Source organism: Pongo abelii, chromosome 15, assembly GCF_028885655.2.
Source record: "Pongo abelii isolate AG06213 chromosome 15, NHGRI_mPonAbe1-v2.0_pri, whole genome shotgun sequence".
NCBI classification, from domain to species: domain Eukaryota; kingdom Metazoa; phylum Chordata; class Mammalia; order Primates; family Hominidae; genus Pongo; species Pongo abelii.
In genome coordinates, this window is record NC_072000.2 from 93,178,668 (window position 1) to 93,322,846 (window position 144,179).

Below are 144,179 nucleotides of genomic sequence, written 5' to 3' on the forward strand. Positions count from 1 at the left end.
AACCACGGGCTGCTTCATTAGGACCTTTAGGGAGATTACATTTCTACCGGCAGTTCCAGGGGAACACAAATAGACGAATGACAATACACTTAACTGTAACAATGACAATCCTGATAATTACTGGCTTCCAAAATACAACAATTTGAGAAAGACTGCTTAGTAGAGAATAAAAGGTAACAATAAATTTCTTAGTTTAGAAGCATAAGTTTCATTTTAATATCTATGAAAAATATAAATATGTGGATTAAATAGAATGTCTAATGTTTTCTCAGACCCCAGTGGTTTGAGAAAAGCCTACCTGGATTTACCCGGTCACACCTCTCTTTTCATAACCATTGCCATTTTAAGCATATTTGTCATCTGTGCAAATTTCTAGAGAAAAGTCAGAATTGTGTTTGAAGAAATCACTCTGCACAAGTAAACACTTGCCAAACAGCAAGTGCCAGGAGACGATGTTTCACAAAGCTCTTTTTAAAAATTATTATTATTATTATTTTTTTTTGCACACATTAGTTTGGTAAAAAACACATTATCTAATTTTTTTTGGCACACATCAATTTACAATCCGGAATCACCATGTGAGTCGAATTAACAAATGTATTAGCAACTTGTAGTCAACCAGAGTGCAGTTCCAGCTCCCTAACTCAATGGAATTTTAATAATTTCTCTTCTCTGAGTCTATCTCAGTTTCTCATCTGTAAAATGAGTAAAAGCAAGCCCCTTGCGGTTCAGATGTTGAGATTCGGTGGGAAGGACCTCGAGAAACAGAGCGGACGATTTCAGAATTTAGGGCTTTAGGTCTTGATGGGTGGATGGTACTGTGGAAGCTGTTTACTTGTTTGTGTTTCTAGAATCGGAAAGTAAAGCGAAAGGGATAGAAACGAGCGAATGGAAGAAGCAGAACAGACACCAGACAGAGACCAACTCCAGGGACTCTTCGGGACTTGCGGGGCAGGCAGAGCATTCGGTTGCTAGGCAGCCGCGCCTCCTGGGAGGGTGGGGGACCCCAGGGGCAGGTGTCTAACTCACTACCTTTTTGTTTAGCCGCGGTGCCGTCTTTTCAAAACCAATGAAACCTGTGGCCTTTAAAAGTAGACATCTTTTTGCAAGGCAAGCCTTGTAGCCGAGTTCTGCTTGAGGTTGTTTTTCTTTTTCCTGTTCTCAGGCGCGCTGCGGGCACCTCTCGGACAAGGCCCCAGCCGTCGCGGGTTGCCGGGCAGAGTCGGACGCAGTCAGCTCCTCGCTCCACGCCCACCGCTCTCCTGGAGCGCTGGGCCTTCGCTGGACGCACCGGCAGCCATGAGCTCGGAGATGGAGCCGCTGCTTCTGGCCTGGAGCTATTTTAGGCGCAGGAAGTTCCAGCTCTGCGCAGATCTATGCACGCAGATGCTAGAGAAGTCCCCTTATGACCAGGTACCGGCCAGCTCCCGTCAGCCTGTGCATCCTGACGCTGAGACTGCGGGGTCTGGGGCATATCCCAGCCCCGGGTGGGGAGGCCGGGGAGGAAGGCCCGAGGCGGGGCTGACCGTTCGGCCCTCGGAGGCACCCGGAGCGAGACCTTGTGGAGCTGTGGCTAGCGGGTCCGCTGTCCGCCACGTCCACGCGGATAGCAAGTTCTGTGCCATGACCGCCCCCTCCTCACAATCTTCAGCCTCTCCTCCCCTACACGTGTCCCAGAGTGAGAGCCCTGAATTTTACTTTGACGAGGAACTTTGATAATTCGTTTATACTTGCATATTGATGGGCTTTAAGCTCTCAGAGTGTGCGTTGTTAATTTCTAAAAAAAATGCATAAACAAAGATCTGTGACTCTCCACCTCCTGTTAACATAGCTGCCTTCTTCCTTTTGGATCGAACATGTGATCCTCCCACCTCATCTTTAGACTGTTGTCCAAGAGTGAAGGAGGCCATGAGTTTAGCCTGAGGCAAATATGCAAGTTAGAAGAATGAGAATCCAGGAGGGAGAAAGATACATTCATTATTTAAAAAATTACCTAGGCAAGGGAAGCTATAATTGTAGGAGGGAGAAATGGGAAAGAAAGGCTCCTTACATGAAGGAATGATGGCATTGATGAAAAGAGAACTTAAATAAACTAGAGTAATGTGTATAGCAAGTGGAAAAGGTGGTATACAATGTACGTGAGTGGTACAATTCTGGTGGGCAGGTGGCTCCTGGAATAGGCAAAAAAGGAGAAAATGGCAGAACAGAAGTAGCGCTGCGGCAGTTTGTCAGTGCTTTTAGTAAATGCGGAATATACCTACGTAGTTCTAGTTCCCTAGCTTTTCCTCTAGTGGTGTTGCCTTGGAGATGTTAGAAAAAATGGCAAATTGAGGGAGTTACAAAAGCGGAGGCCTGAGTGTGAATGCTGTTACTAGGCTCTGCCTCAGCTCCCAGCAAATGGATGATGGATGATAACCTGCTGAGATGAACATTTTGTCCTTCAGATAGTAACACCTCTCTTAGAACAGCCTACGTTAGTGGTAATGCAAAGCTAGGTTCTGTTGTTAGTTCACATTAATTAATAGGAGTATGTTTCTGTAGACAAGCATTTTTCCAAGGTTGTTTTTTTTTTTTTTTTTTTTTTGAGACAGAGTCTCGCTCTGTCGCCCAGGCTGGAGTGCAGTGGCGCAATCTCGGCTCTCTGCAACCTCCGCCTCCGAGATTCAAGCGATTCTCCTGCCTCAGACTCCCGAGTAGCTGGGACTACAGTTACGTGCCACCACGCCTGGCTAAATTTTTTGTATTTTTAGTAGAGATGGGATTTCACCGTGTTAGCCAGGGTGGTCTCGAACTCCTGACCTCGCGATCCGTCTGCCTCTGCCTCCCAAAGTGTTGGGATTACAGGCGTGAGCCACCGCCCCAGCCCCCAAATGTGTTTTTTGGCATAGTGATCTCATAGATATTGCTTAAAAAAATACACAATCAAATATGTTTGGGAATTGTGACAAAATATTGACCCGTTTACATTGGTACAACAGAAGCTTGTTAAGAACCTTTGATGTGGCCGGGCACGGTGGCTTACGCCTGTAAACCCAGCGCTTTGGGAGGCCGAGGCGGGCGGATCACGAGGTCAGGAGATCAAGACCATCCTGGCTAACACGGTGAAACCCCATCTCTACTAAAAATACAAAAAATTAGCCGGGCGTGGTGGCGGGCGCCTGTAGTCCAGTTACTGGGGAGGCTGAGGTAGGAGAATGGCGTGAATCCGGAAGGCGGAGCTTGCAGTGAGCCGAGATCGCGCCACTGCACTCCACACTCCAGCCTGGGCGACAGAGAGAGACTCTGTCTCAAAAACAAACAAACAAAAAAGAACCTTTGATGTGTCAGACATTGTTCTAGGCACAATGGTTTGCAGGAACTTTATGTGCCGTTTTCATTTTTCCATTGAGTTAGGGTAGTTTTCATTCTGTGTTCCACGAAACAGTAGTCCCAAGAGCTGTTCAGTGAGAAAAAGTTTCCTCATTAAATACATTTGGGAAATGTATGTTCCTTCTTGGAGATTCAGGATGCACCCTAACGGCTCTGAGTAGTTTTGAAGAAAAGGAAGCTAATTTTGCCTACTTTTGATTAATCCAAATAATTAAATAGTTGTGAAACTTATTTGACCACCGGATTCCTTTTTTTTTTTTGACCCAGGGAAAGGGTCAGATATCTTCACTGTTATCCTGGGAAGATGTTGGTACATCGGGAAATGTAGGCGAAGCAGCAGTATTTTTATTAATAGTTAAGATGCTCTAATCTTGAGTTCATAGTGACATTCAGTATTGCACCTATGAATTGAGATATCAGGACTTGGTATGTATTCATCTCAATGACCTTTCATTGAGTGCTTACTACAGATTGTGTATCCCTTATCCGAAATGCTTGTGACCAGACCTGAATAGAAGTTTCAAAAAAAGTTATTGTTTTATTTTTATGAGCAAGGGTTGATATGTTCAGCTGCAATATATATCAGAGTAGGTCTAAGAGAATCAGTACCAGATCTGGAGGAAATTTGATATTCTTTTCCTTTCTAATAATTTTTATTTGTTTTATTTGTTTTGTTTTGTTGAGGTAGTTTATTATGGTTGAACTGTATATATTGCCAGAATAATGAGTAGCATTTTACCAGGAATAGACGTTTAACTTGATGTCATCTTACCAGAGTTAGGTTTTGATACTAGGTAGGGCTATTGAAAAGTTTGCAGGGCTTACTCATGTTAGTCATTCTTTGACCTAACTTTAAACACTGTACTGTTATTACTCTATGTTTTTCGTAACACCAGTTTCTATATTTTGCACCCAGTTGTTATTTCATGTTGGAAATATTTCCCAGAATGATTTTTCCCAAGCTTGAAGGAATCCTGCCTTTTTCTTCATTAAAAAAATTAATATTTACGTTAGAGTGTTGATGCAATTAAAGAAGAGCTTTAGGAAGGAAGCTTAAGGAAGTTCCTTTGATTACAAGCTTGAAAATTATCTTTCCTTAGAACATGACTCCACGATGGCAGGTCTGTATGGTATCCCAAGCACCTGATGCAGAATCAGGCACACGGGGACTTTTGTTATGTATTTGCTGAATGAGTGCGTTGATCATGTTCATGTGTGTGTTTTGATGGAGTTGTTCATATTTGTCAGCTTCCTCTCTATGAAGGTCGTCCTAGTTGCTTGATGATCTTTGTCTTCCCCTGCCCCATCCTTAATTCTCAGCACCATAGGTTCTTAAATGTACGCTTACTTTTTCAAACAAATATAATTTCATTATGGGCATTCTTAATTCTTGTTTTGAGGGTCAGTTTTTAAAAATCAATTTTTAAAATTATTCCTGGGTTCCTCCAGGAGAGTGTTTCTAATAGTAATGATCATCACTGCTATCTCTTGCAGTGCTTTCATTGTTTCGGTGGAGGAAGTTAAATGATGGAGAGATTCACAATCTATGAAAAGCTAACAGAAATGTGACCAGAGCAGGAGCAGATGGTCCTCTGCTCTGCAGTTAGCTGGTTCACCTTCATGCCCCTTTAGCCTCACGGGCATTTACTGAGGTTTTGACATTTGAGAGTACTTTTCCTCTGTAACTATTTGAATTACTGTTCTGTGCCACCAAACTGATTATAGTATGGAGTGAGTTTGAAACTCCTGAACACATAGAGGAGCCCAGAAATTAAAATATTTCTTCTGAGTGCCAAATGGATTCATTTTTGCTCTTACGTTTTCCCCTCCCCATTACAAAAGATAGTTTTTGTTTTTAATAATGTCATTTTTCACTTTTGGTTTTGCTTATTTTTCTCCCAGATGAGAAAAACCTCTCAAAAATGATAAACTGGTCCAGGGAGCTTCAAAAAGATAATATTTTGGTCCTGATACATTAGCCTATTGAGATGAAGGCCACCTCTAAGACTATTTCATATGCATTTATTTCGCCTTTAAGGGATGCTATTTTGGTGTAGAATCATCAAAAGTCTTTAATTATTGCCTTGTATTTTCTATTAGGATTTCTGGATTTTATTTTTGATAGGCTAGCCAGAGAGGTATGATGTACTATGCAATAGCATGTTTCTTCAGAGTAATACATTTTAATTTGGCTACAAAAGAACTAAAGGGTAGATTAAATATAATAATATGGTGTTTGGTAATGGGGAAGAGTTCTTGAAGAATATGGGTTCTCAACTGCTTTTTCTAGATACAGAATGGTGAGGGACAGAGGCCAGCCGGGGTCTGTAAGCATGAAGAGTATTAAAGTTCAGATCTGTTAAGAATAAAGAAAGAAGGATAACTGATTAATTTATTATAATTTCCCTTTTTTGATTAAATATAGTAGGAATAACCAATTCATAGAGGAGCATTATCTTTTTCAAAGTGTTCTTTAAATTGTGATTGAAAAAGTGGTTAAAAGTTGTAAGATATAAAAAGAGGAAATGCAAAACAGTCCTCTCCGTACAGCACTGTGACCTAGAGAGAATGTTTGCTTCTGCAGCTCATGTTGATCATCCTGATTAGTTGCTTAATCTGTTTGCTGTTCTTTGTGTTCCATATGTCAGATTCATGGCTTTAAAACCAGTCCTGATTTTTAGCTCCATTATAATTAAACGGTTAATAAAACGTGAAGGTTTTTCAGGCAGTGGGATTTTTAAAAGACAATATGCTTTCATTAATGGGGTAGGTGTCTGGTAGATTTTCAGATTATTAAAATCGGTGATTCTGAGGGTGGGACCCATTAGCTGTGTATCAGAATGGGAGAAAGACTTTTTTCTAACTAACATTCTCATTTTGCCCCAATCTCTGCTTATAATGAGAGATGTTACAGAGAGGAGGGGGTTATTATTGTAAATAGTTTGAAGGAGGAGAAATGGCTGAAAATGACTGGCTTAGATGAAAGACATGAAACCAGGGCTCCCCAATGAGCTGTATGTTAGTAGTTGGTTGAGACAGTGATCTGGTGATCCAAGCCAAAGAACATATCGTGTAATTATCTAATTGGTTTCCTCTTTGGGGCCATGGAGACTTAGCCAGACTTAATCCTTTGACTCTGTAGGCTGTGGGGAAGGTCATTTTATGAATTCGTATTCCTGCTGAATTACATAGATTACACTCCCACTTGGCTGCGTGGTCGCTAGATCTCTCTAACTTTCTGAAGTCCTTCAATTCCTCTATTCTCTTAAACTTTTTCCCCCTTCTTTTATTACTAAATTTTGAATAATGACTCAGCAGTTTAAGCATGGAGCTGAGGAGAGACTCATTAGCCAGCATAAGTAGTGGTGGTAATTAGAAAGTTGCATTCAGAATTATCTGGAGATTTAATTCCCTAAAGTAACAGAAACAAGCTAAGAAAATGCTGAACCCTAGGGTGGAAGGAAGGAAGCAAACAGATGTGACTTGAAGTTGATGCTAATGGGTATTTTCTGGTTCTAGGAAGTGGCACTCTACTTTCCATGTCCTGTTACCCACTTTGAGGGAGATTCAGAGGAAGTTTTAATTTGATCTTCCATCACTGGGAGTCAGTTCTGAGTTCTGAAAGGGGGAGTAATAGATGGTTTGGTGCTTCTGTTAAGCTTATACTGAATAAGTATGATAATATATGTGAAAGAACTATAAAAGTTGTGAAGTTTTCTTAAAAATGCAAGGTTTTATTATTAGTCCTTAAGATTCTCCTATGAGGTAGGTACTATTGCTGTAATTTGAGAAGGTAATGTAGATTATATGACTTGTTCAAGGTCATGCAGCTAAGTGGCTCCCTGAGGGTCAAGCCTAGCCCATGTCTTCTGACTCTAGGGCAAAGCCTGGAGCTTTCTGCTCAACTGCGTTGATAACTGTAGAAATAGTTTGCTAGACTAAGTGAAGCTGCATGGGTGGATTAATTTAAATCACAAAACTACAACTGAGAGCGACCCAAAGAGGAAAGGCTCAGTGATTTTTAAAAAAGAGTTTTCCCGTATCTCTAAATTAAAACATTCTGACTCTTTTCCTTCATAGTCCTGCTCCTGATGGATCTCCACAGAGCCATGCCTGTCCTTGGTCTCTCCACATCCTACGGTAGTCTGTGTTCCATCCTTGCTGTCATCCCACATACTCAGCAGAGTCCTGCTCTGGGCCCAGAGTGTCTAGGTTCAAATACTGCCTCTATACCTTTGAGATAAGAGACCAACAGGACTTGTTTTCTGGTCACAACATGGCTGACCAAAACAGGATCTAGTCTAGACAAGATAAAGTGAAGAAACCAGCAGATGGCAAGGAAAGTGACCCCTCACTGCCCTCACTGCTCATCAGCAGAACACCCTCCCACCAGCCGCCATGACAGTTTAAAAGTGCCATGGTAATGACGCAGAAGTTACCACCCCTTTCCATGGCAACAACCCATAAGTTACTGCCCCTTTCCTAGAGTTCTGAGTTCTAAATAGTTCTAAATAACCTGTTCCCTAATTTGCATTGTCCCACCCCTTGATTTGCATGTAATTGAAAGTGGGTTTTCATGAGTATAAATACAGTTGCCAAGAGCCCATAGTTGCTGATTCTGGCCACACTGCCTATGAGTTAGCCCTACTCTGCAGGGAACAGTACCAGCCAATAAAGGATTGCTGTCTGATACCACTGACTCACCCTAGAATTATTTCCTTGGCAGAGCCAAGAACTCTCCTGGGCTAAGCCCCAATTTTGGGGCTCACAGGTCCTGCAATATCTTGCTGTCAGAGTGTTCTCATCTGTAAATGGTGATGATAGTATACCTATACCTCAGAGGGTTGTTATAAGGCTCATGAACATGTGGTAAGTGATAAAAAAATGTTAGCTGCTATTGTCTGTATACCTACAGATATTTGCATGCAGGATTCTGTCATCTATATTTTTCTTAAAGGATTGCTGGGAATCTGGAAAGCATTTGTGAGGAAGATGTCCAGTGAAATGGATGGTGAAAGGATGTTGAATATAGTTCATAAATCATTGGCACTCAATAATTTCCAGAATAATCTCCCCCTTCTCTGACTCTCTTATCTTCCACGTCTTCTGCTTTTCTTTTGTTCACCCAAGTCACCTATAATTGGACCATAATGTGAATATAGTATTTGACACATTGTATTGTAATTTAGGTGCCTCCCCCTGTAGAATGTTGTGGAATTAATGTGTTCTCGGCCTCATACCCACTTAGGCCTGGTCTCCATTTTCCATCAATGTAATCCCTCACCTGTCTCTGCACCTCCCTACTTACTAGGCCTCTCATTTTCTCCTCTGACCTTCACATTGATGATTTCCCATAATTTCCCTACACACTCTTCATCCACATGATCAGCCCTAAATGTATCCCTGAAGGGCAGAGGAACAAGACAGAGAGATCGCGAAGACCTTCCTCCGTGAGCAGAAATCCCCTGGGGCTGAACTGGTGGTTTCATTTTGTGTCACTGGAGGAATCTACCTGCTGTTGGCAAATCACAGCATCCAGCATCAGTGGCTTCTGTCTCCTTTAGCTGTTTTTTCCTTTTCAAGCATTGTCTACAATCACCTCCAGTAAACTTTCTCCCCCAGTTTTCTATAATATATTGGATTTATCTTGTATCTCTCCTAAACTTTACCTTTCATTCCTGCCTTAATTATGTCCAACTCTTTTTTTTTTTAATCTCCAAGAGGCACTGGCAAGAAGGAGCATTTGATTCCCTCAACCGTTTGTGTGACCTTAAACGTATTACTTAACGTCTCTGAATTTGTTTCCTTATCTGTAAAGTAGATAATAATACCTGCTTTCCTCAGATGGTTGTTATGAGACTCAAATGAGATAATGGGCTATAGAGATATGTATACAAGTAAACAGAAGAAAGAAAGAATAGAATGTGTTACTTCTTTCATCTGGCATGTCATTCCCTGGATTGGTGTGTTTCCTTAGGTTTGGACTGTATTTAGGAAATCTGTACTTTTTCCACATCCTTGGTAGGTGCACTGGAGTTGAAAACCTCCAATTGCCATGTGTTCTCTAGTTGCTGTTTTGTGTTCGGTTCAGTTGATTGCCACATCTTCTGTAACTCCCATCCTTTGGGGCCATCATTTTCTAGCCTAACTTAACCTTTTCCTCTTATGTTCCTACCATGTGTCATGTTAAATAAATTGCCTGTCCTTGCATGGTGACCATATGGTTTGCACATTGCTTGTACCAATAATATATTCTTAAAAAATATTTGAGGTGTTCTTTTTGGATTTAGAGCTGTAGAAAGCAAGGATCTTTTTTCCTTTTTCTGTTTCTTAGTACTTTCCCCAGTAAAACAGATTGAGTGCTCAACAGACACTGCTGACTAGACAGACATGTAAGTGTAGATGTTTTATAAATAAATTTGTTATAAGTCTGATTTTTTTAACCAGTGGGTTTCTATTTAATTTGTATAGAAAAACCCAGATGCTGAGTTTATCTGAAGGGGTTGTATTATTTGGATTTTCCTTCTTCTCCTTAAGTGATTAAAGTCTGAATGTTTTAACCACCATGAACTTATTTTTGAATAAAAGGAAATATTTCTTTGGTATAGTTATGGAATTATTCTCAATTTCTGATATATTGTGTGTTCATTAAACAAGTAGTTATCTTCTCTTTGCACTTTGAATGAGGTTAGATTAATTACAATTTTCTGATCATTGAAAATTTAGCATTCTTCAGCGTGTATTCATTTTACACAACTCTCGAGAACACTTCTGTAGGAAGACTAAAGTTAATTTTTTGGATTTTTATTGAATGACTTAGAGTTCACCTACAAATACTTGGTTGGTCATTAAGACTTTTTATTTTAGAAACTGTATTTCTTAAAACTGTTTACTGCCTTCTTAATGCTTTCCAGGAACCAGATCCTGAATTGCCAGTGCATCAGGTAAAGAAAGGTTTAGCTGTAACCTTTAGTTTAGAGAATTCTTTAATGCTATTGCTTCGTTGTTGCTATAGATTAGAAAATTTGCTGCATATCTTCCTGTGGGTTTATAAAATTAGCCATATCTGTCAGACATTCTGTGCCTTCTTATGTAAATAAATGGTTATATTTTCAATACTTTTGTGTATATTGATAGCCTTGTAGAACTAATAGTGCACTCTACTCATTGGGACTTGGAGCTTAAATGGAAATGACCAAGATGGATTAGAAGAATAAGAAAAATGAAGGAGGTGAGGGGAACCAAGGGCTTAGAAAGGGAGCAAGAGAGTCAGCGGAATGACAAATGTCTGAACGACTGTGATGGATAGGATGGCATGTCTTGAGTCAAGAGTGGACTCCACTTGGGAAGGTCTTGGTTTTAACTGACCTGGTGGCTCTAAGAGGGAGGAGCCTGCCACAGTGAGGGAGGAAGGAAGGGACACTGACCATACAGTCACATCGACCAAATCAATTTGGGTAGGGATAGGAGGCAGCTAGAGCCTTGCTAATGGATAAAACACAAGGGAATGAATTGGGAGGAAACCCTGGGAGAGAGGAGGGGGGACACCTGGCCAGTGATAATTTTAGTCCAGGAGAGTTGCCAGTGAGTCTGGGACTAAGGAGAGAAGTTGTGCAGACTTATAAATCAGAGAGCTTAAATGTTGCCCGGTGTTTGCCCTACCAAGCGAGATGGAATGTTAACAGGGTTTTTTTTAGGTAAATAAAAGACTTGAACCTTATTAGGGGTTCATATGAGTAATCAGCAAAGCTTTTAGAATAGAAAGCAATTTACAAAGTACTCTTATGGAGGCTTGTGTAGTATTAAACACACACTGTAAATAGGTTAAAATGTGGCACTGTGTTCTCTAAAAGGCTGACATTTGTCTTTTGGATGTTCATAATCTTGATTTACAAACTGATAGATGGGGCAAAACTATTTTTTTTTGCATAGTATGGGTACAAGTCATTCAAGAAGGATCAAAGTTATAAATACTGTGGATTTTGTTCTCAGGAAATTTGGAAGATTTTGGTTAAAATATAAAACGTCAATAATTTGCATTGTAGAAATGGTTTTAAAACTATAAATGGCATTTAAGAGCTTTAAACTAGCACAAGGACTTCATGAAAAATCTGTATTTGGCATTATTTTCCAGTTCTGTTTGTATAGACTTAATTATCCACTGGATAATGATACAAAAGGGAACAAGCCTGACTAGATTCTTTTGGCCTTACTATTTACACTTTTGGAATTTCTTATTTTTGCACACTGTTATAACTTCAAAAGGAATGAGGCTATATACAATAACAATTCAGTATCTTGTGCCTAAGTTTTCATTTTCATAGAGTAGGCAGAGTGTCCATAGTTACTGAGTCTTATGATGTCTAAATCAGGTCAGACAGACTGTTCCTTTCATAGCCTTATTCTAATAATAACCTAAAATTGTTTCTTACATGCTTTAAACTACTGGCCTTGCATTCTGTATTAAGAGTAACAGAATAATTTAAACATGCTTTGCTCAGTCAGCAGAGTTTTAACCCCTTCATATGTTTATTTTTATAACTAAAACTGAACTAGTGTCACAGTGGATGGAGTGAGTGAGTCAATATTTTCCTGATGTTTGCTGGCAAGTATCTGCCTCAGGAGTAATGTCCTATAGACTAACTCAGTTGGTGAATGAGATGGGATTGTGTTTCACAGATATAAAGGGAAAAATCGATATGATTATTCATTTGGTTTGGGAGAATCTGTGCTTTTCCCTTAAAAAACAAAGTTCCTAAAGCATCAATTCTTATTTTTATTGATATTATGGTACTTCTAATACATAAATATTTAAATAAATTTACATAAACTATTTTTTTAAACTGTGTGACCCTCCCATTTGTTAATAAGTAAACATCTGATAAGGCAAATTTATATTTTTATTTAGTTTCAAGGGGTATTTTGGGATTACTGTGTATGCTTTGTTATTCATTTTATTTTAATCACTGATTAGTTTTAAACTTTCTTTTGGTTTGTTTTTTTAAAACAGGCAGAGGATTTTAGGGCTGTAAAACATACTTGGCTTGTTTCCAAAGTAAAAAAAAATTATTATTTTTTTAAAGCCAAAGCTCCTTCTGCTGTTTTCATTAAAATCTCAAGAATTGTTCACATTGCCAGGAGCAGTTCTTTGAAAACAGTCTGATGTTTAATCAAGCAGTGATATGTGATTTTCAAGGTCATTTTTGTTAGGACAGAAGAGAACTCAGGAAGATTAATTTTCTCAAACACTGATAAAATTTAAAATTGAATAACAGTCTGAGTAGATTTTATTCTAGAACTGTAAATATCAAAAATTCATACCATTGTTTCTTAAGAATTATATTTTAGAAATTAAATTAATATTTATCTATCCTTTTGAAAAAGTGGATTCTTATGGAATAAAAAGTTTAAAAAGATATTCCTAGCCTTGGTGCAGTGGCTCCCACCTGTAAACTCAGCACTTTAGGAGGCCGAAGCAGGAGGATCACTTGAGGCCAGGAGTTGAAGACCAGCCAGGGCAACAAAGTGAGATCCCATCTCTGCAAACAAACAAACAAACAAACAAAGCTGGGTGTGGTAGTACACACCTGTAGTCCTAGCTACTCTGGAACCTGAGCCCTGAGGTGGGAGGTGGAAGGATGACCTGAACTCTGGAGGTTGAGGCTGCACCACTACATTCCAGCCTGGAAGACAGGGTGAGAACCTGTCTTAAAAAAAAAAAAGTTCCTATTTGACTTCGACTTCGGAAGTATTTATTCATATTGCAGGGAAGGAAGAGTGGATTTTCTTTTCTATATTTTGCTTAGCCTAATATAAAAAATTTGTAACTCTTTAATATTTAAGAGGTCATTTGGGGGGATGGATGTCAAGAATCATGAAGAATTGGACTATGAAATAACAGTATGAACTTGAAAATAGTTAAAAGTAAAATATATTAATAACCAACTATATAAATGCTACTGTAATGATAAAACTTGATGTTTAAAACTTGACTTAAGGCCAGGCGTGGTGGCTCACGCCTGTAATCTCAGCACTTTGGGAGGCCAAGGAGGGTAGATCACCTGAGGTCAGGAGTTCGAGACAACCCTAACCAACATGGTGAAGCCCCATCTCTACTAAAAATACAGAAAATTAGCTGGGCGTGGTGGCACGCGCCTGTAATCCCAGCTACTTGGGAGGCTGAGGGAGGAGAATGGCTTGAACCCAGGAAGTGGAGGTTGCAGCGAGCCAAGATCGTGCCATTGTACTCCAGCTTGGGTAACAAGAGCAAAACTCCATCTCAAAAAGTAAATGAATAAATAAATAAATAAGCTTTATTTAGATAGGACTCCAAATCATAGTTTTGAAGCCTCATTAGCTTCTCATTATCAGGATAAAAATTTACATACCTTACTGTGGCATACAGGATCCATCACCTGGCTCCTGACTTTTTCTCCGACCTCTTCCTTCATTCTTCACCTACATTCAATTCTCCTAGAGTTTCCAAACATGCCATAGGCTCTCTAGCTAGCCTGCCTATTGTCCACTTTGCCTGTCCGCTGGGCCCAATTCTTTACTTCTACCCTTCCTTCCACTCCCAGGTAGCTGGACACATTTCCTCTGTTCTATCACACACTTCTTTTTGTTTTTCATTTTTGTTATTACATTTTTCCCATTACATGGAAATTCTTTCCAGTTAGAACTAGGACTATAATTTACTTCTCTTTGTATACTCAGGATGTAGCATGCAGTAGGTGCTCCCTAGTAATATGGGAATGAACAAGCAGAGCCCATGTCATGCTTTACTGTTCCAACAGAAAATGCTGCAGTCATTCCTGTCCACCAGAGAGTGCTGAGCAAAGAATGCTCTTTTGAAAAATCAAAGCTGTCAGATACTTGCAGGGCAGTATGACCTGAAGAGATTTAATATAAATCAGTATTGCCTATTTCCATCTCTGAAGTTAAATTAGAACATCAGCTCAAGCCATTGAGGACTTCCCCGATCCCTGGAACAGTTGTATTGATATGGTATTGTTCCTGATCTTTGATGAATGAAAACCTGAGATTTTTTTCTATACTTTGGTGGCTCTCACAGTTCCAATTGGAGTTCCAGTAGGAATTGTTTTTTTTTTAAATTTTTTTACAAATAAGTTAGTTTTTTTGAGTCTATATTCTACTCATCTAATTGTGTTAAATTCATACATAACATTCAAAACAGTTTGTTCTGAATTTTTAAATAATCCAGTAAACCTCGACCAGTAAAGTATAAGCCAAAAGCCAATCATCTAACCAAATGTAATTTCACTTTGGGAACCTAAATATGTTGTAGAGGCAGCCATCTTTATTCCCATTAAAATGAACGCATGATGTTATTCTTTTTTTTTTGTTTTTAAAAAAATGTTCATAGAATGCATTCCAATTACTTGAGCTCACAAAAGGATCTTTGCTTTCCAACATCTATAAAACCACACACTTGTCACCTGTCATATTTCATCCAGTAGGTGATGTGTTCAGGGAAATTAGGATCCATGTTTTAATCTTCTCATGTTTCCTTATCAGAACCTAGCCTGATGGTATTTAATTAGGGGGTGCTCAATGAATATATATACTGAATGCATCTTGAGTTCTTTATGTGGGGACTTTCTGGACCTTCTGTAGCTCTCACCTGTTCCTTTCGCAGTCCATTGGCCTTCATTGAGCCTGCTTCACAGCCATATATTCCTAGTATACTGAGCCTAATCCCTCCCCAAATTTCCCTTGCTGCTACTTCCTCTAGGCTCTAGAGTCACTAATATGCTGCAGCTTCAAGAGTTGCCTTCTTTTCACATCCTCCACAGCACACCAAGCTTTATTGTCTTCTGCCTCTATTCTGTAGTAAAGGAAAGGCAGAAATTTCAGATAAAACAATTTCATATGTTTAATAAGAAATTTAATTGCGTACATGTTTACATGGAATTTTTCAAGGTAAAGCAAAGCTGATAAAATATTTTCCAGTTTAGATTTCTTAATTACCTTTTCCCTTTCTTTCATTATCTAGCAGGTTTTCTACTGACTAGATCACAAAGCAACCAGTGTTGTTTCGTTATTGGAATTGGATAAATTGATCTTAGTTCAGTTCAACCAATATTTCTTGAATACCTACTGTCCACAAAAACCATAGATATTACGGAAAATTCCAAAGTGAACAAGATATAAAAGCTTGCATTCTAGGGAAGGAAGAGCTAACATATACCCAAATAATTAGAGTGTTTTTCAAATATGGTTAAGTGTGTAATAATAGAGGCATAAAGAGAAGTCTCTGTGAGAAAGACAAGAGCGTGTAATAGGTTTAGAACTGGAAAATCAGGGAAGGCTTTATAATAAAGGACTTGACCTTGAAGGAGGAAGGCAGAAAGAACAATGTGGTTGTAGCTTTATTCATTTGTTTTCAAATTATTATTTTAGTAAAATTTTCTCTAAAGATCTGTCTTTTTATTTATAAAAAGGAGTGTTAGAAGACTACCAGTTAATTACCCCACTTTTACTTACTATATAATTGATACATTGGTTGTTTCTTGATTAATAATGATGCCTTCTTGTGTCAGTTTTTGACATGGCCCTTTAAATTAAAATAATGTGTTAAGAGGTAAACATGTTTAATAGAAAATGAAATAACAACAATGAAGGATGGCTATTTCTATAAGCTGTGTAGTATTTCTAATGCTATTTTAATATATGTTTTATTTATCCGTGGTTTTTAGGCAGCTTGGATCTTAAAAGCAAGAGCACTAACAGAAATGATATACATAGATGAAATTGATGTAGATCAGGAAGGAATTGCAGAAATGATGCTGGATGAAAATGCTATTGCTCAAGTTCCACGTAAGTATTGGGTTTTCAGTTAAGTTAATGAAATACCATTAAGAGGAAGAATACTGTGTATAAGAGGAATATATATATAAACATTATAGACATGAAACAAAAATGATGAAAAAAACATTACTTCAAGTAAATGGTTTCTGTTCTGCCTTATAGTACAAAGGCTTTTTCCCCACAATTCAGTTATCTTAAACTTAAGGTATGAGATTGATGTATAACAATTTTCTAATACAAGCTATATTATGCATTTTAGAAATAATTTATACCTATGTTCAACTGCTGATCATATGGGAAAAATTTATAAAAGTACATTCTATTTGAACTACTTGTCTAATATATCAGAATATTGTTTATCTGGGAAGTATCCAAACAACAGAGGTGTTCTAAGAGGACTTTAAAAAAAGATCATTTGAAAACATCACTTTATTCTTATAATCGAACATGATTTGCTCTAAGTCATAATGTGAGGTAATGAGGTGATATGCTGGGCTGTGAGTGTCTGTTGGGATTGTCACAGAGGCACAGTCCCCAGCTTGCAGATGTGGTGGTACAAATGGTATTGGATAATGGCTGGTCTGAGTTCAGTGGTGTTTACAACTAATTGATCACAACCCATTACAGATTTCTTTGTTCCTTCTCCACTCCCACTGCTTTACTTGACTAGCCTTAAAAAAAAATGGTATTGAATGATAACCAGGACATATGGTGGTCTTGCTGGTAATTATAGTCCTCAGTCATTTATATCTTTTGGAAGGTAATAGCTATTTTAAACCTTCAAATAGAAATTGAGAAAAAAATACATATTTTTATGTTAAAATGTTTCTTTACCATTATTTTGTTCTTTTAGAGTTAAAAATATCTAAATTCTAGATATTGTGGGTAAATTATCTTTTATTGGGAGAAGTTTGTATGAGAAATAATTGAACTATGAGGATAGAACCATTATTTTGAACTTTGGAGCCTGTTAGTCTTGAGTTTAAATCCCAGCCCTACTAATAGGTTGACCTGTTTACTTAATTCTGTGAACCTTTGTTAAATGGGTTAATACTACCTACTTTACAGACTTAATGTGAAGATTAAATGTGATGACATAAGTAACATGATAGGTACTCATTAAATATTAGTCTGAAACACATTTCCCTAAAATATATTTCTTGCTAGTAATGTCTTTTTCACCAGGCCAGCACAATTCTGAAAATTGTATTAGCTTACAGTTTTTACAGATTAATAGATAATATATAAATTGAATTAGCCATCTTGTCTCCTAGGCCCTGGAACGTCTTTGAAACTCCCTGGAACTAATCAGACAGGAGGGCCTAGTCAGGCTGTTAGGTATGTACTTCTGCTTCATATCCTCTGCCACTAAATATTGATCGGACTGTATGAGAGTCTTTCCTCAAATGATCATCTTTGTATTATAACAATTTATAATCTTCACAGGCCAATCACACAAGCTGGAAGACCCATTACAGGTTTCCTCAGGCCCAGCACACAGAGTGGAAGGCCAGGCACTATGGAACAGGCTATCAGAACACCCAGAACCGCCTACACAGCCCGCCCTATCACCAGCTCCTCCGGAAGATTTGTCAGGCTGGGAACGGTAAATTCTATCAGCTTTCCCATAGTCTTGTATTACTTTGGTATTGCCAAAGTAGCTTTATATTATGGTACATCATTTTCCCCTGTTGTTATAGTGGGGAATTATATGGAAGATTTTTGAAGGTGATTCTTTTTATTTATGTTGCCTTTATATTTTTATGCATATTAAACTTGTTTACGTTTCAAGAGAAAGTTTCAGATCTCTTGTTCTATTGTTTTTCCTCTGTAGGCTTCCATGCTTACAAGTCCTGATGGACCATTTATAAATTTATCTAGACTGAATTTAACAAAATATTCCCAGAAACCTAAGTTGGCAAAGGTATGTACTTAAAATGATTTTGAGTTATGAAGTAATATTACACGTATGATGATAATGACAAATTAGAAAATGAATGAAAACCTGTGAAGGAAAGGCCATGTCTTCATTGAAGTGGAAATGTTTTATATGTAAAATTACTCTTAGTCTTCGAGTTAATTGAGTTAAGGAAAGTCAGTCAGAAATAAAGTACATATACCATTATTATAGGAAATTCTTTTCCCTTGATAAAGAGTAGTAATTTATAACAAAGAAAGCAGGTATGCAGCATCATCTTTGTAGAATGAAGCTTAAGAAGTCATCTGTATAGGTACGTATTTTTTTCTTTTTTAGCTTGGACTATTCTCAGAGAAATAATTTTCTATCCTTGTAGGTTTTTAGGACTGTCAAAAGATGATAAAAATTATGTAATTATTAGTTTTTTATAAATTATTAGTAATTTATAATTTTATATTTATTTATATTTATATTATATATATTTATTAGTAATTTTATAAATTACTAATAAATTAGAAATTTTATAAATTACTAATAAATTATTAGTAATTTATCAGGCATCTCAGAAAGGATTACTCAAACCACATAGTGGCATGCCAACTACATTAGTAATTATCACTACTCAAAGATTAAATGCTCCTTTAAATTAAAGAGAAAATGAGAGGCAGAAGGAGAGGGAGAAAGGGAAAGAGAGGGAGAGGGAGAGAAAGAGAAAAAGAAAAATAAAGAAAGGTGTCCATGACCTTTTCAGTATATAAACCTTGAGGGTGAGCTTGCAATAATTCAGAGACAGGAGCACTTATCTTCCGGAAACTAGTTTAAGCCTAGCTCAGGTTTTTAGCTGAAATCTCTGAGCATAAGTGCTGAGCTCATTCCTAATCTCAGTTCTAATGGTGTTTAACGTATGTGTTTACTGAATACCAAACACTCTAGAGAAAATTAAAATGGACACTAGCTGTACAGACTTAAGTTTAAGTCTGAAAAAAAGATGCCATTTGGTAGACAGGGAATTAGCCAGTAATAATGCTGCTGATTTTTTTCTTAAATTCTTGTTCAGCAGCAATCCTGTTGACTTCATTTAGTAAAATTGTAAAGCTATCCTTACTTCCCTTTCTTTTATGAGAGTGGAGTATTGAAAGCGACTCATATGGAATATCTGGTTCCCTACCCTTTAAGGCCACTTAATTGAAGGGACTGTCTGGCTAGTTGATACCATTGCTATTTTTTGACCAGAGAGTCAGTCAGTGGAAGGATTTTTCTCAATTAAATTAAGATGCATCCAGGACAGACCTGGTCTGTTACTAGATTTAGCCTGAACTAGATTTTGTGCTTTTTTAATGTGTTGTAGAAATAATGCCAGGTTTTTCTGTCTTTGGTCCGCAGCTTGCCTTGACCCACCAGGAGTCATTTTTAATATAGGCATATTGCTTGGGATGTCTAGGGTGACTCTATGACACTGTCTTTGATGCTGTAACGTCATTTTCATGGCAGTAGTAGCACCAATTGCACTCTTAACTTTTGTTTCTTTATAACAGAACAAATGGAGGGATTGTTATAGGTGGTTTTTTTTTTTTTTTTAAAGAAAGGCCTTGTCTTGATTTTTTTAAAAAAATTGGTTGCCTCCAAGTCTTCTTTGTTAGTAACCTTGATATTTTCCAGGGATGTTAGCCTCTTTGCAAGTGTAACATGATGGTATTATGGAAAAAGGTAGTACCAATAAGAGTAAATGCTTATTTGTTTAGAGGAGTTGAGTGAAATATTGGAAATAATTGTTCTTAGCCCTGGCTGTACATGAGAGTTATCTGAGGGCTTTAAAAAATATAAGGTCAGGGCTTTGCCATCCCCCCCAACTCTGATTTAATTTAAGTGGTCTGATCTGTGCCCCATCGCCAGGTGATTCCAATGTCCAGCTTGGCTGAGTAGCACCCTGCTAAAGAAACCTGAATATTCTGAATCATAGAGTTACTATGAATACCATATAAGGAGAAATAGCTTTAAAAATGAAGCAAAAAACACCCTGCTTTACCCTTGTACTCTACTTTGTTTCAGTAGAAACTTCCAGTTTTTTTATGTCTAAATTGTCATGATTAATATCATAATCACCGTATAATATATGTAGAGAATATAAAGAATTGTCTGCATCTGTTTTATGACAATCCTGAAGTTGGTCTTTAAGAAATAAACTTTTCAATTGTCTTTCTAATAAAATATATGATGGGAAAAAAAGGTTTAATTCTTTGAGCATTCCAGTTTGTATTCTGCTAAAACCAGAATCAGTTGTAAATAGTAATATTTTAAAATGAGTGATTGTAACAGAAGATAGATAGGCCCTTTTATCTATAAATCCAGGGCTTTAGAGTGCTTTTGTTAATGGCACATTAAAAAAAAAAAAATCTAATGTATTTTTGGCACTTTTTTCTTCACAGGCTTTGTTTGAGTATATCTTTCATCATGAAAATGATGTTAAGACTGTAAGTTTTGAATTCATGTTATTTTCTTTTATTGTAATTTTTCTGACTTTGAAAGTTTAGATCCTGAAATATTCTATTTCTGACCTTATAAACAGATAAAATTATTAAAGATTGGAGAATTACTAATACTTTAAAATCCACCCTCAGTTTCAGTGGGAAAATGTGCATAAATATACAAGTGATAAGAACTATGCGTGGCTCATAGAGTATGTAGATAGATCTCCAATAAATAGGAAGATACAGGTAATTGAGAATACTGCATAACATGCTTGTGTTAAAGTTATAGTTTTTATGCTAATGGTGTTGTTGATCTGTTTATTTCCTTAGTCCATATAGTATATTATAGGTTTACTAACGCGTATTTCTGTTATTTTTGTGGCGTGTCCTTTTCCCCTATCATTAACGTTTTATGATCAAATATTTCAAACATACAAAAGTAGAGGGAATCATCTTCATAGCCTCTTAACAGAGAATTTTAAAGTTATATGCGTATGACTTCTCAAATTGTTTTGATTTTTACATACTTATATGCAAATGAGCAATAACGGAACAACTTTGGTCAAATCAAATGCAGTTCATTCTACAGTGTCTGATTGCATGTTTTCTCATTTTCCTGTTAGTTCCAGGAAAAAGACTTTATATCCATATATTAAGCAGTTAGGAAAATAAAAATGTTTTCCTTAATTGTGTTTTCTTTTTTTCTTCTTTTTTTTTTTTTTTTTGAGACAGAGTCTCACTCTGTCACCCAGGCTGGAATGCAGTGGCATTATCACGGCTCACTGCAGCCTTGACTTCCAGGCTCAGGTGATCCTCCCATCTCAGCCTCCCAAGTAGCTGGGACCACAGGTGTATGCCACCATGCCCAGCTGTTTTTTTTTTTTTAATTATCTGTACAGACATGCTCTCCCTATGTTGCCCAGGCTGGTCTTGAATTCCTGGCCTTAAGTGATCCTCCTGCCTCAGCCTCCCAAAGTGCTGGGATTACAGGTGTGAGCCACCATAGCCATCCCCTTAATTGTGTTTTCTATGTGTCAACCACTAGCTATACACTAGGAGAACTAACAAAAAATATGATACTTTTTCCTGCCTCTACAAGCCATGTAATCTAGCTGAAGAAATAAAATGGACATAAATGAAATAATTAAAGAGGTAATTGTCAGACTGTGAAGTTGTTACCAAGTAGGAAAGGGAAAAATTCAGAAGGGATGATACTAGTAAAGATCCATGAAATAAGTAGAATGTATGGAAAGGAGGAAAAAGAAATGTAAATAAAGGGCAAAAACAAGAACGAGATATGGAATGATCAATAAATAGGCCTTATCCTAGAAAATGGGAGTTCCACAGAGACATTTTAAAGAAGGAAGTGACAGAACTTGATGATAAATTTGATGCTAGGGACAAAGGAAAGACAGACAGGTCAAATCTTCCTCCTGGAGATGCTGTGAGAAGAGTGATAGTTTTATTGGCAGAAATGGGATAATTAGGGAAGGAAGTCAGTTTGTAAAGAAGCTGACTAAGTGACCTGAAGGCGTTTTGAGCTTGAAATGACAAAAGGCTATCTAAGTGGAGATACCATTGCATGTGTTGGGAGATGTGACATTGAAATGCAGGGGACAGCCTGGGCCACATATACAGAATGTGGTGTTCATAAGTGTGGTTATGTAGGGAAAAGAAAAAATGAAGGTTGGGACAACTGAGAAACCATGCACATTTCTGTAAATAAAAGTCAGCCATTTTAACTTCATTAAAAAGCTGGTGAGAGGCTTTCAGCATGATGATATATAAAATTATATGGTCAAACTGTAATTAAAAAGCATTAGAATGCTATTCCATTTCATAAATTAGTAAATCTCAAATTACTAGAGTATCATAAAGTGATACTCTTGTATTTGGAAGATTAATGCATATCAGGGGCATCTGTTCTTTCATCCAATATATGTTTGAACCACAGTTCCAGCCCTGAGATCATGCAGTGAAACAGATGACAAAGTCTCTGCTCTTTTAGAGATAATATTCTGGTTGGGCAAGTAATAGAAACAAAAGTCTTATGGGCTAATGAGTACTGTAACAACAAAGAAGCAGGAAAGCAGATAAGGGAATAAATAATGATGTGGGGGAGGATGCTATTTTGGATGGAGTGGGGAGTGGTCGTTGAAGTTTCTCTGAACAGAAAACATGTGGCTCAGTGGCTGAATCTCAGCACTTTGGGAGGCCGAGGCAGGTGTATCACTTGAGCCCAGGAGTTCAAGACCAGCCTAGGCAATGTGGTGAAACCCTGTCTCTACAAAAAATACAAAAACTAGCCAGGCGTGGTGACACGTGCTTGTAGTCCCAGCTGCTCTAGAGGGGTAGAGCTGTAGTCCCAGCTACTCTGGGAGGATTACCTGAACCCAGGGAGGTCAAGGTGCAGTGAGCCATGATCATGCCACTGCATTCCAGCTTGGGTGACAGGGTGAGACTCTGTCTCAAAAAAAAAAAAGAAAAGAAAAGAAAACATTTTAACAGACACCTGAATGAAGGGGGATGGGAACCACATCATTATGTGTAGGAAAAGCATTTTCAAAGAGGTTTAATTGTAAAGGCCCTGAGTAGAAGCATGCTTGGGTTGTTTAAGGAACAGTAAGAAGGCCAGTGTGGCTGAGTGAGGCCTGTGAGGGGGAAGAGTTATGGGTGATGAGTTCAGAAGCTAGACAGATCATAAGCCATTTGTAGGTCATGGTGACAATGTTTTTTATTAATAGATTCATCTTGAGGATGTAGTTCTACATCTTGGAATTTACCCATTTTTATTGAGGAATAAAAATCACATTGAAAAAAATGTAAGATTTATTCCCTGCACTACTGCACTTAATATTCTAGAGATTCTAAGGGTTAGCAGACTTTAATTTTTACATATTATGTTAGTATCATAGTTCTTCATGCATATGAACTTAAAAAAAATTGATTTTAAACAGATAGAGTAGCAACATTTAAACTTTTTATTTTAAGCAGCAAAATCCTTTCCTTCAAGTGAAATCTTATCTAGACCCTAATATGTAAAACAGACAAAAGTTGAGCTACTTGAATTATAGCAGGGCTAGCAAACTTAGAACATATCCATCAGCCCTCCTCCTTGGTCGTCCCACCCCATCATCTTCTGCCCCTCAAATATTGGGGCTGTTGGGTAGTTCCTATATTAGGCTCTGTTTCTAAATTATCTGGGGAATTATTAAATAAGGACTTCTGGATCTGTGCTAGACTTCCTGAGTCAGAATCCTCAAGGGCAGGTCTGGTGAATCTGTTGTTAATAAAAGCTCCGCAGGCAATGCTAATTTTCAGGCAGGATTGGAAAATACTGCCTTAGAATATAGTACTTTAAAAACCAATGGTTAATAGAAGGATGTGATGCCAGGTGTTCCCGTGTAGTAAAACAGACCTGGGGAATATTAGCAGTACTCAAAAACCAGAGCTCCCTATAGCAAACAAAACAAGAGGAGGTGTGTTACCTGTCTCAATGAAAGAAATCAGCAAATGAAGAGAAAAGAGACAGCAAACATGACTCAAATATATCTCATTAACACGGAGGTGATAGTAAAAACTATTGAGAACTGGAGTCCCCATTTATAAATTATATATTTTTATTCTTGGTGACAGTGACTCTCTTAAAACACCAAAAACAAGCAATATTGAACAAAATTGTTGACTCTTTTATCTTTATAATTCATTAAATGACACGAGAAAATTTGTCTGGGGACTTTATTTTATATATTTAATCAATGAAGAATTAAAAAAATTGAAACTAGCAAACATTAGGGTATTTCATAAATTTGGTTGGATTTGTGAAACAATCACAAAGGAAAAAGACTTACTGATGCATATGTGTAATCTCTATGTAGTGGACAGAAACAAAATCAGAAGTAAAAGGGCAATAGAAGGGGTAATTATATACATGAAGCATGATTTTGAAATATTGGTATGTATCATGTATAAAAAAGCTGATCTTGGCTGGGTGTGGTGGCTCACACCTGTAATCCCAGCACTTTGGGAGGCTGAAGTAGGTGGATCACCTGAGGTCAGGAGTTCGAGACAAGCCTGGACAACATGGTGAAACTCTGTCTCTACTAAAAATACAAAAATTAGCCGGGCATGATGGCGGTTGCCTGTAATCCCAGCTACTCAGGAGGCTGAGGCAGGAGAATCGCTTGCACCCGGGAGGCAGAGGTTGCCATGAGCCCAGATCGCGCCATTGCATTTCAGCCTGGGCGACAAGAGCGAAACTCTGTCTCAAAAAAAAAAAAAAAAAAAAGCTGATCTTAGTTTTTGAAAAATTTTTATGAAAATAGAAATGACCCCAAAACAGAAAATTTACATTAGAAAAAATGCTGGTAAATAAGCACATTAGAGGTGTACTTTCTTAATAACAACAAAAATATAAAATAAAGAGACTTTGGACTTTGAGTTTTATATTTATGAAATTAGAAAAAAAATCCTGAGGGAGAGTACAGTTAGTTGTCATACATTATAGGTGATATTACACATGGTACCACAATTTGGAAAACAATATGATAATATAGAGCAGATAGCCATAAAGATAGTTCCTCAATTTGTTTCTGTAATTTCACTTCTCAGGAGATTGCAGGAAAAACTAAAGTGCTGTATTTGCAATGGTGTTCATTGTAACTTTAGATATAGTGGCAAAACTACTGGGAAAACAACCTAAATGTTTAACAATAGGGAATGAGTTTGGTAAATTATAATAAATAGTATGATGGAATCTTATGTAGCCATTAAAAACCATAATTATAAACACTAGGCAGAAACATGGAAAGTGTTTATTTTATAATGTTAAGCCGAAAGTATACCATTTAATATGTTAAATAGAAGTATAACTCTAAAAATATGCATTTATGACAGATACTAGAAGGTATTACTTAAACATTAAAATGGTAGTATTTTGAGGTTAAGATGTATTCATTCCACAAATATTTGTTGAATGCGTATGTTGTACCTCATGGTACTAATGGAGATTAAATCTAACTTTACCTTTGTTTTAAAATTTTTCAACAATAATGTTATAGTAAAATGAATTATAAATTAGGGGCAATAATATATTAAAATGCTGCCAATTTGTACTCTGCTTGTTATTTTCATCTGCTTACCCCCAATATACATATATTTTTTGTAGAACATAAAATGGAGCAATTTGTTTTGTTCTTATTTAGTGAAAAACACAAATTATTCCTTTGTTTTCCATTTTATTTACTAATTCATATATTGATATATGCGTTGATTAGTTTATCCTTTAAACAATAATGATTGGGTTGTATATATTGGTACTTTGATGGGTGCTAGGGTGCTGAGTCGGACAGATGTCTTGTTCTGTTTCTCACTCTGGTACGGTCTTGCCACATTATAGTGCTGTTGTGGATCAGATTGTTCCATTAAAATGTCATTCTTGCTTTTACCAGAAATGTTATTTTCTGAATGGAAAAAGGATTTAGATAATGAGTATAAAGCATGTATTTTTATATCTTAACATATATTTTGTAACTTTAGCTGGAAAAAGAAAAAAGGAATTCTGTTTTTTAACATGTTAAGAAATCAGAGGTGTTTTTATATTTAGATACCTTGGGTGGCCTCCAAATTTCTCTTTAAATAAAGTATTTAACACAAATACAGAGAATATTATAGACAAATATAAGAAATACCTTGAAATGGTATTTAAATATTAAGAAAGTATAAAATTGATTGTCCATGGAAAACAATTTTTCTGTCTTTTAGCTTTTAGTGCTTTTCTCATGTTGTGGGGGTGGGCAGTATCAACAAAACTCAAGTGACACGTGGGCTGGTGATTCTGTGTTTATCTACAGACAAATAGGAAGAATACTGTAGACATAGAGAACGCGATGCAGTGGTATTTAAATGTTAGGAAAAAGTAAAGTTATATATGGAAAACTATTTCTGCCTTTGAGTATTTAATGACTCCCTTTCCCCACCTTTCCCTTTTTGGACAATATTGTTGGTATTGACAAAACTAAAGTGGCATGTGGGTTGGTGATTCTGCAGTCTTTGTTTCCACATGCTCTTTAATTTCATCATCCTGAAGTTGTTACAAGTATAACACTAGTGAAAGGATGACTTTTTTTAAACTTAGATCTGCCAAAATTCCTTCTACTTTTGGACTTTTATACACTTACTGCTTTAAAAAAATGACATTGGTTTTACTAAATCATCCAAAGATCACTAAAGTCTTATAGTTATTTATTTTAAAAATTTGGGAATGATTAAATAAATATAGATCTTCTGTCACCACTTAAAAATTTTAAGGTTAATAGCTTTTAATTCCGAATCTTATTACTATGACAGTTTTGTTTGGTTCTTAAGGTATTGTCAACAGAGGTCAGAAACAAAGATTATAATGAATTCAGTCAACAGATGGTTCTTGAGTACCTCTTCTGTGCACAGCAATATTCCAGAACAACAGCAGAGATGTAAAAGAGGATTATCTGTCCTCAGGGAGCTTGCCAGCCACTTAAAATTGTCCCAAATGGGCCAGGAATGATGGCTCACGCCTGTAATCCCAGCACTTTGGGAGGCTGAGGCAGGCAGATCAACTTGAGGCCAAGAGTTCCAGACTAGCGTGGCTGACATGGGGTGAAACCGTGTCTCTACTAAAAACATAAAAAAATACCTGGGCATGGTGGCACATACCTGTAATCCCAGCTACTTAGGAGGCTGAGGCATGAAAATTGCTTGAGCCTGGGCGGTGGAGTCGAGATTGTGCCACTGCACTCCATCCAGCCTGGGCAACAGAGCAAGACTGTATCAAAAGAGAAAGGAAAGAAATTGTCACAGATGTTTTTCTTTAGTGCAGTGAGGACAGAAAAACCAAATTCTGCCAAAATATTTAAAGAGGTTTATTTTGAGTCAATATGAGCGACTTCGGTCTGGGGATACACAGTCTCAAAAGGTCCTGAGAAAGTTGCCCAAGGCAACTGGGTTAGTTTCGCTTTGTACATTTCAGGAAAGTATGGGAATTGCAGGTAAAATCATAAATCAATACATGGAAGGTATACAGTGATTGGGCCTGAAAATTCTGTACATCTCGAAGCCATGGCTTACAAGTCATTGGTGGGTTTTAGGGATTCTTTAGTTGGCAATTAGTTGAAAGGTAATCTTTGTCTAAAGACTTGAAGTCAGTAAATAGGGATGTTTAAGATCGGGGGTGTCTGCCATCTCTCATGTGATGCTATACTAGAGTCAGATTGGAAAGTAGGCCGCATTATACTAGGTTAATTTAAAAAAAACTGTTTAATGAGATTTTATGGTTTGTAGGGTCTCCTTAGAAAGGATTTGGGGCAAGATCTAAAAGGGTCAGAGTTCAGTCCTTAGCAGCCTGAGTCTTCATCATTATAATTTCTTTTTGCCATTTTTATTCTTTATGAGTAATTTATATTAATATCCTTAATTGGATTAGCACAAACATATGGGTTCTCCATAGGACGAGTTGTTTTAGGACCAACTATGCAAGCAAAACCAGCAGCCTATAAGAAGCACTAAATCTAACGTTGGGAAGTTAGAATACATGAAAAATTTTTGCATGACATCTTTTTCTAAAAAATAGAAGGTCTGTTTATACTAAGCATGAGAATGACTATGATCTATTTGCTGGAAAAATGTCTTTATAAAGATCAACTTAAAATGTTTAGATATTTACCATGTATGTCTGAATTAAGCTGGCTGAAAATATATTTTTCTAGTATATCTGAAAATAATGCTAATTGAAGTTATACTTTTCTCCTCATTTTTTTTTTGGTTTCATTTTTATTTCTGTCTGGTGGCAGGGTGGTGGAGAAAAATAAGCATATGAAAGTAGTGTGTGGCTTGTTTTTAATTTTCATAGCTTTCAAGTAGAGATGCTGATTTTTCAAGTCCATTAGAGGCTCAGCATGGTGTCACCATTTCTTTCTAAGTAGTTTGCATATTTAAAGATCTCCCCTGGAGCAAGAGAAGATGGGGAACACAAGGAGAAATAATTAATTATACAGTAAGATTAAGGAACTCGCATTCATTTCAGAAAAGAGTTGATATTAAGAAGTGGACAGTAATCTGGGATGTGTTTTGAGATAATAGAACTGAAAATCTAAGAGTTACTTTAACTGAGCTCTTGGATATCATGATTATGTTAACGCTGGCTAAAGAATAAAAAATTTTCAGCCTTGAGAGAAAAATAGTATTATAAAAAATCAGAATTCTCTCTTAACTAGTAGCCCCAGCTTCTATTAATCACATCTTTATCGGAGCTTCAAATTTCTACCAAGACTGATTTGCTTTCCCTTTGTCAAAAATTGTTTCCACTTCCTTTATATAAAATTGTAATTCTTATTTAGTCACCTCTTGTCTAATCTTGAATAAACAATAGAGGGAACAAACTCGAGGGTATTAAAGATATCGGATAAACAAATGTAAAATATGAAAACAATTGAAGAGAAGATCTTTTTCAGTTTGCAGCAAAGGGCAGTCTGCTCCTTAGAATTTACTGGGACGTAAGGTGATGTCAGAAAAGTGAAATGATGGTTGTTGAAGACAACAGTTATCCAAATACTCCAGCTCCTTTCACTCTTCTTCATGATCCCATTTTCCAAACCTTTTCTCTACCTGCTTACTTAATCTTTCTTTATTTCTCTACATCTGTCTTGAAAGTGGGCACTGCCACTGGATCTGGCTTACACACCAAAGACTTGACTGCCACGGAGTTTGGAGGCATTTTGAATCATTATACAGTAGATAAATCAGGGGGAGTGGGTAAAAACTTAGGCGTTTTTTAATATCAATTTTGTGTCTTATATATTAAAATTATATTCAAATATATTATACATCTGCTTCCCTTTGATGAGTGTTTTTATCTCATCTGCTATTAGCCCTCTGGTCTGGAACTGATTAGCGAAAATTGGTGGGGCCATCTGGAAACATGAGCAACTTGAGTTTCTGTCTGATTTCTAATGCACGTTTTGATTGGTGCTAATTATATGGTCTATTTCATTATTTATTTTCCTGACTGCTTATTGTTAGAAAAGAAAATACTAATCTAAAATAAATTGTTTTCAAAGGCTTTGGATCTGGCTGCCCTCTCCACAGAGCATTCTCAGTACAAGGACTGGTGGTGGAAAGTACAGATTGGAAAATGTTACTACAGGTAAATTTCATTATTTGTGAAGGGCTTAGAAGTGGCCACGTATTTTAGGGTCTCAAATCTGATACTTTTTGGGGGGGCAGATTTTCCCATGAGGAAATGAGAACTGTGTCTTTGACTTACTTGATAAAGCGTTTACTTAACAATCACAGGGTAGCAATAAGAATTAATACCTTTAGAATAATAAAACTTTTGAGCTGGAAGAGGGAAGCTTTGAGACCATCAGGCCCAACTCCCCTTTTCACATGAGGAAGCTGAGGCCAAGACAGTGGCTGTAATTTGCATCAGGAGCTAGTGAGTAACAGACCAGGGACTAGAACCAAGTCTGCTGATTTCTAGTTCTGTTCTCTTGGTAATCAAATCTTTTCATTTACACTGATGCCTCACATCTGTAAAACACTTCATAGTTAAGAGATACTCTGTTCCTACGTTATACCATCTCACTTAAGTGTCACAGCACCTTGGAGGTAGTGGCTGTTGTTAGTCCTTTTCCCAGATGAAAAAAATTGAGCCTCACAAAGATAAAGTGATTTGTCCAAATTCATGTAACCAGTAAGTGGCAGAACAAGAATTTGAGCTCCCTTTCTGACGCCAATTGTCTTGCTGTTTCCGCAGTTCCATATTGTTTCTGTAGGACCTGAATATTTTTATATTCTCTTAATGTTTCAATGTATTTTAAAGCAAATTAACTGAGAGATCAGAAGAGTAGTAATGAATTTTATGAATATTTATATAGCAACTAGTAAATAAGATCTGAAACTTGTTGCTGATATTGAAATGCATATAGAACATTTGGAAAAATAGAAACAAATGAACAATTCTATTTTATAAGTATAAATATCTTTTATTATTAAAATAGGGTAGACTTCAGTTACTATGAACACACTTCAATATTTATAAGCTTCAGTTGTCATTCAAGTACTGTGAGAAAAAAGACTATAAATGGGATAAAAAGCATGTTTATTGTTCTGCCGTTGAAATTAAGACTACTTTCTATTTAGATATTTCACATAAAACTCTAAAGTGTTTTTTCCTGCTGCTAGATGGAGAAAGTGTTTTCTGCTAAAAGGTAATTTTAGACCATTATATCATTAAACTCTTATGAATGTAATTCCTGGAGACAGTCTTGAAATCTTGAGCTGCCAAGCAAAACCTTCAGAAATGCTTTATAATTAAAGGAAAGCAAAACTCTGATTCCTTTTGCCATCCATATATGATGGCATTTAAATGAGTGTACCTTGTCATATGAAATTATCCTTCTTTTCTGTTCTTTAATACCTGCCCATCTTTATGACATATTCAGTATTCTTTTATTTATACATTCATTCATTCACTCAGTAAAATATTTAATGGGCAGCTACTCTGCCAGGAACTGGGAGTACAAAGATTAGATTGTCCCTTCTTTCAAATGGTTTACAATAGAATGGAGGAGAGAGGACAGTAAATAATTACAGGTTAAGTATTTCTTATCTGAAATGCTTGGGAACAGAAGTGTTTCAGATTTTGCAATATTTGAATATATTTAATGAGATATCTTGGGGATGGGACCCAGGTTTAAAGATGAAATTCATATATGTTTCATATAAACCTTATACACATAGCCTGAAGATAATTTTGCATAATATTTTATTTTATTATATTTTTTAGAGATGGGGTCTTGCTCTTTCACCCAGGCTGGAGTGTAGTTATGTGATTGTGGCTCACTGCAGCCTCAATCTCCTGGGCTTAAGCCATCCTGCTTCAGTCTCCCAAGCTGGGATTACAGGCACATGCCACCATGCCTGGCTAATTTTTTAAAGCTTTCTTTTTTATAAAGACAGGTTCTTGCTATGTTGCCCAAGGTGGTTTTGAACCCCTGGACTCACACCATCCTCCCACCTTGGCATCCTAAGGTGCTAGGATTATAGGCATTAGCCAGTACATCCTGCCATACTCCCATTATTATGTCCTTTTCAATGAAACCAAATTCAGCATTCTCTAACATGCTGTGTACTTTACTGTCTATGTACTTATGTTCATGGTTTAATTTTATTTTGGAAATGTCGCTCTTCCCTCCACATCTAGCTGTTGAAATCTTGCCTGTTTACTATCTCCCTGAACCTCCTCTGTGCTCTCAGAGCACTTTTTTCCTGATTGACCATAATATGATTAAATTTATTTGTGAACATGTTTTGTTTCATTCTTTGATTATCATTGCTTTAAGGACATGGTTGTTACCTTCTTCATTTTTCATCTCCTTACCATCACGAAATAAGCATGCAGTTGACACTTTACAATTTTGTTAAATTTAAGTTGGAGAGAAAAAGTTGGCAGCTGGACTTTGACTCTTTGATATTGGCCAGTGTTTATGAACTTGACTGATGTTTTATGCCTTGACTTTCTTTGAACATGGCATGCTCCATTTTCTTTTTTTTTTCTTCTTTTTTTTAATTTTATTTTATTTTATTTTTTTTTTCTTTTTATTATTATTATTATTATTATTATTATACTTTAGGCTCTATGGCACATGTGCGCAACGTGCAGGTAAGTTACATATGTATACATGTGCCATGCTGGTGCGCTGCACCCACCAACTCGTCATCTAGCATTAGGTATATCTCCCAATGCTATCCCTCTCCCCTCCCCCCACCCCACAACAGTCCCCGAAGTGTGATGTTCCCCTTCCTGTGACCATGTGTTCTCATTGTTCAATTCCTACCTATGAGTGAGAATATGCGGTGTTTGGTTTTTTGTTCTTGCGATAGTTTACTGAGAATGATGATTTCCAATTTCATCCATGTCCCTACAAAGGACATGAACTCATCAGTTTTTATGGCTGCATAGTATTCCATGGTGTATATGTGCCACATTTTCTTAATCCAGTCTATCATTGTTGGACATTTGGGTTGATTCCAAGTCATTGCTATTGTGAATAATGCCGCAATAAACATACGTGTGCATGTGTCTTTATAGCAGCATGATTTATAGTCCTTTGGGTATATACCCAGTAATGGGATGGCTGGGTCAAATGGAATTTCTAGTTCTAGATCCCTGAGGAATCGCCACACTGACTTCCACAAGGGTTGAACTAGTTTACAGTCCCACCAACAGTGTAAAAGTGTTCCTATTTCTCCACATCCTCTCCAGCACCTGTTGTTTCCTGACTTTTTAATGATTGCCATTCTAACTGGTATGAGATGGTATCTCATTGTGGTTTTGATTTGCATTTCTCTGATGGCCAGTGATGGTGAGCATTTTTTCATGTGTTTTTTGGCTGCATAAATGTCTTCTTTTGAGAAGTGTCTGTTCATGTCCTTCGCCCACTTTTTGATGGGGTGGGTTGTTTTTTTCTTGTAAATTTGTTGGAGTTCATTGTAGATTCTGGATATTAGCCCTTTGTCAGATGAGTAGGTTGCAAAAATTTTCTCCCATTTTGTAGGTTGCCTGTTCACTCTGATAGTAGTTTCCTTTGCTGTGCAGAAGCTCTTTAGTTTAATTAGATCCCATTTGTCAATTTTGGCTTTTGTTGCCATTGCTTTTGGTGTTTTAGACATGAAGTCCTTGCCCATGCCTATGTCCTGAATGGTAATGCCTAGGTTTTCTTCTAGGGTTTTTATGGTTTTAGGTCTAACATTTAAGTCTTTAATCCATCTTGAATTGATTTTTGTATAAGGTGTAAGAAAGGGATCCAGTTTCAGCTTTCTACATATGGCTAGCCAGTTTTCCCAGCACCATTTATTAAATAGGGAATCCTTTCCCCATTTCTTGTTTTTGTCAGGTTTGTCAAAGATCAGACAGTTGTAGATATGTGGCATTATTTCTGACGGCTCTGTTCTGTTCCATTGATCTATATCTCTGTTTTGGTACCAGTACCATGCTGTTTTGGTTACTGTAGCCTTGTAGTATAGTTTGAAGTCAGGTAGTGTGATGCCTCCAGCTTTGTTCTTTTGGCTTAGGATTGACTTGGTGATGCGGGCTCTTTTTTGGTTCCATATGAACTTTAAAGTAGTTTTTTCCAATTCTGTGAAGAAAGTCATTGGTAACTTGATGGGGATGGCATTGAATCTGTAAATTACCTTGGGAAGGATGGCCATTTTCATGATATTGATTCTTCCTACCCATGAGCATGGAATGTTCTTCCATTTGTTTGTATCCTCTTTTATTTCCTTGAGCAGTGGTTTGTAGTTCTCCTTGAAGAGGTCCTTCACATCCCTTGTAAGTTGGATTCCTAGGTAGTTTATTCTCTTTGAAGCAATTGTGAATGGGAGTTCACTCATGATTTGGCTCTCTGTTTCTCTGTTATTGATGTATAAGAATGCTTGTGATTTTTGTACATTGATTTTGTATCCTGAGACTTTGCTGAAGTTGCTTATCAGCTTAAGGAGATTTTGGGCTGAGACAATGGGGTTTTCTAGATATACAATCATGTCATCTGCAAACAGGGACAATTTGACTTCCTCTTTTCCTAATTGAATACCCTTGATTTCCTTCTCCTGCCTAATTGCCCTGGCCAGAACTTCCAACACTATGTGGAATAGAAGTGGTGAGAGAGGGCATCCCTGTCTTGTGCCAGTTTTCAAAGGGAATGCTTCCAGTTTTTGCCCATTCAGTATGATATTGGCTGTGGGTTTGTCATAAATAGCTCTTATTATTTTGAGATACGTCCCATCAATACCTAATTTATTGAGAGTTTTTAGCATGAAGGGTTGTTGAATTTTGTCAAAGGCCTTTTCTGCATCTATTGAGATAATCATGTGGTTTTTGTCTTTGGTTCTGTTTATATGCTGGATTACATTTATTGATTTGCGTATATTGAACCAGCCTTGCATCCCAGGGATGAAGCCCACTTGATCATGGTGGATAAGCTTTTTGATGTGCTGCTGGATTCTGTTTGCCAGTATTTTATTGAGGATTTTTGCATCAATGTTCATCAAGGATATTGGTCTAAAATTCTCTTTTTTTGTTGTGTCTCTGCCAGGCTTTGGTATCAGGATGATGCTGGCCTCATAAAATGAGTTAGGGAGGATTCCCTCTTTTTCTATTGATTGGAATAGTTTCAGAAGGAATGGTACCAGCTCCTCCTTGTACCTCTGGTAGAATTCGGCTGTGAACCCATCTGGTCCTGGACTTTTTTTGGTTGGTAAGCTATTGATTATTGCCACAATTTCAGCTCCTGTTATTGGTCTATTCAGAGATTCAACTTCTTCCTGGTTTAGTCTTGGGAGGGTGTATGTGTTGAGGAATTTATCCATTTCTTCTAGATTTTCTAGTTTATTTGCGTAGAGGTGTTTGTAGTATTCTCTGATGGTAGTTTGTATTTCTATGGGATCGGTGGTGATGTCCCCTTTATCATTTTTTATTGCATCTATTTGATTCTTCTCTTTTTTCTTTATTAATCTTGCTAGCGGTCTATCAATTTTGTTGATCCTTTCAAGAAACCAGCTCCTGGATTCATTTATTTTTTGAACGGTTTTTTGTGTCTCTATTTCCTTCAGTTCTGCTCTGATCTTAGTTATTTCTTGCCTTCTGCTAGCTTTTGAATGTGTTTGCTCTTCCTTTTCTAGTTCTTTTAATTGTGATGTTAGGGTGTCAATTTTGGATCTTTCCTGCTTTCTCTTGTGGGCATTTAGTGCTATAAATTTCCCTCTACACACTGCTTTGAATGCATCCCAGAGATTCTGGTATGTTGTGTCTTGGTTCTCATTGGTTTCAAAGAATATCTTTATTTCTGCCTTCATTTCGTTATGTACCCAGTAGTCATTCAGGAGCAGGTTGTTCAGTTTCCATGTAGATGAGCGGTTTTGAGTGAGATTCTTAATCCTGAGTTCTAGCTTGATTGCACTGTGATCTGAGAGATAGTTTGTTATAATTTCTGTTCTTTTACATTTATTGAGGAGAGCTTTACTTCCAAGTATATGGTCAATTTTGGAATAGGTGTGGTGTGGTGCTGAAAAAAATGTATATTCTGTTGATTTGGGGTGGAGAGTTCTGTAGATGTCTATTAGGTCCACTTGGTGCAGAGCTGAGTTCAATTCCTGGGTATCCTTGTTGACTTTCTGTCTCGTTGATCTGTCTAATGTTGACAGTGGGGTGTTAAAGTCTCCCATTATTAATGTGTGGGAGTCTAAGTCTCTTTGTAGGTCACTCAGGACTTGCTTTATGAATCTGGGTGCTCCTGTATTGGGTGCATATATATTTAGGATAGTTAGCTCTTCTTGTTGAATTGATCCCTTTACCATTATGTAATGGCCTTCTTTGTCTCTTTTGATCTTTGTTGGTTTAAAGTCTGTTTTATCAGAGACTAGGATTGCAACCCCTGCCTTTTTTTGTTTTCCATTTGCTTGGTAGATCTTCCTCCATCCTTTTATTTTGAGCCTATGTGTGTCTCTGCACGTGAGATGGGTTTCCTGAATACAGCACACTGATGGGTCTTGAGTCTTTATCCAATTTGCCAGTCTGTGTCTTTTAATTGGAGCATTTAGTCCATTTACATTTAAAGTTAATATTGTTATGTATGAATTTGATCCTGTCATTATGATGTTAGCTGGTTATTTTGCTCGTTAGTTGATGCAGTCTCTTCCTAGTCTCGATGGTCTTTACATTTCTGTATGATTTTGCAGTGGCTGGTACCGGTTGTGCCTTTCCATGTTTAGCGCTTCCTTCAGGAGCTCTTTTAGGGCAGGCCTGGTGGTGACAAAATCTCTCAGCATTTGCTTGTCTGTAAAGTATTTTATTTCTCCTTCGCTTATGAAGCTTAGTTTGGCAGGATATGAAATTCTGGGTTGAAAATTCTTTAAGAATGTTGAATATTGGCCCCCACTCTCTTCTGGCTTGTAGGGTTTCTGCCGAGAGATCCGCTGTTAGTCTGATGGGCTTCCCTTTGATGGTAACCCGACCTTTCTCTCTGGCTGCCCTTAACATTTTTTCCTTCATTTCAACTTTGGTGAATCTGACAATTATGTGTCTTGGAGTTGCTCTTCTCAAGGAGTATCTTTGTGGCGTTCTCTGTATTTCCTGAATCTGAATGTTGGCCTGCTTTGCTAGATTGGGGAAGTTCTCCTGGATAATATCCTGCAGAGTGTTTTCCAACTTGTTTCCATTCTCCCCGTCACTTTCAGGTACACCAATCAGACGTAGATTTGGTCTTTTCACATAGTCCCACATTTCTTGGAGGCTTTGCTCGTTTCTTTTTATTCTTTTTTCTCTAAACTTCCCTTCTCGCTTCATTTCATTCATTTCGTCTTCCAGGGCTGATACCCTTTCTTCCATTTGATCGCATCGGCTCCTGAGGCTTCTGCATTCTTCACGTAGTTCTCGAGCCTTGGTTTTCAGCTCCATCAGCTCCTTTAAGCACTTCTCTGTATTGGTTATTCTAGTTATACATTCTTCTAAATTTTTTTCAAAGTTTTCAACTTCTTTGCCTTTGGTTTGAATATCCTCCCGTAGCTCGGAGTAATTTGATCGTCTGAAGCCTTCTTCTCTCAGCTCGTCAAAGTCATTCTCCGTCCAGCTTTGTTCCGTTGCTGGTGAGGAACTGCGTTCCTTTGGAGGAGGAGAGGTACTCTGCTTTTTAGAGTTTCCAGATTTTCTGCTCTGTTTTTTCCCCATCTTTGTGGTTTTATCTACTTTTGGTCTTTGATGATGGTGATGTACAGATGGGTTTTTGGTGTGGGTGTCCTTTCTGTTAGTTTTCCTTCTAACAGACAGGACCCTCAGCTGCAGGTCTGTTGGAGTACCTGGCCGGCCGTGTGAGGTGTCAGTCTGCCCCTGCTGGGGGGTGCCTCCCAGTTAGGCTGCTCGGGGGTCAGGGGTCAGGGACCCACTTGAGGAGGCAGTCTGCCCGTTCTCAGATCTCCAGCTGCGTGCTGGGAGAACCACTGCTCTCCTCAAAGCTGTCAGACAGGGACATTTAAGTCTGCAGAGGTTACTGCTGTCTTTTTGTTTGTCTGTGCCCTGCCCCCAGAGGTGGAGCCTACAGAGGCAGGCAGGCCTCCTTGAGCTGTGGTGGGCTCCACCCAGTTCAAGCTTCCAGGCTGCTTTGTTTACCTAAGCGAGCCTGGGCAATGGCGGGCGCCCCTCCCCCAGCCTCGCTGCCGACTTGCTGTTTGATCTCAGACTGCTGTGCTAGCAATCAGCGAGACTCCGTGGGCGTAGGACCCTCTGAGCCAGGTGTGGGCTATATTCTCCTGGGGCACCGTTTCCTAAGCCCGTCGGAAAAGCACAGTATTCGGGAGGGAGTGGCCCGATTTTCCAGGTGCCGTCTGTCACCCCTGGAAAGGGAACTCCCTGACCCCTTGCGCTTCCCGAGTGAGGCAATGCCTCGCCCCTGCTTCGGCTGGCGCACGGTGCACTCACCCACTGACCTGCGCCCACTGTCTGGCACTCCCTAGTGAGATGAACACGGTACCTCAGATGGAAATGCAGAAATCACCGGTCTTCTGCGTCGCTCGCGCTGGGAGCTGTAGACCGGAGCTGTTCCTATTCGGCCATCTTGGCTCCTCCCCGCATGCTGCATTTTCTTTGCACAAGAATTCATGTGGTGGATTCCTTTTTGATAGTATTAGATTAAGTTATCTCTTAAGGCTGTAGTAATAAAAAACATGGTTCTTTGGCTTTCATGTAGCTCAATATTTCTGATTATATTTTTATTTTTAAAATTTATCTACATTGTTTTTAAAATAATCTATTTCTGTTTTCATATTCTTGTTTTATATGTATCTTTTTATTGTAATCCCTTTTAAATCATTTTTGGAAAGAAACAAGTTAGATAAAAATACACAGACTCTCATGGATAATTTAAATTCATGGAATTTAGTGACTGTATTTCAGTCACGTGTTTAAGACTTGCATGCATGGCCAGGCGTGGTGGCTCATGCCTGTAATCCCAGCACTTTGGGAGGCCAAGGTGGGAGGATAGCTTGAGCCCAGGAGTTTGCAGCCAGCCTTGGCAACAGGGTGAGATCTTGTCTTTACCAAAACAAAATACAAAAGTTAGCCGGGCGTAGTGGTACATGTCAGTAATCCCAGCTACGTGGGAGGCTGAGACAGAGGATTGCTTGAGCCCCAGAGGGCAAGGCTGCAGTGAGCTGTGATCCCACCATTGCCCTCCAGCCTGGGCGACAGAGACTCTATCTCAAAAGAAGGAAAAAGATTTGCATGTTCAGTTGAAGTTATGTACATAAAAATGTTGTTTTTTAGAACTTTAGAGTTCTTTGATAACATTTTATAAATACTCCCTGTGAAACTGTGGGACCTTTGAAGAGGTAGGGGCTTCTGCCATGTCCCACATCTTCTCACTTTAGCCTTTAACCACTTTAATCCCAAGGCCTCCAATAGCTATTTGGGCATCAGCCACACCAATGCTTAAGGTTTAAGGTTATGAAAAATGATCAAAGAGCTCTTCTTTCAAGCCTTTAAATGAAAGTAGCACGATGGAGCATACTGTATATCATTTTGATTTGATTTCACAAAATAAAACATTATCATATCTGAGTAGCTCTCAGATAGCTAAAAATGAGTGATTATGAGTAAGCCTAACAGGTCTATTAAGGACATGAATGAATAGACCTGTTGAAAGTTGTGTGTGTTTTAATGATTGAATTAGTGGCAACAGATTCTTTCCTGGGTATAAGAGGTAGGCACTGCTTACATCAGGACAGTCATATTTAGGCAAGGAGCAAATCTCAGATTCATAGACTAGGACAATCAGTATCAGATATCTAATACGGGAAAACAAGATTTCTAGAATAATAAAATGGTATAACTATATTACCCAAGTACTAATTATTACTTAGGTCAGAATAGCTTTTAAAGATAGCTTTTAAAAATGTGCTTTTGTCTCAGAGCAGAAGATATTTTCAAATAAATGTCATCCTTCAGCTCTTCCAGTAATATGGAGACTCTAAGCATTTATTCAGGTCACTTGCCATATGTCCAGCTGATTATAAGCTCTTTGGGTGGTGAACTGATGTGACCTGGCTTACTAGCAGCTATTATCTTAGTCCTGCTGTGACTAGGCTTCAGACAGACTCTACATACCATTTGGGGGTTAGAAGCCAGTGAATATGGGAGATAGGCAACTTATTGCTAAGCTGTATAAATAAACATGTTAATTTATGTGTATGTGCAACATTACCTTCCTTGGTATGTGCTTCCTCTTATAATTTGTCTCTATTCATCCTCAGGGTATGATGTGGTGTTTATTTTTAAGTTGAATGTCTAATTCTTAAAATTGCTATTTGTAGGTTGGGAATGTATCGTGAAGCAGAAAAACAGTTTAAATCAGCCCTGAAGCAGCAGGAAATGGTAGATACATTTCTGTACTTGGCAAAAGTAAGTAAATCTTAATTTGAGTGAAATCTGCCTTCTCAGAATAAATGTTTAAATTCTGGCCATTGCATGGGGAGAGTGAACAGCTTCTTCAGGAATATTTGGCAAGTTACTATGTTTAGATTTAACTTGTTTTTCTTTACAGCAAGGGAAAAAATGAGAACATATGGAAGGTAACTGTCTCATAAGAAATTGATTGCCATGAAAAATAAGAAGACCCATTTGAAAGATTGCCCATTAGGACAGGAGAAAATACCATAGGCTCACTACTCACATAGGTAACAGGCCCCAATGAGGCCTTATTTTCTACAGTACATTTGTATCCCACTTGAGCAGGTAGTAGAGAACAGGGACTGTGTTTACATAGGTTCCTAGTTACTCGGCTGAGGCATAATAATAAAAGTAATACTTCTCCTTTATTGATCACCTACTCAGTGTAAAACATTTTATCATGTTCATTATATATGCAGTTTAATTTAATCCTCACAATAACCCTGTAAAAGTGAGTTTTATCATTTCCTTTATACTCTTAAGGAAAATTAAATTTAAAGAGGGGTAAGTTTTTCAGGGTCACTTGATGGTTAGGAGTTAGCATGCAGATCCAAGTCTTTCTGACTCCAGACCTAGTCACTGCTGCAGTGCCACCTGCAGCCAAAGCAGAAATGATGGGGCCACCTAGAATTTTCTTTCTTCATTTTTTTTTTTTTTTTGAGATGGAGTCTTGCTCTGTTGCCCAGGCTGGAGTGCAGTGGAATGATCTCAGCTCACTACAACCTCTGCCTCCTAGATTCGAGTGATTCTCCTGTCTCAGCCTCCCAAGCAGCTGGGATTACAGATGCACGCCACCATGCCTAGCTAATTTTTGTATTTTTAGTAGAGATAGGGTTTCACCATGTTGGCCAGGCTGGTCTTGAGCTGCTGGCCTCAAGTGATCCGCCCGCCTCAGCCTCCTTAAAGTGCTGGGGTTACAGGTGGGAGCCACCATGCCTGGCCAGAATTTTCAGTGGTGGAGTAAAGTTACTTCTTGACCCTCACCAAGGCTATTTTGAAAGAAAAACACAAGTGGTAGTGATGACATGATTTTGCTTTATCTGTTAGAGTTTCTTAAATTAAAAAATGTGATAAAAGAGATTCAAAAGAAGATGAGATATAAAAGGGAGTGCTACTAGTTCCTAAATATGGGAATAAAATTAACATATGAAAAAGAAGCAAAATGAAAGTTATATAAATTTACTGTGCTAGTCTTAGTATGTTTTAATGACTTTCAAAAATGTTTGAAACTATCTGGTATCTAACTTTATCTTCTATATGTGATATATTCAACTTAAACAATTTTTTTTTTCTGAGTTGGGGTGTCACTCTGTCACCCAGGCTGGAGTGCAGTGCCATTATCAAGACTCACTGCAGCCTTGACTTCCCAGGCTCAGGCGATCCTCCCCTCTCAGCCTCCTGAGTAGCTGGGACCACAGGCCACCATGCCTGGATAATTTTTTTTTTTTTTTGGTAGAGATGGAATCTTGCTATGTTGCACAGGCTGGTCTCAAACTCCTGGCCTCAAGCGATCCTCTGGCCTCAGCCTACCAATGTGCTGGGATTACAGATGTGAACCATCATGCCCAGCTTACACTTAAAGTCTTAAAGAAGTTTCTAGGCATCATAGCAAACTTTTTGGAAAGAGCTTGAAATTAAGGCTTAAGTCACACTATTTGACTATCATCTTAATTGATAATCACTATGTTGTTGAAAAAATATGCTTTTTATTTAACTCTTGTTAAATACTTGGCTTCACTTGTTTTTCCATAAATTGATTTGTTTAAATCTATTATTCCCTACACAACTATATAGAGGTAGAATATACAGTTTTTCTTTAATATATGAATGGATGGTTATTGTGTAATAGAGATCAAGCAGATTTTTGTTCTGTCACAATGACACATATATGCATATGTTCATTGCAGCACTATTCACAATAGCAAAGACATGGAATTAACCTAAATGCCCATCAGTGGTAGACCAGATAACGAAAATGTGGTACATATATACTATGGAATACTATGCAGCCATAAAAAAGAACTAGAGCATGTCCTTTGCAGGAACATGGATGGAGCTGGAGGCCATTATCCTCAGCAAACTAACGCAGGAACAGAAAACCAAATACCTCATGTTCTCACTTATAAGTGGGAGCTAACTGATGAGAACACATGGACACATAGAGGGGAGCAGCAGACACTGGGGCCTCTGAGAGGATGTAAGGAGGGAGAGGAGCAGAAAAAATAATTAATGGGTATTAGGCTTAATTCCTGGGTGATGAAATAATCTGTACAACAAACTCCCCATGATATGAGTTTACCTATATAACAAACCTGCACATGTACCCTGGTGGCTCATGCCTGTAATCCCAGCACTTTGGGAGGCTGAGGCTGGAGGATTGCTTGAGTCCTGGAGTTCGAGACCAGCCTGGACAACATAGTGAGACTCATCTCTTAAAAAAAAAAAATATATATATATATATATATGAAATTCAATATATATTTAATTTATATAAAAATATATAAGATTATATAATTATAAATATATAAAAATAATATATAATCATATATAATATAAATATATGTTATATAATAAATATATAATATAAATATATAACTATATAGCATGTTTACTATAATGTATACTATTATATATAGTAATATAATATAAATATTTTTATATAATATATATTTACATATGTTATATATGTATAAAGGAAAGAGATCAAGCAGATTTTAGGAACATTGCTTTTTAAAGTTCTTAATTGTTAATTTAAAAATTAAACCTTTTAGATTATGTAAATACTAATTATATATTATTTGTTATATTTTTAAAATATAGAACTTGTACAGTTCAAAAGTGTATAAGGTAAAAACTGAAAAGTTATTATCCAAACCTCTCTCTCTCATCTCAAACTTCAATGATAAATAGTTTTCTATTGTATCCTTTTGGGTTTTTTCTCAAAGCACACCCTTACTGTTTAGAAAGTGGATCCGAAAATCATGGAAAAAAAGTGTCATAATCTTATGTTGCCACACATAAAATAATAATACTGTTTTAGAAATTCCTATTACGTGTATGGTTTACTCATGCTAATGTTCTAATTGCTAACAAAGTGGAAGCCATTAAGTGCTAACTTGCTTTATTCCCTGACCTCACAAACCTGTGTCCTCTCTTGTTTTGGAAAGACCTGTCCACTGCCTATCTCTCTCAGGCCTTGTTCCATGGGTCATCTCCTCTTTATTCAGCATCTTTAACCTCAGTCTCCTAATTGGTTTCTTAATGCCAGCCTATAGACATAATCATATTTGTTCTATCCTAAAAAGATTTTCCCTTGATTCTTTCTTGTCTAATTACTATTGCCAGTCTCTGGCAATAGTAAGCTCACAGAAAGCATTTGTTAGAGAATAAATGAATGAATGCTTTATATATAACATGTGGAGATAAAACTATAACGTCATTATTGAAAATTAATCCTGCACATTTTTGAAAATTCTTTCTTCTTTTTTTTTTTTTTTTTTTAAAAGACAGGGTTTTACTCTGTTGCCCAGCCTGGAGTGCAGTGCGATCACAGCTCACTGCGGCCTTGACCTCCCAGGCTCTAGTGATCCTCCCAAGTAGCTGGGACTACAGGCACATGCCAGCATGCCCAGCTAATTTTTGTATTTTTTGTAGAGATGGGGTTTCACTGTGTTGCCCAGGCTGGTCTCGAACTCCTGGTCTCAAGCAGTCCACCCACCTCAGCCTCCCAAAATGCTGGGAATACAGGTGTGAGCCCCCATACCCAGCTCAAAATTCTTTACTGTAATATCTAGGAGATAATTTGTTACTAATCAATAATTATAAATGTCATAACAAATATTATTATTTTAAGAACCTATACTTTTATTGAAACGTATCTTGTTTTTAGGTTTATGTCTCATTGGATCAACCTGTGACTGCTTTAAATCTTTTCAAACAAGGCTTAGATAAGTTTCCAGGAGAAGTAACCCTGCTCTGTGGAATTGCAAGAATCTATGAGGTAATTCATGTTGTTATTATTTTTTTGTTATTGATACACAATAGTTGTACATATTTTTGTGGTACGTGTGATATTTTAATTCTTGTATACAATGTGTAATGATCAAATCAGGGTAATTGAGTTATCTATCACCTCAAACATTTATCTTTTCTTTGTGTTGGGAACATTACAATTCTTTTCTAGCTATTTTGAAATATACAATAAATTATTGTTAACCATAATTTCTCTACTGTACTATCAAATAGAACGTATTCTTTCTGTCTAAATATTTTTGTACCCCTTAACCAACTTCTCTTCATCCTCCAGTCTCCCCACATCCTTCCTAGCCTCTGGTAACCATAATTTTACTTTTTACCTCCGTGAGATGCACTTTTTTAGCTACTGCATGAGTGAGAACATGTGGCACTTTTCTTTCTGTGCCTGGCTTATTTCACTTAACATAATGACTTCCAATGCCATTCATGTTCCTACAAATGACAGGATTTCATCCTTTTTTATGGCTCAATATTACTTTATTGTGTCTGTATACCACATTTTCTTTATCCACTCATCCACTGATGGACACTCAGGTTGATTCCACATCTTGGCTATTGTGAATAGTGCCGCAATAAACATGGGATATCTCTTTGATATACAGATTTCCTTTCTTTTGGATATATATTCAGCAGTGGGATTGCTGGATCATATGGTAGGTCTATTTTGAGTTTTTTTGTGGAACCTCCATACTGTTTTCCATAACAACTATACTACTTTGCATTCCCATCAACGGTGTATGAGCATTCATTCCCCTGCCTTCACATCCTTGCCAGCATTTGTTATTTTTTGTCTTTTTGATGATAGCCCTTCTAACTGGGGTGAGATGATATTTCATTGTGGTTTTGATTTACATTTCCCTGATGATTAGTGATGTTGAGCATGTTTTCATATACCTGTTGGCTATTTGTATGTCTTCTTTTGAGAAATGTCTATTCAAGTCTTTTGTCCATATTTAAATTGGATTGCTTGTTTTCTTGTTGAGTTATTTGAGTTCTATATTCTGATAATTAATCCTTTCTTGGATGGTGTATTAGGTGATTCTTGCATTGCTATGACATTGGTATAAGAATGGACAAACAATCCAGTGGAACAGAATAGAAAGCCCCAAAATATATCTTCCACAAATGGACAAAAATTGATACTGACATTACATTACATTCTCTCTCTCTCTCTCTCTCTCTCTCTCTCTCTCTCTCTCTCTCTATATATATATATATATATATATATATATATATTTAGAGATGGGTTCTCACTCTGTTGCCCAGGCTGGATCGCAGTGGCATAATCATAACTCACTACAGCCTTCAAATTCTTAGGCTCCAGTGATCCTACATCAGCCTCCTGGGTAGCTGGGACTACAGGCTTGTGCCTCCATGTCCAGCTAATTTTTTTTTACTTTTTGCAGAAATGGGATCTTACTTTGTTGATCAGGCTGGTCTCGAACTTCTGGCATCATGCTTATAAATTTTAGAGTCATGTCGTCAAATTCTATGAAAAGTCCCGTTGAGATATCTTCCCTGCTGTCTAATTACTATAGTTTTACAGTAATTCATGATATCAAGTTGGGCAAATTCTACCACCTTTTTCTTCTTGTTTACAGTTGGTTTTCCTGGCCCTTTGCTCTTCCATATTGATTGTAGGATTGGCCTATCAAGAGCCATAAAAATCCCTGGAGGCATATTGATTGGAATTACATTGAGTGTGTGAATGATGGGGAGTGGGTGGGTGGGCCGCCTTTCTTCCCATTCTCCATCATGATATAACTCTCCATTTACCTAGGTCTTTTTTTGTTCTTCAGCAAATATTTTGTAATTATCTCCAGAAAGATGGTGTGTTAAGGGTCCCCCAAACCACGCTGAGATTCAGTGATTTACTGGGACTCACAGGACTCAGCCAGCAGTTGTACTCACTGCTATGATTTATTTCAGCAAAAGGATACAAAGTAAAATTAGTAAAAGGAAACAGCTCTTGGGGCAAAGTTCAGAGGAAACCAGGTACAAGCTTCCAAGAGCTCCCTCCCAGTGGAGTCACACAGGACACACTTAATTCTTCCAGCAGCAAGTTGTGACAACTCATGAGAAGTGATGTCTACCAGGGAAGCTCATTAGAGACTCTGTATCCATGGTTACTATTGGGTGCTGGTCATATAATCACACACTGTTTATCACACAGCAAAAATTCCCAGAAGTAAACAGGCATTCAGCACAAACCACACTGTTTATGCAAAGAGGTTAGGTGTAGCAAGCTACGCTTATCATTTGGGGAAATTTCATATCAATGTAGAGAACCAGCCAAATTCCCAGATATGGGCCTTTCTAAGAATAGTGGTCTCAGGCCTGCTATGTTAACTTTTTTCTATGCAGGTGTATTCCTACGTATAAGTATGAATGGAATCCTTAATTTTTTCTCTTGTATTTTCTATTCGATTATTTCTGGCAGATAGGAATGTATTACTTTTTAAAAGTTTTTTTGATACTAGCAACTCTTTAAATTTTAAGATCTTGTTCATAGGTTCTCTTGGATATTCTAAGTAAATAAAACAATCATCATTTGCAAATACAGATGGTTTCATCTCTTCCTTTCAGTTATTTTACCACTTTTAAAAATATGTCTTACTGCTTAGGACTTCCAATGTAATATTGAACAGACATATCTCTGTTTTCTTGAAATTCCTTGAAAGTGCTAGTTATGATATTTTGAAATCAATTTATTAGAAAAGAATGGAATATATTAATAGCTTCTATACCTAGGTGATAGTGTATGAATTTTTTTATACTTTCTGTATTTTCTAGATTTTCCATAATAAACATGCATTACTTTTAAAATAAAAGTATTTTAACATTGTCTAGAAAAACTATGATTTCCTTTTGAAATGTAATTTTTATAAATGTATAAACAGAAGCCTTTGATCAATCAATGAAAATATTCTGGACTCTAAGTTGAGTATGAATAAAACTTTGACCAACAACCTTAACCAGTGGGATTCATGCTTATTCCGATGGTGACTATGCCAGTGCAATTGGAGCTCTGACCTTTAGGCCCTTGCCTTCTGCTCATTTCAACCCTTTTGCCCCTCTCTTCTTAGGCAGGAAGTGCTAGCAGAAAGAGCTAGAGAACTATCACATCTTTATTGCATGCTTGCTGGTCGGAAGAATTCCTTCCAAGCCTCTGTTACAGTCATTGTTGCTGTGGCTGTGATACGGAGTAGCTCTGGAGTGGATTCCTTTTCTCAACCTTTCCCTGCTCTAAGTTGACTGTACACTTGAAGGAAGAAAGGAGTGGAGAGGAAAGCATCTTAGCTGTAGGGACAATCATGCACAAATAGAGTGATCAAGGACTAAGCACAGACTTGAAATAGTTGGTGGCAGTATTTCAGTCTTTTGCCTTGAATTTGCATAGCTAATTTCCCTTATGTCAAGGTTTACCACACCAAAGTCAGATTTCCAGTGTATTATTTTTCTCTTCATGAGAGAGTAAATGTCCAGTTAATCAGTAAATTGGTTTTAGCATCGCAGCCTGCACCGTGTGTGCCTTTAGGGTTTTTGTTACATACATCATGTTTGGCCCTGGCTGGAGGGATTCCATTCCTTTATGTTCTCTTCTTTTTATTTATCTTTCATTGTTGAAGATATCTTTTAAATATTGTCTATTTTAGGATGAATATGTTGAACTGCTTATTGTTCATTGTTTGTTTAAAATGATTTATCCTTGCCAGATTTCTTCATTGGTAGTTTCAGTTTTTCTTGAGGTATTTTGTTTATTCATTTGAAAGACAGGTCTTAATTTTAGCCGTTCTTTGTTGAAAGGCATTTGCAATTAAAAACCTTACCCTGGAAATGTTATTCTAGGGGTCTTCAAACTTTACTGTGTATGAAATTACCTTGGGAGTGGATGGGAAGTATGACCCATCCTCTTCCTCTGAATCAGAAGTCCTGGAAGGTGGGACTCAGGCATCTGGATTTTTAGCAAGCCCACTAGGTGATTGATTCTGTTGCAGAACAAAATTTGAAAACTACTGCAGCATTCATTTTCTGCAGTTATTTAATTTTATTTTAATCCCAGAACTTTGGGATGCAGAGGTGGGCAGATCACCTGAGGTCTGGAGTTCAAGACCAGCCTGACCAATATGGAGAAACCTTGTCTCTACTAAAAATACAAAATTAGCCTGGCTTGATGGCGCATGCCTGTAATACTAGCTACTCGGGAGGCTGAGGCGGGAGAATTGCTTGAAACGTGGAGGCGGAGGTTGCGGTGAGCCAAGATCGTGCCATTGCACTCCAGTCTGGGCAACAAGAGTGAAACTCCATCTCAAAAATAAAAATTTTAATAATAATGATAATAATTTAAAAATGTAATTATAGATTTTGTGTCTACATTTTGTGATTTGGATAAAAAATAACCACTGTAAAAATCACTCGATACCAAATTTATTATATACTTGAAGTGGCATTTATATAGTTGAAAATGTAATTTTAAGTCTACATTAATAAAATCTATTCTAGAACTAGTAAAATTTAAACAAATCTGATAAAGGAATAAAGAAACAAAATAGAGTCAATGTGTGTTCATATATATGAAAATTTAAGATGTGATAAAGATGGCCTATTAAGCCAATTGCATTACTTGGTTATTTAATAAATAGTTTAAAAATAGAGCTGGATGAGTAATGATTTATTCTATTAATTACTGCCAGATTTAAAACTTTAAAAATTTAAAACTTCAAAAAATAAAACATTGAAAGTTCCAGAAGAAAACACAGATGAATTATTTGTATAAATTGGAATGAGGAAGATTTTTCTAATCATGACACAAAGTCAGAAAGCCATAATAGCGAAGATTGATAAATTTGAGAATGTAAAAGTTAAACTTTCTAAATGTCAAAAATGAAAAATAGAAACCAAACCCCTATACAACAAAACAAAAGATAAAAATATCAAACAGGGAAAATAGTTGGCATACCTGGGGCAGACAAAAGACTGCTTTTGATTTCCTCAAACCAAACATTGCTTAAAAATTGCTGAAAATGGGAGATTTAAACACACACACACACACACACACACACACACACACACACACATTCTCATCTATTTAGTCAAGAATGTAAACATGGAAACGAGGTATTTCCATGTCATGGTGTGGCTTTTCCTTAGGCTCTTGTTTCCTTTCAGCCTACACAGTGGCCATTGACCCTCTCCATGAAAGTAAAATCACCACAGAGACGAGACAACAACCAAGTTCTAGCTGCATTGACTATACCACCCCCCTTTTGTACTTAGGGCTTGGTGACACCTATTTGGAAGAACTTAATTAAGCCATCTATACTTTTCCTCTGAAGAGAATGTTTATAAACACTGAGCCTTCTGGTGTTTTTGAACTATGGTCAAGATCAACACAGGTTCTTTTCATCTGGAATAGAACACAGTCAGTGCCCAGGGATTCTTGAGCCACACCTCAGCCTCCAGCTCTCCTGTGTCCAGGAGGGCAGTGTTCCACCCAAGACTCTCATACACACAATCGTGGAGGGACAAAAGATAGGATAAGATAGAAGAACAGACAAAAATATGAATTGGCAGTTCACAGAAAGAGAAATATACATAATATCTGATGTGTTAAATGCCTAACCTCTGTCATAATTAAAGATATAAAAAACTAAAACAACAGTGATAAGCCATTTTTCACTCAATCAGATCAGCAAAGATGAAGAAGTTCTATGTTATCTAGTGTTGCCAAGGGTGTAGAGAAACAAGCTCCATGTATGAACATTTGGAAGTTGTTTGCAATTATTGATGATATTTTAAAATGTGCATGCTCTTTGACTTGGCCATATTACTTCTAGGAATTTTCCTTAAGAATATTTTCATACAAGTGCACAAAGATCTGTACAAAGATGTCTTTATAGTATCTATTTTGGTTAAAAAAAAAAAAAAGGAAACATATGCTTGAACAAAAAGGGACTGGTTTAATAAGTTATGGTCTATGTATTGATGGAACACTATGCAGAAGTATTATTTAAAAATATGATGTAAAGCTTTTGGTTTTGATATGGAAAGAGTCAAGACACTGAGAGTGAAAAAACAAACTGTATATTAGAATGTATAGAGTGATTCTGTTTATGGTTAAAATATGCACACCCATATGTATGCTTATGTATGAACAAAATTTCCTGAACAATACTCAAGAAACTATTAACAGAGCCTCTGCCTACTGGAATTTGGGGACGGGGCATTTACTTTTAATTTTGTACCCTTTTGTAAGGTTTACATTTATTTAGCATAAGCACGTATTTTATAAGTTTATAAAACTTAATTGAAAAACTACATATGAGGTTGTCAGTACAATAGGTGTTTCAGTCTAAAATTCCTCAAGATTACATAAATTAATTTCTGTGTCCATTGATTAAGTATACAAGTATTCAAAAGTAATTTTATAGAACCCAAAGTCTTGAACCAACTGGATTATTGAGGCTTGAGCCTTCTTTGCATTGGGTATTGCCACCTTTGGAAGCTGTAACACTGAAGCCTAGCACTGTGGGATGCTGTTGGCTCTGAAAAACAATTTCAAATATAAAGCACATGAAGAAATATATATAAAGCATAGATTTGGGTCAACTGGTGAATGTTTTGTTAGGGTTTTACAGGACTGATAAGTTACATCCCTGTTCCTCCATGTTGAGAACCAACTGAGAAAGAGATACAAGATTTCGACAAATGGAGGTCAAACCATTAGCTTGATTACAGATAAAAGCAGAAGTGGAGCTTTTGGCTTTAGACCTATGCTCAAAAGTACTTAACAACCTTCTCTCTCTGGGTTAAACAGACTAATCTACCCTGTCACAAACATAGTTGTACAACCTACAGACTTTCTCCACTCAGAAGTGCTTATTATTTTTCATAAAAATGTTATGTATGTGAACATGTAATAGGTTTATTGTGTGTTATTTAGAATGAATTAATAAGTAAATGTTTAAAGATAGCTCAGTTGCAATTTCTAATATTAATCTATATAACTTACATAAACAAAACTTCTTCTCAGCAATTTTTAACAGTTTAAAAGGAATCTTAGGCCAAAACATTTGAGAACCTCTGTTCTAATGGAAACATGAGAAGCTAAGAACATTTTTTAGAGTTGTTTAATTCTTGTTTATTAATTTTTCAGTTTCTAGAACACTAAATTTTGTGCTAAGAAATGGCACATATGATCTTGCTCTAAAGGAATTTACCATATTTCATGGACTCTAAAAAACACATTTTTTTCACATTTTAACATCTCTGAACTTGAGATACATCTTAAAATGGATAGCATCTTTTTATGGCCAAGTGGCAGTTGCCATGTAGTTGTCATAGTCTGCTTATATGGAAACTTGGGTAATTACTCTTGGGAGCATGGTGAACCTGGTAATTATTACGGGTTGTTGCCTGAAAGCTTTTGTTGACACCTGCTGGTAAGATCAAGAAAATCAAGAAAACACAGGTATCAGCACAGCAGAATGACTGTCCATAGGTTGGAAGAAAATCTTGGAGACAATAGTGGAGCACTTTTAAGAAATATTAAAAGTGGATTTTAAACGTTCTTACCGCAAAGTATGCAAAAGAGTGATCTGTGATGCAATCTGTGTATGAGTATGTCTAAATATCAGTGAGGATCAAATAAAAATTCTGTTTAAAAAAAGCACTGCATGGTGCTTCTTACAATCAATAGAGTCTCTTATATTTGATATGATTAAAATTTAATGAAAAGTATGAGTCCTTCTCTAATGAGAACGAGTTCACATAATAAACACCATGTAAGTTGAGAGGTAGAAGACAGCTATGTGAAGTGAAGGCATTAGGGAAATCTTCATGAAGGATGTGGAGCCTGAACAGGGCCTTGAAGGTGCACTTGAGAAATATAACATTCATTGATAACATTAGATGCATACATTTATGATTATCAGCATTTTAGAAAGAATATATAATAACTATAGAAGGTTTATTTAGTTTTTCATTTTGTATGTATTTCTAAGCTTGGTCTTGGTTGCTGTCTTTTCTTTCCTGGACTCTTGATTTTCTTGCTACCACTCTTTCCTATTTTGGTATGTCTAGCATGCAGCAGTCAAGTTATTCTTTCAAAATGCAAATATGATTGTTATTCCTCTCCTAATGGATTTCTCTCAACTAGAAAAAAAAATCTGAAGTTCTCACCATGGCTTACAAAGGCCCTGGCTGCCTCTCATCTCCTTTTGTGCCACTTTCCCTCTTCCCAGCCTCATTTACCTTGGTGTGGTTCTTCATATGTGACAAGCACGTTACCCTCTCAGGCTCATACATTTGCTCTTCCCTCTGCCCAGAGTGAGCTTCCCCCAGATATGCTTAGGGCTTGATCCTTCACTTCACTCAGGTCTTTTCAAATAGCACCTCCTCCAAAGTGGCCCCTTCCGCCACCCCTTCTGAAGCACACTCTCCCTGCTCTCTCTCTCCTGCTCTGTTTTTCTTCACAGCACTTAACCTTCTCTTATATTACATATTTGTTTGCCTTTCATACCAGATGTCACCTCCCTGAGGACAGTGACTTTCTCTTTTTGTTCATATTGTATCCCCAGGGTCTAGAATGGAGTCTGGCACATGGTAGCCTCTCAATAAATACTTACTGAATGAATGGACTTAAATCAGTCAGAAAAAAATAATTTCTTCTCCAATATTAATAAAATATTGCTCTTCTCTGTTGATGGAGAATAGGAAATGAACAATATGTCATCAGCAGCCGAATACTACAAAGAAGTTTTGAAACAAGACAATACTCATGTGGAAGCCATCGCATGCATTGGAAGCAACCACTTCTATTCTGATCAGCCAGAAATAGCTCTCCGATTTTACAGGTGCACTTCACATCCAATTCGTAGAGCCACTTTCCTGTGAAATATTGATAAAATAATAAGAAAGATGGAATGAAAGTATAGAGAAATAAGGTATAGGCCATGTCTTTATGAAACTAAAATTTCAACACCGAGATGTATAATGAGCATTGAAGTGACATCCAATAATTTGGAAACATGCAGATGTCTGGCATCTTGCAGAAACACACTGGACAACTGACTGAGTTTTAAACCTTATTGTCATTGTATGTGTTAGCCATTTTGTCATCAACCAATAAGTTTAATAGTTACTTAAAACTTCTCATCATCATTGCCTCCGTTAATACCATTAAACATAAAGACACTGAAATTGAAAGGTGAAAAGATTTGCAAAGAGCATTTGGCCCCATGTTCTGAACCTTGATGAGGACCTGAAACAGAATCACCTGTTTTGTGCAGCATTGTCAGTTCTTGTCCCAATATTTTTTCAGTCTAAATAAATTATATTCACTGATTCTCTTTTAAGTACTTATTTCATCCTACATATGACTTCTGAAATTAATTTTTAAATTATGATTTCCTCTTTAGCCCTTGGGTAATATAGAAAGAGATGACTGGCAGCTGACAAGGGTTCTTTCCAAATATGTGTTGGGGCATAAAATGTAATAATAAGAACACTATTCTGTGCACCTGCAGCTGACTCTACTCCCCAACCCCCAAAGTGGGTCATGGGTTTCTCACGGCAGCTGGGCTGGATTTTCATTTGCTTATATGAACTCGCTTGTCCTTTGTCCCATGGGATTAATTATGCATAGAAGCAAATGGGGCTCTTGAGCTGCAGTGTGAAAGCTAAGTGGATAATGTAAGGATCCACTGATGGTCTTGTCTTCCTCAGTGGAAGCTCACTGGAGTTCAGTAGACACAGCTGAAGCACAAAGTACAGAGAGCCAAAAATGGGATCCAACTGAGCTGAAAACATAGAGGTTAATGCTAAACGCAGTCCTCAAATTAGATTAGGTTTTAGGAATTTACCCTATGGGCAGCAAAACTTTATAAAGCTGAAGTGCATGGGCTTTACTTTTTGTGACTATTTCTTATTTTGGTTCTCTAATAAAGCATTTGGGGAGAAAACTTAGATCAGTTGTTTGTCTTTGTCTCTAGACACACTCCCCATGACTAGTACCATTATAAAAGAGAGGTGTTTGTATTTGCTTTAAACATTTTTTCATTTACTATAACACATATTTATATTCTTAAGGAGTATCAAAAATCACAAGATGAATTCATTTTTAACTATGTAAAATATATATATATGTCTTAAAACTTACAAAGTTGGTCTGACACCAAAATTTGTGTGTTCTTTTTTGAAAAGGCGGCTGCTGCAGATGGGCATTTATAACGGCCAGCTTTTTAACAATCTGGGGCTGTGTTGCTTCTATGCCCAGCAGTATGATATGACTCTGACCTCATTTGAACGTGCCCTTTCTTTGGCTGAAAATGAAGAAGAGGCAGCTGATGTCTGGTACAACTTGGGACATGTAGCTGTGGTATGTTGTCTTACTGATATAATTTCTGTTATAGAAAATTGGTTTGAGCCAGACACAGTGGCTCATGCCTATAATTCCAGCATTTTGGGAGGCTGAAGCAGGAGGATTGCTTGAGCCCAGGAGTTTGAGACAACCCTGTGCAACATAGTGGGACTCTGTCTCTACAAAAAATTTAAAAATTAGCTGGGTGTGGTAGTGTACACCTGTAGTCCCAGCTACTCTGAGGGCTGAGGCAGGAAGATCACTTGGGCCTAGAAGGTCAAGGCTGCAGTGAGCTGTGATCGTAGCACTGCAATCCAGCCTGGGTGACAAAGTGTGAGACCCTGTCTCAAAACAAACAAAAAAGTTAGTTTGAAGAAATTTTCAGGAATTTTCCTAAATTCAGGTTTGGCTGTAGTCTTACGGGGCAATTTAGAAGTTTCTAGGAGTCATTGTGGCTCATTTTATATTCTCAGGTTAAATCCACTTATGTAGAATTCACGTTGACTTCTATAATTGTATGGTACTTGATGCTTTTTGTCTGGTAGCAGAAGAGATACCTCAGAGGAAAGAAGGGAGGAGGAAGTAAATGGACCCATGGGTGTGAACATGGGCTTTCTTTTGTAGGGAATAGGAGATACAAATTTGGCCCATCAGTGCTTCAGGCTGGCTCTGGTCAACAACAACCACCACGCCGAGGCCTACAACAACCTGGCTGTGCTGGAGATGCGGAAGGGCCACGTTGAACAGGTCAGTGAACTGGCAGCGGCACGCTGGGCCGTCTGCTTTCTTCAGAGAAAAGTTGTCGTGTGGTAGCGTTACAGCATATGTTATTTTAAAATGAGCTCTAGAATCTGACAGGCGTGGATTTGAATCCCAGCTCTGTTGTCTATTAGCTGTGTGACCTTGGGACAAGTTACTTAACCATTCTGAGTCCAAAATAGAACGTTTGATTTTATTAGGACAAATCTGAGCCTCCCCAGTCTACCCTATCTTAGTGAAATGTTCTACCAGTCACCATCCCCTGTCTACTACATAACTGCTCAAGCCAAAATCCTTTGAGCCACCCCTGAAACCTCTCTTTTTTTTATTGCTTCCCCCTGCCACACCTGCGCCCACATCATATTCAGCAAGCCCTGTCATTCTGACCTCAGAGTCCCATCACATTCTGAGCCTGGCCACCTTTCTGCATTCCCACGACCCTTCTTCAGACTGTTCTCATCTCTTGCATGGACTACTATGAGAGCCTCCTAGCTGGTCTTTTTGTTTCCACTGACATCAGCAAGGAAGTGCACTCTATGACACACTCTTCTCAGAACAACCTGAGAGATTTTTTTTTAAATGAAGACTGTTTAATACTACTTTGTTTAAAATCCTCTAGTGCCTTCTCCTTCAACTTGAAATAAAATCTGGACTTGAAACCATGACCGTGGCCTATGAGGCCCCACGTGACCTGGCCTCTGGCTCCCTCTCAGACCACATCTTTTGCCACTCCTTCTTTCCCACTGACTTGCAGACACATCGCTGCCTTGCTGCTCTGCAGACAGACAGTGCTCTGTCTTCCTTTAGGGCCTTTGGAGTGTTCTTCCTTCAGATCTTGCAATGACAAATTTCTTTCATGTCATTCAGGTCTTAGATTAAATGCCACCTCCTTAGAAAGGTCATCTCCCCCATCAGTCTAAAAGAGCCCTTGGGTGTTATCACATCTCTTACTTTTTTACTTCACAGTATTTACCACTTTATCAGATATTTTCATATTTATGTGTAGGATGTAGAATGTCAGCTGCATGAAAAGAGTGACCATATCTGTCGTGTAACTGTTATATTCCCGGCATCAGAAACAGTACCTGCCATGTGGTAGATGCTCAGTCAGTATTTGTGGAACGAATGGATGATACATAAAATAGAGTGTAACAGTAGTGATTTGAAGGGATTGTTTGATCATGCACTTGGCATAGTAGAAGCATAGGATGGAGCACTTGGTAGATGCTTAATAAATTGTATTATTATAATGATATATGTAAAACAAAAAGTTTAAAATTCTAAATATGTTCATACAATGTTAGCGGCAATCAAGGGCAAATATTATTACATTCCCCACTTTGGAGATAAAGAAACGGAGGCTTGAGGAGGGTGAGTAACTTTACCAGAGGTCACAGACATGGCGAACAGCATGCCAGTACAGTAGCCTGGTCTTCTAAGCACAATGATAAACTTTTAACAACAACGAGGAAAGAAAGGTCATTGGATGAATTTATTGCATAAATTCTCCCAAAGTAAGGAAGATGGATTTGTAGTTTACAGACTGTTCTAAAATGGACACTTGTTTTGTCAGGAACTTTGCCTGTATTCATATGATGAAACAAGTGATTTTTGTGATTTTTCTCTGTTCCCATGTTGGTGATTTTCTTTTCCTCTTACTTACTGTAGTTTCTCTAGCATGCAATTGACTTGAAATGTTTTGGTGAAAGATTTCGTAATATGAACTTCATTTTATTAAAAATTATATCTTTCATTCTATATTAGCTGATATCATTTTGTTTTCCATTAAAAAAGGTATACAAATTTGTCTTCAGGGTCATGGATAGAAGTTTTAGATGTAGCTACAAGTTGAGGGGTTGTTAGCAGCTTGTAATGTTGAATTTGTGGTCTTAATGATGTATAAGCATCTCATGCTACTCACTGGTCTCTGCATTGTATGATCCTATGATCGCAAAAAAATCATGTGAATGTTATATTTTGAGTGTCTTAGAGAACAGAAAGCTTGTCATATTCAATTGCTGTCTCACTAACAAAACTAATCAGCACTATATTAAATACTTGCTCACTGTCATCCAGCACAGAATTTTGGGCTTTGAAATTTACAGTGGTTTTTTTGGTTGTTATTACATTAAAGAACAGGTAATTAGAGCCTGCTTAATCAATCAACAGAAGTAAAAACTAGATTAAGAAGAAAGTTGTAGTATTGCGAAGATTGTATTTCAAATTGTATGTCATATTGAAATATAAACTTTAAGAGAACATTGGTTCTCAGATAACTTTAAATGTACTCTGAATTTTCAGTTCTCTTATTTTCTGTGTCTTATAAAGCATTTATGATTAACAGAATTTTGGCAAGGTATCGGTAGTTAATTGTATTTCATGAAGTCATTGTATTTCATGAGGAATGTTGTCTGTATTTATCACAGGCTCATGTTATTTAAGTCCTGTCATAGGTAAAGAATTCTTTTACCAAAAATAAAATCACAAATATAGTGCTGATATATGTTCATACGCCTCTGGTTTTTCTTTTCTTTATTTTTATACACAGGCACGGGCACTATTACAAACTGCATCATCATTAGCACCCCATATGTATGAACCGCATTTTAATTTTGCAACAATCTCTGATAAGGTATTCTCTTTCTTTATTAATTTATCATCTGATCTGTTCTTTTTTTTTCTTTGTTTTAAAAAAAGTACAAATAAATGAGGAAATTCTAACCTCATCTTCCTGAAAGAAATGACTTTTTAAAACTCTTAATTACTGTATTTATTTATACATCTTTACTTCAAGGGACAGTTTTTAAAACTTTTAATTTATTGCTGAATATTGATTAAACTCCATTGTAGATTATAGAATTATTTTATGTTTTGAAATATGGCATTTAGTCATTGAAGAAATACTCACTTAATAACTCCTGGTTTGGGAAGTATTTAGTTATTGGCTTTTACAGCAACAAAATCCTGTGCATTATTTATAGATCATATTGCCACCAAGTTTCTGGTACAATTGCTGTAAAATTAATGATATTCTATTGTGAAAACTATCTTAGCTATGAAGAATATGGGGGAAATAAAACTTAATACTGTGTTGCAAGTCAGTTAGTATCCAAAAGCTAAAAGGAACCACGTGCCATTTTTAACAATAAGAAAACAAGCAAAAGACATCTAATAACTAGCTTGTACTTGGAAGGTGAGTCTGTTTTGAGAATAAGGAAATGGCTAAAAATATTTGTGATATAAATTAGGGTCTTGATAGAGCGTAAGATATTTATAAAGATGTTATTCTTCATAGCATAAATATGAAGTCATCTACACTGTCATTTCTGTATCGAAAATAAAATAAACTGTCATTCATGAGTTGTAATTATTGAGCACCTGTAAGTACCAGCCACTATTCTAGGTGCTTTAGATACTTTCTCTAATTCTCCCAACTACCCCGCCTTCCTCACTCATTTTTTTCATGACTGATGTTCTGTTTATTGAGCCTTTGCTATATACCAGGCCCTGTTTTTGGCACAGAGGATGTAATGATGAGTAAAAGACAAAAACCTGTACCTCAAGCAGCTTAATTTCTAATGGAACCCAAGGCTTAAAGAGGTTCCATTTCTGCGTCCCTTGGCAGTGGCAGATTTCAGATTCACACCCAGATCCCAATGGTGTCCATGTGTTTCCCACTGTACTGTGCTACTGCTTAGTTAGTTAAACCCCCAAGAGGGCTGGCTTACTCGGGAATAGCATCACATTTTAATAATATATAATTCAAATGAGATATCTTCTTTAAGCAAAAGGCTATACTTCCATAACAGAAAGCAGTATATTAAAAAGAAGTGCTATGATTTAAAAAAGGAAACTTAATTTCTGTTTTAATACATATATATTGTTACCAGAAATCTACCAGAATTTATCTAGATTTTTTGAGTGTATACACGAAAAAGGCTCTTCCTTTTTGGAACGTATCCATGAATCAAGATATACTCAGACTATAATTAATAATTTATTGTATATCCCAAAATAGCTAGAAGATTTGAAATATTCCCAACACAAAGAAATTATAAATGTTTGATGTGACGGATACCCCAGTTACCCTGATTTGATCATTATACCTTGTATGCTTGTATCAAAATATTGCATGTACCTCATAAATATAAGTTATTATGTATCAATAAAAAGGATACGTTCAGACAGTATGTGTGTTTTTCTTTGGGAATTAATATAAAGTTCATTGAAAATCAGAGACATCCTTTGTAAACTTTTAAAACCAGATATTTTCCCAACATTATTGTGCCAGCACCACTTAAAACCTCTCAAAACATGTTATTATGCCTTAAATACAGGAGTTTTTGCTTAAATTTTCTGTCTAAAAGGTAACAACTCTAATCAAAATATATTTTTCTTTGTGGTACCTTACAGGTAGTTTTCTCTAAGTTTTCTGAGCTATCTAGAGCTGGCTATTTCAGCATGTAAATGTCATTTTACGTTTATAATATTATCATCAGTGACAGGAAAAGAAAACATAGGTTTCTAAATTCATTACCAGACAGCTGTAAATTATTTATATAATTGGTTATTTTATCTTTCTCACATATTTTTCAAGATTGAATTATAATCTAGAATTCTAAAATCAAAGTAGCATAGTTAAGCAATTTGCCTTTAAGAACCCTTTGAGTTATGATGTTAGTTGTGGGTTTGTTAAAATAAAGAACTCTTTGAATTTCTACAGCATGCAGATACTGTGTCTTATTTTCTTTTTTACTTCCTTACTCATTTTTTTCTGATCTCATTCTATGGCCTTATTCTTGTATTTTTTGCAGATTGGAGATCTGCAGAGAAGCTATGTTGCTGTGCAGAAGTCTGAAGCAGCATTTCCAGACCATGTGGACACACAACATTTAATTAAACAATTAAGGCAGCATTTTGCTATGCTCTGATTGTTCCTTAGACCACATATGTTCGTATGAAGTGGCATTATGCAAGAGGAAAAAAGTACTATGTCTGTGTATGTATGTATATAGTGTAATATGTATATTTTAACAAACTTGTCCTTGATATTAGTGAAGGTGACACATAAGGGTGACACAGAATGTATAATGCAAATTTCATAGTAATAGTAACTTTATAAAATAATATTATAAAATACAGGATTTAAACCTTTCTAAATAGATCTTGAAACTTTCTCCCACATTATATAGTAGATGTTTGTTTATAATGTTTACAAAACATTTTGGTGAATTTCCTCAATGTTTTATAAATGTACATTTTTTAAGTCCTTAAGCTGACTATTAGCCATCATGTAGCTTAAGGAGTCTGAAATCTGCCATTAAAAGTGCACCTTTAAGCCAGGTGTGGTAGCATGTGCCTATAGTCCCAGCTACTTGGGAGGTGGAGGTGGGAGGATTGTAAACAGAGACTTTCCTTAAGACTTTAAAAATGTATTTAAAACTATTTTTTATTAAATACTTTGTGATTTCCTATTAAGCTTTAAAATAAATCAGTGTGTAAAACACCATCATTTCATTATTTTTTATGAGTTTTTATTTTAGTCATCTCAGGTGAAACACGTTTTACAGAAGTCCAGTAATTTTAGAAATCATCATTATTTTAATTTTATTTCAAATGATGTACCACCAATTCTATTTTTTCCTAAAAAATGATTTATGGGATGTCACATTATTAATGTAAGAATATTCAGATTAGAAATAGAGTCACAGGCCAGGAGTCCCACTTCTGGTCAGCCACAGCACGGAAGTCAGTAATTTTCCAGTGCCATGCATGGCATAGCAGCCTTAGAAAGGCTCTTGAACTTTTCTCTGCCTTATTTAGTGAAACTCTCATTAAAGTGTTCACATAAGGAAATGTGTTAATGGGACAGGATCACTCAAACTCATACTTTGGACTTCGGGATCTCCATGTTATTTTTCATTTTTTTTAACTTCATGAAAACTATTTGATAGATACGTCTGTTCTGTTCGGATTTGTATAAATTGTATAGTCAACTGACAGAACAAAAAAATTGAATTCAAGGAATGATAGCTTGCTCAAGGCTAGAATTCACTACAGACAAGAAAGCAAGGCCCTGCGTCACATCCATGGCTGCAGCCCAAGGTCTTGTTCCTGCACCTTAGACTTGAACCTTTCTTGGTTCTCTGTGATGTGTTAGTGCTTATTTAGCCCTTGAGGATTTCCTCAGGTACTATCACATTTCCTAATATTGTAGTCAATATTTAGATTCAAACAGTATAATGTGAATCATTTTCTTAATTTAAAATAAGAGCTAATAAGAATGGCTGAACATTTACTGAGGATGTTAAATATGCCCACTGTTCTAAGCTCTTTATGGGAATGAATTCATTTCATTCCCACCGTAGTCCTATGCAGTCTGTTATTATTCCCATTTTACTTATGAGAATACTGAGGAATAGAAAAAAGCTTATTGAACTAGTAGTAAGTGCCAAAGATTCAGGTTTAGGCAGCGTGGCCCCTTGAGTGTGTGCTCTTAATCACTAGGTCAAATCATCTCTCTGTGTTTCTGCTGTAAATAAATCTACTACCATTTAAAATGAACATGGTATGCCTCCGGAAAATTGAATAATAAGGGGATATTAACACAGCAAAAAATAAATGATTCCATTTTCCTAAGGTGATATGGAGGGATTTTGTCTTGAATTTATGTGAATTCAGTGTGAGCACCAAGGCAAAGAATGAGTCACAGTGGCTCAGGGCAGAATGATGGCATAGCACTGTGGATGACTGTATCAGAAGCGACATTCAGGATGTCTTTTTAACAACACTTCTTATGGACTGCGTAACTTCTGGCTTCTGTGCCAACATTTCTATAGAAAGAACAGAAAAAACGCTAATAATTGTTTTCCAGTTTTCCATTGTGGCTAAAGAGGTGTTCAATCCATAAATACAAATTGTTCAACCAAAATTCACATCATCGAGCTTACTTCCAACTGATGAAAATGAGATCTGGCAAGAAGGCTTCCTGTGCTGAAACATTACTGAGGTTAGAAGTTCTTCCTTTTTTACAAATGTGTCATGGCTGAGCCAGTCCCCATAGTGATAACACTTCCATTGCATTTCTGAGTGCTTTTTCCCAGGCTCAGATTATCCATCAGGATACAATTTATGGCCTACAGATAAGAAAATTAATAAAGGTAACATGTCACTACATTATTATTATTATTATTATTATTATTATTATTAACACAGAGTCTTGCTCTGTTGCCCAGACTGAAGTGCAGTGGCATGATCTTGGCTCACTGCATCCTCTGCCTCCAGGGTTCAAGCAATTTTCGTGCCTCAGCCTCCCAAGTAGCTGGGATTACAGGCATGCTCCACCACACCCAGCTAATTTTTGTATTTTTAGTAGAGACGGGTTTTCACCATGTTGCTCAGGCTGGTCTCGAACTCCCGGCCTCAAGTGGTACATCCGCCATGGCCTCCCAAAGTGCTAGGATTACAGGTGTGAGCCACTGCACCCAGCGTCTCTACACTTGTAAAGTAGTTTCCACCACCAACTCTTTACTACAATGAGGGATTTCTGTCAGGGTCTTTCAGCTGGGATTGAGTTTAAGCATTCAGAAAACAAATATTTTAGAAAGACTGACAGGACTAAACGTTGGAAAATAACCCAGAAATCAAGTGTAGGAAAAAAAGCCATCACCAAATAATTTTGTATTCTAGGAAACAGAGAAATTGTAATGTTCCATGTTTATGTTCCTTGCAGAGTTCCAAAATGGTCATCTAGGCTCAGATTTGAGGGGGAAAAATTTATTTAGCAATTTGAAAATAACTGCAGTTTCATATCTGTCCATATAGATGGCATTCGTCCTGCTAAATAAAAACAACATTTTTGAGAGAGACTGTTATTTCACTTCTTTGATGTCAAAGCCAATCCTTGAAATGAAAGAAGAGACATGTTGTTATAATCCTTGGGAACTATGTTTCTTGCAATGTGATCCTTTTCTTTACCTGAATCTAATTCTGACTAATAAGGAAAAGTGGATTGTTAAGTGAAAACAATCAGAACTCTTGGTGAAAGCAACCATGTTATCTTAGAGAAGAGGCTAGACCTAAACAGATTTTCAGAAGAATTTTGTTTTCTTTTTAAATCAGAAAGAGAGACCCTTTTCTAATATTTGAAACTCAAGTTTTTATGGACTCCAGCACCTTGCAACTGTCACCGCCCCCAAACCCCACCCCTCTTCTGGTCTAATAGCTTCAATTTATTTCTCACTACTGGATTATCTCTTTTTAAAAAATCACATTTCCTTTAAGCCTGCCTCCCTTTTTTAAAATAGACAATGTAACTGTTTATTAAAATAAAGGAAGAAAAAGCAAATAACCTGAAAAAGAAACTCATAAAAGAAATTAAAATGGTTGATAAACATATGTAACAAAAAATCTTTTATAACTGAGAATGAAATTAATTCAAGAAAAAGATACATTTTTAACCTCTTCAGAGAACAAAGGTTTGAAATGTTTATTATATATGAGGTGAAGATACTGTCAAAAATCACTGATGGGCATATGTATCATTACAATCTTGAGAGTAGTGTGGCAAATTTTATTAAATTCCTTCCATTTCTCTTGTGTGTTTTTTTTTTCTTCTGCTTTTAAGTTCCAGGGTGTATGTGCAGGATGTGCAGGTTTGTTACATAGGTAAATGTGTGCCATGGTGGTTTGCTGCACAGATCAACCCATCACCTAAGTATTAAGCCCAGCACCCATTAGCTGTTCTTCCTGATGTTCTCCCTACCTCTACTGTCCCCACAACAGGCCCCAGTGTGTGTTTTTCCCCACCATGTGTCCATGTGTTCTCATTGTTCAGCCCCCACTTATAAGTGAGAACATGTGGTGTTTGGTTTTCTGTTCCTGCATTAGTTTACTGAGGATAATGGCTTCCAGCTCCATCCATGTCCCTGCAAAGGACATGATCTCTTTCCGTTTTATGGCTGCAGAGTATTCCATGGTGTATACGTACCACATTTTCTTTACCCAGTCTGTCCTTGATAAAACCTGCCCCCTTTTCTAGTACCACCCTATCTCCTTTGTCACAGGTCTTGAAAGGCTAGATGACTTTTGTTACCTACTTCCTCATCTTTCATTCATTCCTCAACCTCTTTAATCTGGAGTCTACTTCCACCACTCTAGAAACTGCTTTCACTGAGGTCACCAGTAGCTCCCAACCCAGAGGTCACTTTTTTAACATAACTTTTTTGAGATATTGTTCATGTACTATATGATTCCTCTTTTTAAAAAAAGTATACCCAGTGGTTTTTAATATATTCACAGTTAAGCAATCATCACTACAATCAATTTTAAGACACTTTCAGGTTGGGTACAGTGTCTCATGCCTGTAATCCCAACACTTTGGGAGGCCAAGGCAGGAGAATCGCTTGAGCCCAGGAGTTTCAGACCAGCCTGGGCAACATAGTGAGACCCCATCTGATATGGTTTAGCTGTGTCCCCACCCAAATCTAAAATTGTAGCTCCCATAAGTCCCCTGTGTTGTGGGAGGGATCTGATGGGAGGCAAACGAATCATGGGGGTGGTTCTTTCCCATGCTGTTCTCATGGTAGTTAATAAGTCTCATGAGATCTGATGGTTTCTGCACATGCTCTCTCTTGCCTGCCTCCATGTAAGACATGATTTTGCTCCTCATTCACCTTCTGCCATGATTGTGAGGCCTCCCCAGCCACATGGAAGTGTGAGTCAATTAAACCTCTTAACTTTATAAATTCAGTCTCAGGTATGTCTTTGTTAGTAGTGAGAGAACAGGCTAATACAAAAATTTAAAAAATTAGCCTCGCACAGTGGTGCATGCCTGTGGTCCCAGCTACTCAGGAGTCTAAGGTAGAAGGATCACTTGAGCTCAGGAGGTCAAGGCTACAATGCAATGTTCGCACCACTGCATTCCAGCATGGATTACAGAGCAAGATCCTGTCTCAAAAAATTTTTTTCTCATCATCCTCAAAAGGAATCTCATACCCATTAATAGTCACTTTCCATAGCCCCACAATCCCATCCCTATCCCTGACTGTAGCCCTGGGCAACCGCTAATCTACTTTGCTTCTCTGTAAATATACTGTATTAGTCCGTTCTCATGCTGCTATGAAGAAATACCCAAGACTTAGTAACTTATAAAGAAAAGAGGTTTAATTGACTTCAGCATGGCTGGGGAGGCCTCAGGAAACTTACAATTATGGTGGAAGGCACCTCTTCACAGGGCGTCAGGAGAGAGAATGAGTGCTAAGCAAAGGGGAAAGCCCCTTATAAAACCATCAGATCTCATGAGAACTCACTATCACAAGAACAGCATGAGGGAAACTGCCCCCAGGATTCAATCATTTCCACCTGGTCCTGCCTTTGACACAAGGTGAGGTTTGAGTGGAGACACAGCCAGACCATATCATTCTGCCCCTGGCCCCTCCCAAATCTGATGTCCTCACATTTGAAAACATAATCGTGATCTTCCAACAGTCCCCCAAAGTCTTACCTCATTCTAGCATGAACCTAAAAATCCAAGTCCAAAGTCTTACCTGAGACAAAGCAAGTCTCTTCCACCTGTGAGCCTGTAAAATCAAAACCAAGTTAGTTACTTCCTAGATACAATGGAGGTACAGGCATTGGGTAAATACACCCATTGCAAGTGAGAGAAATTATGGTTTAGCTGTGTCCCCACAGGTCATGCTGATGCAAGAGATGGGCTCCCAAGGCCTTGGGCAGCTCCACCCCTGTGGCTTTGCAGGATACACCCCCCCTCCCAGTTGCTTTCATGGGCTGGCATTGAGTGTCTGTGGCTTTTCCAGGCACATGATGCAAGCTGGTGGATCTACCATTCGGGTCTGGAGCATGGTGGCCCTCTTCTCACAGCTCTTCTAAGCAATACCCCAGTGGGGACTCTCTGTGGGGGCTACAACCCCACATTTCCCTTCCATGCTGCTCTAGCAGAGGTTCTCTATGAGAGCCCCTCATAGAGTTAAGGTCGTGATCAACTCAGTATACACTGGAGGCTATATGAGTAAATAGCAAACTCTTCTCATGAAAGCAGGTTGTTAGCAAACTGACAAAATGCATCTGCTGCCCAGAAGGAATACTGAGGGCAGGCATGCCCCAAGCACAGTGTTTCTTGTGATTAGGCATATCTGAAGCCTATTAGCAATAATGTGAACCTGTGATCAATCAAGCAGTTGACCAATCATTGCCTCCTCCTCCCTGCTCTTTCTACCCAATAAATTTGAAGGGCTGTAGAAGCTCAGGGCGTCTGCGTTTGCTCACTAGAAGCAGGGAGCTCTCTTCTTCTTCCCCTGGCCCCTTCCTTTCAAACAGTTTCTTTTGTTTTAAGTTTTCATTTCTGCATTTGTGCCCGTTCATGCAGCCTTGTAATGACAGTCTCAGTAGGAACAGTAATAACTGTTGTAATGATGGTCTCAAGTAGTAACAGTAGTAACGGTCATAGTGACAGTCTCAAGTAGTAACTATTACAAGTCTGCCACACTTTTCTGTACATCCTTTGAAATCTAGGTGGAGGTTCCAAAACCTCAATTTTTGTCGTCTGCACACCTGCAAGACCAACACCATGTGGAAGCTGCCAAGGATTGGGGCTTGTACCCTCTGAATCAATGGCCTAAGCTGTACCTTGGCCTCTTTTAGCCATGGCTGGAGCAGCTGAGACACATAGCACCAAGTCTGGAGCTACACACAGCAGAGGGGCCATGGACCCAGCCCATGAAACCATTTTTCCCTCCTAGGCCTCCAGGTCTGTGATGGGAGGGGCTGCCTCGAAGGTCTCTGACATGCCCTGGAGACATTTTCCTCTTTGTCTTGGTGATTAATATTTGGTTCCTTGTTACTTATGCCAATTTCTGCAGCAGGCTTGAATTTCTCCTCGGAATATGAGTTCTTTTCTATCACATTGTCAGGCTGCAAATTTTCCAAACTTTTATACTCTGCCTCCTCTTGAAAGCTTTGCTGCTTAGAAATTTCTTCCACCAGATACCCTAAATCATCTCTCTCAAGTTCAAAGTTCCACAGATCTCTAGGACAGGGGTAAAATGCTGCCAGACTCTTTGCTAAAGCATAGCAAGAGTGACCTTTTCTCCAGTTCCCAACAAGTTCTTCATTTCCATCTGAGACCACTTTAGCCTGGACTTCGTTGTCCATATTATTATCAGCATTTTGGTCAAAGCCATTCAACAAGTCTCTAGGAAGTTCCAAACTTTCCCATATTTTTTTGTCTTCTTCTGAGCCCTCCAAACTGTTCCAACCTCTGCCTGTTACCCAGTTGCAAAGTCTCTTCCACATTTTTGGGTATCTTTATAGGAGCACCCCACTCCCTGTGGTACCATTTAGTATATTAGTCCATTCTCACGCTGCCATGAAGAACTATCTGAGACTGGGTAATTTATGAAGAAAAGAGGTTTAATTGACTCACAGTTTCACATGGCTGAGGAGGCCTCAGGAAACTTACAATCATGGTAGGAGGCACTTCATCACAGGGTATCAGGAGAGAGAATCAGTGCTGAGTGAAGGGGGAAGCCCCTTATAAAACCATCAACTCTCGTGGGAACTCACTATCACAAGAACAGCATGGGGGAAACTGTCCCCATGATTCAATTATCTCCACCTGGTCCTTCCCTTGACACGTGGGTGTTATTACCATTCAAGGTGAGATTTGGGTGGGGACACAGAGCCAAACCATGTCATCTGCCTATTCTGGATATTTCATATAAATTGTATGATATAATATGAGGTCTTTTGGGGCTGACTTTTTGCCCTTAGCATAATGTTTTCATATTTCATGCATAATGTTTTCATATTTCATTCATGTTGTAGCATTTATCAGTATTTCCTTTTTATTGCCAAATAACATTACATCATATGGATATACCACATTTTATCTATCCACTCATTAGATGATGGATATTTGGATTGTTTCTATTTTATGGCTATTATTAGTATTGCTCCTGTAAACATTTATGTACAAGTTTTTCTGTGGATGTGTTTTTCTCTTGGACATAGACCTAGAAGTAGAATTACTGGGTCATATGGTATCTATATACTTAACCTTTTGAGGAACTGCCAGAGTTCCAAAGTGGCTGCACCATTTTTCATTCCCACCATCAGTGTATGAGAGTTTCAATTTCTCCACATTCTCATGAGCATTTGTTATTATCTGTCATTTGGATTAAAGTAAAAGTGTAGGAAAATATATATCATACTAAAACAAAAGAAAAGCTGAATGCTATATTAATATAAGGCCAAGTAGAGTTCAAAGCAAAGAATAATACTAGAAATAAATAAAGGCCATTTAACAATGATTAAGGGAGTCAGTTCCTCAAAAGGACATAAGAATCCTAAATGTTCCTGTACCTAATAGCAGAACTTCAAAATACCTGAAGGAAGAATGGATAGAAATGCAAAGAGAAATACACAAATCAACAAGTTGGCCATAAAAACATAGAAGAAGAAGACCAAATTAATCTCAAAATAAGCATAATAAAAGAAATAACAAATATTAGAGTGGAAATTTATGAAATAGAAAAGAAATGGAGAACATTAGTGAAATCAAAAGCTGGTTCTTTGAAGAGAGCAATAAAGTTGATAAGCCTCTAGTCAGAATGATAAGGAAAAAAGAACACACAAATTTCCACTATCAGGTATGAGAGAAATATTACTCCAGAATTTTACAAATATTAAAAGGCTAGTAAAGACATTTATAAACAACTTTATGGCAATATGTTCAACAATTTAGATAAAATGGAGAAATTCCTTGAAAGACACAAACTGTCAAACTTCTTCAAGAAGAAATGAATAACCCAAATAGTCCTATATCTATTAAAGAAATTGAATTTGTTGTCAAAAACCTTCCCAGGTGCAGATAATTTTACTGGTTGATTCTACTAAGCATTCAATAAATAAATAATACACATTCTACACAAACTCTTCCATAAAAGTTGAAACAGGACAAGTACTTTTCAACTCATTCTTTGAAGCCAGCATTATCCTGGTACCAAAATCCAGACACAGATAATACAAAAAATACAACTATAGACACACCAATATCCCTTAAGAACAGACATTTTTAAAATTATTAACAAAAGGTCAGCAAATCAAATTTAAGAATGTATAAAAAGCAGTGATACATCCTGAGCAAGTACAGTTTATTCTAGGAATGCAAGAATATTTTAATATACAGTAGTCAATTAACATAATTCACTATATTAACAAGAAAGGAAAAAATCATATGATCATCTCAATAGACTGAGAAAAAGCATTTGACAAAATTTCACACACATTTTTGATTGAAAAAAAAACACTCAGCAAACTAGGAATAGAAGAGAACTTCCTCAGTTTGGTAAAGGCACCTACAAAAAGCCTGTAGCTAGCTAATGTCATACTCAAAGGTGAGAGACTGAAAAAGAACACACTTTCCCCTATGATTAAGAAAAATGCAAGGTTGCTGGCTTTCTCTACATTAGTTAATGTTGTACTGGATGTTCTAACCAGTGAGATAAAGCAATAAATAAATAAAATACTTTTAGGCTGGAAAGAAAGATACAAAATGGCCTCTATTCATAGATGACATGATTATGTAGAAAAATCCCATGTAGTCTACAAAAAATACTAGGACTAAAAAGTGAGTTTAGCAAGGTTGCAGGTTAGAGTATCAATATAAAAAAGTCAATTGTATTTCCGTATGTTCACAATGAAGAGTTGGAAACTGAAATTACAAAATCAATACCATTTACAGCAATATGAAGAATATGATATACACTTAGGGATAAATTTGACAAAATATATACAAGACTTCTACAAAATATTACTGAAACAAATTTTTGAAGTCTTAAATAAATGATGAGCTGTACTATGTTAATGGGTTGGAAGACTCCATACTGTTAAGATGTCATTTTCTCCCAGATTAATCTACATATTCAACACAGTCCCAATCCAAATCCTAGCTTGTTTTTGGTAGGAATTCACAGGTCTAAAATTAATATAGAAATGCAAAGATCCAGTAATAATCCAAACACTGTTAAAAAGGAAGAACAAATTTGGGACTAACACTATCTAATTTCAAGGCTTATTTTAAAGCTACCATAATCAGTACAGTGTGGGTTTCTTCTCAACATAGACAAATAGATTGACGGAACAAATCTAAAGAGTCAGAAATAGAGCCTCACATGTGTGGAAAACTGATTTTTGACAAAGGTGCAAAGACAAACGGTAATTTTTTCAATGTGATGAAACAATTAGGTATCACATGCAAAAAATCAACTTTGGCTTGTAGTCTGCACCATATAAAAAATTTAACTCACAATGGATGAATTAAATTTTATACTTACCTATAAGTATAAAACTTTTAGAAGAAAACACAAGAGAAAATCTTTGTTAGTTTGGGTTACACAAAGATTTCCTAGTTACACCAAAAGCACAATTTAAAAAAAGAAAAATGGATAAATCTGACTTCATGAAAATTAAACTTTGTGTTTCTATGGACGTTGTTAAGAAAATGGAAAGAAAAGCCACAAGCTGTGAGAAAATATTTGCAAATATTATATCTGATAAAGGATTTGCATCCAGAATATATAAACAACTCTCAAAACAATATGAAAACAATGCAATTATAAAGTGGGCAAATAATTTAAATGAACATTTCAAAGAAGCTATATAAATGGCAAATTAGCACATGAAAAGATATCTAACACCATTAGTTATTTAAAAATGTAAATTAAGATTAAATTAGGATGTCTACAATTAAAAAGATGGCCCATATCATGGGTTGGTTAGCATGTGGAACAAATGAAACTTGGAAATCGTATAATCAAGAAAAGACTTGGACATGAGTGTTCATAGCAACTTTATTTGTAAAGTTCCTAACTGGAAACAATTCACATGTCTGTCACAGATAAATGGATAAATAAACTGTGGTATGTACACATAATGGAATACTATTTGGGAATAAAAAGGAATGAACTATTGATAACACATAACAATATAGATGAATCTCCAAATAATTATGGTAAGTAAAAGAAGCTAAGCAAAAAGAAATGCATACTGTATTATTCCATTTATAGAAAATTTTAGAAAATGTAAACTATATTGTCAGAAAGCAGATCAGTGGTTGCCTAGGGACAGAGTAATGGCTTCACCAATGTATACATATGTCAATCTTACCACATTTTACACTTTAGATATATGCATGTATATTCATTACACCTCAATAGAACTTTTTTTAAAAAAATAACTCATAGAACTCTGCACCTTAGTGAAAGTTTTACTCTATGTTGATTATACCTCAATAGAACTAATTTTTAAAATAGAAACATTCCAGTTAACTAAAATGCCATGTTATTTTTTACAGACTGTATAACTGCAATAAAATTTTAAGAGCTCTGTAAACATGTTTTAGTTTTTATTTTTATGCATATACAATAGTTGTACCTATTTATGGGGCACATGTAATATTTTGATAGAAGCATGCAATGCATAATGATCAAATCTGGGTTATTAGGATATTCATTGCCTCAAACATTTGTCATTTCCTTGTGTTGGGAGCATTCCAAATCTTCTCTTCTAGCTATTTTGAAATATATAATAAATTATTGTTAACTGTTATTAAAAAATTTTTTGAGACAGGGTCTCTCACCCAGGCTGGAGTTCAGTGGCACAATCATAGCTCACTGCAGCCTCAAACTCCTGGGCTCAAGTGATTCCCCAACCTCAGCCTCCTGAGTTGCTAGGACTACCCGTGCATGCCATCATGCCCAGCTAATTTAAAGAAAACATGTTTTTAAATCTTTCATAGAGACAGGGTCTCACTGTGTTGCCAGGGCTAGTCTTGAACTCCTGGCTTCAAGTGATCCTCCCGCCTTGGCCTTCCAAAGTGCTGGGATTATAGGCATGAGCTACCATGACCAGCCATAAGTGTTTTTTAAATGAATAAGCATTGAGAGCATATGGGAGAAATCACTGGATGAAGTGCCTTACCTTGAAGAATAAGTAGGATTTTGACAACCAGAGAGGAGGAAGAGGCTGTAGAGTGGCACTCCAGGCAAAGCTAATGGGTAAACAGATTTGGGAGCCACTAGAATATGAATTTGGCTGTAAGGGAGTCAAGCAATAACAGTGAGAGTAGGTTGGTCATGAGAGCTACGTTTGGTGAGACGGGGAAGGATTGGAGTGTAAGTTTTGAATCCCAAGCTAAGGAGTTTAAGTTTTAACTGAAGATTGAAAAGGAGGCAGGTATTTTGTAAACATTAATCTGGAGACAATATTTGGGATCAGTTGGAGAATACAAAGTTAGATATAGATTAAATCAGGTTTTCTAGGAAGAGTATGAAAATGAATATGTTTATACCAGATAATAAAATTTTCTAAACCGTGTAGCATATGCATCTAATAGGATAATTCACACAAAGGTTACACCCTCTTCTCTTTCCCATCTGTGCTAAAAAGCATAAAAATTTGCCTAGATGACTAGTCACAGCTCATGCAAAGAACACTGAATCTCACAGATGGTGCTTCATTAATTAGTTTGCAACTAATAGTTTTCTTAACAAGATTGCTGTCTTTTTATAAATGCAGGACTACTAGTTATATGGCAGTTTTATATTTTGGCAAATGGGAATTGTGGGGAAAGTAACAGTTACCTCAGGTTACAATTTTATCCATTGTAATATTTGTTACAACGTCTGAATTAGTGTCTAGAGCTGTGGTGATTCTGACATACCTTATAGTTTGAGAACAACTTTGCTAGATGGCTTCTAAGAGCACTCTCCCCACTAAATTCCTCAAAAGATGCAAATGATTGAAGCTTCCTCAAGAAGAAATAGACAACCTAAATCGCCCTATATCTATTATCTACCTATTAATACTCCAGTGGGAGATATCTGATACAGCTCCAATGGGAGGTGCTCCAGGATCCTGAAAGAGGGCTTTAAACCAAATGATCCAGGCCACCTTTTGGGACTTCCATAAAACACTTGTGAACAGATGAACAGAGAGAAAACATCATAATAGAAATTATTATGTATTAGATGCCTGTTGCATGTGATCTTCACAACTTCACAAGTTATCTATCATGATCCTAATTTTCCTGGTGATAACCTCACAAAGGATATGTAACTTGTCCTAATTTACACAGATGGTAAAGGCATAGTGGGAATCTCAGCATCTTGGCGTCCTGTCTTCTTTCAGCCTATTGAGAAAAGATCAACCATGGTAAAAGCAGAAGATGAGGTGGCAGCTCTCCACATGTCTGATAAACATTGAGATGTCACGGGGAATAAATGGTTCACAAATGATCCAATGTCTCCCATCAGAATGGGTCCTAGTAGTTCCACAAGTTCTATGGGCCACAGTGTGTTTTTCAAGCTTCTCTGATCCTTTCAGCAACCTGTGGGACTAGCAGCCCAGCAATTTGAACCCCCATCTTACAAATGAGAAAAACAAACATCAGAGAGATAAAATGATCCACTCACGGTCACACAACTGGTAAGAGACAGACTGGGGACTTAAATACAGATCTTCTGTTCCCGACCATACCAGTACCTTTCCACTTTCCCAACCACACAACAGCCTGTTAGTAATATAGAGACCAACTGAAAGGCAAAGCTGAATTAATTAAACTTGCCAGTAAAGGGAGACCTTTAATTGGAAACAGAGTCTCCTCCAACAGCACTGAACACCTCTTAGACACACTGAGCGTGTCCATCAGCTGAAGCAGGAAAACATCCTGACTGGCATGGATGGAAATGTGCTGCATTGAAATCTCTGTATTCTGACCTGTCTGAGCTTACAGCAGGCTTATTTTGGTTTTACAGTCCCTAATAGGGTTCCAACCAGAAAAAAATTTCTCAAGGACTTTGATTGAAAATAACACGTGTTCTTAGTACTGTACTCTTTTTGATACTGATTCTCCAGAACAAGGCTCCTTGCTTTTATATCCTTGAAGCTCATGCAAGCAGCTCTTCCCAGTGTACAGTGACATTCACCAGTAGATGCAGGCAAAGGGACAGAGCTGAGAAAATCTGAGATGTCTGGGACACTGTCTAAGAGGTCCACTATTAGCATGAAATTTGAAGTAATAGCCTCCTGTTTTTCCCCCCTTTAAAATAGCCATGTGAATTAACTGCAAAGCAAATCTGAATTTGTTTTAATATAAAAATAATGTGGTCACGGTATCTTCACATAAAGCAGCTGTTCCAGAACAAAGGTGTGTATTTTAGTTGCTAGTTTCTCCAGTAGTCCCCACACTTAGTCTCTTCTCAGCTCTAGGTGGAAGAATTAAATGGGTGAAGCTTGCTTTGTTTTGCACCTTCCTCTCCTTACCTGCCCCCGTGACTTCCCCAGCCTCCTTTCCCCTGCACTGGGCTCCGGGTGCTCCCCGACCCTGTGCAGCAGCATCTCCTGTTCCAGAGCCTCGTCTCCTCTTTCTGACATGTGTCAATTCTGTCTCTCGTCATAATTATGCCACATCACCATCTAATTCTCCCTCCTAAGTAAAAGACTTGTATTTTCACATGGGGTTTCATGCAATGTGGCGGAATTATATGTGAGATATTTTGAGACAAGACAAACCTTGCGGCATCCCTCAACTCACCCCATGACACCAACTGCCTCGGCAGGGATACTGCTCTTGCAAGTTCCAAAGTCAGTGGAGCGTTTGGTGACGTTATCATAGCAGAAAGCCATAACGTTTTAGATCCTATTTATTCAAATTGCTTTTCCAGGCTTTCATCATAGGGCTGCTTTTAGAGCTGTACTGGATAGGGTTTAATTTCCAAATCTGATGGGGGGATATGGCAACAATGACAGTGGAATTCTAAGAAAAGTGGATCTAGTTCATATTGGTCTCCAGGTTCCTAGGAGACCAGAAAATAATGGCTATAGTACTTGATTTACCCTTTGAGAAAACCATTGCTCACTGAGGTTTGAATCTGCTTCTACTGTGTCCTGTTAAAACTCTCAGGACCTACTCTCCCTTGAGTAAAAGTGTTAATTACATTTTTAAAGCTGTAAACTCAACACAATGTTCTTGGAAGACAGTGGGAGGATGCGTAAGTGTTTGGAGACGCTTTCTGCTCTGGCTTTGCTCATGCATCCATTTCTGCCCACATGGTGCCACACAGATTATACCTTTGGGGTTCTGTGGGGTGCTTTCTTTGTGTATCCGTGTGTGTGCACATGAGCACGTGTAGGTGTATGTATGGAGAGGGAGATAATATTCTTTTTTTTTGTCTGTTTCCAAGTTAATCTGAAGATTCTGAAAGTTGCTATGTAGATGACACTTGGGAAATAAAAATCTTTGATTTGCTTTTAATATAGTAATATAATCATGAGGCCTCAATCTACCACATAGAATAGACATACTTTTGTGGTGCTAGCAGAGCCCCTGCACTGTCTTGGAAATATCTGTTTCCTATCTACAGACACTGTTTCATCATGTCCCTGCTGCTATCCCTCCAGCCATAGCTAATGGGACCAGGAGTAGCAAATTCATTGTCGAGGAGTAGCACATTCAAATCATTCCTTGCCTCTTCCCAGGTTGCTGGTAATCCTTGGTATTCCTCAGCTTGCGGCTGCATCACTCCAGTCTCTGCATCTGTCACAGACACACAGGTGGCCTCCTCCCCTGTGTGTCTGTATGTGTCCTCTCTCTCTCTCTCTCTCTCTCTTTTTTTAAGACACGGTCTCACTGTCGCTCAGCACTAACCTGATTCTGCTGCATGATGGCGTGCACTAGAACTGAAAGGCAGAGGTGACTCAGGGTGGCCTGGAGAAGAGTTGAAGAGCGTTGCTTTCAGCATCTCTCTACTGATTTGGAAGTTTGACAATCTCTTTCTGTGTCTTTTTAGTAGTTTTTCTGAATATTTAAGAGGTATACTCAATTTAAATCTATATTTAATATTTCCATCTTCTTCCTGCATAATTCAAAACCCTCCAATTGTAGGTGCTGACTGTTACATGCCCAGGGCTTTAATTTCACCTTGTTTCTGTATCCCACAAAGCGGTCACTTGTCACTATTGTTGCTAATGATTGTTTAGATTTACCTATATGATTACCAATGTCTTTGTTCACTTCCTTCTTGAGACTAGTCACATCTTGTATCAGTCTGTTCTCAGGCTGCTAATAAAGACATACCCGAGACTGGGTAATTTATAAAGGAAACAAGTTCAATTGACTTACAGATCCACAAGGCTGGGAAGGCCTCATAATCATGGCGGAAGACAAAGGAGGAGCAAAGTCATGTCTTACATGGTGGTAGCAAGAGGGCATGTGCAGGGAAGCTCACCTTTATAAAACCATCAGATCTCGTGAGACTTATTAGCTATCATGAGATCAGCATGGGAAAACCCCGCCCCCATGATTCAATTACCTCCCACCAGGTCCCTCCCACAACATGTGTGAATTATTACAATTAGAGGTGAAATTTGAGTGGGGACACAGAACCAAACCATATCACATCTTATTATGAAATTCTCAGGGAGATTTATCTTACATTTGGTATGTGATCCATGGACAAATAAAAAGGCAGGCTTTCCATATGACAGATACCAAATCTTTTCTTTTTCTGTAACATACAAGTTGCTTTATCTATTTCATTTATTTTATTATTCAATGTATTTGTGTCACTACTGCCTTTTTGTCTATGAAATTTGTTAGATTCCAAAAGCATCATTATTGATACACTATCTCACAGGGTTTTGATTTCAGTAGTAAATAAAATTATGTGTGTGTACATGTAAAACCTTTAGCTCAGGGCTTTTGTGCTTAATCCTCTCTTCTCTCCCCTCATAATGGCCCAAGCCTTTGATGACCTCCTATTCTACAGTGTCATGGTACAAAATCCAGAGCAATACTTTCTTACCTTAATACAGTTTTATTTGGGGGATCCCACAGTCTGAAATCAAGGTATCAGCAAGGCTGTCCTCCCTCTGAAGGCTCTAGAAGGGAAGCTTTCTTCACCTCTTCCCAGGTTGCTGGCAATTCTTAGTGTTCCTTAGCTTATAGCTAGCTGTAACACTCCAGTCTCTGCCTCTGTCATCAGATGGCTCCCTCCCCTGTGTGTCTGTATGTGTCCTCTCTTCTTAAACAGGGTCTCATTTTGTCACCCAGGCTGGAGTGCAGTGGTGTGATCACAGCTCACTGCAACCTGAACTCCTGGGCTCAAGCAATCCTCCCACCTCAGCCTGCCTGTAGTAGCTGGGACTACAGGTGCACACCACCATAAGAACACCAGTCATTGGATTTAGGGCCCACCCTACTGCAGTATGGTCTCATCTTGATTTAAGTAATTATATCTGCAAAGATGCTATTTCCACATGAAGTTATATTCAGAGGTTCCAGGTAAACATGAATATTTGGGGGACACTATTCATTCCACCACAGGGGGTGATATGTGCAGGGGTGTGATGGTCTAATTGTCTGAATGAAGTCCGTCACTCCCCATCACTTTTAATGAGGTCAGTAATTCCCGAAAGGGGATTTTAAGGAAACTTTGGGAGCAAAAGATCTTAGTAGATGTTGTAGTGTAGAATGCAGCTTTGGGCATAGTGAGCCTTGATGGAAAAAGTATTTCAATAAAAGAGACTGAAGTTCGTTTGTGAAAATTGGAAAGGTACTGCCTGTACACCCTGCAGAGCTCGGAAAAATGAACCTCCTCCTCACCCTCTTTTTTATGTTCTTGGTAAACAGCTCTGACTCAAAGGAAGAATATGCTGCCAGCCAGGGACTATGTTTACACTGAAGTCCACATGGGAGTAACAAAAACCTGCTGGGAGGCTTTTGTGGGTTGTTTTTAAATTGTGTTAATAATAAGGGCTATTATACATATGAAAGAATTATTGTAGAGTTGGGGCCTATTGTCTTGGTCTGTGTTGAACATATAGGCTCAAAGTTCTGGGGCAGGGATGGCTGGCAAGCAAAGGGATGTTACCAGGCACTGCAGAAGGGATTGTCTTGGGAAGAATATTTAAGTGACATTTATTCATTCAACAAACACTTACTGAAGGCCTACCCACTGTGTAGCAGGCACTGTGTTAGACTGTGTATCTCTCCTTTAATATAACTCATATATCGTATATAGGCATAATATTTTATGGTTATTTACTCAAAAAATGTGAGTAAGCTCATGTGAGGATAACGTAGCAAAGCTTCAAGAACTGAGTTAACTAAAGCATGGGAAGTTGATATGAAATAACGAGGCATTGTGCCTGGAGAGAAATGGAACATGTCAGGGTTTATGTGAGGCTCAGAGTCAGATAAGATCAGGATGAAGTCTAGGAAAGATGGTATTTAAATCTACTCATCGAAGATGATTCCTCAGCCAGGGTCACATTAGGTGTCATGGAAAGATCAGGAGAAAAGAAACAGTACGCTTTGTCAGATATCCAGGAATAGGTGTTGCTTATTGGGTTTACGTAAAAAACAACTCATAAAAGGACAAAAGTTGAAACATCTTCCACTAAGACAGTTTTACACATTAATCTCAATAGTTGTGCTTCTGAACAAGTTGCTAGGTAACATGGATGTTTCTCTCATCTCAAAAATGTCTTCTTTGATAAAAGGCCAGGGAAGCACACAGAGACCAGGGAGTTTCTTTCTCTTCCTAGGTACCTGGTAGAATCTATTCATGTGGCCATGTTTTTGGGGTGACCACAGGAGCAAAGCACCAGCTGACTGGAAAGTCATGATGTTTTGGGACCAGAAGAGCTTGTGCAGAACGTTTCATCTTTCCCCTTTATTTTTCAGCTGCGGAAAATGCCCAGAATACCAAAAGGCCTGGCTCAAGACCAGTGGTGGCCAGGGGAACCAGGTTTTCTGAGCCACGTCTGATACTTTTCTACAAGGCCATTTTGCCACTTCTGTACCCTCACCACTGGGCACATCCTGGGATGGAACAGCTACAGCCCGGCCTGGGCCCGTTGTACCTTTGGAAGGGCCTTTTGCCTCCCGGTTTGGGATTGTTCTGAAGCATGATAATGAATCGGGAAGCAAGTAGGACAATGAAAAGAGAAGGATCCGTGTAAAGTAAAAGGAGCATTTAAAAGAATTTCAAGGCAGTGACATTTGTCCTAATCCCTAGGTGGTATAAACAACCAAAATAAGAATTCTAAGAGTTCATTTCTAAACAAACAAAAAGTTAAATGTCAGGCTGGGCACGGTAGCTCACACCTGTAATCCTAGCACTTTGGGAGGCTGAGGCGGGTGGATCACTTGAGGTCAGGAGTTCAAGACCAGCCTGGCCAACATGGTAAAACCCTGTCTCTACTAAAAATACAAAACTTAGCCAGGCATGGTGGCAAGCACCTGTAATCACAGCTACTTGGGAGGGTGAGGCATGAGACTTGCTTGAACCCAGGAGGAGGAGGTTGCAGCGAGCTGAGATTGTGCCATTGCACTCCAGCCTGGGTGACAGAGTAAGACTGTGTCTCAAAAAAAAAGAAAAAAAAGAAAGTTAAACTTCAAGCTGGGCACAGTGGCTCACTCCTGTAATCTCAGCACTTTGGGAGGCTGAGGTGGGCGGATCACCTGAGGTCAGGAGTTGGAGACCAGCCTGGGTAACATGGCGAAACTCTGTCTCTACCCCCAAAAATACAAAGATTAGCCAGGCATGGTGGCACATGCCTTTAGTCCCTTCCCACTCAGAAGGCTGGGGTGGGAGGATCACCTGATCCTGGGAGGCTGAGGCTGCAGTGAGACATGGTCATGCCACTGCACTCCAGCCTGGGTAACAGGGTGAGACCCTGTCTCAAAAAACAGACAAACAAAAAGCAAAGTTAAACTTCAAGTAATAGGATTCTTAGAATAGAATGAAAGGGAATTGCATTTTCTAGTTAAGGAAGGATGAACAAGAAAATTATGTCACCTTTAAAAGCTGACATTTCTAATATGTATTATTAGTTCACTCTATTAGTGAGTAGAAGAGTGGATATATAGTTAGATATTTATTTGATAAATGTGCCTCTTTTAGGACCTTGGGGTGGTCATTCTAATAAAAAGAATAACCATACAGAACAGTCAATATAGAAACACTGGTTTTAATGTAGACTGCAATAATCACTTGTGATTATTCCTTTAAAAATGCCTTTTGGTTAAAGTCCTCTTATCAGTTGGTTTTGCTATAATTTCAAACAACTCCCTCCACCTAATCCATTTTCTGTATTTGTTTGTTCTAGCATGGCTATAAGGAAATACCTGAGACTGGGCAATTTATTTAAAAAAAGAGGTTTAATTGGCTCACGGTTCCACAGGCTACAGGAAGCATGATGCTAGCATGTGCTTGGCTCCTGGGGAGGCCTCAGGAAACTTACAATCATGGCAGAAGGGGAAGCAGTCACATCTTACAAGGCTGGAGCAGAAGCAAGAGAGAGAGTGGGGTGGTGCCACACACTTTTAAAACAACCAGATCTCATGATCACTCACTCACTCACTATCATGAGAACAGCACCCAGGGGATGGAGCTAAACCGTTCATGAGGGATCTGCCCCATGATCCAGTCACCTCCCACCAGGCACCTCCCCCAACACTGGGGATTACAAGTCACATGAGACTTTGTGAGAACACAGATCCAAACCATATCAATCCCCTAAAACAAAACAAAACAAAACAAAAAACAAATAAAAAAACAAATCTAGTTTGAAGCACGTATAGAAGTCAAATCCAGATACTAAAAAACAAAGAAACCAGCAAACAAAACAAACCTGAATGACAAAGATATTTGAATCCCAGTGAACCTATTTCAAGTTTTAATAAACATGATAAAACTCCAACACAACAAAACAATTTGGACAGTTCTGAAAATTTTGCCTAGGTATAATGGTCAAAATGTATGAATGTAAGTGATAGCAATGGAGGACCTCCTAGATCAGCCTAAAATTCCATGATTCAGTATTTTTGTCATTTAAAAACCATAATTTTGTCTATAAGGTATAACTGACCCATAAGGATGCTCTTTTTCAAGCGAAAATTAGAAACGGATTTAATTCAATTCCAACAGTTAATTCAATTCAATTCATTTCTTTGCAGTCCAGTATAACCATATATATAATATTTTAAATCTTCTACATGAAAATGTGTACGCATATACACTTAAGGCAAAGTGAGAAAACTTTTTATAAAACTTACATTACTTTCTATGACCACAGCTCTAGAGGCTAGGAGATACAAAATCCAACTAAAATCTCAACATCAAGGTAGGAGATTGGGCTTTTCTTTCAAAGGAGAAAGAATGGTGGCGTGTTCCCTAAAATAATTACTCTAAGTGTTCTAAAAAAGTAACATCTATTTTGGGCTGGGCATGGTGGCTCGCACTTCTAATCCCAGCATTTTGGGAGGCCGAGGCAGGTGGATCACTTGAGGTCAGGAGTTTGGGACCAGCCTGGTCAACATGGTAAAACCCCATCTCTACTAAAAATACAAAGATTTTTGTATTTTTGTAAAAATACAAAACATGTATGGTAGCATGCACCTGTAGTCCCAGCTACCAGGGAGGCTGAGGCAGGAGAATCGCTTGAGCCTGGGAGGCAGAGGTTGCAGTGAGCCGAGATTGCGCCACTGCACTCCAGCCTGGGTGAAAAAGCTAGACTCTGTCTCAAAAAAAAAAAAAAAAAAAAGCAATGTCTATTTTAATGTGAAACAGTCTGGAATTAACTCTTTTTTGCCTACCTGTGTGTGTACTTGATATTCAGGGGTTAGTAATTTTGTATCAGTTATTCATTTCCACACATTTTAGGTACCCTCTGCATAAAGAAAATACAGATGAGAAAACTGAGGTCACAACACTAGCCCAACGGCACATAGCTCAGGTAGAAGACTCTACTGCAGTGAGGTCCTCCCACCCCAAAGTCAGCTGTTACTCATTGACATTTTGCCAAATCTGTGACATTATTAGTTACAAACTAGTGACATTTCACTAACCTTACTCAGGAAAGCCTTTGGGTGTGCTGTATTTCTCACAGTGCGGTATGAAAATTACCTGAAAGAATCTTCCTGGGGCGAGAGTGTGATATGGTTTAGATATTCATCCCTTCCAAATCTCATGTTGTAATTTGAACCCCAGTGTGAGAGGTGGGACCTGGTGGGATGTGTTTGGGTCATGGGGGCAGATCCCTCATGATCAGCTTGGTGTCCCCCTCTACAGTAATGAGGGACTTCTTAGTCTATGAATTCACTCAGGATCTGATTGTTAAAAAGAGCCTGGCATCTCCTTCCCGGCTCTGTCTTGTTTCTCTCTCATCATGTGATCTGCACACATCAGCTGCCCTTCCCCTTCCACCATGAGTGGAAGTTTCCTGAAGCCCTCACCAAAAACAGATGCTGGCACCATGCTTTTTACAATCTGCAGAGCCATAAGCCAAATAAACTTCTTTTCTTTTTTTTCTTTTTTGAGATGGAGTCTCTGCATGATCTCAGCTCACTGCAACCTCAGCCTCCTGGGTTCAAGAAATTCTTATGCCTCAGCCTCCCGAGTAGCTGAGATTACAGGTGCACGCCACCATGCCCAGATAATTTTTGTATTTTTAGTAGCAACAGGGTTTCACCATGTTGGCCAGGCTGCCCTCGAACTCCTGACCTCAAGTTATCTGCCTGCCTCGGCCTCCCAAAGTGCTGGCATTACAGGCGCGAGCCACTGCGCCCGGGCTTTTTTTCTTTATGAATTACTCAGCCTCAGGTATTCCTTTGTAGGAAGGTAAAATAGGCTAAGACAGGGTGTTTGTTAAAAACACAAATTCCCGGGGCCCATACCCAGCTCTACTGAATCAGATCCTGAAGAAGGGTCCCAGGAATAAATATTTTAGACACACTCTGTAGTTGATTTTTTTTTAAGAGACAGGGTCTTGCTCTGTCACCCAGGTTGGAGTACAGTGGTGCAGTCATCATACTCACTGTAACTTCACACTCCTGGGCTTAAGCGATCCTCACACCTCAACCTCCCAAGTAGCTGCGACTGCAGGCATGCACAACCATGCTCTGCTAATATTTTAAATAAATTTTTTTATAGAGACGGGATCTCCCTTTATTGCCCAAGCTGGTCTTAAACTCCCAGCTCCAAGTGATCCTCCCACCTTGGCCTCCCAAAGTGCTGGGATTACAGGCCTGAGCCACTGCACCTGGCTGCAGTTGATTTTTATGCTTATTAAGATGTTTGAACTGTTTAAAGAAGGAACATTGACTCATAGCTGAGTAATCACCATGGCAACTAAAGAACCCATCACCTGAACCATATTCCAAATCATTTTATGTGTACCATCTTCTACTTTAAATGATAGAGAGAAAAAAACTATAAAGATCTGGTCAGAAAGTCATCATTTATTCATGAACACAAACTCAGGTCCAGAAGCAGCCTGACATGACAACTTTTCTATCTCAGTTATGATCCCTTCCAGACAAGAGTGATGAGGTCATGGATCTCCTTCAACAGACCAGAGATGTGCTTGTCCCAAAGTGGCCTCATCGGGGACACTCTGTCATTCTGCCAGCCTTGCCAATGTGAGATATGTGGGGTGACCCTGCTAAGGGAACTGCGGTGAGCTAATTTTATCCCAATCCCTCACCCCATCAAGCACAAGGATCTATGAATCAGACAGCAAATCCGAGAAAGAAAAAAAAAAAGGCATTCGGAATGATTTTAGGAAGAGGGATGGGATACTTTTAGAACTCCAATATCATGAGAAAGAAGGAGAAGGGAGAGAAGGTGAATTTTCCATTTTCTATTTTCTGAGACTGCCTGCAATTTGCTCTCGATAACTCAGTTTGGAATGAAGCTCAGGTGATGGGCCTTTAGTTGCCATGGCAATTACTCAGCTGTGTGCAGCAGCCTCACGTGTCTCTAATTTTCCTACAGAAGCACACTCAAGGTCAGCAGAGGATATGAAATGCTCATCCCAGGCTCCTGGGAACAAAGTTGTACTCTGCCTGGCACATGACCAACATTTCTTTAAAATTTATTCCATCCCTTAAAATATTAATGATTGTTTTTAACATAAAATGAGGTAAATTTGAACTCTGGTGTCCAGAAAATATAATTACTTTTTTCATAACTTATGATTTCTCCCTTTATTCCAATGGGATAGTGGGGAGTTAAGTTAGTCTTTAGAGATCACTCTACTTTTTTTTTTTTTTTTTTTTTTGAGACAGGATCTCGCTTTGTTGCCCAGGCTGGAGTGCAGTGGCACAATTTTGGCTCACTGCAACCTCCACCTCCCAGGCTCAAGCAATCCTCCTGCCTCAGCTTCCTGAGTAGCTGGGACTTTAGGCATGTGCCACCATGCCTGGCTAATTTTTAAATTTTTTTGTAGAGGCAGGGTCTCACTATATTCCCCAGACTGGTCTCAAACTCTTGGGCTCAAGTGATCCTCCACCTCGGCCTCCCAAAGTGCTGAAATTACAGGTGTGAGCCACTGTGCTTGGCTCACTTTACTTTCTCAGAGCTGTGTGAAGGTTTGGCAGGGGAGATGGGTTACACACTGACAAGCTTTTTGGAGAGACAGCCTGGGTACATGGATGCCCACTGAGACTGCTCTCCTTTCTGTACAGGTGGCCATATTTGGCCCTGTGTCTCTCTCTCTGCTGCTCTGCTCCCTCTTGGGGTGTGCACCTCCCTGAGATGCTGTTTCTGGTCCTCTCTGAATAGAGACATCAATGAGGCATCCCCACTCACGGGTCTTGAGGCTTCCCTGGGGTTCTGTCCATGAAGCATAAATGTCACTCTCCAGGACTCACCAAACTCTCTGCTTTTGTCACTTTCCTTCAACCTCCTCAAATATTTTTCTAGTGTGTAGGTAGAAGGAAAATTCTCTCTCTTTCATGTTTCTCCCAAGCATTTTGTCTACACCCTATCCTTTCTGTTGCTCAGAGGCTTAGAGTTTTAGAAACTCAGAAAGACTTTCTCTATTTTCCGGTCTGCTTTATTTCTCCCCTGAGACAGTCACTTATTTATTCAGCACATATTTATTGAGCATCTACTAAATGCTAAATACTCTTATAGGTTAGGGAGATACAACAGTGGACAAAATACACAAAAATCCTTGTGATTATAGGGCTTATATTCTAGGAGGGAGACAGATAACCATCTATAAATGTGATAATAAGTAAATCAGAGAGTGCACTAGCAGAGAAGGCATGCTAGGGTACATGCTAAGATACATACTAGGGTACATGCTAAGATACATGCTAGGGTACATGATAGGGAAAAACAGCTCAGGAGTATGCAGAGGGAGCTGTGAGTTGCAATTTTAAATAGAGAGTCTAAGGCAGGTCTCATGAGGAGACATTCTAGCACAGACTTACAGAAGGTGGAGGGAGTGAGCTAAGTGGGTATCTTGGGCAAGACAGTTCCAGGCAGTGGGAACAGCTGAAGCAAATGCCCTAAGACAGGAGCATGTTTTGGAGCTTGGGATTCTTCTAGGAGTAGCAAGCAGACCAGAATGGCTGGAGTTGAGTGAAGGGGAGAGTGGTACAAGATGATGTCAGAGATGTGTGTGGGGGGAGGTGTTTGATAGTGTGTGTATGAGTGTGTGAGAGTGTGTGTGTGGGTGTGTGAGTGTGTGTATGGGTGGGGGTGGGTATTGACAGATCATTAGGGTCTTGTAAGCCACTGTAAGGACTTTGATTATTTTCTGATTTGAGATGGGGAAGCACTGGAGAGTTTTGATTAGGAACATAATCTGACTCAGGGTTTAAAAGGATCACTCTGGGCCAGGTGCGGTGGCTCACACCTGTAAACCCAGCACTTTGGGAGGCTGAGGTGGGCAAATCATGAAGTCAGGAGTTTGAGACCAGCCTGACCAACATGGTGAAATCCTGTCTCTACTAAAAATACAACAATTAGCCAGGCGTGGTGGCGCATGCCTGTAATCCCAGCTACTCGGGAAGCTGAGGCAGCAGAATTGCTTGAACCCAGGAGGCGGAGGTTGCTGTGAGCCAATATCATGCCACTGCACTTCAGCCTGGACGACAGAGTGAGACTCCATCTCAAAAAAGAAAAAGGATCACTCTGGCTGCTGTGATGAGAATAGACCATAAGGGAGAAGAGTGGAAATATGGAGATGCCAAAGATAAGACCAGATCAAACTAAAATTTTTAAAAGTTTACTGTCATACATAAGAAAAATTACAGATCGCAATGCAGGAGACTTGGAAACAGGTGGTAAGAAGCTGGCCTTATGGCAGACAGCACAGTTTGTAAAGCATAAGAAAAGAGGTATTTTGATCTTTCCTGTGATTGGCCGTTGTACATTATCATTCTTTTTAGGACAAACAAAGCTCTTTACGCTGATTTGTCTATAGTTGATTGGTTTAATTTCAAAGAATCATGCCAACAAGGGTGCAAAGGCGAGGTTTTGTGTTTATGACTAGAGGAAGGGTTTCAGGGTAATCAGAATGACTTGTTTTGGCTATGCGGCTGCGGTGGTTGGCCTTGCGGTATACCTAAAAGGTGGTCTCTGTTTTTATTTTTCTTAACCAGAAACAAGTCAGAAAACCATTGCAGCAACTCAGATGAGAGATAGCTCTGGAAGTGGTAAGAAGTGGCCAGATGCCAAGGTTAACGGTGATAACTGTCCTCTACCTGCTTTTTGATTATGTTGGTGAAGTTTCTTCTTTTCCCTACTGCTAAAGTCAGTTGTCACAAACCTGGGTTTTATAACATGTGACAGGTTTTCCAGGAGCTCTGCTTCATGACAAGCAGAGCACCCTTCAGGGATAATGCAGACAATCATTTGTGCAATAGCCCTTCCTGGTAACATGAGTCATTTTAAAAAATGGCTATCTAGTAACTCGATTTTGCAAATGGCCTCAATTTGATCCAGATAATCTATACTTTATTAAATCCTGGAGTATATGTCCCATCACATGCTGCACCAGTTAAGCACTTAAAAAAATTTACATCTAAGTTCTGTAGCCATTTGTCTCTCCTAACTGCTACGTGGCAGTCCAGCTTGTATGTCTCAGAGCAACCTATGACTTTTGAACTAAAGCTCAGCTATTTCCTGGGCATATATTAACATTCATTCTATCCAGTGACCTGGCTGTTGTGCTCTGGTTTAAACTACAGGAATATTGGAACCAGAAAGGGGTGTGGAGGGCCTGGCATCCTACTATTATTTTAGCTGCTTTTTATTAACATTTATCCTGAATATAGACTTTTTTTTTTTTTTTTTTTTTTTTTTTTTGCCCAAGAGCCATTTAAAGTGTAGTTGCAATTGCTGTATACTTGGAAGAAAGCTTACCTCTTATTTCTACTACTACATCAGATTCTTCCAGCAACAACTAAATATCTTAAATATTTTGTTTTAGGTTTCATTTTTTAATCTCTTTAGTTTTTTAGGTGCTGAGATCATGGTTTCTGGTTGCAAACAATAGAAATCCAGTCTGGCTAACCTGAGTGGAAAAATGAATATATCAAAAGAATGTGAGCTAGACCACAGAAATGACGAAATGTCTGGATAACCAGACTCAAAGGACAAGTGGGTTGCAGGGCAGGAAAGGGACGGTCGAGGCCACACCACAGGGAGGATCTGCCCAGGATGCTGCCTCCAGCATCGCCCAGCATCATTGTGGTTCCTGCTACGCTTGGTTTCTGCTCCTAGAACTTTCTCTGCTGTGTGGCTGGACTTGTGTCATCTCTGAAGCCATTACAAATAATCTCTCTAATCCTTCATCTTTGCTTCTTTACCTCCAGATTCAAAGGTTGGACAGGAGCATCTGATTGGCCCAGCCTGGATCACAGGCCCAGGCAGTACCTGTCAGGAAGCTGGGAGAGGATCTTTTTATTTCGTCTGGCCTCTGTAATGGTAAGTGGGCTGTGGCTTCCACCTGACTTAAGATGCCCCCCAGATAGAAGAGTTGCCTGGATGATGGGTGGCAACAGTGACAAATGTTCACTTCGGGTACTTAGGTCATTTATCTTCACATCATCCTGCAAAGTAGGTACTATTGGCCCTACCTTAATCATTCAAATCTAAAAGTCCACAGAGGTAAAGCAACCTGGACCCTAGCACGTGTTGTTTCCACTTACTGGAATCTTTCTGCTTCTCCTTCCCACCACTTCCTCCTTACTGTTCTGATGCCTGCTTTATTATTTTTTTTAATTTTTATTGCAGGTTCAGGGGTACTTGTGTAGGTTTGTTATATAAGTGCATTTCATGTCACAGGGGTTTGGTGTACAGATTATCTCATCATCTAGGCAATACCTAACATCATGCTGGATGTGTCATCCAGCACAGTACCTGATAGGTAGTTTTTTGACCTTCACCCTCCTCCCACCCTCCACCCTCAAGTAGTTCCCACTGTGTTGTTCCCCTCTTTGTGTCCACTTGTACTCCCAATTATAAATGGGGCCATGTGGTATTTGGTTTTTTGTTCCTGTGTTTGTTTGCTTAGGATAATGGCCTCCAGCTCTATCCATGTTGCTGCAAAGGATCATCCATTTTCACGGCTGCAGAGTAGTCCATGGTGTATATGTGTCACATTTTCTTTAGCCAGTCTACTGTTGATGGGCATTTAGGTTGATTCCATGTAGAGACATTAATAGTCAGAGGCCTGCTTTAATATCACGCTCACGAAAGCCTGAGCAGAACCTACTGGTAAGGTTAAATCCTGCTGTCCAATTCTCATCATGGCCCGTGTTTCCCCTTTGCAGACCTATCACATGGAACCAAATAAATATTTAATGTGTGTTTTCTCCTCAACTAGGGCAGAAGCCCCAGAAATGCAGGGGCATTGTCTGGTTCCCTGCTATATCCCCTTTGCCTCACAGTACTAGGTAAGTGCTCAATAAATGCATGTTGGACATTGATAAAACCAGTGTGCATCCCAGGGACTGGAGACCACTGTTCTAGTCCATAGAAAGAAGTTTGGAATTTTTGCTTCCTCTATTGAACCTTCCCTGACCTCTTCTCATTAACCTTTTAAGCACAGTTATTTGATCCTGAGGAAATTACTACTAAGCCCAACTGACCACCCATCATTCTCATCTCAACTGGTCTTTGTGGATCTCTGGTCATTTGTTTCGTGTATTCTTCAAAAATGCAACTCTGTTTGTTTTAAAATAGCACCAAATTAAAGAGAAAACATAAGTGAAAGTTGAAAAGGCAATAAGGATACATTCGGGAATCATGTGACTTTCAGTGAACATATTATCCATATTTATAAATTTGGGGACCCCAAAGGTCTACAGATATCAAGCTCCTAAATGTCCAAATTCTATGCTACTGTGAATTACCAGCCCCAGTGGCTTAGCCCATTCCTACTGCTATAACAAAATACCTGAGACTGGGTGATTAATGAAGAAAAGATTTTTTTTTTCTCTCTCACAATTTTGAAGGCTGGGAAGTCCAAGATTAAGGCACCAGTAGGTTCATTGTCTGGTGAGGGCCTCCCTCTGCTTCCAAGAGGGTGCCTTGTTGTTGCATCCCCTGGAGAGGGAAAACTGCTGTGTCCTCACATGGTGGAAGAGCAGAAGAGCTAAAGGGCCCTAGACTAGCTACCTCTAGACCTTTTATAAGGCACGAATCCATTAGTGACTTCCTCCCTTCCGCAAAGACCCAACTTCTTTTCTTTTTTCTTTTTTTATTTTTTTAAATTATACTTTAAGTTTTAGGGTACATGTGCACTATGTGCATGTTAGTTACATACGTATAATGTGCCGTGTTGGTGTGCTGCACCCATCAACTCGTCATTTAACATTAGGTATATCTCCTAATGCTATCCCTCCCCCCTACCCCCACCCCACAACAGGCCCCGGTGTGTGATGTTCCCCTTCCTGTGTCCATGTGTTCTCATTGTCCAATTCCCACCTATGAGTGAGAACATGCAGTGTTTGGTTTTTTGTCCTTGTGATAGTTTGCTGAGAATGATGATTTCCAGCTTCATCCATGTCTCTACAAAGGACATGAACTCATCATTTTTTATGGCTGCATAGTATTCCATGGTGTATATGTGCCACATTTTCTTAATCCAGTCTATCATTGTTGGACATTTGGCTTGGTTCCAAGTCTTTGCTATTGTGAATAGTGCCTCAATAAACATATGTGTGCATGTGTCTTTATAGCAACATGATTTATAATCCTTTGGGTATATACCCAGTAATGGGATTGCTGGGCCAAATGGTATTTCTAGTTCAAGATCCCTGAGGAATCGCCACACTGACTTCCACAATGATTGAACTAGTTTACAGTCCCACCAACAGTGTAAAAGTGTTCCTATTTCTCCACATCCTCTCCAGCACTTGTTGTTTCCTGACTTTTGAATGATTGCCATTCTAACTGGTGTGAGATGGTATCTCATTGTGGTTTTGATTTGCATTTCTCTGATGGCCAGTGATGAAGGGTATGAACAGACATTTCTCAAAAGAAGACATTTATGCAGCCAAAAGAACATGAAAGGCCCAACTTCTTAATACAGAAGCAGGAGAATAGGGTCTGGAGGCAGGGAACCTAAGGCCAATTCACACTGATTTCCTAGACCTGAATCAAAAGGAAAACCCCACCTCTCCACATGCAATTAACAAAAGGGTCAGAGGCTATTCCCTTTGCAACTCCCACCCTTTTAACTGTGGGGCAGAAGAGAAATAGAAAGTACCTCTGACTGGTCTCCTCCCACAACCAATCAGACTGGTCGAGGGCCAAGTCTTTATTTACATGGGGTGTAACCAAGTAACCAATGATAAACCTCTAGAGGGTATTTGAACCCCAGAAAATTCTTTAACCAGAGCCCTTTGGCTTTTTGCTCAAGCCCACTCCCACTCTGTGGAGTGTACTTTCATTTCACTAAATCTTTGCTTTTGTTGCTTCAGTCTTTCATTGCTTTGTTCGTGCCTTTTGTCCAACTCTTTGTTCAAAATGCCCAAGAATCTGGATGACTCCACCAGTAATAATACCATTACAGCAGGGTATTTCAACATGAATTTTGGAGAGGACACATTCAATCCATAGCACGTAGGTATCAGGTATCATCTGATTGCCTATGTTTTCTGTTAAATTATAAGCTCCTTGAAGCTGCATATAAAATTGCTTTTTCTGCACATGTAAACTTCCATAAAGAACCAAACATATTTCTGGTTTCATGGGAGGTACTTCATCTCTAATTAATTAACTCCACCTTGAAGATCTTTGCTTACACTGACAGAGGGATTGTGTAAAGATGATAATTGTTGGAGTTTATGAATTTCCCAAGAAGTAAGTTGCCTACCCTACTTTCCAAGATAGAAGCTATCTTCCTTTCCAGCCTTTCTTGCAGGTAGGGAACAGACATGTGATCTTGATTTCTCTAATCAGACTCACCCATGGGACACTTTAATTTGGAAGAAAACAATAGTAGGAAACAGCTGGATCCCAGAATCCAATTTTCAGATGGCAGGGGTTAGTGAGAGATCCAGCCTTCAAGAACAGAAGAAGGAGAGGTCTGGCAACCAGAACCTGGGGTCAGCTTCTGGTGTGAGCTGCAGTTCTATATCCACTGATGAGAAATGTCTTTCCTGGAGCTGCCCTGCAGCATGGCTTGCATGTTGCATGGACCCTCAACCTGACTCTAGTCCTCCAGGAATTTCAGTAAATGATCTCATGTCCTTTAAATTCCTTTTCTGGGTGCACTGCTAAAATGCCTTCTATTTTTCTCAACTAAGAACTCTGACTGGCGCAAGCTGGGTAGAGAAAGCAGGGATATTTCAGCTAAGTGTTGGAGTTGAAAAGAATCAGAAATTAGAAACAAAACCTCTGTAAGTTATAATTTAAGTCAGTAGGGGCATGATAGTAGATTTAGAAAATTTCAGTTTGCTTACAGCCTCTCGGAGAGCAACACTATTGAAATAGCATGCTTTAAAATGGAAGGCGGATATTTGGCAACTAGAAGCTTGTCAAGATATTTTGACTGTAAAGTACCCTAGTGGGGTGGCACATGGGCATTTAAAATAAGGCTACTTTCTCACCCTTATACTGGCACACTGCTTGATGTTATTACATCCCCTTCCAATGTGAGCTGTTTTCCATTCACCCTCAGATCCCCAAGGCATATAGAGTGCCACTTGAGTGTTTCTACATTGAATTCCTGGTAACTGAAGGGGAGATTTTGAACTATTTGGTCGAGTTGATATTCCTGTATTGTAAACAGTTCAGTTTTATTTCTCCTGGGCTATTTTCATAGTCTTGTTTTTCATTTTGAATGTAATCCTAGTACTAGGTATGATCTAGTTCTGTCAGCTGGGTTCCAGGGCTAAAAGTTAGCACCAACTCTGGGCTAAATTCTGAGCTAGAATTAATCCTACTGAATTCTGTCAATAACCCTGCAAGTGAGGTCTTATAGCTTCTTTTTTTGTTTTGTTTTGTTTTTTGAGATGGGGTCTTGCTCTGTTGCCCAGGCTGGAGAACAGTGGCACAATCACAGCTCATTGCAGCTTTGAGTCCCTGGGCTCAAGTGATCTTCCTATCTCAGACTCCCAAGTAGCTGGGCTACAGGAGTATGCTACCATGCCCAGCTAATTAAAAAAAAAAACTGTAGAGGGGAATCCCTCTATGTTGCCCAGGCTCCTGGCCTCAAGTAATCCTCCTGCCTCAGCCTTCCAAAGTGTTGGGATTACAGGTATGATCCACCATGCCGGGCCTGTTCCTATTTTGTAGATGAAGAAACTGAGACTCAGGAAAGTAATGTTCTAGAATTTAGATAATTCAAAAGCTTTTTAGACATCATAAACCATAATAAAAATGGAAAATATTTTAGGTTGGTGCAAAATTCTTGACCTTTCACCAACCTAATACCTGTTTGCATTAGTTAGGGTTATTGGTTGGAAGACACAAATTGCTGTAGGTATTTAGGCAGAGGGGAATTTAATATAGGAATTAGGCCACAAGATTATTGGAAGGGCTGATTTGAACAAAAAGCAGGGAGGGATGATGTTATCCAGAGCCCAGAAAATGCAGAAAGCTGCTAACATCCCTGCAGGGGTCCAGGTCTCTGCATTTTACTGGCGGAGGTGGAAGAAAACTAGCTTCCACTTTCTTCCCACCTTCTGATTGAGTGCTTCCCAGAAACCATAGTGAGTGCTTCTTGTGGCAGAGACTAATGGGGTTTTCAGGCTTCCTCCCCTGCTTTGCTGGAGAGAGCATGCCAAGGTGGTACCGTGGTTAAGGACCACAGATGATGCCTAGCACAGTGTTTAATCCAAGTTTTCTCTGTCCACACTAGAGTCCTATTAACAAAAACAAACAATATTTTTCCAGCCACTTTCCCCTTCCACAGTTATGGGGGCTTCTGTTCTCTCTAAGATAGCATCGTGTGATTTCTATGGGTCCTCTAGACTGTCCCCAAGTGCCAGTAAGAACACCACTCTTGGGTTCCATGTGTCAACTGTTGCGGTCTTCATTTCTGGAGCCCCGTTGGATGGTGTCTGCTGCCTGAGGAGTTTTGGGGCTGGTGCCTGCCCTGAGTGCCAAGAGCATGCTCTCCCACGGCTTTCCCGCCAGCCCTGCTGCGAAAGGGTCTGGCACCCACTAGAAAGCTCCAGATGCCGTCATGATGTGGTTGTGCCTGCCATCCAGGGCACTGCCACCACCATCCCCGGGAGCTGTCGGTTCCTCCATGGTATGCCAGTTGAAGATGACAGCATCAGCCACCAAGGCTGCCTGAGCCACAGCCTGTCCCCACAAGGCACTGCCTCCACCAAGTGCTGAGTCTGTGTGCTATCACCGTGCCAAGTTGCCATCTGGTGTAGCCACTGTTGTTGGTTCCATCATCACGCTCTGTGGATGTTGCTGAAGGGGTGTTGTACCCATACCGCACCCCACTGATCTATTCTGGAGAAGTGTCTGCTCATTGCCCCAAACTTACTGCTACACGTGACCTTGCTCCCAACAGGTTACAGAGCATTCGTTTGAAAAAGTGCTCTTTTACTTAACATAGAACTACCACTTGGCCCAGTAATCCCATGACTGGGTATATATCCAAAAGAAAACAAATCATTCTAACAAAAAGACACATGTACTCGCAGGTTCCTCATAGCACTATTCACAATAGCAAAGACATGGAATCAACCTAGGTGTCCATCAGTGGTAAACTGGATAAAGAGAATGTGGTACATATACACCAGGGAATACTATGCAACCATAAAAAAGAACAAAATCATGTTCTTTGCAACATGGATGCAGCTGGAGGCCATTATTGTAAGTGAACTAATGCAGGAACAAAAAAATAAATACCACATGTTCTCACTTACAAGTGAGAGCTAAACATTGGGTAATCATAGACATAAAGATGGCAACAATAGACAAAGGAGACTACTAGAGAGGGGAGGAAGGGAGCAGGGCAAGGGTTGAAAAACTAACTATTGGGCACTATGCTCAATACCTGGGTGATGGGATTGTTTGTACCCCAAATCTCAGCATCATGCAACGTATTCAGGTAACAGACCTACACACATACCCTCTGAATCTAAAACAAAAGTTGGGAAAAAAAAGAAAAAGAAAAAGTGCTCTTTTGGTCTGTTTTGTTTCTTAAGTTCACCACTTGCCTTTTTCTAGGGATAGGACCTTGGGAGCCTGGGCCTGGAAGAGCACACCTGTTCATTCACCACTCATTCATTTGGTCAACAAATGTTTATTGAATCCTAGTATTGCCAGCTCCCATTCTAGGCTCTAAAAATAAAGCAGGCAAAGTTCTGGTCCTCGTGGAGCTTATTGTCAGGTAGAAGATTGGCAGTGAAAGCAGATCATAAGGAAACTAGTAATTTATAACCTATCATGGGGTAATAAATACCATATCAGAATAGGGAAGATAGAGAGTAACGTGTCTGTGTGTGTGTGTGTGTGTTTGATATTTTAGTGGGGGTTAGGGAAGACCTCCCTGATAAAGGGACATTTGAGCTTTTCTTTCTATCTATTGGATGTGGCCATCTGCGCCATCTCTGTTCCCATTTAATCACTGCAGTGACGTTCCAGCAGCTGATTTTCAGGGGCACAATATCCCACTGGTCAAACAGAGTATTACACAACCACAACAACCATAACAACCACAACCCCAACAGTTAACATATTTTGAACATCTGTTATGTGCCAGACACTGTTCTAAATGCTTTGTGTATGTGACCTAATTTAATCCTTATACTGATTCTATGAGGAAAATAATATTATTATGTCCATTTCATAATGCGGGAACAATAGGGAGACCAGTGTGCCTGGAGCAGAGTGACAGCGATGTTATGGGTGGAATTGTGTACCCCTAAAATTTCTATGTTGATGTCCTAATCCCCAGCATCTCAAAACATAATCATATTTGGAGATAAGGTCTTTAAAGAGGTAATTACATTAAAATAAGATCTTTAGGGTAGGCCCTAATCAGATGTAATTGATGCCCTTACAAGAACAGGAAATTTGGACACAGACACATGCATGCACAGAGGAAAGGCACAGCAAGAAGGCAGTCATCTACAAGCCAAGGAGAGAGGCCTCAGAAGAAACCAAACCTGCTGACATTTTGATCTTGGACTTCCAGCCTCTAGAACTGTGATTAAATAAATGTTTATGAGTTAAGCCCCCTCCCAACACCCAGTATGTGGCATTTTGTTCTGGCAGCCAAAACTGAGTTAGGCAGCAGGGAAAGGGTGCAGTGAGGTGAGGCCAGAGGCCTCAGGAGCCAGGTCATGTAGAGCTTTGCGGGTGGTGGTAAGGGCTTTAGATTCTATCGGAGAGAGGTAGAAAAGGATGTGAGGGTTCTGAGAAGAGGAATGACATATGTGACCTGGTTTTTAAAGCATCATTCTGGCCATTGGGATGTCAAGGGTAGAAACATAGAGTGGACCACAGTGATCCAGGTGAGAGACGATGGTGGCTTGGCTTGGCTTGGGTGGTGGCGGTGGAGTCAGGGAGGGGTGAGCAGATTCTGGGTATGTTTTAGAAGTGGAGCTGCCAGGGATTTGCTGATGGATTGGATGTCAAATGTGTGAGAAAGAAAGGAGTTACAGATGCCTCCATGGCTTTTTGGCCTGAGCAACTGAAACAGTTGATGGAGGGAGAAATCAAGAGTTAAAATTCACTCAGTTCAGTGGCTCGTGCCTGTAATCCCAGCACTTTGGGAAGCCATGGTGGGAGGATTACTTGAGGATAGGAGTTCAAGACCAGCCTAGGCAACATAGTGAGGTCCCGGTTCTACAAAAAATAATAAAATTAGCTGGGTGTGGTGGTGCGCACCTGTAGTCCCAGCTACTCAGGGGCTGGAGTGGGAGGATTGCTTGAGTGTGGGAGGTCCAGGCTGCAGTGATTGTGCCACTGCACTCCAGTCTGTGCAACAGAGTGAGACTCCCCTGTCTCAAAACAAAAAGGAGTTAAAATCCAGCTTGAAATTCCTATCCCAATGGAGCTGTACAGGAGGTAGCTGGATTCAAGAGCTGGGATTCAGAAGACATGTCCAGGCTGGCACATTTGGGAATTGTCAATGACAAGATGGTATTTAAAGCCATTAGACTGGATGAGATTACCTAGGAAAGAAATGTAGATAGAGAAGATAAGCTGTCCAGTGACTGTATCCTCCAAACTTTGGAGATGGGGAAAGTCAGGAGGATGCAGCAAAAGAGGCTGAGGAGTATGTAAAACAGGCTGAGGAGTGGCCAGTGAGTAAGAAGGAAACCAAGAGAGGGAGTGGAGGGCTGGAGGTCCAGTGAAGTGTGTTTCAAGAAGGAAGGTGCTCAACAGGGTCACATGAACCTGTTGATAGAGTTAGAGGAGAACTTAAATTTGACCATTGGATTTAGAACTCTTTCACTGGAGTGTTAGGCAAGAAAAGCTTATGTGAGAGGATCAAGAAAGACTAAAGAGAGAGAAGTTGAGCCCGTAAAAGTAGATAACCAACCCTTTCAAGGTATTTTTCTATGAAATGGAGGGAGGGATTGGCAGCACTTGGATTGTAGATGTTAGGTCAAGGGAGGTTTTTATTTCTGTGTTTTGATTGTGTTTTGTTTCTAGATAGGCAGTGTACAACGTGTTTATATGCTGATAGAAATGATCCAGCAGAAAGGGGCATGGAGCAGGCTCACTAATCATCAATCTCAAGAGAGACTCCCACTGCGTGTAGAATTGCAGAGAATGTCATTATGCCAAGCACCAGAAACCAGGAGTCCATGTACTTATGCCCGAGACATCCTAGGCTACTGTTAAGTCCACCTCATACTGGTTATCTATTTGTCTGAGTCCAGTGAGACAGAACATACACACAAGTTATGTAAAGCAGGTTTATTTTTTATAGATAACAGTAAGGGACAGATGTCTTGGATCCATTGTGAGCTCATCCCTCAAGGCTCAAGAAAACTGCCCAAGGTGAACGGGGTCTTGACTGCCTGTGTCCCATTTTGTATCACAGCTGAGGACGCTCAAAAGGCAGCCTGCCCTGGGTTTCATACCCTGGGAGAAACAGGACTCCCTGGGCAAAGCTTTGAAGGACATCTTCCTTCTAGGGGAGAGAGGAATAAAGCCTGCGCTTTTTCTCAGGATATTGCATTCCAGCACATTCTACTCTTATTCTTGAGACTACATGCAAAAAAGGGGGCGGGAAAATTGGGTTGGTTTAAGGTCACTCAGAGCACTGTCTTGCAAGGGAGAAATTTGGCGATGCAAGCAAGAAAGGGTTATTGCAGAAGGTAAGAGGGGAAGCCTTCCAGTGTTGGGGTTGGCTTTAAATAGAAGTGTAGACAGCTCTGCCCATAGCCACAGGACGAAAGACAAGAGTATAAAGATATAGGCACTGCTACCCGGAAAGATGTCTCCTTGGGGGCAGGTGACATTCTTCTAATTGCTCCTATTGTTCCAGTGAAATAAACAAGGCCATCAGCTGAGAGTGAGGAGAAGGGAGGAGATACCACAAAACATGGGCTGCAGCTTGGACCCCTGCCCCATATTTTTAAACCCAGCCTATCTGGCTTGAAATTTCTAGTCGAGATGCTGCATTTGGATCTACCTTTAAGCCATCCACCTTGTAAAGGCATTTTTTTCCTCATATAGCCCTAAATACCTCTTTACAAGCAAGGTGATTTACCCGAGTTGGCTGTCCTACTTAATCAAGCTATTAAAACCCAAACTGCAGTGTGAAAAAGGTACAGGCTCAATTTAGGTGCCAAGTCATTACAAAATTGGCCCTTATGGACTATAATTAGAAGAGAGAGCCCACAGCTGATCCAGATGGCATTAAGGAACAGAAGAATGAGTCAAGGGCCAAGGGGACAGGTGTACCATCCACGGAGGCTTCCCTCACACAAATGCTTCTTTTCCTTCTTTTCCTATCTTCTCCACTGGTGGCAGCAGCCTTTCTCCTTGTGGCCTCTCCACTAAAGCCTTAGGGTGCAGGGGTGGAAGGATTAGGGCAGAACCTAACATCCAGTGTTGCCGTGAGTGGGGTGAGCCTGGGGCCCTGTTGAAACCCAGGCTAAATCATAGTGGGAGCCTCTCCTACCCCGCCGCCCTCACCACTTCCAGGATTTTCATCCAAAGCAAAAGAGGCTTCACTGAATGTCAAGTCAAACTTGAGAAGAAACAGAAAAGAGAAGTGCAAAAATGATAGGAGGGAGGCAAGAGTCTCTTATGAGGCAGTGCCCACAGCTATAGTGTAGAGCTGGCTCAAGCCACAGCAAACAGAAAATAGGAGCTGAAGAGAAGCTTGCCCAGGGGGGGCTGCCTTAGCCAGAGCTTCTTGCAAATCCCCCAAATGATTTTCACATCATTGCATTTAACTCCTCCATCTCCCCCACCCCCGCTCTGAGCAGAGGTGACTGTAAACTAGTTTTTGTTCCATACTTCTAGAGTGTTACTACGGTGGTTGCGGTCCACTAAGGGCAGTTGTGAGATACAAAAGTCAAACCCAGTTTTCCTTTATCACCTCTATAGGTCACTGATTTTCAATTTAACAGTTACAGAGAAAAATGAATTTGGCTGGTTTCATGATAAACCAAAGAAAGCACACTTGAAGGCAGGTGAGTATCAGGTGCTGTCTGTAGGTTTCCTATCAGTAAGTGGAGTGGAGGGATGTGGTTCATTCTTATTTTCTCCCTGATGTCTCTCCCGGCCCAGAGGACCACTCTGTTTTAAGCCATGAGATGATGTTCTTTGAATTGCCAGAGTGGCTGCTTCTCCTCCGTCTTGCAAGGGAGGATCCCCCTCAGAGGAGCGAGACAGCTTTCAGACCCCACAGTAGAAAACAAAGAGGAAGAAGCATCTGGGGCTACAAAATGAAACAGAGTCCTCTCAATAAGCTCTAAATGACACTGGGCACCATGTCATCTCTACACGTTCTCTACACCCGGTGGTGTGCTACTACATGTTTAACAGTTGGTTCTCTGGGGAAAAAAAAAGACCTAGTTTGTAGCATATGCCAATTTCTATGGTGTAAATACTACCACTCGGATGAATTTCAAGCTTTCTAATATGAGGTCGCTGAACACAAAGTTGGGAAGATAAAAGCACCACTGGCTTTTGTGATTTAGTGATTACCACCAATGTTTCATGGTCACAATGTGAGGGCAGGTGGACTTCATCTCAAATGAAAGCTGTGGTAGAACTCAAAGAAGTAAAAGGTATAGAAGTAACAGGCATGCAAGGCTTGAGGAACTGGGCAGAGATTAATTTCTCTGCAAAATAAGAATATTGGGAAGATCTCTGCAGTGACCCAAAAGAGAGAGACTTAGGAAGAAGTATCAGACAGGGCGTTTTGGGGGGTTGGGAGTGGAAAGCAGGTAAAAATCCTATTTGACATGTGTTAATTGTGTAATTTTAAAAGGAAAAAGAAAAACAATATTAAACAGTATTCTGGGCTCTGCAATGTAGACTTCCCTGTAGCATCCTTTAAGAAATCTTCAGTAAAATCTTCAGACTAATTCTTCGCTTATCATTATTTGAGTGGCTTTTGCTTCAGGGGCTGTGAAGAAGAGTTGAATTCTGCTGTGAGGCTGTTGTAGGATAAAGCTGAGTCTACTTATGAGAGAGTTGCTGTATCCAAGACCATTTAGTTACAGTCTCTTATTTATTCAAATCAGAAGGTAAGCTCCACAAAGGCAAGGACTTTGTTTTGCTCACTGCTATCTCATTAGTGTCTAGAAATATACATGGAAGATTGTGATGGCTAATATTGAGTGTCAACTTCATTGAAGAATACAAAGTATTGTTCCTGGGTGTGTCTGTGACGGTGTTGCCAAAGGAGATTAACATTTGAGTCAGTGAACTGGGAAAGGCAGACTGACCCTCAGTCCTGGTGGGCGTAGTTTAATCAGCTGCCAGCATGGCCATAATAAAGCAGGCAGGGATCAGGGAAAGACTAGACTAGTTTAGTCTTCTGGCCTCCATCTTTGTCCCGTGCTGGATGTTTCCTGCCCTTGAACATCAGACTCCAGGTTCTTCAGCTTTGGACTCTTAGACTTACACCAGTGGTTTGCCAGGGCCTCTTGGGTCTTAGGCCACAGACTGAAGGTTGCACTGTCAGTTTCCCTACTTTTGAGGTTTTGGGATTCGGACTGGCTTCCTGGCTTCTCGGCTTGCAGATGGCCTATGATGGGACTTCACCTTGTGATCGTGTGAGTCAATTCTCCTAATAAACTCCCCTTCAGATATACATCTATCCTATTAGTTCTGTGCCTCTAGAGAACCCTGACAAATACAAAGACGATCAATAAACACTGTTTGAATGTTACTGAATAGCTTTTTAAACATCACCATGGTGCTTAACACAGCACAGTCCAGTGCAACTTTCCGCAGTGGTGGAAATGTTCTACATCTGTGTTGTCCAATGTAGTGGTAGCTACTAGTCACAGGTGACTGTGAACATCTAAATATTTGGCTACTGCAATTAACAAACTGGATTTTAAATTTTACTTAATTTTAATTAATTTGAACTTAAATGAACACCTGTGGCCAGCATCTACCACACTGGACAGCACAGTAATCACTTTGCTACTCCAGTTATGGTCTATGGCCTAGCAGCATTGGCATCATCTGGGAGCTTGTTAGAAACTCAGAATTTCAGGCTCCACCACTGACCTACAAAGCCAGAACCTGTATCTCATTCCCACACAGTCATACACATGTCAAAGTCTGAAATGCTCTGCTCTAACAAACATCGGCACTTTCACCTACTTTATTTTATGTGATCCTCATTAAAAAATCTACATTGAGGATATCATTCTTCCCTTTTTATTTATTTTATTTTTATTTATTTATTTATTTGGAACACAGAGTTTTGCTCTTGTTGCCCAGGCTGGAGTGCAATGGTGCGATCTCGGCTTGCTGCAAACTCCACTTCCTGGGTTCAAGAGATTCTCCTGCCTCAGCCTTCTGATTAGCTGGGATTACAGGCACTTGCCACCACGCCCAGCTAATTTTTTTTTTTTTGTATTTTTAGTAGAGATGAGGATTCGCCATTTTGGCCAGACTGATCTCGAACTCCTGACCTCAAGTGATCCACCCGCCTTGGCCTCCCAAAATGCTGGGATTACAGGCGTGAGCCACTGCATCCAGCCTTTTCTTCCCATTTTATAGATACGGTAATCGAACTTCTGATTATGTGATTTTCTCAAAACCACAAAGTGGAAAGGAGAGACGGGGTCAGCAAGCCCAGCATTTCATCTGTTCTGTTCTCTCTCTGTATGCTGGGGTAGAAGATAGCAGGCTAGATCCGAGCAATTTCAGCACCATTTATTCCAGGACTGTTTTAAAATGGAATAAGATCACAGCACTTTACTGCCAGCAATATGAGCTATCGATGTAAGCGATAATGTAGATGGGTTGTGAAATGGAATAGTTTTGTGGGGCAGGTAGAGAATTAGCTTCCCGTCTCTTCCTCAAGTATAACTGAGTGAGTAGGAATGAAGGTATGGCCTCGATGTAATGGCAGGCTTGCTTTTAGCCAGAAAAACTGGTCCTTTTTTGGTTCGGGATCTTCTTATATGCATACAAGTTCTAGCTGCTTTTCATTTGTTTGTTATTGAATCATATAAAAGGGTTGGGGAGATTTTTAACAATATGGAGATTAAATTTGACTGGCTTAATGAACAATTCCCTTTGAGAAGTCCCAGGGGTGAGGATGTGGTTCCCTCTATAATGACTGAAGATGAGATACAATGACAGAGAAATGAACAGTGGCTTTCAACATGAACCCCAAATCAAAAAAGGTCACAAGGACTGAGACTACAAATTATAAGACCTGGTTTGCTCTCCAGCAGCCTTCCATGGAGACATCTGTTTATAGCAAGCTCCAGATTCATATTGAATAAATTAATACATGTATTTAATTATGGCAAATGAATCCCTCAAGCAATGTTAAGAAGTCTGCAATGAGTATGTGCTGTTCAGTCACTGAGTTTTCACTGGGGACACTTTCTTCCCCAGAGCAACCTGTTCCTAGCCAGCCTACACTATTTCATTGGCCCTACCCTTGTAGAATTAAAACTCTCAAGTGAAAGGATTTGTTACCAAAAACAATAATATCAGTTCAAGTTAGGTGTATGTACTCCTGGTTTGCAAACCAGCAGTGAGAAAGAACAAAGGAACAAATAGGTGAACAAAGACAGAGGGAAAAGCAAAATAATAGATTCAGAGTTATCAACCAAGCCTTGAAATAACAGGCCTCACCTCCTCCTGGCCCAGCCACCCTGTGACCTCTGTTCTCCGGCAGGGAGAACAGTTACTCCTCCACCTGGGCACCTGAGCCGGCGTCCCTGCCATTGCAGTCACTCTTGGTTCATCTCTGAAGGCATGCTTGCATTCTTGACTCATTCCGCTCTCTCACCCTTCACATTGAATTGATCATCAAATCTGCTCTTGTTTTTTAAGGGTATACAAACAATAAAACTTTATTCCACCATAAAAAGGAATGAAAGTTTGATACAAGTTGCAACATTGACAAACCTTAAACACATTGCAAGTGAATTATGACAGAAATTAACAGGACAAATATGAATGATTCTACTTCTACAAAATATTTAGAATAGGAAAAATGGATTGAGACAGAAAATAGATTGAAGGGAACAGGTACTGGGGTGGTGGTGGAAATGGGGGTTATTGCTTAATAGATGCAGAGTTTGTATTTGGAATGATGAAAGAAATTGCATATTGTGGTTATGGTTTAATGACATTGTAAACATAATTAATGCCATGGAATGGTCCATGTAAAATGGTTGAAATAAAAAAAATTTATGTGAAAACTTTAATCAATATTTGAAAAACTTTAGGTCACTGAAACACACAGTTAAGATGATGAAATAAACCTACTGAGTGGAAAAATATTTTCAAACTACACATACAGCAAAGGACTAGAATCTAAAATACATGAAGAGTTATCAAACTCTAATAGTTAAAAAAATAAACAATCCAAGTACCTAGTGGGCAAATACATGAAGAGTCATTTCAGAGAAGAGGATATACAAGTGTTAAATAACCACATGAAAATTGCTAATGATGTTGAAAATCTGGTCAATTCTAGCTTTTCAATAACTCCATTACATCATTTCTCCTGCTAGGGTAATAATTCAGTTCTTTATCATTTTACCTGGAATTCTGCAATTGCCTCTTAACTACTCCCTTCCAACTCCATTTTTAATCTTCCCCCTCATGAATTCATCATTTCTGTAAAAACAGAAAGCAAAATACCAAGCATAATTAGACAAATATCTATATTTCATTATCAGAATTGTCACGTTGTATCAAGTCTTTTGTAAAATTATATTACAGTTCTAGATAACATCCTCTTCATTCACTGACTCCTCTTTCCGTTCCCCTTCCTGCTCCTCCCCTGGCAGTCACCACCATGAGTTTGTAGTGTATGGTAGATCGTGTTATTTGTTCCCAATAATTTATTGCCTCCTTACCCTGTTATGCTTCCCTGAAGGCCGAACACACTTCCCCAAAGACTTTGGGCTTCGTCCTGTGACTTTCTTTGGCCAAAGGAAAATGAAGCATGCCAGATCTGATCTTGCCTTAAATGCACTCTCATGGTTTAATATTGCCCTTCTTGAATTCTTGTCCTCTGCCATGGTTACAGCAGATTCTAGATAGGAGCTGCTCCTCCAGCTGGGGTAGCAGAGTGAGAAGCCACATGATGCTGAGCCCAGCTGAGCCCAGCTAAACCCACCAGAGTCCAACAGAGCCTGACAGAATTGAAGAGGGACATTGAGAAACAACAACTCTCCTGTAATGTGAATAAAAGCAAATGTTTGTTATTGTAACCCATTAAGATCCTGGAGCTATTTGTTACACAGCAAAGGCCGACTAAGTCAAAATATTTATGTATGTGAAGGCTTACAAAATGTACACAAAGATTTCTTGTGATGGTTAATATTAAATGTAAACTTGATTGGATTGAGGGAGGCAAAGTATTGTTTCTGGTGTATCTGGGTGTTTCTGGGTGTTGCCAGAAAAGATTAACATTGGAGTCAGTGGACTGGGAGAGGAAGACCCACCCTCAGGAAGACCCACCCACAATGTTGGTGGGCACCATCCAATCAGCTGCCAGGGTGGCTAGAAAAAGTAGGCAGAAGAAGGTGGTAGAAGCAGACTTGCTGAGTCTTTCTTGCCTTCATCTTTGTCCTGTGCTGGATGCTTCCTGCCCTCGGACGGCAGACTCCAAGTTCTTTGGCTTTTGGACTCTTGGTCTTACACCAGTGGTTGGTGAGGTGCTTTTGGGACTTTGGCCACAGACTGAAGGCTGCACTGTTGGCTTCTCTACTTTTGAGGTTTTGAGACTTGGACTGAGACACTACTGGCTTCCTTGCTCCTTAACTTGCAGACAGCCTATTGTGGGACTTCATCTTGTGACTGTGCAAGTCAATTCTCCTTAATAAACTCCTTTTTATATATACATATATCCTACTAGTTCTGTCCCTCTAAAGAATACACATATGTGGTATTTATTTTGTATATTTTGATATACATATGTGTAACCATGAGCAATATATAGTTTTGTTCAATGAGTGTTCCAAGTCTACCCAAATAATTGCATTCTCTACATCTTGATTTTTTACACTCAAGATTTGTTTGGGGTATCTACCCATGGGGATGTGTATAGATCTAGTTCATTCCCTTTAATAGCTGGCAGATAAATCTTTCTAAATTATGTCTCTTCTCTGCCTTAAAGGACTTACAGCTGAAGGTAGTCACCAACAGCACTCCAGGCAGCTGGGGAAAAAAGCCCTTCCTGAAAGAGGATCTCGATGGAGTATCACAGTGGCCCCCACAGTTCACCTTTGTGCACTTGAATCCCATCTTCATATACATTCTGGAAGCAGCTCCTCCTGCCTCTTGCGGGGAACCTAGAAGCAGTGTATCAGTAAGACAAGTTTGAGCCCCTGATGCTGCAACTGGTCTTAAAATCAGAATTGATATTTATAATCTCTCTCCTCTACCATCCATCCTCGATTCCTCTCACCCTCAGCCAGAACCTCTGCAGATCTTGATGGTTAACCTGGTGGAGTGACCTAGACTTTTATCCCTGAGGGGTCTGTGCCCTGGTCACCATGCCCTTCTGAGGTTGGGCTTCCTGCACTTGTGCACTTATTGTCAAAATGGTGCATGTACCAAGAGGGACCCAAGTGGATCATCTGGGTGCCAAACATACTCCTCCTTGACTCCATTGCATGACAAAAGCCCAAGTCAGTTTTGCGTAGAAAGAAACAAGTGAAAACCAGGAAGCTAATACTAGACCCTTTCCTGACTTCACCTTCAGGTCACCAGTCCATTAATTTAATTTCCTTTCCATTGTCCAAACTGGGTTTATTTAATTTTTTTTATTTTTAATTTTTGTGGTTACATAGTAGGTATATAAATTTAAGGGGTACATGAGATGTTTTGATGCAGGCATGCAATGTGTAATACTCACATCATGGAGAATGGGGCATCCATCCCCTCAAGCATTTATCTTTTGTGTTACAATCCAGTTATACTCTCTTAGTTATTTTAAAATGTACAATTAAATTATTATTATTGACTATAGTCACCCTGTTTTGCTATCAAATAGTAGATCTTATTCATTATTTCTATTTTTTTGTAGCCATTAACCATTCCCACCTACCCCTACTCCCCTACTATCCTCCCCAGCCTCTGGTAACCATCCTCTACTATCTCCATGAATTCAATTGTTTTGATTTGTAGATCCCACAAATAAATGACAATATACAATGTTTATCTTTCTGTGCCTGGCTTATTTCACTTAATATAATGACCTCCACTTCCACCCATGTTCTTTCAAATGACTGGATCTCATTCTTTTTTGTGACTGAATAGTACTTCATTGTGTATATGTACAACATTTTCTTTATCAATTCATGTGTTGATGGACACTTAGTTTGCTTCCAAATCTTGGCTATTGTGAACAATGCTGCAATAAACATGGGAATACAAATATCTCTTCAATATACTGATGTCCTTTCTTTTGGGTATATACCCAACAATGAGATTGATGGATCATATGGCAACTCTATTTTTAGTTTTTTGAAGAACCTCCAAATTGTTCTCCTTAGTGGTTTACTAATTTACATTTCCACCAACAGCATACAAGGGTTCCCTTTTCTCCACATCCTCACCAGCATTTGTTATTGCCTGTCTTTTGGATATAAGCTTTTTACTGGGGTGAGATGGTATTTCATTGTAGATTTGATTTACATTTCTCTGCTGATCAATGATGTTGAGTACCTTTTCATATGCCTGTTTGCGATTTGTATGTCTTTTTTGGAGAAATGTCTATTCAAATCTTTCGTCCATTTTTTGATCAAATTATTAGATTTTTTTCTAAGGAGTTGTTTGAGCTCCTTATAGATTCCATTTTGTTTGTTTGTTTGTTTTGTTTTTTTGAGATGAAGTCTCACTCTGTCACCCAGGCTGCAGTGCGGTGGCACAATCTTGGCTCACTGCAACTCTGCCTCCTAGGTTCAAGAGATTCTCCTGCCTCAGCCTCCTGAGTAGCTGGGACTACAGGCACGTGCCGCCACGCCCGGCTAATTTTTGTATTTTCAGTAGAGACAGGGTTTCACCACGTTGGCCAGGCTGGTCTCGAACTCCAGACCTCAGGCAATCCACCCTTCTCCGCCTCCCAGAGTGCTGGGATTACAGATGTGAGCCACCGCACCCAGCTAGATTCTGGTTCTCAATCCCTTGTCAGAGGGGTTGTTTGCAAATATTTTCTTCTATTCTTATGGGCTGTCTGTTCACTTTGTTGATTGTTTCCCTTGCTGTGCAGAAACTTAAAATTGATGTTATCCTATTTGTTCATTTTTGCTTTGGTTACCTGTGTGTGAAATTTTTGCCCACACCAATGTCCTGGAGAGTTTCTCCAATGTTTACTTGTAGTAGTTTCATAGTTTGAGGTCTTAGATTTAAGTCTTAAATTCATTTTGATTTGATTTTTTTATATGGTGGCAGATAGGGGTCTGGTTTCATTCTTCTGCATATGAATATCCAGTTTTCCTAGCACAGTTTATTGAAGAGATTGTCTTTTCCCCAGTGCATGTTCTTGGCACCTTTGTTGAAAATGAGTTCAGTATATGTGTGTGGATTTGTTTCTGGGTTCTCTATTATGTTCCAATGGTTTTTGTATCTGTTTTTATGCCAGTGCCAGGCTGTTTTGGTTACTATGGCTCTGTAGTATAATTTAAAGTCAGTAATGTGATTCTTCCAGTTTTGTTCTTTTTGTTTAGGATAGCTTTGGCTATTCTGGGTCTTTTGTGTTCCATATACATTTTAGGATTACTTTTTCTATTTCTGTGAAAAATGTCATTGATATTTTGATTGGGATTTCATTAAATCTGTAGATTGCTTTGGACAGTATGGACATTTAAACAATATTGATTTTTCCAGACCACTAACATGGAACATGTTTCCATTGTTGAATGTCCTTTTAAATTTCTTTCATCATTGTTTTATAGTTTTATTATAGAGATTCTTTACTTCTTTGGTTAATTCATAGATGTTTAATTTTATTTGTGGCTATCATAAATGGGATTTCTTTTTCAGATTGTTGATTGTTGACATATAGAAATGCTACCGATTTATATGTTAATTTTGTATCCTGCAACTTTGCTGAATTTGTGTATCAACTCTAATAGTTTTTTTTCATTGAGTCTTTAGTTTTTTCCAAGTATAAGATCATATCACCTGCTAACAAGGATACTTTGACTTATTCCTTTCCAATTTAGATGCCATTTATTTCTTCTCTTGTCTGATTGTTCTAGCTAGAACTTTAAACTCTAGGCTTATTTTAAAAGCCTAAATTGTATGTATATGTGTATAAAAGGATATATGTGTGTATGTGTATGTATCAGAAGCTATAGGAAAATAGGACTACCATAGAAAGCACCCAGAATCCCACCAACCAGAGGAAAATACTATTAACCTTTTAATCTTTCTTTGCCATCTCTTTCTCAATATGTTTCTTTGATTTTTCTAAAACAAAAACTACATATATGTATATATAATTGAGTGTCTTACCTCTTTTTTTTTTTAAAAAAGAAAAAATCCTTAATAATATATTGTGAATATTTCCCAACTTCTTTTCAGTATATTTAAAGAAGGGCAAAGGAATTAGGCTAATTGTGATTCTTTCTAGATAGCATTCCTCAACGTTATTTTATGGTAAAAACTGTTGACTTTGAATTAAAAAAAAACCCAAAGTGATTTATCTTTAGAAGGCCAAAAGCAGCATATATAATGCAGGGCATATGTAATAACAACAACCCCAATAATAATAAGCATATTATCTCTTATAACTCTGCAGCCATATTATGAGTTCAGGGTATATTGTCACTGTTACTACAGATGAGGAAGTTAAGGCTTAGAGAGATTAAAGCACTTGTCAGCACCACACAACTAGAACCTAGAACTGAAGTTCAAATCTAGGTTTCCTTATCTCAAATTCCACACTCATAACTAGTACAAATAGTTAAGGCAAGTTAGCTGTGGTGATGAAAGCCAAGGAGGCACAGTGTTCAGTGATGGAAAGAAGTCTGGCACAGCGGGTGTATCACAGCATCTAACAAAGACAGCAACAGACCAGAGCTGTTAGCCGAGGCTAGGAATCGGCATTCAGAAGGCTTGCCTGAGGTCACAAGAATTCTGGCCTGTAGGTGGGTGAAAGAGGATGTGGCAGTCTTGAGGCATAGGAGCTGGAGCTCCAGGGCAAAGTCACAGGAAAGTACGTCAGGAGGCAGTAGGAAAGGCAGCCCCAAGTTGGGATAGATGAATCCCAGGTCCTGAGGGAGGAGGGTGGAGGAAGGTGCTTGGGGAGGAAGGAAGATAGGAGCCAGAAGTTGGGCAGCTGGAATTCTTTTCCCTTCCAATCACCCACTCTTGGATTACCCTGCCTGACTTGGATAAGGGGAGGGAGGTTTGTTAGAAAGAGGGGAGATAAACAGTTTGTACAAAACAAAATAGATTTCACACATTCACCAAAAGATGTACAAGAAGGTTCCTAGCAGCACTATTCAAAATCGACTGAAACTGGAAACTACACAAATGTCCATCCAATGTGATGGATAAATCAACTGTGGTCTAATTACACAATGGCATTGACATGGTTTGGCTCTGTGTCCCCACCTAAATCTCACCTTGAATTGTAATAATCCCCACATGTCAAGGGCGGGGCCAGGTGGAGATAATGGAATCATGGAGGCCATTTCCCCTATACTGTTCTCTTGAGATTCAGTAAGTCTCACGAGATCTGATGATCTTATAAATGGGAGTTCTCCTGCACGAGCCCTCTTGCCTGCCGCCATGTAAGATGAGACTTTGCTCCTCATTCACCTTCTGCCATGACCGTGAGGCCTCCCCAGCCATGTGGAACTGTGAGTCCATTAAACTTCTTTCTTTTATAGATTACTCAGTCTTGGGTATGTGTTTATTAGAAACATGAGAACAGACTAATGCAGGCACACAGCACAGCAATGAGAGTGAACAAACTACAACTATATGTGATAAAATGGATGAATCTCATAAATATGATGTTGAGTAAAAACAGATGCAAAACGATAGGTTCTGTAAGATTCCATTCATGTGAAGTACAGAAACAGTCAAGACTATTCAATGCCCTTAAAAGTAAGGTTATGTATGCTTGGAGGTGGGAGAGTAGTGACTAGAAAGCATCATGGCTATAGGGTTTCTAGGGCACTCATAATGTTCTTGTTTTTTAAAAAATCTGGATGCAGGTTTCATTTGTGCATTCTAACAATTTCATCTAAACTTGAACAGGAATTTATTAGATTACAAACAAAAGAAGTAAGAGAAAGGAAAGAAATAAACAAGAGCAGCAACAGCAACAGAATAATCTAAACCATTATGATGAAAAGGTTTAATTTCACTCAGCTTCCATTTATGGGTAGAACATAACACATTTTTGGCCACTTTGTTTCTATGTGATTACCCCCAATACTGTCCTAGCCCTGTCATCACAGGAAAATTGCAAGGGAGAAGTTTCATGCTGTCAAATAATTTAAAATTTCTCCAACCCACTTTGGAAGTTTCAGAGACGGGATGTAGGGCATGGTTCTAAGTGGTTTTGAAGTCTTATTGAATTATTTCTATGTAATGCAAATTGACAAGATCTCTAAATTAGGCAACTAACTAGAAAATGAGGTCTGAAAGCCAGTTTTATTAGCAGCCAGGAATCTGGTCTCAAAGACTTATCTGTTTGTGGCCAGGGCATGGGTGGGGAATATATTTTCCATGCAGGAAATCAGGATGATAGTAGCAATGGGGAGGAAAAGATCCAATGTAGAAGCCAGGCAATAGATATGGGTGTTGAACATTTTTCTAGATTTTATTTGACAAATATTTATATAGCACTTTCTATGTGCCAAGCACTCTCTAAGTACTCACTGTATGAAGGATTGATTTAATTCCTTACAGCAAACCTACGATGTGGGTGCTATTATCATCCTCACTTTAAAGCTGAGGAGACTGGAGCACAGAGAGGTTAAATACACATGAAAGGTCACACAGCTGCTCAGTGGCAGAGCCAGAGTTCAAATTCAGATTGTCAGGTTCCTGAGTCCTTGCTCTTAACACTAAGCTATGATGCTGCTTCTCACCAAAATGGCAGCATGACTCCCAAGCCGAGGACCTTGGCTTTTCTCACTGCATGCTGTGATGGAGAGATTGCCAAGAAGACTTTCCCCTCCCCATTTGTCCCTGCCCCCAACTCAGCTTCTGTAAGGCACTATTGCTCATGCCTGAGCTTCCACCATTGAAGTTTATTCTTCTGGATTAAGTGCCCTGCTTTCCCAACGTTTCTTTTAAAAGTGTGGATACCTCCGCAAGATGTCTGTGAACCAATGTCTGAGTGTAAGACTTCACCCAGTGTATTAGTCTGTTCTCATGCTGCTAAAAAAAGACATACCTGAGACTGCGTAATTTATAAAGAAAAAGAGGTTTAAAAGACTCACAGCAACAGTTCCATATGGCTGGGGAGGCCTCACAATCATGGTGGAAGACAAAGGAAGAGCAAAGGGACGTCTTACATGGTGGCAGACAAGAGAGGTTGTGCAGGGGAACTGCCCTTTATAAACCATCAGATCTTGTGAGAATTATTCACTATCATGAGAACAGTACAGGGAAGACTGGCCACCATAATTCAATGACCTTTCAATGGGTCCCTCCCATGACACTCGGCGATTATGGGAGCTACAATTCAAGAAGAGATTTGGGTGGGGACATGGCCAAACCATATCATCCAGCTTTCTGGGAAGGGGAGAATGCAAGCATGGAGGACTCAGGAGGGCAGGAAGATACCCAACTTGGTGGTGGGCCTGAAGGCCAATTTCACTGACTTTACTGTTCCGTCAGTCACTTGCTGGCTAAGGCACATTTCTGCTTTCATCCATTCATTGAGTCCTTGATAGATGCAAGACCTCGGTGTAGGTGTCCTTAGGGATATAATGGATTTGTAATCTCCAATATCCCTTATATATTGTCCATTTTAATTCATAAATCCTTTCCCACCCTATCCTCCAGAGTCACTATTATTATTCCCAATTATCCATGAAGAAAGTTATGTGCAGAAAGCTTTTGTGAATTGCCCAGGGTCACACAATTTGTGAGTGACAGTCCTGGGATGAGGACCCATATCTTCAATGAATCTCAGTAGAATAGCAGGAGAAACAAAGGGGACTCATTCAGCAGGTGCTTATTTGTTTGTTTTCAATATTGTAGTAAAATATACATAACATAAAATTTACCATCTTAATCTTTTTTTTTTTTTTTTTTTTTTGAGACAGAGCTTGCTCTGTCACCCAGGCTGGAGTGCAGTGCACAATCTTGGCTCACTGCAACCTCTGCCTCCTGAGTTCAAGCGATTCTCCTGCCTCAGCCTCCTGAGTAGCTGGGACTACAAGTGCCCACCACCACGCCCGGGTAACTTTTGTATTTTTAGTAGAGACGGGGTTTCACGATATTGGCCAGGCTGGTCTCAAACTCCTGACCTTGAGATCCGCCCTCCTCGGCCTCCCAAAGTGCTGGGATTACAGGCATGAGCTACCACACCCGGCACTTAACCATTTTTAAGTGTAGAGTTTAGTAGTGTTGAGTACATTTACACTGTTGTACAACCAACCTCCAGAATTCTTTTCATCTTGCAAAACTGAAACTCTATATACATTAAACAAGAACTCACCCATTCTCCCCTTCCCTAAGTCTCTGGCAATCATCCTTCTACTTTGTGTCTTTATGATTTCAACTATTCTAGGTACCTTATAGAAGTGGAATTATAAAGTACAGTATTTGTCTTTTTGTGACTGGTTTATTTCACTTAGTATATTATCCCCCAGGTTCATCCATATTGTAGTGTGTACCAGAATTATCTTTCTTTTTAAGGCTGAATAATATTCCACTGTATGGATATACCACATTTTGTTTATTCATTCATCTGTCAATGGTCACTTGGGTTCCTTTACCTTTTGGCTACTGTGAATAATGGTGCTATGAACATGGGTGTGCAAATGTCTCTTCAAGACCCTGCTTTCTATTCTTTTGGTCAACAAGGGCTTTTAAGATTAGGTAATAATGTGGAAATTACTAAGCTTATGATGAAAAAAACCTCAAAGAAAGTGTTGTGAAAGCTCAGACTAGTCTAATCAGTATGTGATTGAGACTTTAGGGCTCAGACCATGAGGCCCACAGGGAAATGGTCAGAGCGGGTGCCTTCCTTCTTCTTTGCTGGTTCCCCATCCTCCAGCAGCGCAATCTCATCCTTGGACTTTCTCCTCCTTGTGGCAGAACTGGGCAGTGCTTCTACCCCCCAGCTCACCCTTTTCTGTGAGCAACTTGTCCATCTGAAGATGGGGCTCTGCACTCCAAGAGCTGCCCTGGGCTTCTTGGCTCAGCCTGGTACCGAGGACCAATTCTTAATTATCTGTTTTCAGTCCCAACTTGCTGACCCATCAAGTCCAGCCTGACCCGCAGCCGCAGCACACAGTCGAGGTCGCAGCAAGTGACATTCCTTCCGTAAAACACCACAGAGCTCGGGCTCCAGATTAGCTGTGCCAAAGGGCCACAATCCAAGTGAACAACATTACAGTAGGAAAGAATTGTGGAGAAGACTTGAAATTGCCAGAGGGAGAGAAAGAAAATAATGACTTCACCCAGCCCCATAGTATGTGTAGTGGGCAAATTTTAAGACTCCCGTTAGACACACTGTGCCCCAAACACAAGCTGGTATGAGCCAAAGGCATGCTTCCCACTCCTGCATTGGCCACTTGACTTGGTAGGGAAGAGCATGTCTTTTTCATTATCACAGATGTAATGGAGAAGCTCAGATTGTCAAGGAGCAGGCTGGCCACGGTAAGGATGGAGAGGGAGGAATGTGGATGGCTCAGGCAAATCCAGAGAGAACTCCAAGCACACAGTCCACTGAGAACCCGACATGTCTTTGTGACTCTATGAATGTCTTCTGCTCATCTGTGTGGGATGCATCAGGGCAGCCTAGCTTGGACGTAGACTCATAGAGCACTGGGATCATAATTATTTGCCTTAGTTAATCTTGGGCAGATTGATTTTCTCATCTTATCTCATGACAAAATCCATCTTTGTAGGATCTCAGCATGGCAAATGGTCTCCAAAAGGATGTGGTCTATAGAGCGTGTTCCTTTTGGTTCAGAAGTCCCAAGCAATCACTTTTAGTGGATGTATTGATCAAGGCCTGGTCTTTGATGTTCAAAGGCTGCAGAATTTAGGCCGGTGTTCAACATTTCCTTTCCTTCCAGCTTTTTTAATGCCTCTGAAGTGGACCATCAAGACTTCTCTACAGGCAAAGGAAAGTTTCCAACAGTGCCAAGGAACCAGGGAAGGGGCATTGTCTAGTTACGGATCAAAGGAGTGGGGCGGTCTAAGGCTTCATCCCTCATGAGAGCAGCTGGGCACTGGGCCCTCCGCCCATCTCTTCATCTCTTGAAATGGTCATTTGTGCCGTGGAAATACAGTTCTTTGGAAGCAGCCGATGAAATAATGAGCTGGGGAAACATTGTTCCAAGTGGCATCTGTGCCGTAGGAATGGGACCATAACCCCCTTCTGTGAAATTGCTGGGGTTGTTTCCCAGCCCCCCATGTTTGTGGCTCTCATTAGTGTTCTAATGGAACACTCAGAGATGGCTGGCAGTCAGGTCCAGAATGTGTGTTATCGACATCTCTTCTCAAGCCAAACAAAAGTCACATTCAGGTCAAAGGGAGACGGGGCTGCTGCAGAAAGAGAGATTTAAATAAAAAGCCAAAATAGATACTTTGAGAAAGGGCACTTTATTTTTAGGAAAGAAAAGTAATTAGGAGAAGATAATGGTTGCTCTGGCAACGGGAGAGCACTGCATATATTCTATAGGCCCGGCTGTAAATGTAATGCGAGAAACAAAATGGATTCCCTGGTGACTTTCTGAGAAAATACAAATGGAAATAAAAAGGCTGCTCAGAAACAATATCTCACATTAAGTCCAACTGCCATTTCACTGCTATTTTATAGGCTTTCCACTCCACAGCCCTGTATTAATTTAAAAACCCATTTTAATGTCTGGCACAAAATCCATTTTAAACGAGAGTCTCCATTTCATTTTTTTCCACTGTTCCTAACTGTGCTTTAAAAATTGAACTGGGAGGCCAGGCACAGTGGCTCACACCTGTAATCCTAGCACTTTGGGAGGCCAAGGCCGGCAGATCACGAGGTCAGGAGATCGAGACCATCCTGACTAACACAGTGAAACCCTGTCTCTACTAAAAATACCAAAAAAAAAAAAAAAAAAATTTAGCCAGGCATGGTAGCGCACACCTGTAGTCTCAGCTACTCGGGAGGCTGAGGCAGGAGAATTGCTTGAACTTGGGAGGCGGAGCTTGCAGTGAGCCCAGATGGTGTCATTGCACTCCAGCCTGGGTGACAAAGCAAGACTCCGTCTCAAAAAAATTGAACCACGAGCAGCAGACCTAGAAGCATGGCTTGGAATCCTGTAATTCTCAACTGAAAGAGGGTGATGGTGTCGGCAGCTTCTCTAAGCCCTTGAATTAACCCAGGAGGACCAGACAAATTGGTTGCTGACATTTAAACATCTGGAGAATGCACACAAAAATTCACATTTCTGTTTTTTCTGGAAAATGTAGAAAACCTGACCATCTTGGACCTTCCTTTCCACGTGGCAAAAATCAGCCCCAGTCCCCTCAAGTCCCCATAACATTCTTTTCTGTCCAATGCCCATTATATTATTGCCTAGTCTCTACGGGCTTTGGGGTTTGACAGGCTCATCTAGTTCCAGCTGAGGTCCTCTTTTTTGGCCAGTGCTTCTCAAACTTTACTCCACATCAGTTACCCGGAAGGCTTCTTAACACATAGATTGCTGGATTCCACCCTCAGAGTGTCAGCTTCTGTAAGTTGTTGGCAGGGACAGGGCTAGGGATTTGCATTTTGAGCAGTTCCAGGTGATTCTCATGCTCCTGGTCTGGGGACCACACTCAGAACCACTGCCCTGGATTCATGGTAACTCTGCTTCTGTCAGTAAAGAGCTCTTGATGATTTTCCTCAAAGAAATTTATATTAAGTTTAATGAAGTGGCAAAAAATTTTTATCCATTGCAATGCATCAGAGGAAGAGAGCCATATTTTTGGGGAAAAGGGAGCATGATGCTCTAGCTAGGAAGATGACAGCCAGACTGCCTTCCTGAGACAGGCAAGAAAGGAGAAAAGAAAGGAGGGAAGAGAGAGACAGCAGAGAAAGGAGGTCTTAGTGTGAAGTCAGTGGGAGGAGGTGTCCTTGCCTGTGACCCCCATTTTTGTGACCCTGAAAATGCCCGGTGTGAGTGGAATGTGTATGTGTGTCAATGGTGACAAAGTCTTGGATTGAAGTGGTGAAACATGAGCCTTCATACATGTCTGTGGGAGCCAGACAGGAAGGTCACCGTGGCAACCAAACCCATGAGATCTGTACATGCCTCGGTGAAGGCTTTGGACTTTCTCAAGCCATGAAACTGAGAGATTTGAGCCAGGTCCCCTCCATCTCAGAAGAGCAGGGAGGCCCCAGCTGACTTCTGGGTTTCATAAGAAGATTTCATCTGAATAAAGTATGTAATTCATTTTGCCCATTCTAATCATCAAAGTGGTGTATAGCAAAGAATCTGAGATTCTCCTCAATGGGAGATAACACCCTGGACTGTCTCAATTCCAGGCAAAAGCAACAGCACTTGATGTTTTTGATAATCTATGCAGGCTTAGAGAGGAAAAACTCTTTGTTAGTCTTTTCTTGAAATACCAGTGATAGCTCTCGGATGTCCATTATTTCCTTTAGAGGCTTTTGGAGATCTGGAGATGGCTGGGAATGCCTCCTGGGCTGGTGTCCGGCCATGCATAGGCAGGTTGGGGGTAGTCTTGTGATAAATGGCCCTTGGAGGGCCACGTTGCAGGCCTGGTCCAGAAATATTCACAGGGAGATTTAAATTTTCTGTTTCCAACATGCCTTATTATTATTGAGTATATACAATTACATAATGAAAGCATTATGTAGATGGTAACATGTTATTTGGCTCTCTTCCCTTTATTGAACACCTATCATGTGCACTTTTTAGTTTAATATTCACCACTGTTCTGAAAAGTCAGAATTTTATCCCCATTTTACAGAAAGAAAAATATGATTCAAGAGTTTAATAAATTTCCAAATGTTATTCAGCCAGTAAGCGGTGGTGCCAGGATTTGAGCCCAGATCTGTCCAGCTCTAAATTCCCTGTTGTTTTCTTCTGACCACCCCACCGCTTGCTGCTTCTCAAATGAAAGAGATTGCCTTTATTGTCTATCCCTATAGCTTTCGAGTATGACAAGCAATATTCTGGCTCACTTACATTTGTTCAATGTTTAAAACCTATCCCTTTAGCTCCAAGAAAAGCATAAAAGAAGAATTTGTACTACATTCCTTTGCATGATAATATTGCATTCCTGAGCATCAACCCTACAGGAGCCTTCTCTGTGATGTAAGTACAGTGTTTGAAGATGGCTGCACGTCCCCAGCCCTCTATGATTTTTCAGTGAGCAGTTTCAGCTGGACATAGAATTGCAAGTAAGAAAGTTCAGCTGGCTCCCCGGAAAATTTAATCTCTCAATTTTCCGTAGTTGTTTGGCATGCCAGGATGAGATTCAAATGAGATTCTATAAAAATGACCAGTTTTTCCTGCTCCCTTCTTTCATTAGCCCCTCTCACAGCTGGGCTTCGTTTCTGTGACCATAAACTAGCTCACGTTCCCAACACAGGTGTAGCTACAAACCGGGAAATGGAACTAAACCCAATATAGCAGCCAAACCCTCCCAGTTCTGCTTTGCTCTGTCCTGGTGCCATTTTGTTTGAAGAAAAAGGGGGAACACATCACTTTAGAAGGCAGCTGTTCATTTTTCCTGTAGGTAAACGCAGAAGAAGGCGCAGAGGAGAAGAAACCTCACCTTGTTGTGAGGTTTCTGTGGACAAGGACCTCTGTCACTGGGCTTTCTGCTAACCAGAATTCCCCTGATCAGCACTCCTGCTTATCTAAAATGGACTATTGATAGAACTATTGATCCCGAGGAAGACTTCAGAGTACCCTAAGGGTACTGGCAACCTGGCTTCCTTGCCAGTAGTCTCCCCAGACGTGGTCTCCACATCAAGGTCACTCTCCACTGCTGCTAAAGTGATCCTTCTATAATTTGAGCAAGCCACACCCTGGCCTCAATTGTTCTTCATAAGGTCTTCTATGACCATATCCCTGCTGACTTTTCCGGTCTTGTACTAACTTGTCTTCCTGCCTCCACGTGCCTCCATGTGCCTCCACGTGCTATGGAGAACCTAAGCTGGATCATGTCACTCCCCTGATCAATTCCTCCCCCCCGGTCATGTCCCATTGCATGCAAAATGAAATCCCAGGTCTGTACACTGGGCCAGGAGACCCTTTGCAATCAGCCTCTCACTGTCTCTCTACTCTCATTCCTTACTGTGCCTTCTCCTCTCCAGCCACTCTGGCCTTCTCTTCCTCTTTGTCTCTCCCTCCCTCCCCTGCAGCCACTCTGGCTTCAGCACTGTTTCAAGCCTACCTCAAGGCCTTTGCACTTCTTCCCTCCACCTGGGTCACTCTTTCCTTAGATCCACAGGGCTCACACTCCCTTAACCCCTTGACCCAGGTTATGGGCCAAATGTCAGAGAGGATGTCCTTATGAAAATAGCAACTCTTGTCACTCTAATCCTTTTCATCTTGCTTTAGAATTTTCTTTTTTTCTTCTCCTGTACAGTCACCATGAAGGCAATATCCCTTGAATGGAGACTCCTGTGTGCCCCATAGTAGGTGCACACCTAACACTTTTTAAATGAATGAATCTTCTCCCATACCACCCCCAGTACTACACACCCCCTACCACCCTCAGTACTACACACCCCATACCACCCTCAGTACTACACACCCCATACCACCCTCAGTACTACACACCCCCTACCACCCTCAGTACTACACACCCCATTCCACCCTCAATACTACACACCCCCTACCACCCTCAGTACTACACACCCCATACCACCCTCAGTACTACACACCGCCTACCACCCTCAGTACTACACACCCCCTACCACCCTCAGTACTACACACCCCCTACCACCCTCAGTACTACACACCCCCTACCACCCTCAGTACTACACACCCCATACCACCCTCAGTACCACACACCCCCTACCACCCTCAGTACTACACACCCCCTACCACCCTCAGTACTACACAACCCATACCACCCTCAGTACTACACACCCCATACCACCCTCAGTACTCTAGACCTCATACCACCCTCAGTACTACACACCCCCTACCACCCTCAGTACTACAGACCTCATACCACCCTCAGTACTACACACCCCATACCACCCTCAGTACTACACACCCCATACCACCCTCAGTACTACACACTCCATACCACCCTCAGTACCACACACCCCCTACCACCCTCAGTACTACACACCCCCTACCACCCTCAGTACTACACACCCCCTACCACCCTCAGTACTACACACCCCATACCACCCTCAGTACTACAGACCTCATACCACCCTCAGTACTACAGACCCCATACCACCCTCAGTACTACACACCCCCTACCACCCTCAGTACTACACACCCCATACCACCCTCAGTACTACAGACCTCATACCACCCTCAGTACTACACACCCCCTACCACCCTCAGTACTACAGACCCCATACCACCCTCAGTACTACACACCCCATACCACCCTCAGTACTACACACCCCCTACCACCCTCAGTACTACACACCCCATACCACCCTCAGTACTACAGACCTCATACCACCCTCAGTACTACACACCCCCTACCACCCTCAGTACTACACACCCCCTACCACCCTCAGTACTACAGACCCCATACCACCCTCAGTACTACAGACCCCATACCACCCTCAGTACTACACACCCCCTACCACCCTCAGTACTACAGACCCCATACCACCCTCAGTACTACACACCCCCTATCACCCTCAGTACTACACACCCCATACCACCCTCAGTACTACACACCCCATACCACCCTCAGTACTACACATCCCATACCACCCTCAGTACTACACACCCCATACCACCCTCAGTACTACACACTCCATACCACCCTCAGTACTACACACTGTAGTTGGTCCAGAGTACTTACAAATCCTCAAACTTGTTAGGTAGCTTCACACCTCTGGGCTTAAAAAAATTTTTTTTAATTGAATAATAACTTTAATAAAGTAAACAAATATTAATTGTATAGCTTGATAAATATATATATATATATATATTATATAGACACCTGATTTATGGCAGAAGCCCTAGGGCAATTCACTAGCGAAGGAACAGTCTTTTCTATAGTTGTTGCTAGGTCAATGGGCTATCAGTTGGGGCAAAAAATGAACTTTTCTTCCTGCCTCCACTATACACAAACATTAATTTATGGTAGATTATAGAACTAAATGTGAAAATAAAAACATTTAAGTATGTAGAAAAAGAAAGTAGGAAAATGTTTCCATGACCTTGGGATAAGCAAAGATTGATTGATTGATTGATTAACTGATTGGATTGATTTAAGACATGGGGTCTTGCACTGTTGCCCAAGCTGGAGTACAGTGGTACAATATAGCTCAGTGTAGCCTTGAACTCCTGGGCTCAAGCAATCCTCCTGCCTCAGCTTCCTGAGTAACTAGGACTACAGCCCACGTCATCACATATGGCTAATTTAAAATATTTATTTAGAGATGGGGTCTTGCCATGTTGCCCAGGCTAGTCTCAAACTCCTGGTCTCAAGGGATCCTTCCACTTTGGCCACCCAAAATGCTGGGATTATAGGCCCGAGACACCACACCTGGCCCAGTTATTCTTAAACAAAACATTAAACACTAACTTTTTAAAAAGTGATGAATTTAATTAAAATAAAACACTTTGGGGCTGGGTACAGTGGCTCATGCCTATAATCTCAGCACTTTGGGAGGCCAAGGTGGGTGAATCACTTGAGGTCAGGAGTTCAAGACCAGCCTGGCAAACATGGTGAAACCCTGTCTCTACTTAAAAAATACAAAAATTAGCCAGAGCTGGTGGCACACATCTCTAGTCCCAGATACTTTGGAGGCTGAGGCAGGAGCATTGCTTGAATCTGGAAGGCGGAGGTTGCAGTAAGTTGAGATGGTGCCACTGCACTCCAGCCTGGGTGACAGAGCAAAACTCTGTCTTAAAAACAAACAAACAAACAAACACTACACACTTTGGCAAAACAAACAAACAAATAAAAAACATTGAAAGAGGGAAAAAGACAAGCTGTTGACTGGAAAAGATACATATACTCAACAAAAGTCTTGTATTCAGACTGTAAATCAAGAAGAAATAGACAAAATGGGCAAAAGAGTTGAACTGGCACTTTACAAAGAATATCAAAATACTCAATAAATATGTAAAAAAAAAAAACTTAACATCATGTAAATTAAACTCACAATGAAATAACTACTACTATGATGAGATACCACTTTTAAGTAGCTAACATTTCCAGGACCAAAAACATCAAATATGAACTAGAATGTTTCAGAACAACTGGAACTTCCTTTTGTTACTGGTAGGACTGTAAACTGGAGCAACGAATTTGGAAAAATTTTGCCGGTACCTACTACACCTGAACATATATATGTATGCCATGTTAAACCTCTGTGCTTTCATCAAGTGCTTTTCCATCTGCATATATATCTTCTTGGTCTATGTCTACTGTTTGAGCCCTTTTCACTGTTCAAGACTTCTCCTAAATATCATCATGCCTGTGAAGCCCTTCCTGGCCTCACCACGCACTTCGCTCTCATGGAGGCCTTAATGCCCTGATGACCACTGCATCACACACTTGCTGTTGTTGCAAAGGTGTCGTGACCCCTTGGCTATGTGTTTGCCTGGGAGCATCCTGGCGGCAGGGTCTGGGCCTTATTCATCTTTGTGCCAAGCGCTGTGCCTACCACAGATGATCTGTGAATGTTTATTGAATGAGTCAAGTTGAGAGCTTCTGAATAACTAAAAAAGGTCAAATTCTTTACAGTGTAACTTTAGAAGTAATCTGTACTGAGAGTTTCATTCTTTGAAAAACTGATATTAAATGTCCAGTACGTGGTGTAACCCAAGTGTATTATAAGGATAACTCATAAACCAGTCATTTAGCTGATAAAAGGGAAAGTTTAGTTATGAATGGAGGAAAAAATGAAAGAAACTAAGAGAAAGGCATTTAAACGAGAATATTTCTTTTTCCTTTTTTTTTTTTTTTTTTTGAGACAGAGTCTCGCTCTGTCACCCAGGCTGGAGTGCAGTGGTGAGATCTTGGCTCACTGCAACTTCCATCTCCTGTGTTCAAGCGATTCTCCTGCCTCAGCCTCCCGTGTAACAGGCGCCCACCAACACGCCCAGCTAATTCTTGTATTTTTAGTGGAGACGGGGTTTTGCCATGTTGGCCAGGCTGGTCTTGAACTCCTGACCTCAGGTGATCTGCCCGCCTTGGTCTCGCAAAGTGCTGGGATTACAGGCATGAGCCATTGCATCCGGCCCTGAACCAGAATATTTCTAAAGACATTAAATGGGGATAATCTACCCAGTAATATATCCTTTAATGTCTTAAATTTCCTGCTATCAGAGACACAGTTTCTAGGGAGACATTTGTATAGGGTACCTGCTAAAACGATAAAATTTGGAATTCGGATGTGATTTCAAATTCCCTATATGCCAATTATTTGAGAATCTACCCAGTAATATATGCATTAATGTCTTAAATTCCTTGTGTTGGAGTCACAGTTTCTAGGGAGACATTCATATAGTGTGTACCTGCTAAAAAGATGGAATTTAGAATTCAGATCTGATTCCAAAATCCCTATATGCCAATTACGTGACCTAATGTAATCTTAATTTGTCTCTGCCTCGGTTCCATCATCTGTAAAATGGATTGTTGTAAGGTTTAAAGAAGATAATGTAGGTAAAGCACCCAAAATACAGTGCTTGACATAGTAAGTGCCCCATAGGTGGTAAAATTTTGGAGGTGCTCCTTCCCCATTGTTTCATTCATGATCTGCAAAGATGGCAAGTTGCACCAAGAATGCTTCTAGGAAGCTTATACAATTACTAACTGGTCTTCCTGTTGCAGTCATTTTAACTGAATCAAGGCAAGAGGGAATATTTATTCTTTTTATTTGTTAGTTCAGTGACAATATAATTACATGGTAAGAACCCTTTTTGCTTTGGGACAGAGACTGTTATATCCTAATGCTCACTCTTTTTTTTTTTTTTTTTGAGATGGAGTCTTGCTCTTGTCGCCCAAGCTGGAGTGCAGTGGCATGATCTCTGCTCACTGCAGCCTCCGCCTCCCAGGTTCAAGCGATTCTCCTGCCTCAGCCTCCAGAGTAGTTGGAATTATAGGCATGTGCCACCACGCCCAGCTAATTTTTGTATTTTTAGTAGAGACAGGGTTTCACCGTGTTGGCCAGGCTGGTCTCAAACTCCTGACCTCAGGTGATCTGCTCACTCGGCCTCCCAAAGTTCTGGGATTATAGGCGTGAGCCACCGCGCCCGGCCCTAATGCTCATTCTTTCCATCTTCCCTTTAGTTTACAGCTTGTTTCCACATCCAAATAAGATTTGGCAGAGCACATGGCCATCTGGCTGGAGGCTACATTTCCCAGCCTCTCTTGCAATTGGATCTGGTTCTGTGATTACGTTCTTTCCAATGGAGCTTGCTAGCTCCTCTCCTTGGCTGAAATGCTGATGTAATTTTGGCGGTGAACCAGCTTTGACTATGTGGAAGAGGAAAACACCCTGGGGGGTTCTAGGGAGATGATCAAGCAACAAGATGGAAGGAATCTGGGTCTTTGAATGAACTAATGGAGCAAAGTTCCCTATTAAACCTAAATAGTGATTACAGAGAGAGATACATTGCTATCAATTGGGTCGATGTGTTTTGAGGGTCTTTTGTCATAGCAGCTTAGCATCCACCTTTACTACTTCAAGCACCATATCTATATATCTTTTTGTCCTTCGGGTGTGCTGTCCTCTGCCACCCCTGCCAGAACATTTTCCCTCTACCCTCTGCCTAATATGCTTTTTCTCTCCCTTCAGGTCTCAGACCAATGTCTCTTCCTTGGGGAAGCTTACCCTGGCCTCTCATCATGAGTTAATTGTCTTACTTTTTGCTACTTAGCACCATTTTCTACTTCCAAAGGAATGGCCTATTACAGTCATAATTTTACATGTAATTGTGTTTCTTTGATTAATGCTTATCTCCCTCACTATATCATAAGCCCTGTGAGAAGAGGGACCATGTTTTCCTTTATTTACTAAAGTATCCAGAAAAGCTAGCACAGTAGACAGCACACAATAGGCATTGACTAAATACCATCATTTTAAAAAACCATCAGTGCAGCCCCTACCCCATGGTAATAAGTAATTCTTGTCACTGTTCCTCATTACTCTCTAGAATGGGTTAAGTGATCAAGAATTGAAGGGCAGCTTGGCTTATCATGCTGTGGGAGGAGATTCTCTTTTGTCCCCTGACTAATCCTTAATTCTAAAAGCCAGCCCATCAGTGTGAAGCCAAGACTGGGGCTGCCAATTATATCTATTAGCATGTGAGGTGGCTGATAAAAGTCAGAGGATGGAATCGAGATTGACTCTGGCCACCCGTAGGAGTTCTGAATCACTGGATAGAATTTGGTAATTTACCCCTGTGGTGTGATTCTGCATCCAAGTCGACCATTTGCTAAATATCTGGCCATTGCAGCCTTCAATCACATTTACTTTCTGGGTTTAATGTCATTGAAACAAACCTCTATGGGTTTGAACTAAATTATATGGCTGCCAATCTCTAAATAAAAATATTTTCCTAGAGGTAAAATGTTGGCAGTTGTTTCTGCTAAATCAGATGGTGTGTTATCCCAGAAGAAAATTGTTTCAAGTCAAGGCCAACAGGGGAGTGACAGTGACTGCTGCAGAAAGTTGCATCTTCCTCCTGGGGCCTTATGAAAGAAGAAGCTGCAAATTTGGGAGCTATAATATAATTTTGCTCAGCACTTGACTACACATATTTTTAGAAGCATGGGGCCTCTATCTTCCCCATCCTGTTTTTGAATAACCTCACCATGTCTTTGGAGAACATGTTTAAACCAATTACCTTCCAAGTGGTCTGCGTCTGCAGAGACGGGTTATATTTATGAAAACAGTTTTCATAGACTAAAAGCCTTTCTCTAGGATGTGCCAGAAAATAATGCCACAATATTGCTAGGAGAAGCTTGTAGAAACCAAAAGCACCTGAGTCATATTAAAAATTTTTGAGCCTAAGAATCAGGTTGGTGCTTGCACCTGGCCCCTGCTTAAAGCCCATTTTCTGTATTATTCCTCAAGGGCTTCCTCAAGGGGACTCCTTTTATAACCTGAAACTCCTCAATGTTGCCTTCTTCATCATGCCTCTCAAATTGCTTTGGAAGTATGTGAAGTTTGTGAAAACCCAAATTTCATTTGCATTTAGGCCTTTGCATTGATACCTTTCTCACTGACATTTCCTAATTCCATGAGAAATTCCATGAGAATTATAGCCTGTGTGAGACTCAGGATCAATTCCTTGAAGGTTTTTTATAGAATCAATACTCCAGAGAAGAACCTCATCAGAGTGGTGAGTAAATGGTGACAGACAGAGCTGGCTGTTTCCTTCAGTAACTAATGTGTAGGTATTACCTAGGTAACCTCTGTTTGTTCTTCCAGCCTTCCAATACTTATGTAAACAATTCCCTGTCTTAAATATCCTCTGTTAAAAATACCTAATGTGGTTTCTGACTGACTATATATTACATTTACCTGTAAAGCCATCTAAAATCCATTGCAAACACAAGGCAGGTTAAAACCAAATGAATAAGTAAATAACAACAAGTGACGGGACTTTTGGGGGGTTCAAATCTCCCTTCACGCTATGCAGAACCAGAAAGAACTAAAACTATGGTAACCATATTTTCTTTTCTTCCTTTTTTTTTTCTTTGAGACAGAGTCTCTGTTGCCCAGGCTGGAGTGCAGTGGTATGATCTCAGCTTGCTGCAACCTCTGCCTCCTGGGTTCAAGCAATTCTTCTGCCTCAGCCTCCACAGTAGCTGGGGTTACAGGCACGTGCCACCACACCCAGCTGATTTTTGTGTTTTTAGTAGAGATGGGGTTTCACCATGTTGGGGTGACCATATTTTCTAATTAAACAAGTTGGCATGTGGGGTCTGACAATCTGGCAGTGGGGGAAATATCTGAAATTGGAATTATTCTGGGAAATCTAGGGGCATACCTAGTTGTTACCACTAGATGAGGCACTAGAAAATGTAGTACTTCTATGTGGTGAGTGCTAAGAATACTGTAGAGGGTAAGAGTAAATTGTCAGAAGCAGCCCAATCCTGACATGAAGGAAAAAGCATGGAAAACAAAGGCAGCTAATGGAAATTTGTAGCAAAATACTACTAATGATGATAATAATGGTATTGAGTACTTTCAGTAAGAAAAGTTGTGTCCATTAACTCATAAAACATGGCTGAAATCTATGATACCTTCCAAAAGAATGGCTCTCCCAGCAGGCAAGTTCCAAGAGGACCAAACAAGACCCAAGAGATGACATGGTTGTCATAAAAAGAGGTGTAAGTGAGACATGAACCAGTATCCCTTGGAGGAGGAGCTGCAGGTCAAATCTCAACTGACTTTGTAGAGTTGACCTAGATGTCATTATTCTCATATCTATCTATCTATCTATTTGTCTATCTATCTATCCTATTGGACTCAGCTTGAGGGCCAGAAATACACCTTTCTCATCTTTATATCCCTAAGAAGTATCACAATACCTGGCACAGATAGGAGCTCAAAGGAAGCCTTCCGAATGAACAGATCCCTTATTAGTTGTACATGTTAAATTTAAATGTTTTGCTCATGAAGCTAATATCCACCATGTGCAAGACATTCTGCAGTTAGAAGTTCACTACTCTTGTTCTTTTGAAGCCATTTATTAAGCCATTCTCAAATAATCCACCCCTAACATTTCTTCTCCCTCTTTCTTTTCACCTTAGCACGTATCCCTACTTAACATACATATTCTTTTTTCAACTGATTATTAGTTATGACCTTTTCACTAGAATGTTAATATCTAGAAAAGCAGGAATTTTTGTCTGTTTTGTTCATGACTTGTGGCAGCCATGACAATGTGTCTGTCAAATCTCTGACTGTGAGGTATAGAATTGACCAAAGGCTCAACTGTGAGGCTCTGAAATCCCTCACTGCATTTGTACCAAGGCCGTGATTCCTGGGGTTGCTCTTAGACAGTGACTGAATATGGCATGCATGCTAAGGCAGGCAGTTCCTAGGAGAGGCAGGACTTCTCTGATAGATGACTGTGGCTCGAGGACTCACTAATGACCTTGCCAAGCTCTGTTAGAACGGCATTCTGGTCTAAGATGCTCCCATCAAACCTTTCTTCCTGTATTAGTCAGGGTTCTCTGGAAAAACAGAACCATCTTCTCTCCTTCACCAGGGATCAGAACAGCATGGCAGGCTGATGGCTCTCCCAGCCTCTCTCTGGATCCCTACCCATTTTCCTCACTGATGTCCTTCTAATATACCTATATACAGGAGATATATATATATAAAACTTTCTCTCTCGCTTGCTTTCTCTATTCCTCTGAGTCTGAGTCCAAAGACCATCTGTTGGCAGAATTCCTTCTTGCTTGGAGAGGTCAGTCTTTGTTCTATTAAGACCTTCCACTGATTAGATGAGGCTCACCTACATTTTGGAGAGTTATCTGCTTTACTCCATCTACTGATTTAAATGTTAACCTCATCTAAAAAAAATTCCTTCATAGACACATTTAAAATAGTGTTTGACCAAATAAGTTAACATTGTGGCCCAGCCGACTTGACACGTGAAATTAACAGTCACACTTTCCTCTCTCCTTCACCAGAGATCAGACCAGCATTGCAGGCTGATGGCTCTCCCAGCCTCTCTCTGGATCCCTACCCATTTTCCTCATTGGTGTCCTTCTAATAGATCTCTTGCAGTGCTAATTCTGATTTGGTGTCTACTTTTCAAAAGACTCAGACCAACACATGACCATATTTTCAGTGCCTAGTATATAGTACATTCTCAGTAAATATTTACTAAATGAATTAATGAATCATGTGGATGTGAGAGCAATCCACCTGTGACATATAACACTCCTTGATCACCAGGGTTGCTTTATCTGCTGTGATTGATAAGAGGCTGTTCCCTTCCTTCTCTCACTTTCTTGACTCCTCTTTCTTTTTTTTCTTTTTTGCTTTTTGAGACAGATTCTCGCTCTGTACCCCCAGGCTGGAGTGCAGTGGTGCCATCTTGGCTCACTGCGACCTTCACCTCTTGGGTTCAAGTGATTCTTGTGCCTCAGCCTCCCAAGTAGCTGGGACTACAGGCTACAAGTGCATGCCACCACGCCCGGCTACTTTTTTGTATTTTTAGTAAGACGGGGTTTCACCACGCTGCTCAGGCTGGTCTCAAACTCCTGAGCCCGGGCAATCCACCCCCCTTGGCCTCCCAAAGTGCTAGGATTACAAACATGAGCCACTGCACCCAGCCTTGACTTGTCTTTCAAAGTCTTAAGACGAAAGAGAATAACCTGTTCAGACAGAAAAGACCCATGAGTATTTGAATAAATATGCTTCTTTACCTAAGATGTCTAAGCTTTTGAAGAATCCCTTTTCCTTTGAAATCTCAATATAAGAATATGAACCAGGGTATTTATCAGCGGCTCACCTGGGCCATCAGTGACAATCACCTGGCCATGGTGCTGCTTATAGGGACAGACCGATGCTAACTGGGTCACTGCTATCCCTGATTAATTGGCAGAGAACAAGGGGTTCATAAACACAGGATGCTAATCACAGGTAGGGCTGTTCTGGGGATGCCAGGCTCAGAAAATAATCACATTTCATGAACTGCTGGGGCACCCTAACCGTTTACAGAGAAGTCAAATTATTTTTAAATGAAAAGGGAAAATAGCCCCTGGGAAGAAATCAGAAGAGAGGAAAAAAGAAACTTGTGGACCAGCTGAAGAGCAGGCTGTGCTTTTGTCTCCATGATAGGTGAGGTTGACATGCATTTCCTCTTCATCCTCAGGGATGAATTAGAAATATCATAGTGGTGCCGCCCATGGCACCAACAAAGCCTTTATCAACCAGGGAGCCTTTGATGCCCGGCATGATTAAGTCCTGGAAACCAATGAAAACAAAGACACAACGTACCAGGATCTTTGGGACACATTTAAAGCAGTGTGTAGAGGGAAATTTATAGCACTAAATGCCCACAAGAGAAAGCAGGAAAGATCTAAAATCGACACCCTAACATCACAATTAAAAGGACTGGAGAAGCAAGAGCAAACAAATTCAAAAGCTAGCAGAAGGCAAGAAATAACTAAGATCAGAGCGCAACTGAAGGAGGTACACAAAAAACCCTTCAAAAAATCAATGAATCCAGGAGCTGGTTTTTTGAAAAGATCAACAAAATAGATAAACTGCTAGCAAGACTAATAAAGAAGAAAAGAGAAGAATCAAATAGATGCAATTAAAAATGATAAAGGGGATATCACCACCGATCGCACAGAAATACAAACTACCATCAGAGAATACCATAAACACCTCTACTCAAATAAACTAGAAAATCTAGAAGAAATGGATAAATTCCTGGACACATACACCCTCCCAAGACTATTCGTCTATTCAGGTCAATCTCTGAATAGACCAATAACAGGTTCTGAAATTGAGGCAATAGTTAATAGCTTACCAACCAAAAACAGTCCAGGACCAGATGGAGTCACAGTCGAATTCTACCAGACATACAAAGAGGAGCTGGTACCATTCCTTCTGAAACTATTTCAATTAACAGAAAAAGAGGGAATCCTCCCCAACTCATTTTATGAGGCCAGCATCATCCTGATACCAAAGCGTGGTAGAGACACAACAAGAAAAGAGAATTTTAGGCCAATATCCCTGATGAACATCAGTGTGAAAATCCTCAATAAAATACTGGCAAACCGAATCCAGCAGCACATCAAAAAGCTTATCCACCACGATCAAGTTAGCTTCATCCCTGGGATGCAAAGCTGGTTCAACATATGCAAATCAATAAACGTAATCCATGACACAAACAGAATCAACAACAAAAACCGCATGATTATCTCAACAGATGCAGAAATGGCCTTGACAAAATTCAACAGCCCTTCATGCTAAAAACTCTCAATAAACTAGGTGCTGATGGAACGTATCTCAAAATAATTAGAGCTATTTATGACAAACCCACAGCCAATATCATACTGAATGGGCAAAAACTAGACGCATTCCCTTTGAAAACTGGCACAAGACAAGGATGCCCTCTCTCACCACTCCTATTCAACATAGTGTTGGAAGTTCTGGCCAGGGCAATCAGGCAAGAGAAAGAAATAAAGGGTATTCAATTAGGAAAAGAGGAAGTCAAATTGTCTCTGTTTGCAGATGACATGATTGTATATTTAGAAAACCTCGTCGTCTCAGCCCAAAATCTCCTTAAGCTGATAAACAACTTCAGCAAAGGCTCAGGATACAAAATCAATATGCAAAAATCACAAGCATTCCTGTACACAAATAAAGACAAACAGAGAGCCAAATCATGAGTGAACTCCCATTTATAATTACTACAAAGAGAATAAAATACCTAGGAATCCAACTTACAAGGGCTGTGAAGGACCTCTTCAAGGAGAACTACAAACCACTGCTCAATGAAATAAAAGAGGACACAAACAAATGGAAGAACATTCCATCCTCATGGAGAGGAAGAATCAATATCGTGAAAATGGCCATATGCCCAAGGTAATTTTTAGATTCAATGCTGTCCCCATAAAGCTACCACTGACTTTCTTAACAGAATTGGAAAAAACTTCTTTAAAGTTCATAGGGAACCAAAAAAGAGCCCACATAGCCAAGACAATCCTAAGCAAAAAGAACAAAGCTGGAGGCATCATGCTACCTGACTTCAAACTATACTACAAGACTATAGTAACCAAAACAGCATGGCACTGGTACCAAAACAGGTATATAGACCAATGGAACAGAACAGAGGCCTCAGAAATAACACCATACATCTACAGCCATTTGATCTTTGACAAACCTGACAAAAACAAGCAGTGGGGAAAGGATTCTCTATTTAATAAATGGTGCTGAGAAAACTGGCTAGCCATATGTAGAAAGCTGAAATTGGTTCCCTTCCTTACACTGTATGCAAAAATTAACTCAGGATAGATTAAAGACTTAAACGTAAGACCTAACACCATAAAAACCCTAGAAGAAAACATAGGCAATACCATTCAGGACATAGGCATGGACAAAGACTTCATAACTAAAACATCAAAAGCAATGGCAACAAAAGCCAAAATAGACAATGGGATCTAATTAAACTAAAGAGCTTCTGCACAGCTAAAGAAACTATCATCAGAGTGAACAGGCAACCTTCAGAATGGAAGAAAATCTGCAATCTACTCATCTAATAAAGGGCTAATATCCAGAATCTACAAAGAACTTAAACAAATTTACAAGAAAAAAACAAACAACCCTATCAAAAAGTGGGCAAAGGATATAAACAGACACTTCTGAAAAGAAGACATTTATGCAGCCAAAAGACACATGAAAAAATTCTCATCATCACTCGTCATCAGAGAAATGCAAATCAAAACCACAGTGAGATACCATCTTATGCCAGTTAGAATGGTGATCATTAAAAAGTCAGGAAACAACAGATGCTGGAGAGGATGTGGAGAAATAGGAACACTTTTACACTGTTGGTGGGAGAGTAAATTAGTTCAACCATTGTGGAAGACAGTGTGGCGATTCCTCGAGGATCTAGAACTAGAAATACCATTTGACCCAGCCATCCCATTACTGGGTATATACCCAAAGGATTATAAATCATGCTGCTATAAAGACACATGCACATGTATGTTTATTGTGGCACTATTCACAATAGCAAAGACTTGGAACCAACCCAAATGTCCATCAACGATAGACTGGATGAAGAAAATGTGGAACATAAACACCATGGAATACTATGCAGCCATAAAAAAGGATGAGTTCATGTCCTTTGCAGGGACATGGATGAAGCTGGAAACCATTATTCTAAGCAAACTATCACAAGGACAGAAAACCAAACATCACATGTTCTCACTCATAGGTGGGAGTCGAACAATGAGAATACATGGGCACAGGGAGGGGAACATCACACACCAGGGCTTGTCGGGAGGTGGGAGGCTGGGGGAGGGATAGCATTGGGAGAAACACCTAATGTAAACGACGAGTTGATGGGTGCAGCAAACCAACGTGGCACATGTATACAATATGTAACAAACCTGCATGTTGTGCACAGGTACCCTAGAACTTAAAGTATAATAAAAACAAATAAACAAATAAATACAGTATAAGCCTTTTTTCCTGTTAATCTGTATATTGTCAATTCATTTCAACAGATTTAGACTCGGGCCTTCAAAGGGAAAGTTTGAACTTCCCTGCAATGATATAGAAGGAAAGGGAAAGAGAAATAAATCAGTTTTTCTTTTTAGCCTTCCCTTACTATCAGTAAGCTGAAGGTGGAGATTGTTGGTGGAATGTGCATGTATTCAGGAGTGCAATAAAACAGTTGAGCTAGTTTTCTGTGTTGTTTCCACTGTTTGGTAAAAAGAAAATACATATGTATGTATGAACAACAAAATATAAGTTGTGTAACTTTGGCAATTTCACATAATAATTAAATGCTCTTATATTTGCATTTATTAGCTTCCATTGCACAGCATAAAGATGAATAGCAAAATTTATGCTAATATTCTACAGTTTTAGTTTGTATTTACTTACAAGAACATTAAATAGCAAATAAAGGACACCATGACAATTTGAGAGAGAAAACCATGGAATAAATAAGCTTTATATTTAGCACTTTTTTTTTTTTTTTTTTGAGACGGAGTCTTACTCTGTCACCCAAGTTGGAGTGCAGTGGTGCAATCTTGGCTCACTGCAACCTCTGCCTCCCAGGTTCAAGCAATCTTCCTGCCTCAGTCTCTTGAGTAGCTGGGACCACAGGTACACACCACCATGCCTGGCTGATTTTTGTATTTTTGGTAGAGATGGGATTTTGCCATTTTAGCCAGGCTGGTCTCAAACTCCTGAGCTCAAGCGACCTGCCCACCTCAGCTTCTCAAAGTGCTGGGATTAGAGCCGTCAGCTGCCATGCCTGGCCTATTTAGTACTTTTAATGAAACTTTCCTTTTGCTTGGAGAAATGGATCTCCACATTTTCCCCCACAAATTATGTAGCTGGCTGTGCCTGCAGGCAGTGGGTGAGTGTGACCCAAAAGCTCTTATAGGAAGCACATTTATTTGAGCAGCAATACTCCCAATCCACTTTCTCAGCCCAACAACAACAATAGCAACACACACACACCTGGAATCAAAGTAGTCTTCTGATTTGGGGGTAATGTCTGGAAAAGTCTCTGGGGTCCCCAGTATCTGACATTTCATGCAGGTTCTTGGTGCTACTGGGGTGATTTCTGTGGTACACATTGTCTGAGCTTCAGACACTAACCCAGGAGGTACCAGGGATGGGTCCCTAATTTACTATGTAAACTAATTTAATGAGCAATTCTTTACCAAAAAGAAAAACCACTATTGTTCCCCTCATAATACGCATGTACTGAGCATCCACTAGATGCAAAGCTCTACACTATTACAAATCTGATTTCCTGTAAAACTCACAACAATCCCGAGAAGCAGCTTTTGTTAACTACAGATGAGGAAACTGAGACTCATTGGATGTATGTGACTTGCCCAGGGTCAAACAACTCTTTATTCAAGAGACATATTCTTGATTTCCCAAGCGTTTGCTCAGAGCTCCCCTTCTCCATGAGTCTGCCCCAATCACTCTATTTAATATTGCAAACTGCTGTCTGACTATGGCACTCCCAAGCGCCTATGCCCTACCCTACTCTTTTATCTTTTTTTCATAACATTTATGACCTGCTAACACACTACATAATTTACATCATCATGTTTGTTGTTTATTTTTTGTCTCCACTGCCAAAATAGAAGCCCCTTGAGAGGAGGGGCTTTCTTTGTTTTGATTGTCTTTGTCTATGCAGGCTGCTATAACAGAATACCATAGGCTAGGTTGCTTAAGCAGCAGACATTTATTGCTCATGGTTCTGGAGGATGGGAAGTCCAAGATGAAGGCACTGGCAAGATTCAGTGTCTAGTGAGGGTCTGTTTCCTGGTCCACAGATAACCATCTTTTCATGTGTCTTCACATGGTAGAAAGAGTGAGGGTCTCTTGGGAGCTTCTTTTATAAGGGCAATAATCCCAATTGAGGGCTCCACCCTCATGACTTATCACCTCCCAAAAGCCTCATCTCCAAATACTATCATGTTGGGGATTAGGTTTCAACATATGAATCTTGGGCACAAACATTCCATCTATAGCACTGGTATATCCCACAAGCCTGACACAGTGCCTGGTGCATAGCAGGTATTCAATATTTATTGAATGGCTGAGTATTGATTCCAGTTCCTGAGATATGGAAAGACATCTCTCAACATCTTTTTATACATCCATCGTCTTTCTGAGATCCTAGGACAGCCATTACTGTCCCCAGTTTACAGATGAGAAAACAAAGGCACAGCAGCTTGTGTTAAAGTCACAGAATTAGAAAGAACCAAAGATGAGGTTTAAATACAGCCCTGTCAGTACCTGACGTCTGTACTTTCTCCTTTGTGCCCTAGGTTTGGTTTTTCACTTGAAAGTCAAATACTTTGTCCAACAGTGGACCAGGCGGTGTTTCTTCTGGCTTCTAGCAGGTCTGCAGGCCTCATGTCTCCTCTCACAGCGCATGCAGGGATGGTCTCCCAGCTGAGAGAATGCACCACAGCAACCACAGGCTGACCTCTAGACCAAAAGTGAAGGACTCCACCAACCAGTGATGAAGGAGCACCCACGTCTCCAAGCCCTTCCGTGCACCACTGCTTCCTGGTGTTCAAGGCAGCAAATCAGCATCAACATTTTCCAAGACCTTCTGACCCCATGGTGGAGCCAAAAAAGGAAAAGAGGACCCAATCCCTGCCTTCAGGATCTCACATATAAAAATAACTAGTAGCAAAAGGCAGCTTGAGCTGCGTGGGCTCTGGGGACCATTTATCCAATTGTTTCATCATCAGTCAACATCCATCTCCTCAGTGTCTTGTAGAGGGGTTGGCACATACTTGTTCTGTAAGGAAACAGATTATAAATATTTTCTGTTTTAGGAGACAGACGGCCTCTGTTGCATCTACTCAGTTCTGCTATTGTAGGGCTAAAGAAGCCATAGACAATATATAAATGAATGAGCATTGCTATTTTCCAGTAAAACTTTATTTATGGACACTGACCTTTGAATTTCATATTACTTTCACACGTCACAAAATATCATTCTTTTGGGCGATTTCCCTCCCAGCCATTAAAAAATGTAAAAACCATTCTTAGTTCACAGGCTAGACAAAAACAGGTGGTTGGGGGATGAAATATGGCCCAGGGGCTGTAGTTTGTGGACTTCTGTCCAAGTTGGGGGTGAGGCTCTGGGCTGGGCACAGGGGATGCAGCAGTGACTGAGATCAGGTCCCTGTTGCCATTAGCCTACAGTCCAGTGGGGAGCAGACAAGCAAACAAGCCATGACCAGTCTAAGGGATGAGAAGGTATGAGAGGAGACGCAGGCAGACCACCCACGGAGGGGCCCTGGGAGATTGGAGGATGCTGGGGAGGGCTTCTCAGAGGGAGACAGAACTCAAAGCAGCAGAGCCAGACAGACCCCACAAATGGCCTTCCTGAATGGGGGTTTGAAAGTAAGCTTGCCTTGCAGGGTGGGAAGTTTCAGCCTGAAAACTCTCTGAGCTTTGGAAAAAGCTCACCTGCCTTGGGTGTCTGCTAGAACGAAGCCTTGTGATGAAAACGAACGTGGCACTCATGAGAATGGCTTCGGGGAAGCCTCCTGCTTTGTTCTGTTCCATGTTCTCCACATGCGTGGGAGGCGTTGAGGAAACCCTTCTGAATAAAATCAAATGGGCAGACTGGCCCTCTAGACAGGCACAGAGGCACAGTGCCACAGGCAGAGTGGGTTGAATGCAGTAGGTCCTTATGATGTGCTTGGCAGGAGAGGAGTCTCTGGCTGTTATGGGTTCCACCATGTCCCCCAAAAGTTCATATGTTGAAGTCCTAACCCCCAGTGCCTCAGAATGTGAGCTCATTTGGAAATAGGGTTGTTATACACATAATTAGTTAAGATGAGGCCAGACTGGGGTAGGGTGGGCCCTTAATCCAGTATGGCAGGTGTCCTGAGAAAAAAGAGGAAAGGTGGACACAGACACTGAGACACAGGGAGGACATAGTGTGAAGATTGGAGTTCTGCTGCCACAAGCCCAGGAACAGCAGAGATTTCCAGCGAATGATCAGAGGGTGGAGGAGAGGCCTGGAACAGAGTCTCCCTCAGAGCCTTCAGGAGGAGCCAATCCTGTTGACACTTTGATCTAGCTTCCAGAACTGTAAGACAATAAATTTCTATTGTTTACACCACCCAGTCAGTGGTACTTCCCCAGTGGAATTGTGCATTTGGAGAAGGCACCTCAGACAGAAGCTGGAGAGGTCTAGGCTTAAATAAAAATGCAGGGTTTTAAATACATGTATATACACATATATACACACACACTATATATATATAAATATATATATAGTATATATAAAAATATATATATTGTGTATATATATAAATATATATGTATACACACACACACACACACACACACACAAGTCTAGCTGCCCTATATAGAAAGTGGGAGGGAGGGAAGAAGAAGAAAGACAGGATGTTGGAGAGGGAAGAGAGAGAAGGAAAGAGAGGATGAAGAGGAGAAGCAGGAAGAGGAGGAGGAGAAAGGGGAAAAGGAGGAAAGAGAAAGAGAGAAGAACAAGGAGGAGATAAGAAGGAGGATAGGGAGGAGGAAGAGAAAAAGAAGGAGAAGAAGAAGAGGAGGAAAAAGAGAGAGGGAGAGGAGGAAAGAGAGAGAGGGAAAGGAGGAGGAGGAGGAGATGCCCAACTGAGCCCCAGCTGTTCCAGGTTCCAGCCCAGGTGCCAGAGAGCCAGTGAAGAAGCACTCAAATGACCTCAGCCCCATCACCACCTGACTGTCACTGCATGAAACACCATGAGTGATCACTTCCAGTTGGCCCAGTCAGCCCTAGATCTGCGAGCCCAAGGTGATGGAAAACAGGACCATCGGCACCTCCCTACTGAACACCTTGCAGGTGCCCAAGGGGTGGGGAGCATGCCACTGGGCCAGGGCTCAGTCTTCCCAGGCTTCTCGTGGGAAATCCTAGCCCCAACCAGCAGCATTCTGTCCTCCTCTCTGGGATCCCTAGGTACAAATGTATATATATTTTCTATCCAAAAATCTACTTTCTTATAATTTTATTTTTTCTACAAAGTATTTATTGTAGACATATAAGAAGATATCAAAAGCATGAAAAAGGAAGCAAAAGTCACTCATATTCCCACCACTCAGACATTTTAAAAAGTGTATTTATTTTTGGCCAGGTGTGGTGGCTCATGCCTGTAATCCCAGCACTTTGGGAGGCTGAGGCAGGTGGATCATTTGAGGTCAGGAGTTCCAGACCAGCCTGGTCAACATGGAGAGACCTTGTCTGTACTAAAAATACAAAAATTAGCCAGGCATGGTGGGGGGCACCTGTAATCCCAGCTACTCGGGAGGCTGAGGCAGGAGAATCGCTTGAACCCGGGAGGTGGGGGTTACAGTGAGGGGAGATCCTGCCACTGCACTCCAGCGTGGGCAGCAGAATGAGACTCTGTCTCAAAAAAAATAGTATTTATTTTTACTCAAAAAAAAAAGTATTTATTTTTAACACACACAGTTTTTACATGAATGAGATTCCACTGTGCCTATTTTTAACCTGATTTTTTTCATTTGACAATATATTGTGAAGGTCTGTCAAAATATACCATTCTAGCTTTTTGTTTTGAATGAAGAACGTTTTTTTCTATGAATATGCAGTAGTCTTCCTCTTGTCCAATGTCTCAGCAGCTGCTTAATTAATAGAAAAAGCTGATAAGATTTTGGAATCCTGGACAATTTCACATATGTACCTTAGGCATTTTAGTTCCAATGAAAGCATAAAATAATGCATATTCACTCACCAGTCTTTTGCACAGAGCACAGGACTTGCTAGCTGGAGTGCTAGCTCTTTGTCTCACCTAAACCACACCCATGATGGCACCATCTACATCTTCAGTTTCTGTGTCTTTAATGTGGAGTGAGTACTTAAAGATACAGCCAAGCAATTCTGGTATAAAATCCTCATAATTTTCCCCACTCATTTATAGTTGTTTCACCCACATCTCATTCTGCAGCAATTCTTTGGCAACTTTCCATTTATGAAGTCTTTCCTAGGTATTTAACACAGTTTTCATAGAAACACATATTCTCTCTGCATGCACACTTCATCAGTTTGCATAATATTTAGTTATATTACGAGATAAAATTAACGCATACAGCTGCCATAAACTACTTTGGGGGCAAAGCCAACAGACTCACTAAACTCACACCTCAGCAGGCGGGAGCTGGAGTATTGAGTACCCTCATCTGCACAGGCCCACTGGCAGGGCCATGGCCTCAGTCACCAGGTTTTACAGAGGAAGAGGAGTCCAGTTCAGTTAGGTAGGTTGAGAGAGCTTTCACCTTCCCAGGATTCATTCAGTCCTGTGATTGGAGAGTTTGGTAGTTTCCTATTATATTTTTCTGTTGTCAACAATGCTCCACCGAATGTTCTTGTTACTAAGTTCTTGATGTTGTAATATTTGGAACAAAACTGAGTATTTCTTGGAATGAATAAATGTGTAGCAGTCGAGGTACAGAGACCAGTGGTCTGCATGCTTTTAAAGGTTGTGATAAGATTTGCCAAATGGTCCTGCACACAGCACCTATCAGCACAAGGCATGTGTGTTTTCCCATCCCCTTCTCAACTCTGGATAGCAAATAAGAGTTGCATCATACATAACTTCAGGAAATTCAACTCTATGTGTTCAGCAACTCCTCCACAAAAAGACAAAAAAGCACAAACGTTTATAGTACAAGCAGTTGAAGTATTGACTTCAACTGCTGCTCCAACCTTGTTGGAAAGACAGCCTGTGGCGACTTACTAAGAGATGCGGCAGGGACGGTCTGTGCAGTTTGTCACTGAGGTGTCCGCGTCCTCTCCACAGAGGTCCTTTGGGTCTGGGTGCTTTCCCCACGACTGCGGGGTCACAGTAACATGCCTGCTTAGTTTCACAAGCCAGCCCTCTCCTCTCTGAGGTCTTGCTGGATCTACCAGAAAGCAGACTGCTGGGTCCCCTGTGTCAGAACCTCCCAGTGTCTATAACCTCATCACCTCACCTCCATTTTCCCACCCCACAGTCTGGGGAATTCTTGCTTGATCTTTAGAGAAAGCCTCCCTTTTCCCAAAATGTGGTCTCCTATCTAGGGCTTCAGGCTCTTAGGAACCAAAGCCTGGAGGAGGCTCCTGGGGTGTTGTTGGAGCCCTCCTGGGATAGACTGGCTGATTGAATGAGGAGAAGGGCAATGAAGGAAAATGTCAGCAGAAAGAAAGTTATGATTACAACAAAATGGGCCAGGTGTGGTGTCTAATGCCTGTAATCCCAGCCCTTTGGGAGGCCGAGGGGGATGGATCACCTGAAGTCAGGGGTTCCAGACCAGCCTGGCCAACATGGTGAAACCCTACAAAAAATACAAAAAAATTAGCTGGACCTGTAGTTCCAGCTACTGGGGAGTCTGAGGCAGGAGAATCGCTTGAACCTGGGAAGCGGAGTTTGCAGTGAGCCAAGATCATACCACTGCACTCTAGTCTGCAACAAAGCGAGACTCCATCTCAAAAAAATAAAAATAAATAAATAAATAAAACAAAATAATCCTGGCCCACAACTCTTAGCTCCCAGCAAGCTCCAAATGTGGTCCACTCCTGTAAGACATTTAGCCTCTTCATGGGAGGTAGCAGTGTTACTATATTATCACTTGGAACTCATTATTTTCAGTGGTCTAAAATAAATTTAGAATAATATGTAAAGCAATCTTTCATTCAGACAATAGTTACTCACCAGATTATATTATCCACAGGCTTTATTGCTTTGAACTTATGATAAAACAAACACAACTTGAATTCTTATGGGTTTTCACGTCATATAGGGATGCTGAACACAGCTCCACTTGATTCAGTAAAATTATCATGCCTACCTACTGCATGCAGAAATCTGGGCTAGATCTGGTGGTGGCTACAGAGATGAAAGGACGCTGTGTTTACCCTAAAGAGTACGTGAATTTATCTTACTAATTAGATTAATGAAGAAAAGTCAGTTTAAACTATTAAATGTTAAAAGATTAAATTTTTGGAGAAAATATGCAATTAAAGTACTTTTTAATGAAAATAGAGTATGACCATCTGGTTTTCTGCTTGTCCCAACCATGGAGTCAGCAAGCTAATGGTCTAGGACAGCTTCCCGAAAGAGAAATCTTGATTATTTTGCTATTGCATCTTCCATCTTCAGCAGCCAGGTAAGACAGGTGGCATTTCACAAAGGGGACACAGACAAATATTGCATCCACCCCTGCAGGTATTCTAAGTTCCAATTTGGAGCAGGTCAGACCATCTGGGGTGCGTACTTCTATGTCATTGGTTGTGCCTTTGCATGAATGTCTTCATGGAATTGAAAGAATATTGGGAATGTGTTTGGAGCCAGGCTCCTCATTCCAGCTGCTTTGACTACTGGCTGTATAATCTTGGGTTAAAAAAACCCCCAGTACCTCCTTGAAAAACATTCCTGAGGGTGGGTGTGGTGGCTTATGCCTGGAATCCCAGCACTTTGGGAGGCTGAGGTAGGCGAATGGCTTGAGCCCAGAAATTTAAGACCAGCCTGGGTAATGTGGCAAAAACCCATCTCTGCAAAAAGCACAAAAACTAGCCAGGCATGGTAGCACATGCCTGCAGTCACAGCTACTTGGGAGGCTGAGGCAGGAGGATTGCTTGAGCCCGGGAGGTCGAGGCTGCAGTGACCTGTGATCATGCTGCCACACTCCAGCCTGGGTGACAAGTGACACCTTGACTCAAAACAAAACAAAACAAAACAAAACAACAACAACAACAACAACATCCTTGAGTTCTGCCTCTGCTGGAAATGAATCATTCCCTCCTCTGTGTTGAAGTTTGCATTATTGCAATGCTTTTATCTTGCCTTGCACATTTATTTGTTCACTGGTTCGTCTTCTCCTCTTAAGCACTTTGGCAGCAGGGAGCATGGCTGAATGGTGCTTTATCCCCAGGACATAGCACAAGAGCCTGGCATATGGTGGATGTGTTAGGAGGCACACATACAGCCGATGCTCTGCAGAAGCTGCCACATGTGTTGGGCAAAACTGCCAGCGACCCACCCAACTGTGGTATGACCTCTCATAGTACCAGCTATTACTGAAGAGGTCAGACTAATGGGGAGCCAGTGAAACGGAACCAGATTCTATCCTCAACCCCATTATCCAGAGAGCTGCTTTGTATTTATCTTTCTTTAACTCACCAGAAATGTGATTCTCAATGTTGGTCCTGCGCAGTCCCTCCAAAGAGGAAGCGTCCCTGGTAGAGAGTCTACCTGGGCACCAGAGGGTTGTAGTTAACAAGCAACTCACTTTTTTTGTCCTCTTCTGTATCTTGTCAGTGGGAGAATGCTAAAAGTGTATAGGCAGAGAACCTTGGTAGTTGGGTTTGTATGAGGCTGAGTATGTCCTATTTTTAAGGTTCATAGGCTCTAGGCTTATTCTTTAAAATGTAGGGGTGGACTTTCATATTCCCATCCACATCCATTCTATGTAGCCAAAAATTACTCTTTAAGTGTTCTGGATCAAGACCTAACCTCCCTACAGTGGATTGAATGGTGGCCTCCAAAAAGATATGTCCATATCCTAATCCCAGAACTTGTGAATGTGACCTTATTTGGAAAATGGGTGTTAAAACATGTACTTAAGTTAAAAATCTTGACATGAGATTATCCTGGGTCATCTGGATGAACCCTACATTCAATTGTTGCCAAACTTGACACACACGAAGCCAATCACTGAGACAATAAGTTTTGCCGGGGAAGAAAGTCTTTATTATGAATGTCATCAGCTGGAAAATAGGACACAAGTCTCAGATCTATCCTTACAACTGACTAAAGTTAGGGGGTTTATATAAAACAAGAATTAGGGAGGCTCAAGGAAAACGAGTTGATCACAGATAAGAGGTGGTCAAATGAGGGGTTGTGTGGCATCTCACTGTCTGCATGTGGTGATCTAGAAAGTTTCAGTTCCTTGATACTATCTGGGAGGCCTGGTGGTCAGTTTCTTCAGAAAGGAACTCAGATAAGACAAATGTTGTTTCTCAAGCTTTAAGACTAGGAGGGTCAATTTCAATGTTTATTCCAAAAAAAAAACAAAAAAACCCCACAAGTTATATGAGGAAATTGGGCAGGTTTAACAATCACAAGTGTCCTTATAATAGAAAAGAAAGAGAGAAGACACACAGAGGAGAAGGTGATGTGAAGTTGGAGGAGAGATTGGAAGGATGTCACTACACCAGATGCTGGAGAGGCAAGGAATAGATTGCCCCGTAGAGTCTTTGGAGGGAGTGTGGCCCTGCCAACACCCTGTTTTTAGACTTCTGGCCTCAAAAACTGTGAGAGAATGTATTCCAGTTGTTTTAAGCCACCAAGTTTGTATTGATTGGTTATGATAACTCTAGGAAGCAAATGCACTTTGCAAGTTACAGTTTTCTTAGCTGTAAGATGGGAATAATAATAGTTTCCACCAGATTTATTGTATGGATTTCATGACAAAGTATACATAAAACTGCTCAGAGCAGTGGCTTTCACAGTGGGCCCTCAATATATGGCAGCCACTGGACTCTTATGCTGTGTTCTTGGCATTTCTGGAAGGTCATTTGAAGACCTGTATTTGGCGACTTCACATGAACTTGGATTGCCCTCTCAGTGTCAACCTGACAGAGAAATACTTGATGAAGAAGAACAAAGAAGTGAAAGATCACATGAAAGAGACAAAACCTTCTCAGATCAGTAGGACATGAGCTATGCTGATTGACTGCAGTGACATCATCAAAGAGAGTTGCAACCCAAAGGGTTTGGAGCAGCCACAGGAGCCTAGAAAGAGGAGAGCAAAGGGGCAAATGTTGGCCGTGGCCATTCAGACACTGTCTAGGGAAGAAGAATCTGAGCCAAAAGATTTCTGTGATTTCCAATCTCTAGGCAAAACTATCACATCTATGTGGTTAATGGGTCTTAGCTCAATGCCCTTACATAGTTTGTGTATCACTTAACTTTCCTTGTTTTCAAAGCAAACTTCAGATTTGCATGTAGATCTGCCTTGAGAGGAAAATGAACTAACTGTAGGGGTTTTGATGCCTCTGATAGAGATTTCTCATGACAGGTCCTAAGTGTGGACCATCAGAAGATTTGGCTTCCCACGTGTCCTCCTAGAGGTAGCAAATACACAGATGGTGCTGGCGAAGGCACCCGTGGTCTTCCTAACAGCTATCTTGTTGCTGGTGCATTTCCATTAAGCTGAGCCAGTCCAGGACTTAATCATGCCTGGCATCAAAGGCTCCCTGGCCGATAAAGCCTTTGTTGGTGCATGGACGGCACCACTATGATATTTCTAGTTCATCCCTCCTACTGATCTCCACAGAACCACTTTTTACACTCCCTGCAGAGCTTATCAAGAAGATTCAATTATGTCTTTCACTGTTTCCAATACTCATGG

At 39.8% G+C, this 144,179-nt stretch overlaps 1 protein-coding gene across 7 annotated transcripts; it reads left to right on the forward strand.

Annotated features, from left to right (window-relative positions):
* The first annotated feature begins 479 nt into the window (after nucleotides 1–479).
* On the forward strand, nucleotides 480–60,786 carry TTC8 (tetratricopeptide repeat domain 8). 7 transcript variants are annotated; one of them, NM_001132332.2, is given in 14 exon segments: nucleotides 1,284–1,413; nucleotides 16,089–16,209; nucleotides 17,475–17,538; nucleotides 17,647–17,806; nucleotides 18,035–18,124; nucleotides 20,545–20,589; nucleotides 29,679–29,764; nucleotides 39,985–40,072; nucleotides 44,010–44,120; nucleotides 52,871–53,010; nucleotides 54,359–54,533; nucleotides 55,140–55,262; nucleotides 57,823–57,906; nucleotides 60,089–60,783. In NM_001132332.2, coding segments are annotated over 14 exon segments (1,518 nt in total). In that variant the 5' UTR covers nucleotides 1,284–1,299; the 3' UTR covers nucleotides 60,206–60,783.
* Nucleotides 60,787–144,179: the final 83,393 nt, after the last annotated feature.

Coding starts and splice junctions, on each gene's coding strand:
- TTC8 (XM_054529706.2), top strand. CDS start 1,300: ATGAGCTCGGAGATGGAGCCGCTGCTTCTGGCCTGGAGCTATTTTAGG. Junction 20,590..29,678: donor ATGAAAATGATGTTAAGACT/GTAAGTTTTGAA, acceptor TTGTTTTCAAAG/GCTTTGGATCTGGCTGCCCT. Junction 55,263..60,088: donor GGAAGGGCCACGTTGAACAG/GTCAGTGAACTG, acceptor TATTTTTTGCAG/ATTGGAGATCTGCAGAGAAG.